Here is a 140,400-nt window from a genome sequence, read left to right as displayed (position 1 = left end):
AGTCGGCAGGACTGTTACCACAGTGTGTGTGCTGGCGGCAGGAGTTTGCTGAGCTTGGCTATTGGCTGCACTGATGCCACAACACACTCTGCTAACACAGATACACATTAGTATCTAACACACAATAGTATTCACCTGAAAATCAACATCCTACCTTCAGTGTACCTACAGTCTGCAGTACATACTGGGAATTTACAATTATTGTAAATATTGGGGACTAGGACTGGGAGGAAAATAAAATTAATTTGATTTATCAAATTACTGTTTTAATGTGATTTTCAAAATGGGATATTCGAGATTGTACATCTTGCAGAGGTAATCTGAGTAGATAGATATTTGCTTCTGTCAGAAACCTGTAAATAATTATTTTATGTGGCAGTGATTTACATATAATATAAAATATAATATTCAGTGGGCTGCTTACTATTCATCAATCAGTCAGTAAATAAATAAAACTTAAAAAAAATTGTAAAGGAAACAATAGTTTAAATGTCAATCGCTTTAATCACTTTGTGCTTGTTGTTTACAAATGATAAAAAAATATTATGTAAGAACCAAAAATCATATTTTTTTTTACAATATTACCCAAAAGAGAGAGAGAGAGACCAGATCGCCCGAGATTTGCATCATAGAGGCATTTCTAAATGTTTAATGTGGCCAGATATTATATATTATTATATTTGAATGAATAAATGTGTGTATTTGTATTTCTGGAGTGCCGAGCAAGTTGCTGTTTGCCTTATTCTAAAGACAGATTACATTTCTTTATTTAATGTATTTATTTACTCATTGAGAAAAAATCTTACCTATGTGTTCCAAACCTTTTTATTCCATTTCAATTTTCACAATTGCTGTTCAGAAATCCACTTCTGAAGATAAATAAGGTTAATGTACAGTGGCTTGCAAAAGTATCCATACTTCTTGAACATTTCAAATTTTGTCACCTTACAACCACAAACTTAAATGTCTTTTATTTAGATTAAGGTGACAGACCAACACAATTTAGCACATCATTGTGCAAAAAGCAGAAAATTAGAAAATTAGGTTAAAAGTAGTTAGTTTGTTAGAGGTGTTATGTGCTCTTTGAAGAGCTCGGTCTTCCGGAGTTTCTTAAAGGTAGTGGGGAATGCTCCTGCTCTGGTAGTGAAAGGTAGCTTGTTCCACCATTGGGGAACTATTTATTATACAAAATAATAGGTTAATTTCAGAAACACTGAAAACCTGAAGAAAAAAAGAAACATCTGAAAAGTTCTGTGCTAAAATGTAAAAGAGTAATGTGGGTAACGTTACATAGGGAACACTCCTATTTAAACTGAATGTTTTAGATTTTAATCTAGCTCAAAACCAGCAGAGTGTATATTTTTTATTGATGACATGCTGGTTTTGAACTGAGATTTTTAGCAGGGTTATTTACTGGTGCATTTATTGAATTTAACATATTGAAAAACAAAAAACACACATACTATACACTAATATCATTTTTACAGCATTACTACTGTATAATAAATTTGCTAAGATAAAAACATACTCTACATTTTAGAGAGAGTTTCTTTTGCTTTTTCAGAGATCTTGCACCATTTTATAATTAAAATTTAATAGACCTTGAGGAATATGATTTAAACCAAAAATGTATTGGAAAACAAAACTTAACATTTCCCATTTTTATCTGCAGTAAAACTTACAATTTTACATGTTAGCTAGCGCTCTGCTAACTTTAGTTCTTTCTGCGGTAATGTAGGTAACTCGCCACTAAAGGTAGTATGTTAGCTAGCTCACTGCTAATTTTAGCTAACCCTCCGTACCCCTTTGTTCTCTCCCTGGTAACTTAGCAAGTTAGTATGTTATCTAGCTCTCTGTTAACATTAGTTCTCTACCCTGTAAGTTAGCTAGCTCCCTGCTAACGTTAGCTTGCTCTCTGCTAAAGTTAGTCTGTTAGCTAGCTGTCCGTTAACCTTTGTTTTCCCTCGGTAACGTAGCTAGCTCGCTGCTAATGTTTGCTAGCTTAACCTTAGTTCTCTGGATTAGATGTTTATGATGGGCCACTGTGTTTGCTCACCGGCATTAAACACACCTTCTGAAAGTTAATGCCTATAGCAAATTTACAGTAAATTTTAGACAATTTAAGACCTTAATTACTTAGATTTTATTTAAGACATTTTAAGACTTTTTAAGGACCCATGGGAATCCTGTTTTCTTTCTTCAGCTAACAGACCGTTTCCCTCAGAGCGAACATTTTACAGGTAAGTTAAATGTTACGTTTTCTGTGTTACTATTTCCAAAAATAAATGAATATTATTTGTTATATTACATAGAACATACAGATATTACATAGAATATACAGAATTTCAGATATATTCAGATATTGACAGTTTGTTTCTAAATGTAGGTTCAAGATACTTAGCTACATAGCTAGCTAGTTTATGAAAATATTTGCCTAGTATGGTTGGCATTAGCTGAAAATCTAACTAGCTGCTTACCCTTTTCTTTTATGTTTATGGGAGTAACAGTTATTTGTGCAGAGTTGGGTTATTTAAACAATGTTAATACTTCTTTTAATTAAGTGTTATTTCTTAACCAATGTTTGTTGTTTATAATACATTTATTCAAAGCAAAAAATGTGTTTGTTTTATATATTGAATATCTATAGTTTTATAAGTATGACTACGTTCTGGAAATGTTTACTTATTACAGCATGGAATCCAATCAGAACCAGTTCAGTTTGCCCAATAATGTCCTTCTCTAGTACACCAGTGTAAAATCCATACAGGCCCAACATTCTGTCCACTTTAATTCCACACTTACACCCATATGTGCCTATAGTGGACCCATATGCAACACATTTGGGCTCCAAACGAAGGGCCCATATAAACCATACAAATGCTACCCATTAGGGTCCCACACTGTATACATCTTAAACCCATCATGGGCTGCTGCTCAAGGGGCCCGCATGGAGACTGAGGACAAAATGTGTTGGGTCCAAAATAAGTAACCTTGTTGGGGCCCGTCATAAACCCACATGGGGCCCATATAAATTTGCTGGATGGGTTGCTAACTTTAAGCAAGCCTTTTTTTTTTAGCTAAGCTAGCTAATATCCTTCAAGCATTAAACAGACAGTCTGTGTCTGTAAGGATATAACTTAGTAACTGATGCCAAGTGTGAAATGTTGTGTTAAAGGTTTATTTCCTTAAGTTGATTTATTTTATGGATTATGTATTAATGAACTTCAGCTTGTTGGTTATTGCTATCCTGCTGCTATTATGTGGTACTGCTCCGTTGCTACATAGCTAAAGCTACACTGAAACGCTGGAGCATTGTTACCAAAATAAACTTGTATTTGTACATGAACTTATAATATATTTAGGTATCTGGCAACATGTAATTGCATTACTGAATACAGGGTTGTGTGTGAGGGCTTAGTTAGGTTAGCTATACTGTTAGCTCCATTTGGTGAAGCTCATATTTTTATAAAGTTGTTTTTTCTTTCATAGTTTTCATTTTGTATATTTGTAGTTTTATACATTTTGTATTTATTAGAATTTTCTTTTATTTAACCTTGTTATATTAATCAAATAATATATAATACTATCCATTTGTCTATTGGGAACAGTAGGTGTGTGTCATATCGTATCTACGTAATAAAACCGCCCTGAATAGCCTAAAATATCTTGACATTTTTAGGGCCAAGTGCGCCCTTAAGATTTATGCTGTTTTAAATGCTGTTTTGAATGAACACTGTTCTCATTTCCCATAAATTATTTACCTGAGACATATTCTATCTGTCTTGTATTATTGATTTTGCTTTAATCCTGTTTATATGGAGTGTATTATTATAGTATCATGACAAATTGGATCATTATATTCAGTTACAATCTGGTAAGAATCTTAGTTAGGGGTGTGCCATTTCATATAATATTTGATAATATCCCCAAATAGTTAGTGTATTCTTAAAAAAAAAAGTATATATATATATATATATATATATATATATATATATATATATATATATATATTAATATTGTTTATATTATTATTAATAATAATAATAATAATAATAATGGAAAAATATAAAGAAATAAAAGATTAATTCAGTTAATTCCTGTTTAAAGATGTGATGTTAACCCAAATCTTGTATAGAGTTAGTGGCGCAGTGCTCTGTCCCGCCAACTGCAGAGAAAGCACACAGCTACTGCTACTGCACCAGAGAGAGAGAGAGAGAGAGAGAGAGAGAGAGAGAGAGAGAGAGAGAGAGAGAGAGAGAGAGAGAAATTGTGGATGCTTTCTCTCCTCCCCCCGCTTGTCCTTCGTGCGTAGTTTTTGTTGGTGGTTATTTTCTGTGCTCAGTGAGAACAGGCGCTTTTCTCTATGGGGGGATTCTGAGATTCACAGAGAGCCGCGGTACTTTTCCTCCTGGACTTTCTCCTCCTCCTCCTCTTCTCCTGATATCGCGGAGTGCTTATCTGACTGAAGCTCAGCCTGAACATCTCTGAGCTCTGTGAGGAGAAGCGGAGAGACAGATCTGCAGCTCCAGAGCCGCTCTTCCGTCTGTTTGGGTAATGCAGCACTTTTTAACACCCATCAGAGCTTCCTGAGGACCGACCACCGCTTATTTTTTCATATTTAACCACACATTTAACCACTCCCTGCGCTTCTACTTCTTCTTACTTCTTTTATAGGATTCATTAATCCCTCACTGGAATATTACTCTCTCTCTCTCTCTCTCTCTCTCTCTCTCTCTCTCTCTCTCTCTCTGTAGGCTGTCCCGTCCCTCCATCCTTCTAATCACCTGCCCGTCGAGATGTAAGTATGCGGAATTATTTAATATCTCAACCAAACACAAAACTGACACTTTTATGGATGGTCCAATTACGAAATTAAGTTAAAAATTAATGAATTAAAAGAGTTTTCTGTCAGATCATTAGTTTATTCTGTAATATTTAGCCTATGTTTTACTAGCTTTAAAGTGTAAATAAATCTTTAGTCTTGTTCTATTTCCTTATGTTTTCAGTCTGAACAGATGTTCTGAAAGCAGTATCGTGCTTTTTAGCCCTTTTTTGCCATTTCTTAGCCCAAACCGCGCGCTGTCGACGTTTCATTTCATTAGTCAGAGCAAATCCGCAGTTTATGCGCTGAATTAGATTATTGTTCTCAGCTGAAAGCCCCAGAGAACAATGTTCCTCAGCGTTAATCAACTGCTGTATTAAGCAGGTGCTGATTTCCTAAAAGAATATGTGCTTTTTGTGTTTCATTTGAAAGCTTATATCCCAATAAATTGGGACGTCGTGACAAAACCTAATGTTTTGGTGCCCATCACGTTGTCTCAACGTTGAAACGTTGCACTTTGTTCTAATTAAATATATATGTTGTGTTTTTCTGTCAGATATGTGTAGATAATGTTTGGAAAGTTGTAGTCTTATGACCAAAGGTAATGTTACCTAATGATAAGGTTTCACTAACATTGTAAAAACGTTGTAGAGAAAACAGAACAGCACAACCTTTACACAACGTTCTAGCAACATACGAAAGAAGGCAATGTTGTGACTTTGTTCTCATGAAATTTATAGTGTGATCTTTTGTAAGATAATGGATAGTAAAACATGTTGAAAGTTTGCCAAAAGGTGATGAGGTTTCACTAACATTGTGACAACCTTGTAGAGAAAACAGAACAGCCCAACCGTTTTACATCATTGTGAAGACAATGCTGTGACAGTGCTGAAATGTGCTTTGTTCTCCTGAGATTTATGATGTGATCTATAGTAGGGTAATGGATAATGAAACAGGTTCAGAATTTTGGAAAGTTGTTAAAATGCTAATCTTATGAAGAAAAGGCAGTTTAATAGTAAGATTAAAAAGAAAACAGAAATAGTGCAGCATTTTCACAATGTTTTAGCAATTGTGTAAGAAATCAGACAAAGTATTTGGACAATGTTGTGTTTTTGTTGGGATAGGGGTTCCTACTCTGATGATGTTGTAAATAAGTCTATTGACTGTAGACCTGCAGTGCAATAAACAGACAGCCTACTCAGAACAGTCACACACTTTCTGTAGGCTAAATTGTAGTTTTGCCCTTAGTAATTGTTTCTGGAGACCTACTAATAGTAAATTAAGGATTAAAGTTACCTGGCTCAAATAAAAGAATCAAGAGTCATGAAGAGTGAATATCCACATTTTATTACACTTTTTCTGTTGGAGACATTATGTTTTTTTCCTGCTTTATACAGTCGTATTGTGTGAACATTACAGTGTGTCCACATTTATATGCAAGCAATATACACATTTAAATAACTTAACTCTAGTTACCTCCTTTTCCAAGTGTTTTTCAGTACAGTTGTTTGTTGTAATCTTTACCCCTGATTCTTCTGCGCAGGTCAGCTCCTGCTTCGGATGCTGCTAGCCCAGGTGCCCCCGGGGCTCCAGAGGGTGAGGGGGGACCACCCGGTGCCGCCCCAAACCTCACCAGCAATCGTCGCCTCCAACAAACACAAGCCCAAGTAGATGAGGTAAGAATGACATTCAAATAAAGAATAAACAAGACTGATTGTTAATAATTTGCCCAGTCACCAACAGTTACCAATTTGATTCAGTATTAATTTAATTGAGATTGGTAAGTAGATCCATACATTTAAACAGTCATTGTCTTGAAAGCTGCTAGTGTTAGTCAGCAGACTGTGACTCATAAAAAGTAATCAATAGGATGACATCATCAACACAAAGGAAATACATTTATCAGCATCCAGATTGAAGTATTTATGGCAGCATAGAAACCGGCAGCACTGGCATAATCAACAATGTAGTGCATTAAGGTTATTGTTGAGACTAACACTGAATATAAATGAATACAAATGATATATAGTACTAATTCTACCTCGAATGAACCCGTCTAGGTGGTGGATATCATGCGTGTGAATGTGGACAAGGTTCTGGAGAGGGATCAGAAGCTGTCGGAGCTGGACGACCGAGCTGATGCGTTGCAGGCTGGAGCCTCGCAGTTCGAGAGCAGTGCAGCCAAGCTGAAGAACAAGTACTGGTGGAAGAACTGCAAGGTGGGTCCTGTAAAATATAGTGCATTGTCTTTGAAGGTGTCAAGCTGTGGTGACAAAACTAGGTGTCAAACAAGGTGTCAAGACTACCTAACAAGAATGGTGCCTGTAGAACTGGTAATGCCAGCTTAAAGCATGAGATAAATGAATGTGCCCAAGTTGTTTTTTTAGAGGGATATCTTCAAAAACAGTTTCAGTGGATATTTCTGTAATTATTTTTTTGGAAAATGAGACTTGACCATGAAAAATCTTTTTTTTTATGTTTAAAAAAACTCAATATAGTGTAAATGTTCCAGTAAGCAACCTTAGATGGGTACAGTATTATCTAAACGTTTGGTAAAGGTTTTTTAAATCTGTATAAGATATTTATATTCGTACATCTCCTTTTCAAACATGGTTCCATAAGGAAAACAGGGGAGGTAATGAAAGTGTTATACAGTCCTGTGATGATAACAATATTATCGAATTATCATGCAAATTATATGGACACTCCAATATATTTTCCCAGTATTTTTTTTCATAATAAATAGAGCCCATTAACAAGACTTACAAATACTTCAGCTTTTCTTCAAAACATGGGTTTTATTTTATTTCAGCTTATTCCTTTTTAATTATTCCTAATTAGTAAATAATTAAATAAACAATTATACTTTAAAATTGACTGATTTAATTATTTTGCTATTACATGTCATTATATCATATCATTATATGCCATTAAATGATCTTAAATTGACAATAATATTGTGTGTCACAATCTGGGACAAAATATTGTCAATACAAAAATAGTTATCATGACAGGCCTGGTAATAGGAATTGGATTCAAATTTTATCAACATTTGCATCAACAACAACTGTTTCATAAACAGTTGACCAATAGAAGGATAGCCATAGGAATAGGCAACGTAGGAGATAGCAAAGGAACTGGCTAAAACTGGTTTGAGAATTTGATTACCTGGATCTCAAGAGGGTACTTCTTTCACTTAAAAAAAAGCCAAGAACCTTCTTGAACTGGCCTGCAATTACTTCTCCTTTTGCGGCTGTGTCATCGAGTTCTTTCATTAGCAGTAGAAAAGGCTTTGCTGCTGGGGCTGTGCGGGGCTTTGCTGACTCAGTGTTGATGCTGTAGCGTTTCTCATTTTAAAATAACCTGAATGCAGTTCGGACTATAAATCACTAGGCCAGCAGAAGTGTCACAGATATAGCATTGCTGTCATATAAAAAAGCTTGTAATTGCAACTCTTTTCTGTCGTTTTTTGCTGCTATTTGTATGAATGTTTTATGACAGAGATTGATAGAAATAGTCCATAATCACTTGGAAATGTTACATTTAAGGATTAAATATGTCATTGGAGTGTACTTGGAATGCATTTCTGTGGAGTAGTAGTTTTTAACTGATTAGCTACATTGCTTTAATGAAAACCGTTTTAGTTGATTTATTATTACATACGTATATCATTGAATTTAGCAGACACTCATATCCAGAGTCACTAATAAAGTACTTACTGTATTTGTCCACTCAAAAACATAATCTATAACCAATGTGAACAGACTAGTGACTAAAGGTAACTATAAGTTTAGATACTACCAAATATAGTACAACAGTCAGTATGGATTTCTGTATACAAAAGCTATATAAAGCTTAACAGCTAGATACAATCACTGTAAGACATAACTTAAGTGCAACTAAGTCTCAAGCTTTAATAGGTCCAAGATTGATGCTAAATTTAGTGATCTTCAAAGTGATCTTAAATGAGATCTTGAGTCAGTGTTTGAAAATGGCGAATGACTCAGCCCTAAAATGACGTTGAACTGAACAAGTTCCTGGATGGCCTCCAAATGAAGAAATGGCTGATGTCTCTGGATGCTGTAGAGGAGAACCTTGCACGACCCAGTAAGGTTTGCAACCTGAGGCAAAAATGATGTCCAAAACTATGCCTAGGCTTTATTTTACTACTGCTGGTGGAATGACCAGTATTTCCAGTGATAAATAACTAATGTACTTATATGAGTACATGACTTAGTTTTCAAAAAGTGAAAAAGAAAAAATGAGTTGAGTTACATTAGCATAGCAGTTTTAGAAAAATAAATGATAGCACCATAAAAAAGAGTGTAGAGTGAAAACAGAGGAGGACCAAAGCCTTGTTATGAGCCCCTCATAACGGTGGTGTTGTGTCAAATTCAGCACCCCTGCCATGAGAAGGACCCTCTCTAGGGAGCATGCACACACCATCTTCTTGATAAAAGCTAATGTTAATTGTAATGCGCTTTAATTTACTTAGAAAAAGTAGTGTCAAGATTATCTCAGTCATAGTGCATTTATAGTGACATAGCGCACACTCCTGAGAGTAGGTGATTTTTCTGGTGGTGGTGCCGATTTTGGCACAACACTGTCATGATTGTTTAAAGAAACATTGCATCACTGACATCACCTTGTTCCGTGTTTGGGCATGGATAGCGCTCACACTGCATGTGTACCGTGCTCAAGTCCAAGTGAACTGTGCTCTGGCCCACCTATTTAAGCGGTGGGTTCGGAGTGATCACACTAGTCAAACGTGCCATACATCATCAGTGAAAAGAGGCAAGAAACAAGTCAGAAAAATAGGAGTAAAAGGAAGCTGTCTGGTGAAAAGAGTGGATCTTGTTGATCTTCTTTTCACAGAAGGTGAGAGAATCTTCCAGCCAAAGTCCAGGGGTGGTTGGGGAGCAGGAGAGCTGGGGAAAGGGGAAATGATGAATAGCTTCCATGGATCATATTTTGACGCGTACAGTGTCACTTTTTAGAAGGATGATTTGGTAGATGTTGCTTATATTGAAAAATTAGAGAGAGATCGGTTTGAGTAAAGGTCTTGGTCTGTGATCTTCTCCTTTTTTCAGTAGCCAGTAGTTTTCAGTAGTAGTAGTAGTTTTCTATTTGCAGTGTTCAGACTGCAGACAAATCTTTGGTGCCACTTTTGGAGCTCTGCACTTCCATCACTCTGGATTTGATTAGGTTTTTGTTTGTTGTGCTGCGAGTGACGCAAAAGACAAATTGAAATCAAATTTGCGTATCCAGAACATCCAGACTGAGACACATCTGTCTAAATCCAATTGTAATTTGTTAGAAATTCGGTTTTCAGGAACCAGGTGTCCGATTCAGGAGTCAGGAGACGGCTTCAGAGTTGACTTGAGTTTATTGACACACACAGAGAGTATGAGTACAGCTCAGTCGATCAGAACCAATCTAACTAGGGATATTTTGAGGGGACATTATATACATTGGATCCTGATTGGAAAACTGCAGGGTGGTCACTTTAATGGGGGGTTTCAAATTAGCATATAAACGATGAGGGTCCCTGCAGAGACAAGTGGTCAATTAACAGTCTGGGTCCCTGCAGATGAATGGTCAGAGATAGTGGAGGATTGACACCTCAAGTTTTATAGCAGACATGATGGAGCCACAATTGTGGGAATAGGAGAGGGTGAAAGAGTTGAAGTATAATTTGTTTTGGGCAGAATTCTATTAAATTTGTATTTTGAACCACCTCCAAATATAAAAATCTGATTTCATGTGGTTTCTGGCTGTCCAAACTATTACAAATCAATCTGGATACAATCTAAATATTCCAAAAATAGCCTTAGTTTTGATTGCTCTGCAGAACATCTGTCTTGGGGCAGGAAAATTCTAGTAGTAGGGCATGAAGTGTAGGTTGCAGCAAGTGGTGAATGTAGAGAAGGAGGTCTGTGTAAGAAAAGCAGGGAGAAAGAGTGTGGATGAATAAATGTGATGAGAGATGTGATCAAACAATTATAGCACTGAAAGCAACTGCAGTTTATTTAAAGTTTTAAAAAGGTTGAAGTGGGCAATGAGAATAAGTGAGGTCTCCTGCAGACTGGCAGTTCGACAGATTTCCAGTTACCATGGTCTGAAATTGTGTTGAGCAAGTAGGAGAGATAAAGTTACTGGTACTGGGGTTTCTGCGTCTGCGACTTTGAGGGCTGTAAGCTAGCTGTGTAAACAGGCATTGAAAAGCACATGATGAGAGCAAAGAATGCAAGAGTCCAGTAGGTGTCTGAAATAGATTGGGCAATTATCTAGCTTTGAGCTAACCCAAAACTACATTTAAACTCACATGTATTTCACATGTAAATGTCATAAACTATTCAGAATATCAGGTCCAGATATGATCCAGAGCTTATCCATTTACACGTGTAGATTACAGCCAGAGATTTTCTTTCAGGCACGTTTTCACAACAAGAAATGTTCTGCATGTGTGGCACAGGATTTGCCATGATCCTACGTAAATTCTTCAAAAAAGTACATTTTCTGTATTTATCCTTGAGTTTCCTCAGACATTACCCATACTTTGTATTAGGGGCAGTCAGGATAAAGTCTGGGTAATTTCTGGGTTACTGTGTGTGTGTGTGTGATATTGGCTCATGGTTTATTAAGAAATTCCTTTTTTTGTTAAAAGGAAAAAATAATACAAATTACACGAATTACCTTTAAACAGGGTTTCTCAGTCCAGTCAGATGGAACTGTAAATTAGCATATTCTATTTTGTCTTCAAGATAAAAAAATTGAAGCATCTATGGGTCCCTGAGGGCTGGTTATGAACCAATAATCTAAATCTAGATTTAAACCTGATGCAAGGTTTACCAAGGTTTCTTTCTCCAAGTAGGAGGGACATCCTGTGTACTAATTTCTAATGTTAACCATTTTTTGAAAGTATGAATTATGTAGCTAGTAAAGATACAAGTGTTGATAGAACTAAATATCAAATACACATACACAAAGAATCTGTACACTTTTTTGATAATGATTCAGTGATAATGATTCAAGTGCAGCCGTGAAGGTAGCTGCAAAGCTTGCAGTGTTGTATCACTGGTATTTTTGGTACCTACCTGCCAAGCCTGCGCTATTACAGTTACTATATAGTATGTACCTTATAGAATTATTGTATAGTACACAATTGGGACACAGCCCTTTTATTTTCTGTAATATAAAAAATATTTTCTGCTTCTGTGTTAGATAAATGGGTAGACTGGCAGATATGGTGGTAATAAAGTGATAAAATCTAATATTATTACCCAATATGTCTGTAAGTAAAGAAATATTCAGTATAAATATAATATATTATACATATAAGGATACAGTTCTAGACTCATGCACAGGTATGGTTTAACTATATACTGTAGCTAATGAGCATAGTTCCCTAAGTAAAGGAACATTATTTCAATGCTCAAATGCAAACCTCTGCTTCTTATACTGAATGATTCCTGCTCTCTTAGACATGGCGGCCATCTTGTGTGAGTCAGTAATGATGGTGTATTTGGCCCAGCTCCATTCTGTCGGCCTCACTTTACATATTACATTTTTATCCCTTCATCCAGCTCTGTCAATCCATCCCTCAGTATAAATTTATAACTCCCCCACCCCTCTCTCTTCTCTCTTTCCTTCCTCCTCTCTTGTTCCCACCCCCACTGCCTTTTAGCCCAGATGGCTGAACAATCTCTCATCCAATCATGTACCAGGACGGTGGTGGTGGGGGCACTTCTAGCCTCAATCTGGATTACAGCACGACTGGATTAAAACCCAGCTGTGCCTCATGATGTAACCGCCACTAATAATAATCCCTCCCCTCTTTTGCTCTCTCTCTCTCTCTCTCCTCTTGTCTCTTGTTCGTGCACACTGTACCTCTCCTTTTTCCTCTTGTTCCCTTTTTTATCCCCTTTCCTCCCACTCTTTTCACCGTGTCAGTGTTTAAAATTAAAAGTACTTTACACTCAGTGATTAGACCCAGCAGGTCCTTAAAAATCTCAATTGAATCCTTCTTATTTAATTCTTTTATCTTGCCATGCACAGAAAAATGTATAACTAAATCTTATTTGAAAAAAGAAATTCATGTCACTAGGACTGTCTTGATAATTACATCGATTTATCATAAAATACATGGATACATATATAACAGTGAACAATATTTTAGCCAGTCATGCAAAGACCAATGCTTTAATAACTCCATACACACAGTGTGGACTGCAGCAGGGGAAGAACAAACTATATATTTCCCAAAGTATTTTTCATTAAACATTTGTCTTAAAAAAGGATAGAATTTATTTGTTATGCTGTTCCGGTATTATTATGTCAGTGGCATTAATACAAAGTCTTAAATTGAAAATAATACCGTTTATCATGGTAATTTCTGGAACGATATATTGTTACCAAAAAATTGCTATCATGAGTTTGGTGCACTGCCACCGTTGCACGCTTGAGCAAAGCCCCAAATGTGTGTGTGTGTGTGTGTTCACTTCTATAATGTGTTAAAGGTGAAGGCCAAATTTTATCTGTGTCCAGCACAGGTATGGTTTATATGGTAGAGTAGTCTTCTCTTGTCTAGTACTATCAATAAAATAGTCATATTATCTTAGACAGAATAGGAGCTTTTAAACATGAGTCTAGAGGGGATAGATGGGTATAAAGCAGTACGCTGTGGAACAGAACAGAGTTCTCTGTAATGATGGTGCTCCATTCAATACTTTTTGGAAAAAGACTTCTCTGGAAGATAGAAGCATTTGCAAAAAGCAGGATCAGTTTAAAAACCCTTGAGGAAGGAAGCAATGATTTTTGCAGGTGCTCCAATACTTTTGTCCATATAGTGTATCTTGTATCTTTGTTTTTTTCCTTTAAGTCAGGCAAATAGTACCTTAATAAAAGGTACTTTATTCTGCAAAAGGAAAACTGTTTTAATAATAGTTCTAATAGGCCAACTGTAAAATGCAACTCTGCCCCCTTTTGGCCAATCTTTTGTGAATGTATAACACAATGCAAGCTAGACAAAAGAACAGACAGCCTTATTCACTAATCATATCTATTGCACATCCTTTTTATACAATTATGTTATGTTGTTTTTATTTTTATATATATAATTTAGAATATAATTATTCTGAATACATAGTGTTTCATGTTCTAATTAAAGAATTAGAGATGCTGGATATAAGATTTATTGTTTTGATTTGTTGAACAAAGAAGCAAAGTTCTGAAGTGCTGGTTGCTTTAATGAAATTACTAACTATAATTAATACTTATTGATACTTATTATTTTCAAATTATTTTCAGTTTTTAATATTGTTTTATGAATATTGAATAAAAAGTAAACAAGCCTGCATAACATACATTTAGCATACAGTACTGAGAAAGTAGATGTTATGCAGTGTATAATGTAAATAAATATGTATATCATATATATATAAATAATATATACTGTATTTCATATCCAAACTTAATAACCTTGTTTAAAAATAAAAAAGGTCTTATTAAGTTTTATTTATGAACCCAAAAACTAATTCTGTAAAACTGGAACATAGAAAAGGAAAACATATCTTTACCATTTACATATATTTTGGACCAATTTTGTTGGTCTGTTCTAATCATTTTTTGGAATGGTGTAATAGAGAACCAAAACAAAACAATCAATATTAATACACACTCTCTTATACGTTTTTAGATATTTACTAAAGAAGGTCCACATAATAGACTCTGTATTTATATTTGTAGATTTTAGATTAGCATAGAAGCTTCTTTAAAATCAATGGGCAGCATCAGGCTGAGAAGATACCCTGCTGTGATTTACTTGTATTATGCTGATGCTGTAATGAATGAAGTTTCAGTCAATGACTCAGTCCTTCCCCTGCTCCCAAGGGTCTACTGAAGTGATGCCGTAAATCGTGATGGGGTTCTTGGAACCATAGTGCGAAGCTTAAAGTTGATTAGTAAAGGAGAAAGAATAAGTGGCCACTAAAGCACTTCAAAATACAGTAATTGAGCTCTTTATTGGTAACATTTGCTCACCTACACAATTATAAAATTTTGCAGTCAAACGATTGTGTGGCAGCAATTCATAAAACACAGACATGATTCAGCAGCTTTATATAATATTCCCACTAAACATCAGAATTGGGATGTAATATCAGAGGTTTTGATTATGATGTTTGGTTTCATACCATATGACTGGTTTGAGCATTTGTAGAACTGATCTCTGAGATGTAACACAGCACAGCAACAGTCTCTGAAGTTAACTCAGAATTGTGTAGTTTAGAAAATACCTCCAGTGAGTGACAGTCCTGCAGAAGCCGTCTCAGAAACCACGACACACTGAAGCTTGAAGCTACAAGTCAGTCAGTCAAGAACAGAAAGCTGAGGCTGCAGTTAAGCTCACCAAAACTGGACAGTTCAGGACAGTTCTGGTCTGATGAATCTCAGTATCTGCTGAGGCTTATAGATGCTAGGGTCTAAATTTGGCACAAACAGCCTGATTTAATGGACCCAACCTGCTTGTGTCAACAGTCCAGACTAGAGGAGGTGCTGTAATAGTCTGAGGCATGTGTTTCTTTTTGGCACACATTGGGATAGTTAATACCAATCCATCATCACTTGATTACCAAAGCTATTCAAGTATCGATGTTGATAACGGACACAATTTTGTCAACTTCAGTCAAGTCACTAGAATGTACAGTTCTAGAAAAAATTTAAAGACCCTCTTCAGTTTCTGAATCAGTTTCTCTGATTTTGCTATTTATATGTTTATGTTTGAGTAAAATGAACAGTGTTGTTTTGTTCTATAAACTACGGACAACATTTCTCCCAAATTCCAAATATAATTATTGCTATTTAGAGCATTTATTTTCAGCAAATGAGAAATGGCTGAAATAACAAAAATGGAAGAATGCAGAGCATTTAAACCTCAAAATAATACAAAGAAAGAGTTCAGTGAATTAACCCTGTTTTTTGACCACATTTTTCATGCATCTTGGTGTTTTCTCCTCCACCAGTCTTACACGCTGCTTTTGGATAACTTTATGCTACTCCTGGAGCAAAAAATCATGCAGTTCAGTTTGGTTTGATGGCTTTTTATTATCATCTACCTCTTGATTATATTTCAGAGGTTTTCAATTTGGTAAAATCAAAGAAACTCATAATTAAAAAAAAAATTGGTCTCTTAATTTTGTCCAGAGCTGTATATACAAATGTCGATATGTATACATGCCCATGTATATAGAACTTTACACCATCTAACACATGGGTTTGTGCTTGGAATGTCGCACTTAAGAAGTCAGCAGATACTTTAGTGTAACCTTTGTTCATCTGACCCTCACCTCAGCATAGTACGAGGTCTGACTCGCCATGACACTCCAGAGTTACTGGGGTTCCTAAATGCTCAAAATAAATTGTGTATATGGAGCCATTTTTGTGTATGTATGTGAAAGTAAACAGATTGTATATTATGTCACTTTTTTTTCTTTCTTTAGATGATGATCATGATGGGGGTTATTGGAGTCATCCTGATGGGCATTGTTTTCAGTAAGTAAACTTCTTTACATTACAGTGAACGGATCTTGTCCTATTGTCCTATCATCTAGCCAGATGACAAATATATGGATATACAGTGGCATGCACGAAATTGGGCTACTTGGTAGTGGCTAACCCTTTGCATGATGCTTTTGATCCTTTTTTATTTTAAAATTGTTCAAAACAAAAATAATACAGTTATCTTGCTCAGAAAATGCTGATGAGAATGTGTTTTAAAATCTTTATCTTTAGGCCTTTTGTATATAAAGGGCTTTTTATAGTTTTGAGATAAGCCATTATTTTTATGTTATATTAGCTCGCTTTATCCACTTCATAACCACTTTTGTTTGTATTTGTGTTTGGGGTAATTTTCCTTTGGCCAAGTTTTAACCATCGGTTTACCAACTTAGAAAATCCTCACCCGTAGAGCATGTTGCTACCACCACCATGCTTAACAGGCCCTATGTAAAATAAAGTATTTGCCCCTAAACCTAATAATTGCAATCAAGCTTTTAGTGGAGTTTTATAACGTAAATTTGGGAGTTTAATCCACGCCTTTACTCCTCCCACTCTCCAACCTATATAAACCATCACTTCCTCTCTACCTGCGTGTCGAACAACCTTGCACCCACCTCCTCCCCTTCTTCCACCTTAATTAATTTCTCCCTTTCTCTTCTCGTATCTCTTTGTGTTGCGGGGGGCTTCAGCTTCACGCTTTTCCAGTGGAGTTCCATCTGAGTTCGCCCCTGTCGGGGAGGCGACAACAGGCCTATGCCTTGTCCTCCTAATGCATATTCCGTCTTTCCTGTACTTAAGATGAGACTTAGGTGAGATACTAAAATAAACTAATCTGACTCCATTTTATAAATACCAACTAGGTGAAAATAAATAGTTAAGAATTATCAGTAGCACACTTACTAAGAATTAGAATCTGTCTAAGCAAAACCAGGTCTGGGTAATTAGTTTAGTGATAGGAGATATGGGCATAAAAAGTACACAACACTCAAAATACTACATAGCATGTGAAACTAGTGCAGCGGTCCAGAACATATCCTAGCCAGTCTATACTAGCGGTTACAGAACATAACACTCAATCTTATCTGTTTCCCTCAGTAGTTAAGTGTGTGACATTACGCTCAGTGAAAGCTCACTATATAACTATGGAAGTCTAGAAACTTAAAGAAACTCAAAACACAGACCAATTAGGCCCTAAAGCAGGGGTGTCAAACTCATTTTGGCCGAGGGCCACATTGGCATTTTGGTTGTCCTCTGAGGGCCAGATGTAACTTATAAATATAAGAAAATGTAACCAGATGTAATATAAAATGAATGTAATTACTCCTTAATGTTAAATAACTCTCAATATATTATTTATTCAATCAAATATTACAGTTGCATGGGAAAAAATGTTTGCTTGTTGCTCTATTAACAAAAATTTGTCCTGTTATGAAGTCCAAAAACTCCATCAATCAAGAACCAAACTAGTCAAGTGAATAGAAATGACATAAAATACAAGTTATATTAACTTTGATCAAAACGCTTGATACTGAAATAAGGCTTAATAAATATAAAATCAAAAATTGTGAGCTGTTAAGAACATGTGACAGATTTAGCATTTCCTCAGATTTAGCAGTTCCTCATCCAACCACTAGTGGGAGCTGCAGCAGCAGCAGAAGCACAAGCCCGCAGTCTTTACTGAGTCAGAGCTACAGCCCAGCCACGGGCTACAGGGCTCAGCTGAGCCAGTCTGGAGCGTTTTTAAAATTTTAAAGTTCTTCTGTGTATGAAATAAAATAACCCCACTAACCGGATAATACAGCTCTCTACAGTTCATCTTTCAGCCCAAGCAGCTAACAGCAGCAGTTTAGAGCAGCCGTCACGGAGTCACTGCTCGGATTACATTATAAACAGGTCAGTTAGCGCGCTGCTAACCTCAGGATGTTTATAACTACGGAGTTAAGTGGACACACCACGGCAGCAAGGTTAGACTGTTGAAGGCTACTGAAGACTATTAAAGCAGGCAACGCAGCGTAAGCAAGAAAAACAAAAACCACACACACACACACACCAAAATACAAGTTAAGATAAAATATGAAAACGAACATAATAAAGCATAAATAATTCAATTGAATTGCGGGCCAGATGTATGCTTATTTTGTTAACCCGTGAGGGGCCGTATGAAACCGCGTCGCGGGCCGGATGTGGCCCGTGGGCCGGTACTTTGAGACCCCTGCCCTACTAAAAAAGATTCAACAAACAATTGCTACAGATTAACAGTTAACGGTTTATTGTGACCTAAATTGACATATGAAATAATATTCTTAAACAATCCACAAGACCAAGTCAGACAAGATAGCAGTTAAGAATATTGCATAGTATAGTTGAAACAGAATATTGTGATATATTTTAAGTAGTGGTTACATACAGAGTAGATATGTCTCCTGGTTACAGACAAATGTTGGCTACATGCAGAGCATGGAAGGTCTCTTAGTTACAGACAAACTCAGAGACTATCTATGTCTTTGTGCTTTCCTTAAATATCCAACCAGAACAATACACTTCATATTCACATGGAAATTACAATTTGGCACTATTTAACGACTATCACCACCATTGTTCATCGTGGCCTTTGACCATCACGGGGCAATCCTAAACCCATCAGGAGCAGGAAGGGGAGTGTCTCTTCAGAGTAAAGACATTTCTCCCAAAGTTCAGAAATGTTTAATTTAGGTTATTATTAACATTTCTGCACTGAGACCATTGTACTTCTTACACCGCACTGGACCATTAAAATGATACTAAACATGAACACTTTCACATTTCATATGAACAAGATACATTCCGGATCCACCATTTAAAAAGATTCTTCACCTCAGTAGACATCTTCAAGCAAGAGGTGTCAACTGCCCTTTGGCCAGTCGTCAGACTTAATTTCATTAACAATTTGAATAATGGTATTTTCAACACAATGTATAAGGTGAGAAGCGGAGATCTCCAAAGACAATTAGGGTACCCCATGGAATAGCCTTACACCCCCTTCTCTTTTCCTTCTCTTTCAGTGAAGGGCGTGGCTAAATACTAGCAAACTGATAACTGGCAATGCGTCTTTCACATCTCTGTGGAGGAATTTCGCTCCACTCTTCTTTGTAGAACTGACTTAATTCAGCTACATTAGAGGGTTTTTGAGCATGAATGTCCTGTTTAAGGTCATGGCACAACATCTCAGTCAAAATTTAGATATAGACTTTAGCTGATGTGCTTCTTATCATTGTCCTGCTGCAGAACCCAAGTACACTTGAGCTTAAAGTCACAAACTGATGGCCAGACATTCTCCTTCAGGAATTTCTGCTAGAGAACAGAATTTCTGGTCCCATCAATTACGGCAATTTGTCCAGGTCCTGCAGCAGCAAAGCAGCCACAGACATTGACACTACCGCCACCATGTTTAATGTTCAGTATGATGTTCTTTTTCTAAAAATATGTGTTAGCTTAATCCAGATGTAACAGAACACACAGCTTCCAAAAAGTTTCTACAGAATATTTTCCCAAAGTCCTGGGGATTATCAAGATGTTTATTGGCAAATGTGAGATGGGCTTTCTGTTCTTTTTGATGAGACCATTTTTACCCAGTCTCTTTCTTATTATTAAAACATTAACAGTGACCTCAAGTGAGGCAAGTGAGACCTGTAGGTCTTTAAATGTTGTTCTGTTTTTTGTAACCTTCTGGTTGAGTTGGCCATGCCCTTTTGGAGTAATTGTGGTAGGCCTGTCACTCCTGGGAAGGTTCACCACTGTTCCATGTTATCACTGTGGTTCGCTGTAGTCCCAAAGCAATAGAGATGACAGTGTAACCCCTTTCAGACTGACAGATATCAATTTTTTTTTTCTTATTTGTTGTTGAATTTCTTTAAATCGGGGCATAAAGTGCAGAGCCATAGAGAGAGAGAGTCGCGACAACGGAAGTTCAAAATCCTTGATGGTCACGTGATTCATGGAGATTTCAGATAGTTCCAGGAAGTTCTTGGTGGGCAATTTGAGCCCACAAACACAGAGACAGAATTGCGATTTTGGGGCACTAATAATAATATATAAATAATCCTCAATTAATTATCTATGTATAATGAAATAATATATATATATATATATATATATATATATATATATATATATATATATATATATATATATATATATATATACATACATACATACATACATACATACATATATATATATATATATTATTTCATTATACATAGATAATTCATTGAGGATTATTGTGACCATATATTGACTTATTTAAGGCTTATGTTATTCTGTGTGAATCCAATATTGTAATCCATAAGAGAGTTTTTATAGGCTAAATTTGTATGTTAATTAATATTAATTTCATGACACTGTGCAAATGCAGTCGCTACAAGTAAAATTTTAGGTTCAAAAGAAGATGGAGATGTTTTGGCTTGCATATATTTAGAGTTTACTGCAAAAATAATTTAATCAAAGGATACAAAGATCTGCAAATATTCTTAAGTCACCACCTGAATATTTCATGCAGAATTATTTGGATTAAGAAAGAGGAACCACATTATTTGCAACAGCTTTATTATTTTTACAACAAACATGAGATGATATATAACTTTAAAGACTGATATCAGAATATAGAGAGGCTACATACAGAAAAACAAAGTACAGAACACATGTAAATCAACTAAAGGAAAATAGTACATTGCACATGTAAATAAACCAAAGAATCAGCACAGATTACATAAAATGGGGTTTACTTGTGTAGTTCGGAAGAATGAACCCTGGGGAATACAAAAGCAGGAAGAGAATAAGAAAATTGAGACATGATTGCATTTAATACATGAATACAATTAAACATTTTGGAAACATTATCTACATTTTATTATTATTATTATTTAATATAAAATGAAGACAAGAAAGATGATTGTATTAAAGTTGTTATATTTTGTATTCATTATTTACTTATTTTATATTTATATAAAACAAACAATAACACACACTTATATTTATTGGGTTTGTTTTTGGCACACTATTACTAGTGCATCTCAGAAAACCTGAATATAATGAATTTTTTTCTATCATAGTTTAATAAAAAAAAAATCTGTCAAATTTTATAATCACTACATATAAAGAGACAAATCCCAAAACTGTTTTTGTTTTACTTTTCTAAAAGCTCATGAAAAAAACAGAAATAATAAATCCCTAAAATATTTAATTTAAAACTTAAAATATAAATTGTTAGATGTGTCACTGTAAGCATAATTAATACAAAAGATGACTGTTAATTAAACAATATTAAACATTTCTTTTGAGATGCACTACTATTAAACATAACTAATTATGCTATCTTAAATTACACATGCATTGGAAAGTGTTTTTCCCTACTGTTGACAAGCCTATATCCTTAATCAAACATATATAATAAAATAAATATTGGTCATATCACCTTAAATCATATCTCTGTTAAGTTAGTAGTTACTAAGACAAACAGTAAGATAGCTAGTTAGCGTTAGCTACCTGAGCAATAGGTAGCTATCATTTAGCTAAATTCTGCAGTACTACTTAGTACTTAGTTTCCACAGTAGTCTGTATTTAATAAGCATTTATCTCTTGTTAGTGTTTAAAGTTCTTTCTGAAATGAATAGAGTTAAGCTTTATTTACCTAGCTAGTTAGGTTAGCATGGTCTACCTGGATATATAAGATATTTATTTAGTTAGCTTAGCATGATCTATTTGGACATACAAGATATTTACAATATTTAGTTAGCTTAGCATGGTCTACCTGGATATATAAGATATTAAGATATTTAATTAATTAAGCATGGTATATCTGGATATATAGGATATTGATATATTAGATATTAAGATATGTACTTGGTTAGGTTAGCATGGTCTATCTGAATATATAATATATTGATATATTAGATATTTACTTAGTTAGGTCAGCATTGTCTATCTGGATATATAAGATATTAAGATATTTAGGAATTTACAACTAATAGGCTCTCAGTCATTAATGTTAAATGTCAGTAACTGTATTCGCGTTGTCCTGGCATAGATTTACTCCCCTAAATCTGCTTTTTAAGAGGGGGTTAATTCACTAAAATGCTTCAGTGCACATGTTAGTTTGATTCTGATGTCCTGATAAAACACAATCAGATTATTTAAGCGTACTAACCTGTAAAAGTGGACCACACATGGTGTATCCTGCTCCAGCTTCACTGTGCTGATAGTATTTGCTGCTAACTTCCGGGAACTATTGACAGGCTCCACGGTCCGCCATTGCTGTAAAAAAACTGGTCCATTGGAGTGAACGGAGTTGACGCAACTCTCTCTCTCTATGGCTCTGATAAAGTGTTGCTATTTGATGTTTTTTTTTATGTTTTATCCCGTTTCATGTTGTCAAACAGGTTCTATTTAATTGATTACTTGATTAAATCTATAGGTATACAGGTGCATGTTTATTTCTTTTATTGTTGATGATTATGGTTTACAGCTAATGGAAACCCAGAAGTTAGTATCTCAGGAAATTAGAATATTAGTTTCTGGACGGGACAGGGGGATACACAAGGATCATGTTTTTTGATTTTACAAGTGCCTTTAACACTATCAGGCCGCAGTTTCTGAGGGAACAGCTGGAGATGATAGGTGTGGATGCTATGTTAGTCACATGGATTTACAGCTATCTCACAGAGCGTCCGCAGTATGTCAGTTTGGGTGGTTGCAGGTCTGAGACGGTGGTAACCAACATTGGGGCTCCTCAGGGTACAGTATTGTCACCATTTCTCTTCACTCTTTACACTGCTGATTTTAAACATATGTCTGAACTTTGCCACATTCAGAAATATTCAGACGACACAGCTGTGGTGGCATGTATAAGAGCTGGGGATGAAAGAGAGTACAGAGATCTTGTTGCTGCCTTTACAGCCTGGAGTAGAAGAAAAGGTCTTCTCCTCAATGCACTGAAGACCAAGGAGATGATCGTGGATTTCCGGAGACTGAAACATTCCCATCAGCCTGTTATCATCGATGGACAGATCATTGAGAATGTTCAGTCATATAAGTATCTCGGAGTCCACCCGGACAACAAACTGGACTGGTCAGTGCAGACGAGTGCAGCATATAAAAAAGGACAGAGCAGGCTTTACTTCCTCAGGAAGCTTAAATCATTTGATGTGTGTAAAGAGTTTCTGCACACATTCTATCATTCGGTTGTGTCGAGTGCTGTCTTCTTTGGTGTTGCCTGCTGGGGAAGCAGCATTACTGTTAGGGACAGGAACAGACTGGATAAGCTTATAAGGAAGTGTGTGTCAGTAATGGGCGGGAAAGTGGACTCTGTGGGTCAGTTAGTGGAGAAGAGGATGAGGTGTTTAATGGAGGGTATCCTCAGTAATAGCAGTCACCCTCTGCATGGGATCCTGGCAGCTCAGAGGAGCAGGCGCAGTGATAGACTCCTCTCTCTCTGCTGTAGGACTGAGAGGTTCCGCAGGTCATTTGTTCCTGCTGGAATTAGACTACTTAACACCTGATGTGTGTACTTAATAAGCACCATTTAGCACTTTTTTTTTTTTTTTTGTACCTGGGTGTGGACTCTGTCGTGTATGTTTTTTGTGTGTTTTTGTTTTTTGTTGTTGTTATTTGTGTGCTGTTGGACAAATGAATTTCCCCATTGGGGATTAATAATCTATCTATCTATCTATCTATCTATCTATCTATCTATCTATTATATAAGAATAATTGGTACTTTTGGCAGTGTGGGCAGTTTGCCATGTCCTGCTGGAAAATGAAATTCGCATCTCCATAAAAAATGTTAGCAGAGAGAAGCATAAAGTGCTGTAAGATTTTAACACAGTGAATCAACACCAGCAGATGACATGCCTCTTCGAACCATCAGTGATCATCAGTAAATTTAGCATATTATTTGGAAATCAAGGGACCAGAGTAGAGGGCAGGAAGAGTGGAGAGGAACACAGTCCAAACTGCTTGAGGTCTAGTGTGAAGTTTCCACAATCAGTGATGCTTTGGAGAGACATGTCTGTCATCTGCTGGTGTTGATCCACTGTGTTTTATCAAGTCCAAAGTCAGCGCAGTGTTTTCCCACAAAATCTTACAGCACTTCATAATATATCACTTAAAGATATTACATTTTTTTGATGAACCTTTTCATTGAAATAGCGTACATAATTAAACAATGTGTGGGTTTCATAGAAGTGTGTAAAACGTACATGCAAATTAGTTTGTAAGCTGAAATCGATTAATATGAATGAATTGAAATATGATAATTAGTGTTGTAATTGTACTCAGTTAATTAAAGATTTTTTTTTATTATGTTTCTCACCTCGTCTCTCCTCATCTTTTCTCCACAGTGTATTTCTACTACTGACTTGGCCTCTCTGTAAACAAGGACGTGAGCTAATCTGCCAGGATGCAGATGCTTTGTGTGATTTCCACCATGCCTTGTCCTCACCTCCGCCCTTCTCCCAACTGATGCCTTTCATCCGAACCGCAGCACGTGTGTAGCCGTCAGCGCAGTGCCTCGTCCACTCGTCCTCTTCTCAACGCAGCCATATTCCTTCATACCTCTCTCTGAGAATGCTTCTCTTTCCCTGTGTCTGTCCTGTTGTGGGCTTCTCCCCTGCTGTTGTAGCTTTGATACTGAAATGTCTGTGTTTTTCATACTGCTTCAGGGGGCTAAAGTAAGCGATTCACGTGTGTATCGGTTGTCCTTATTTGACAACATAAAAAAAAATTACATTTATTATTCTAGATGATTCTATTCTATACATATAGAAAACAAAAATAAAACTCAACCAAACAACCTAATCCAAATTAGAATTCAGGATTCAGGTGATAGGTAGATAAATGGATTGGTAGAATGTTATGTGGATGTGTATGTGTGATCTAAAAATTGTAATACATTTTAAGTAATGAAAAATATGGACAATGGATAATATTAGTGACAGTTTTTAATTCTGTTCAAATGTTATAAACCAACAGACCAGTAAAACATTATTAAACTGAACTTAATTCCCTTTTTTCTTAGTTTTTCTTCCACACACTCTTATCTGTGTGGCCCAGTCCCACGTTCTGTTTCTAGCAGGATGCCTTTCACCATCGCTTCTTGAATTTCATGAATTTACACTGATGATGTGATACAATTCTTAAAGCATTGTTGAGTCTTAAAATGTCTGTCTCTAGCTCTCTATGGCTGGTTTATCTGTGTTGTGTGCTGGTATGGAGAGGTATGTTTGCAACTTGTTGGAAATGCAACATGAAAATGGGTTCATTGCTGAAGGATGATCATGAGCTATGCAAATCAAAAACTTTGAGATCAATGTAAAATGTTGAATGTACAAACATGATTCAGACTTTATACATTTATAAAAAAGATAAAAGATAATGACATAATTTCACATGAAAGGAGTAATTTGATTAGATGATTTTACATTTTTATTATTTTACAAACTGCTGTGCATTTGATACATCTTTAAAATATATCATGTATATCCTCTATACTGTATAAGATTATGGTAAAGTCCTCATAAATGCCAGATAGGGTCACATAATTACAGCAGAACGGTTGGGAAATGGTTGGGGAAAAAAAAATCTCATCTCAACCTGAAGTCTATGAAGTTTATGAAGTTGTAAAAAGCCATGTTAGCCACACTGACAAGCCATAACAGATTTGGACTCCCCAAGGATCCACTCTGTATTATCAGTAAATACTAGCTGGGTATAGTATTAACACATTCAATAAACCAAGGGAAAAAATCTAATCCTATCTATCAAATGATGTAAATTAAAAAGAAAATGATGTAAAACTAACTAGGAAGGCAACATATTGCTGTTTTACACGCAGTTTGTGTCATACTGTACGGTTTGATAAATAGCTTTAGTGAAAGGAAAAGTAAAACATATATGTTGAGTTGGGTAGTGCTTTCTGTAGTCAAAAGAATGTTTTTGCCCCTCCAGTATTTAAAGAAATTGTGATCAGAAAATACCCAAAACAAGCAGAACTGCACTACACCGCATCCAACTTTATTCAACACCCATCACTGCATTTATTCAGGAGGCTAATTCTATGCAGGCCAGTGAATGTAATTTTACTCAATACCAAAACATTTAGTGGCGAAGAGTCAGGGATTTTCTGTGGTGTGTTTGGAATTTAACAGCATGTCATTTGCCCATCTTGTGCTGATTCTAATAAAGTGATGAAAATGTCTTTGCCTGCTGTCTTTTTTCTGTAGCTACGCTGCGTGTCAAAAAAAAAGTCAGCACCTGGATAAGTAAAGTAAATGATGTGGGGTTGATGCTGCAGTTGGTCAGGTGTAGGTTCAGCAACAGTATGTCCCATATACAGGCTACAGGTGTAGGTGATACAAAACCTAGACAAACATAAAAAAACTAAAGTTTTTTTTTATATTTCCTATTACAGTTACAAATAAAACTTTACTCTATATAGTTCTTTTTTCTATTTACAGGTATGAGGACAATAATTTAAAGACTTTATATAACTCAGATGCAAAATTAAGACTGCTTTTGCAATATGAAAACATTAAGTTTACAGAATTTGTATTAAGTGTGTGATATCTCTATTTTCTGACAAAACAACTTTTCAAACACTCCACCAGCTAAAATCACATAACTGCACCTAAAAAATAGCACCTTCTCAGAGTTGGTGGTTCCAGTTGAAGCAGTGACAACACTATATTGCATTAATTTGATATTTTGTAGAAATATAATAACCACCACTGCTTTATTAGTATTATTCCCCTATCAAATGTGGTCCAACTGTATAATGATGCCCTGAGGCAACACATGAAAAACATGCTGTGTTAAGTAAGTGAATTAACAAAGAAATATATGGAATTAAATTTTTATTTTGCATATTTACCCACAACCATTTATATTGATACTTATTTAAAAGTACCCATTTTTTAAATTAGTTAATTTACTAATTGGTGATACTGAATACTGAATGTAGCTTTAACTAAAAAAAATGATTACTCTATTTCAAATCAAATTCTACCCCTCATTTTTATTAGATAGACATTTTATTAAAAAAAAGAACATTATAAAAAATTAAATGGAGGTTGTATTAATAATTCAAAATATATATTTCCCATCATGCTAATGATAGGATCTTTAGGAGCAGCTTGTAAACAATGGAGCACAAACCGAAGCAGATTTTGGTCACAGCTGTAATAACATTAAATACAACTTACATTTTTTAATGTCAAGGTACGGAAAATACTTATTATTCTGACCACCGAACACAAACCAATCGAGATGAGAGATGTGCACTGCAACTTTAGCAAGATTAGAAGGTTTTATTATTTGGAAATTTACTTGCGAAAATGAAATCGCTTGAAAAGTCATTTAGTGAAATAATAGTCTGTGACCAAAAACGGCCTTTATATGGGTGCATCATATTTTAGTCTTTTGTAGACGTCTTTTCAAAAACATTTGTGTATAGTCAGTATTACTGACAGAAAATGTAACAATTTAAATAAAGCATAAAGACAACAGTATTGAGCATGATTTTGATGTTTTTTTATTAAGATAAAGTAACATCTCAAGAGATAACATGATCTCACATTAAACAGCATCTAATGGTTACTAGTACAGATTAATAGCTAAATCAAACATCTACTAAGTCAATGCCAGAGTAAAAGAGGAGACTATGCACTAACAGCTTACTCATGTAGACTACGCAAAAAAAGAAAGAAAAAAGCATCAGTTCACTACTTTTATAAAAAAGAAAAAAAAGCATTTGCTTTCATACACATCGCTTCACCTAGAGACGTACACAATTACTGCTTTAAAATGTTTCAAAGAACAAGGCATCATAAACACTGAAACTAAATCAACAACAGCATATCCCACAAATGCAAGCTGAGGACTTAAAGAGAGCACACTGGTGCAGAAGCTTTCCCACATTCACAGTCTTTAGGACAGGTTTTAGTTGTAGCCAATAACAAATGTCACATTATCATTCAGCTTAACTCTTTCAGGTGGATAATGGTGCTTAAAAAAGTTTGAATGTGTACCTAGCTGCAGCAATTCCAAATAAACAGATCAACACATTTATTATTACTGGATTTTACTGTTTTGAATTAATTTAGGATTTAGTTTCTATTGGATCACATTCATAAAACAATGTTAACATTTATTTTTAAAAGAAGTTTAACCTTCTTTATAAAATAAAAAAAAAATCCTCAAAATTAATGACTCCAGCACTGCAGCACCTGTAATGCATGGACCCACTGTTTGTACATCTGGTTTAAACTGGAATTGTTTTTTTGTTTTTTTTTGTTCTTGGGTGACTGCATGTGGAACAAAATATGTACTTTTTTCTGAAAAATAAGTTTACCAGAAACACATTTTTGTTTCCAACATACAATCATTTGATTATAAAATTAAGTGTATAAATGTTTTTTTTTTTTTTTTTAAATGGGACCCAAAAGCTTCCTTCTGATGCATCAGGGCCGAGCTCAATCATGCAGACTTTCACATTTCCTCACAACAACAAAATGATCTCTAAAACCACAGACACTTTATTATTATTTTTTTTTTACCAATGGTATGATAATTACAGTGATGATTCTTAAATCTGAAATTAATGTAATGAGAAAAACAGTTAGGATAAATTAAAGAAAACAACTCAGTCTAGCAGACACATGATAAGACAAGTGCAAATGTATAAAATCAGGAGGGGATTAAAGGAGGGGCCATAACACGTCATCAAACCGTCAATCAATTCAGCAGAACCAACTATCAGTGTTAGTATGCTGAATTCACAAGTTTTATTTGGAATTGGAAAGCCATTTCCTTATTACAAGGCATGACTGTATTCCAATGTACAATTCACATCTATTTCCCCTCATAATCACAATGCTGCACTATTCCTTCAGGAGTCAGGGTGTCTACACACTACAGGCTGATGGGGAGTCTGATCGTTTGAATCAACCACTCCATTCTTGCGCTGTCTAGTGTGTAGGCACCCCTTAGGGCGGCACCGTTCTTTACAAAGCTATAAATTTAATCATTAAACATCATTTAGCACCTTAAAAATATGATAAAAACACAAGTTACAGTCAAACTTTTTAAAATGTCACGGCATATACTGACTCAAGAGAACACATACTGTAAGCCATAAAAGAAAAACGTGACAATTACACTCATCTGGTCATCTTTCATGACGTGCAGATAAATTTAGACTAAGGTGTGCAAATCACCAAAAAAAAAAAAAAAACCCAAACAAACAAAAAGATAAAATTGGTTAAAAAATATTAAAATTTAATTAGAATAGTGGTCACCGTCACTGCTCTTGGACCTGTACCTTCCAGCAGGGTTGCACCACCACAAACAAGGTAGCATTTAGACCTTAAGGAAAGCAGATTTCCAGAATAAACAGGGTTTGGAGACCACTTGTCTACATTTTTGGTAGCAGGTGGAAAAATAAAAACTAAAATATATTTAAACTTCTGTCACATATTTTACTGTTTATTTTTCTGTGTTAAAAGCCACTGCTTTGAGTTGCGAGCCAATAAACCGAAGAAAACATGGTGGTTACAGTTGTCTGGTAGGTAAATAAATGTTCTGCATTGGTTACATAAATGAAAACACAAGCTTATAATGCAATGAGGACTAACTAGCATGTACTACAAACCGCAACAAAAAAGTTTTAGCAAGAAATATTAAAACACCATGTTAACAGGAGAGCTACAAATTTAGGTGCAGAGATGTAGCAAAACTGCTCTATATTTACATTTCGCTTTGTGGTGATGTAACCTCAAAATAACTGCTGGTCTTCTCTGGTCAGACAGACAAAACTGTCTACTGTCTACATATCCTACTCCCATTACTCTCCAACCACTTTTCCTGTCAAAAGGTTGAGCAGCCAGGCTAGTGGGAATCTTACGGCTTTCCCTGCACGGATGGAATCAGTACACATTAAAGCGTGCCGTGCAATAATGTACTTCACAATGCTTTGATCACATTGGTTGATGCATGATTAACATTTTAGCACAGCCACTAAAAAACTAAAAAATTAAGCCATTTTAGAGTCTGCATTCGTTTCTTACTTGGTGGAATTGTATTGTAAAATTAATGTTGAATTTAATCAGACTTAATCATGACACGCTAGTCATGCAAACAGTTTCTTCTTTTTTTTTCTAAAGGCAGAATAAAATTATGTGCCTTTACTTCACTGGTAGTCCATTTAGTTTTGGAATAGACTTGAACATGTATATAAAAAAAGAAAATAAAAAAAAAAACATTTTAATTTTGGATTAACATTAAGATGTTGGAGCAGAATGTCAAGGTACTAAACAGTCTTAAAACACATGCAAAAGGCACAAGACTCAAGCAACAAATATAAAATAAAAAAAATAAATCTGAAATGTGTATTTGACAACATAATCGCCAGGATGAATCAATTTGTTCTAATTTTGTTAAAAACTAATTCAAAAATATTCTGTGCTCTGTTGCACTCGATTCTTTACTTTTCTTTTCTTTTTTTTTACTTCTTTTTGGGGGTTTTACCTGCTCCCCTGGCACTTTTTTTGCTGTTACTTTCACTCCCTGTTAAAAGAACCTCCTGAACCTCTTCCACCTGATCCTTCAACTCACTATCACCAACTATCATCACAACCTCATTCTCACTGGCATTTGGATCTTCAGACTGCACCACTGTCTCTGCCTCCTCGCCCTCAGATGAGGTGAATGCGCTACGGGGTCGTTTAGGTGTGGAAGCATCATTCACCTCAGCATCCTCTTCTTCAGCATTACTTTCTAAAGAGGCTTGAGCCAGGCCTGTTTTGCTGGGACGGCCCCTTTTACGTGTTTGGCCGCTGGGAGTACTGACTGCATTGCTGCTGCTGGGAGTCGTTGCATTTCCTGAAACTGACGGTCTTCCCCTTTTTTGAGGGGTGCTGTTTATGTCCTGTTTGGTGATTTTTAGCTTGTTTCCAGAGCCTGGTGGTCTCCCCCTCTTGCGAGGAACTCCATCACTGACCCGTGCTGCAAGCTTAATTTTCAGCCCAGATCCTGGCGGCCGCCCTCTCTTTCCAGGTGTACCGCCGGCCACCGGAGTGGTGATTTTTAACTTGTTTCCAGAGCCTGGGGGTCTGCCCCTTTTCCGAGGTGATCCGTTTGATGCTGGAGTGGCTGTTATCTTTCTTCCAGAACCAGGAGGTCGTCCCCTTCTTCTACCAGTTCCCCCGATTGGGCTTTTTGCTGGACTTGAACCGACTGGCGAACCCAGGTTCAAACCTTGTGGCCTTCCCCTCTTTTGCGGTGTGCCCGGGGCTGTACTCTTTAGCGGGGACGCTCTTGACAAGGCTTCATATTTGCGAGGTCGGCCTCTTCCCTTTTTCTGCGCTGGGTTACCTACAAGGGGATGGATACCTGGCCTCCCAAGAGGCTTTGAAAGCTTCCGTTTCTTTTGACGGCTCAACCTCAAAATTCTCTCCGCTTCCTCTTCTGGCGTTAGAGGGATTTTTCTCGGCCGTCCTAGAACTCTTACCTTCTTAGGGCGGCCACGCTTCTTCACTTTCGTTTTCAGCACTGTTTCTGGACAAAAAAAATCGATTCTCTTCGGTGCTCTGGCATTGTGTGGTACCTCCGTCACGGAGACGACCACTTTCTTAACTGACCCTTTTGGCCTGCCTCTGCCTCGTTTGGCAGAATTGGAACTTCCGTTGGCCAGAGAATTATCAGATCCACCCTTCAGCTCTGCCTCCATCACGATTTTGTTTCAGGCTTACCTTTAGTAAGCTTAACTGGAACTTTTACCCAGGCTTGCGTTTAGCAATCACAAGATTCTAGAAAAAAAGAAAAGAAAAAGTGGATTAAGATTTTTCAATCTGGACATATTAAAACATGTAATAATATTTATACCATTAACAGGGTAGACAGTAACAGTCATTTCCTAAAAACATTAGGTGTTAAGTTGCAAGGCACGGCTTAAAAAAAAAAAATCTATGCATTGTTAACACAAAATGATTTATTAAAAACTGAATGGGAGATTTGCTTACAATTAAAGATTTCAATATACTGTTGGTTTATGCTCAACATGCTCAAAACAATGCCTTCCACACTTTTCCCACCAGAGTGTTGTGGGTCACGTTTTTTATTAAGTGTTTGCAGATTTTATGAAATTTTAGGTGTGCATGTTTTATATTACTAACGTAGTTAGAAAAAAACTAATTCTGAAATTACAAATTTTACAAAAAAAGGCCTTAACTACTATTAAGCTAGGTTAAGCTGAAAGTATAAAACAACGGTGGTAAAATATTTAAATTTAAGAAGGCGTACATAAAACGAAATGTAAAAAAAATAATCAATTAAAATTATGTTCCAAAATTAATTACAGCTTTATCTAAAACTACTCGATTTTATTAAGTTATTTTTTATACTGTTTAAGAAAGAGAGAGTGGAAGAAGAGAAAGAGAGAGAGAGAGAGAGAGAGAGAGAGAGAGAGAGAGAGAGAGAGAGAGAGAGAGAGAGGTTAACTGTATGGAGCACTAGCTACAGTTTGGTGTAGAAAATCGCCCGGGAAATATTTTTAGTTACTCGGTTTCAGTAAACGGCTGTTTTATGAGCGTTTTATGGTCGGTTTTGAGGCTCGGTTGAGCGAGGCTATGTGTGATGAGGGTCTGCAGGCCCGGCTGGGGGGCGGGCAGCGTGTTTATCTCGCTGGAGCGGTCTCTGTTTTCTCTTCAGGTAATAAAGGAGCGGGCCAGCGGCACAACTTCTCCCCGCAGAAAAAACCGACCCGCCCGCCGAAACCCGCCGCCCGAACCCCGCACAGCCTACACCACAACACCGCGCTACTTTACCTGCTGGAGGAGGAGAGAGAGAGGAGCTTTTCCTGCGCCGGAGAGAACAGAGGATCGGAGAACGGAGCGGAGTGCTAGAGCTGCAGCTGCTGCTGCTGCTGCTGGAGCGGATTCTGCTGTTGGAGCGGAATCTGCTGCTGTTGTGATGATTTGAAAGGCTCTGCTCTTCCGTCTCTTTCTCTTAGCGCGCTGCTGAACAGCGCTGTCGCCCCCTGCTGCTCCGGAGGCTCAGCGGCAGCACCAGCCGCTCCACAGACACGCGGAATGGTTTAATAAAACCAGTAAAGAAGAAGTAAAGAAAATAAATATATATAAGAAGGCGTGTCTAATCAATCCTGGATTATCAATTCACAAATTCACAAAAACTTGATAATAATACACAAGAGGGAGTGCTAAAACGTGTAATATTATTTATACCACAGTTCCATTATCGCTGTTTATTAAAAGACTTTGAGTTAAAGATAAATAAAAAAAAAGTTATAAAAAAAAAGGTAAAATAGTTCCATTGCTGCTCAGTTTTTAGCTGCGCTGTTTGGCATTGTTGCTAGGTTACCTATATGTGGTGGAGTTATACATGGAGAGCTTCGGTTACAGTTCATTACCGGCTGATAACAGCACTTATAGAACGCCTCTCAGCCTCTGGTACTGTACAGCAGGGGTCAGCAATTAAGTTTGGCCGTTGGCCAGATATTTTCCATTAAGTGGCGGCCCACAAAAAAAATATGTTTTGGAAAATTAAGTGTACAGACTAGTAGCTCTCCAGCCCAGAGGGATGTTAAACCCATTTGTGGAACAAATGTCAAAGTCGGTAAACCCAAGAAAAAAGGAAAAAACACACCGCTCCTCACACGGGATCGAAAGCTTATAAGAAGATAGGGAGCCCAGGAACGGGCAGAAAAATGAGAACGGGTGGAAACTAAAGTCATGCCGAGGGCGACAGAGAGACAGGAGAGGAATGTAAATAAAAGTGATCCACAGAAGGATTATATATATTTATATATATATATATATATATATATATATATATATATATATATATATATATATATATATTTTTTTTTTTTTTTTCATTACCGTTCATTATAGTTCAAACAACTTTACGGGCCAGATGTTTCATGCTTGCGGGCTACATCTATTCACATCGCCTATTGCCGACACCTGTTGTAACTTACTAGTGGTGTCAATCACTTTAATTTAATTTAATTATTTACAACAATATTCTGTGATTAACTGTGATTACTGGCACATGTTCTTCTCAGGACATTTTTATAGTGGATTTTTAAATATAAATAAAAGAATTACTGTAAGAAATGTAAAATACAATTATATATTTATTAGTGGTGTAATTTAAAATGTTAGTTAATACTTGTATGTTTGAGGGGACATAAAGCTTTAATTAAAAGTTAAATTAAAAAGAAGTATATTTTATAGCTGAATCGGACCCAGACCAGATCTCACCACAAGCTGTCCATTTAACTGTCCATTTGCCATATTTTGTACCACATGTTTTGAGCACATATCTAGTCGCTGCTGTGCCTGTCTTGTTCCCCCTTTCTCTCTCTCTCTCTCTCTCTCTCTCTCTCTGTATCTCTCTCGATCTATCTCTCTTCCTCTCTTTTTCTCACCTGTTCTCTCTCTCTCCCTCTCTTTTTCTTACCTGTTCTCTCTCTCTCTCACTCTCTCTCTCTTTGTCTCTCGATCCATCTCTCTTCCTCTCTATTTCTCACCTGTTCTTTCACGCTCTCTCTCTCACTCACTCTCTCTTTCTCTCTTGATCCATCTCTCTTCCTCTCTTTTTCTCACCTGTTCTTTCTCACTCTCTCTCTCTCTCTCTGTGCTGCTCCCAATGCAGTTTCTATCCCCGTCCACTACTCAGGAACTGAACCAATCATCTTCCACCAACTAAAAAGATATTTCAACAAAAACTTTATTTAAATAACAGGAAAATAAAACTGGGCTACATAATATTTTCTGTTAAACTAATAATTATGAAATGTGAAGGGGACACGCCTCTTCAGATTTAGTGGCGGCAACAACCATGGGCTATTTGTATACATAAGTCACTTAATTTCAAGTCACAAGTAAACAAAGCTCACCCTTGTTGAAATAAATTCGAAATAAATTCTAATAATGTGCCCTCTAGATCAAGAACATTTTATGTGTCATAATCAGCATCCATCAATGAGTGCCATTCTTCCCTTTCAGTCGAAAAGGTGCAGTGCTGGGATGCAGTGCTAAATAGGTGATAGAGGTGATAAAACATGATGCCTGGTTTGGTGCTCCTCTGTGAAGTGCTACTCCACTGGATTAAATAGGTGCTTTACAGCTACCTATATGTATATATTGGCATAGACTGTAGATAAGCTGTGAACTCATCTCGTAGTTTTGTTTTATTTATTGGCCAACCATAATGTGAAAAGCCTCAAATTGTACAAAGATGAATAATACCTTCATGTATGTAGAAAGCAAGTTAAAGAAACGAAAAGTTTAGTATAGTTAGAAGTCTGTGGGATTTCTTCTCACGTTTAGCTTAACCGTTTGTACAATTAATTTTCGAATGAGTAAATTTTACATAGTGGATGCTTGACAGAGTTTAACCTGACATCACAAAGGCAAGCTTTCCTCGTCTTCAGCGGCTGCATCGCTTAAAAAAAAAATAAAAAAATGCTAAAGTATGAGAACTCATGATCTTGGCATAAACTTTCTACTCTTTATGTTACTCACATGCAACCAGAACACCACACAACATTTTAGGGAACTCTAAATATTCACTGGATGAATTGAACAGGATAAAAAAATATATTATTGCTATTTAGGTTTTTCTATAATTTTCTATATTAAAATTATTGTTCAGACAACATTAAGGTGGATCTGATCTGCACATGGCAGCATCATTAAAGCAGAAGGAGTACACATAATTAAGAAATTCTAAAACTCGTCCTAAAGTTTCAAAATTAAAACTCAAAAGGCAAACCCTAAAAAATGTGGATAGAAGTATTTTCACTGTATGTTCATGAGCATCAGCATGTAAAAATAGTATATTAGCTAAAAGAGTGTTTTTTGAACTCGCTGCCCTTGTACCCCTGTCCTCTCAGTTCTTTTCCATGGTTACGAGACAGGGTTGCTGATGCACCCATTTAATGTGTTCCTCAGTGCTGACGAGAGAGATCGCTGCTAATGCTCCTCGCTCTAATCTATTGCTCACCAGACAGGCCGATCGATGATTCACATTTCGACCTGTTCTCTCTCTCCCACAGACCCACATTCAACTGCTTTTTTTCCACTCGTTCACACATGAACCTACAGTCAGCTCTCCTGAACCAACCACTCAAACATCACCTCACACATCTGAATGAGTACGAGTTCACAATTTTAGTAAAAACAGCAGGAATATTAGACTGAAGTATAATAAAAAAAAAATACAGGAGAAAACAGGATGTGACATATTTACATAACATTTTAAAAAGGCAGATTAAAGACAACATACAGTTATTTGTAACATTACTTTATATTCTTTTAAAAATGCAATCTCAACAAGAATCTCCACCGATTCCATGACTTATAAACTTCTAAAATCACACCTGAAACATAATAAAATTAATAATTACATGAAGAAAACTGTTGACCAGTGCTCATCTCTAGAAATATGAACAGATTTTACAGTAGTGATGGGTGATGTGGTTTTATGGATCTGCACATTTTACACTGTTACACTGAGGTTAAACAGAATACTTGGATACATGGGAAGCTGGATGTCCAACAAAACAAGTTTAAAACAAAGTGTATACTGTTCCCTGATTGGTGCATTTGCTTTGCACTTTTTTACTTTTAACATGTTACATTTTGCATTTTATGCACCTGTAAGGCTATTCCAGGGGGTAATTGTCTTTGCACACCTCCGCTCCTCACCTTGGGCATTGTGTTGTAAGTACCATTAATCAATTGTTATTCAAATTAAGTCTGACGACTGATAGGTCTGACTGACCAATCTTGCTTGAAGATGTCTACTGAGGTGAAGAATCTTTCAAATGCTGGATCTGAAATGTATCTTGTTCATATGAAATGTGAAAGTGTTCATGTTTAGTATCATTTCAATGGTCCCAGTGCGAGAAGTACAATGGTCTCAGTGCAGAAATGTTAAAGATAACCTTAATAGAACATTTCTGAACTTCGGGAGAAATGTCTCCATTCTGAAGAGACACTCCCCTTCCTGCTCCTGATGGGTTCCGGATTGCCCCATAAGGGTCAAAGGCCACGATGAACAATGGTGGTGATAGTCGGTAAATAGTGCCAAATTGTAATTTCCATGTGAATATGAAGTGTATTGTTCTGGTTGGAAATTTAAGGAAAGCACAAAGACATAGATAGTCTCTGAGTTTGTCTGTAACTAAGAGTCCTCCCATGCTCTGCATGTAACCACCACTTCAAATATACCATACAACATTGTATTTCAAATTTACTATGCACTATTCTTAAATGTTATCTTTAGATCTGTCTTTAGATTACTTTAGGAATATTGCTATATTGTTACATATGGCAATTAAGGTCACAATAAACCATTAACTGTTAATCTGTAGTAATTACTTTGTTGAATCTTTTTCCTAGTAGGCCTAGGAGCCAAAGAGGTCTGTAGTCTGAGATTCTTTGAGTTTCTAGATTTTAATAGTTATATAGTGAGTTTCACTGGGTGCTATACCAAGCTCTTAACTGCTGAGGGGAACAAGAAGTTTGAGTGTTATGTTCTGTAACTATTAATTTAGATAGAAGTTGAACCGCTGAACATCTCAGCCTAGGTACCGGGCTGTTTTCACATTTTATGTAGCATTGTTGGCTATGCCATATTTTAACCTCTGAGGGAAACATAAGATTGAGTGTTGTGTTCTGTAACTGCTAATTTAGACTAAGTTCTGGACCACTGAACATCTCAACCTAGGTACCAGGCTGTTCTCACATGTTATGTAGTATTGTTGTCTAGCTTTTATGCCCATATCTCCTATCACTGAACTATTTAACCAGACCTGGTTTTATTAGACTGATTCTACTTCTCAATGAAGTTTGTTACTGGTAATAGTTAACTGGTAATTTACTTAGTTGGTATTTATAAAATGGAGTCAGATTAGTTTATTTTAGTATCTCACCTTAGTCTCATCTTAAGTACCGGGAAAACAGAATACGCATTAGGAGGACAAGGCATAGGCCTGTTGTCTCCTCCCCTACACACCCAAAAAAACGAAAGGCAGCATAGATTCTACATAATGTAGTGAAGTAAAAGTAAGACTGACTTAAATGTAGTGGATTTATAGTAAAAAGGCAGAAAAAGAAAATATAGGGAAAAAATAGAAAATAATAAAAATAGATTGGCTATAGATTGTGCTTAAGTACAGTAATTCATTATATTTACATTATTACTGTCCAACACTGTCAGCCAGAAAGGTTAAACTGGACCAATGTTGTATCAATATCAACAGCATCAATAACAATCCAAATTTATTGACCTAAATTCCAGGGAAAACATGTGGCTTGAGGTACAGATCGCATGACATTCTAGTGGGATAGTCTCAGATTTACTGCTTTGTCTGGTCAATAAGTATTAGAGAAGACTTAGTTCTGTTAGCTTTATATATATATAAAGGACCAAGTGGGAGCATATAGCTGACCGTAAGATGACCTGGACAGAACTGTGGAAGGTGGAACCACACCATTTCAAGTTCTTAGTACAGTCAGTCTATGATGTCCTCCCGAGCCCTGCTAACCTGTTCACCTGGGGCCTGGTGGACTCACCGGTGTGCCAACTTTGCCAGAAAAGGGGATCTTTAGAACACATCCTCAGCTGCTGCTCAAAAGCTTTGGGAGACGGTCGTTACCGGTGGCGACACGACCAGGTTCTGCAGTCAGTAGCAGACACCATTTGCACAGGCATCAAGAACAGCAAGTCCCAATGCCCCTCCAAAAGAACCATCAACTTCGTTCAGGCAGGTGAGAAGCCTCAGCCCCCGAAGAAGACCCAGGGGGGCCTGCTTGCAACAGCCAGGGACTGGCAACTACTGGTCGACCTTGGAAGACAGTTGAGGTTCCCAGACATCATTGCAACAACAACACTCCGGCCAGATATGGTCTTGATATCTGGGGCTACCAAGCAGGTGCTATTACTAGAACTAACTGTCCCCTGGGAAGAACGAATGGAGGAGGCAAATGCTAGAAAGAAGGCCAAGTATGCAGACCTGGTGGCTGAGTGTCAAACCAATGGGTGGAAAGCCCGCTGCGAGCCGATAGAAGTGGGCTGCAGGGGCTTCGCAGGCCAGTCTGTACATCGGGTCCTCGGACTCCTAGGGATCTTTGGACTGCATAGGAAAAGAGCCATAAAGAACATCATGGAGGCTGCGGAGAAAGCTTCTCGTTGGCTCTGGTTGAAGAGGGGGGATGCGTGGCGTAGTGCGCTACCTGGACACAAGTCGGGGCCTGATCAACCCCGGCTGGGTCACCCGGGTGAGGGTGTCTGATGTGAGACCCGAAACACCCCATGACCCCGAGCACATCACTGAAGATGTGTCCAGGTTGCACCATGAGGTGTATAGTAGTACTTACCTAGAAGTTATTGCCTTAATATACCAACTTTACCTCTTCACAACAAAAATGATGTTTTATATGTTTTTTTCATAGTTTGAAAGCTTTTAGTATTAATGTACAGTGCAGAAAACATTTAAATAATGAAAATAATGAAAAAATACAGAATGTAAGGTGTGTCCAAACTTTTGACTGGTACTGTGTATATTTAATGTTATTTACCTACTTTACCTACTACACTGCAGCACCCCATCCACATTTTACTGCCTATGTGTTGCTGCCCTGTCTGGCCTGTAGGGGCAGTGTGGAGTGTGGGTAGGGCAGGGTGCTGCACTGGTTTTTATCTGTGACTGAAGACACCTGTGAAAGAGGGGATATAAGACTCTCAAGTTCTTCTTTCTCTCTCTCTCTCTCTCTCTCTCTCTCTCTCTCTCTCTCTCTCTCTCTCTCTTCCCTACTGTGGGACTTTTGGTTATCCAATTTCTCCCTCATTTAATCCATTCACTCACTAATGCCCATCAGAAGGGTGATGACTGGTGAATGCCTTCTCCAACACATGTAAAGTCAGACCCGCAAAACTCTACACACAAGTTTCTACCTAACACACAAAGATCAAACAGGAAGTTACTTGATTTCATCTTTTAAACACAACCTATCAAAATGCCACACTAAATCACCAGGGCTTCACTCCCACCCCTCACATGTGTAAGCACTCATTACTTTATTGAACACCAACAAATCATTGGCTAAGTATAGACCTATAAATAGGTCAAATGTCAAGATGTCTGTTTTGAACCATGAATGACAGCCGGGAGAGTTGGTAGAGGCAGGGGATGTCCACGAGGAGTTCAGGTTCGAGGAGGAGGAGTTGGAAGGGGAGGAAGAGGACGGGTTGGACAGGGAAGAGGACAAGGGCAAAGAAGGGAAGCAAGGAGAGCTGTCTCAGATGAGATTAGGGCTACATGGGTTGACCATGGTCCAGCCAAACTTGAGTCGATTCACGGTGACAGCCATAATCCGAACATTGATTTGGTAAAAATAAATATTTTGGGTTTGAAAATTGTTTATGTGTGTTGTGAGTATTTCACCTTCTCTCTGCACTTTTGTATGGAAATAAACATAGAATCCCATGAATGAAAGAAGAGCTTTAGGTTTTGATCAATAGTGTGTACACGATGAATCCAAAATGTCATATTATGACAAAGGTGTTGGCAATGTGAGGTCAGTGCTTGCTTTTGAGATTGACATTTTGAATGTTGTGTGTCATTTTGCTGGAGATTTGAGGCATTTTGCATTTTGTGTGAGCAATTGTGGGTTTTGTGTGTAGAGTTTTGAAAAATAGACACAGAGCTTGGAAAATGTGTGTAAACAGTTGTAAAAAACTGTAAGATCTGACCATAACTAAAGAAAATTGTGCTGATTATTACACTTAAAGAATTGTGACATATTGTAAGGCTAGAATTCATATAATTAAAACCATTGTCTTTTCCAAAGTAATGTTTTAAGCAACAGTATTTCCTTCTGTAGAAATATCTCCACTACCAGATCAAGAGCGTCCCTCGCAATCTTTAAGAAGCTCCTGAAGACAGAGCTCTTCAAAGAGTACCTACTCTCTTAACACCTCTAACACACTAACAACTTCTAACCTCATTTCCTTCTTCCCCTCCTCTTTTCCTCCTCTATCCCTCTATTTCCATTATACCTCTTTTAGGCCCTACACTCTAAAAAACAGAGGTATGATATGAGTACTTTTTTGTACTCAAAGGTACACTCTTCATAATTGTACCCTCAATGGTACAATATTGGTCTTTACAGGGTCAGATTTGTTCCCTCTGAAGTACAAAGTGATTTCTAACAGCTATAAGTACAAATTTGTACCATTTAACCAGCCAAAGGGTACATTCAGTATTCTGCATCACTGCACTAATAAACTATATATACTTTAATTGCAATTTTTTTATTTGAAAGCCAGACAATTTTAGATCATCAAGTTTTTGAGCCATATTTAGTTTGTGATAATGTTTACAATCTTTATAATCTTTACTGGCACAAAAACCATGGGTACAAAAAAAGAACTTTCACTGAAAGGTACTTTTTTGTACCTCAATATAAGGTACAGCCCCAGTGACAAGCTATATACCCTTTTAAGTACAAATCTGTACTTACTTTTCTTAGAGTGTATCTAAAAATGTTTTTTTTTGTTTTACCTTGAACTTCTATTACTAAATGTACATCATTATTGTAAGTCGCTTTGAACAAACGCGTCTGCCAAATGTAATGTAATGTAATGTAATGTAATGTAATCTCTCAAGCCATAGAAAGAAGAGCTACCTGACTTAAAAACAGATACAAGTGGAAGAAAAAAAAGAGGCAAGGCAAGGAACAATTGTACGACATATCAACTTTTATTTAGTGATTTTATACATAAATATATATATTTTTGAAAATTGATATTCAAAGGTAAATGAAAACGATGAGGATATATACAATATTTTATGTGAACATTTGTACGGTGGATTGGTCCAGCATAATCGCCTAAGCCCCCCTGAGAGTAAGGCTTGGTTGGGAGATTGCATTATAAAGATTTATCAGAAAACACCAGGGACGAACAGTAGTGTGGCTAATTAGTGTCGGCAGGTTGGCTGTAAGAGTCATTGTAAAGTGGACCAGTTTTGTGACCACAAAGACATATCCAGTGGTCACTTTTGAAGGACATTGGCTTCAACATCGAGGTAAACCACAACACTATTAGGTGTGGAACTTTTGATGAAACAATCCACAGTAACACTAAAGCCTTCTTTTGCTATATTCTCTGTATTGTGAGCAGTAAGCTTTGAAGAACGAGGTGCTAAATGGTAATCAATCAAATTAAAATTCCTGCAAATGTGATTTTTAAACAAATAATTGGCAAACTCAAGAGGCTACGGACAATGGACTGGACAATTAAATGTTTTTAATTAGTTGTTTAATTAGTTTTTTCAATTAGTTGTTTAATTCTAAATATTTGAACAATGCATGCTTGATAATTGATGATGTGTAGACTTTGTGTACAAGAGAATTCATTGCTAATGGAAAAACATGTCAAATTTGTGACGATCCTGTAATGTGCTTCTTAAATTAGGTTTAATAAAGTTTATTTTACAAAGGAATATCGTCTACCCATCCCAGAGAAAGCATGGCCATATGTGCTCTCTCTGACTCTGGCTGCTGATGGAGAGATAGCATGAAATAGGATTCAAACCTGTGATCCCTGGATCCTTGGTCTCCTCAGACACTCAGAGCCACTCTGTGTCTTCACTCCTATGGGATAAATTTATTTTTCTTTGTGAACGAGCCGGATGTTATACTGTTTACCATATTCTCCACACACGTAAACCAAGATTCTCCTGTATATGGTAAAGCAGGTAAACACTTAAATGTGGACTAACATTTTCCAGGGTTTGGAAACAACTGCTCACAAGCAGTTTATTTTCACTGAGACAAATCTAAGAAGGATTAAATCAGTAATTGAGCTAAAGACTCTAAATGTGCATAGAACAATGGCTTTGTAGTTACTCATCCTCGCTCTTGGAGAAATATATAGGGGTCAGGAAACTGAGCCAGCTTCTGATTAGACACAGAGGTCTGTGCACAAAGCTGACAAACAGAAACTGTCCCCGGGAGAAGCAACATCAGCGAGCTGTAGCTTGAAGCATTGTGATCTATGCACAGTTAACTATTTATCACAATTATGAGCGCATTCAAAAGACAGTATAATTATAAATCACTGGTTACAGACTCAATTGTGTTTAAATCAATTTTGTATGCTGTATGTTTCACTCAGAATGTTATAGATCTTACTTATTGATGCAATCATACATTATATTCTAGTATACTGTACTGAGACATGGAATATAGTCTGCCTCTCCTAACACAAACCTCAGATCATTATCTTATTATTTTTGAATGTCCTCACTCTTTAATGTCCTCCCCAAGAAGATAGCAATGGATGAATTTTATTTTGTATCATTTATTTAGAGCAATATTAAAAACAAGTAATTGCCTTAAATCCTCTGAGACCATAATAAAATGAAAATTAAATGCTTTTACAAATTGGCTCAAATTGCTTGCCTGTTATCAGTTCTTCGCATTAAAAAAAAAAAACATTGCAGGAGGAAAAGCAGTTTCTTATGCCAGGTTCACATTACACAATTTTAGCCCAGTTTTTTGTTGATCGTTGACAAAAACTTAGATTGCACAGTCATGTAGTGTAAACTGAAATACGCTCGCCAAGTCATCGCTGACTGATCACCGACCATTCACAGACCCCTGGCAAATATTTGGCATGCTAGATATCTGACCCATTCTGTAACTGGGAGTCAGGAGCAGCGGCTACATACTGGCAATGGAATTACGGAGAACAAGAGAACCAATGTATTTTACTTAAAAAGCAAAGAAAGTGTGACTGTATATTTCAGTTTATCTACAAAAAAAACAGAAAGGTTTTACACTGTAAAGCGCTAGCATTAGTGCTACTCTGAGCTGATTGGTTGGCGAGCTGACCCTGGAGATATAGGTAGAGCATGTTTCCAAGGCTTATTTGAACTGAAATTCAGAACTATAAAAAAATATGTCTGCAGTACTGAAACATTTAATATAGTTAATCTGTGTTGAGGACATAAGTGCATAAGTATAATTTTCTTATTAAAATTCTTATTAATGCAACGTAATTAGACTTTGGGGGCACGTTTCCACGGACATTCACGTAAACACAACAGCGAATGGAAATGGAGGAGCTACTGAACGCGATGTCAAGAGGCAGAGAAAGACTAAAAAGTCACTTGTCCTCCTGATTTTTTCAATTGCAGTCCAGACGCAAGAGTTTTATCACTGAGTAGAAGTGTGAAATATTTTTTACAGACGCCCCCCTGAGAAACTAATCCCGTCCAGATAGGGCTAAAGTCTTAACAACTGCACAACCAGTCCGTTTACACATTAGCACTGTTCATTCATCATGTTCATGTATTGTGTGTAAAACATAAATGGTAAACAATGTACATAGATGTGCAATGCTTGTAATTATAGATATTAAAATACATTTAATCAGCACTGTAATGGAGAATCTCTTGATCTTACGAACATTAGTCCAAAATCATTTCTGTCATTTCTGTCCTAAACAGAATGCGGTGGGTGAAGAAGGCTTGGGGATGCTTAATATATGCTCTGTGTTCCCAAGGACCTCACCTGTGACCTTACAAGACATCACAGGTTAAGGGTCTCAGGGACAGAGAGTCATACAGACAGTCAGCCAGAGATATCTTAGATTTTGATCTTCAGTGGATTTTAAAAGGAGAACATAATGCACAACACTCATTGCTTTTGCCTTGCTAAATAATTAAAATATACTCATGTATTGTTTATTTATTTACAAATATTTACACATAGAATTGCATTTACCATAGAATAATATTATGAACAGGGTTACGCCTGAAACATGAACGGAGGAAATTGTGTGAAAAAACACAGAACAAAACATTACACTGAATTTAATGCAAGCATTACTTTGTTGTAATATATTAAAATTGCATTAGTATCATACTAATATGGTTGTATTATAGTTGTAATTAGCAGTTATTGGTTTGACTCTCCTTATAATATAGCTGAACAATTTTAACACTTAAAATAATTTTATAAAATGATCATCAATATACTATCCTTACCGAAGCTACTTACCTCTGTAAGCACCTGAGTGGCATGTGACTCCCTCAATGTTTTTTTTTTTCTGTTTCCAAAATGTCCAATAGAGAAAGGCCTGTTCTGACAACAAACACAATAATTAATGTCTTTAACATCTCAGCAACTTTTGCTATAAAAGTTTAAAGCCATTTATTACAGTGCTGCTAAAAACACAGTGAACTCTTTACAAGCTGTATGTCAACATAAATTTCACCAAAAATATATATTTTTTGGTTTAAATAACTGACTATGTTTCGTGAAAAACAAACACTGCATTCCAGCACAGGATCCGATTTCCACCGGTAAAGCAAAGGGGTGGCAGTATCAAACTTAACAGTATCTGCTTTGCTTTTTCTGCTCCAGAACGGTTTGTTATTATTGATGGAACTCTGAATGCTCAGACAGTATCTGCCAATAATACAGGAGTATGTCAGGGAAATTATCTGTGAACCACAATAGTGTAATTAAATGATAACCTAACTGTAGGTGGGCCATGCAGCAAAACAATGACTCTAGACATGCCATAGACACATACTACAAATACATTTTTAAAGCAAAAGAAATTCAGCATTTTAGAATGGCCAGATCAAAGTTAAAATATAAATGTGACTTGTTTTCTTTCTTCTTATTATTGTTTTACATTGTACATTTAATATCAAAGACATTAAAGCTATACATGTGGAATTATTTTGCAAATAAAAAGTGTTAAATAACTCATAATATGAGACGTTTGCATGTCATGAATATTAGGTATATTAAGTAAGAGTTGAAATCCTAGCAAACTAAAACACCCTGAAACAGGAGAACTAGAGAACTTTCCTTACAGGGGTATTCATTCATACTAAAGACCACTGCAAAATTAATGACAAAAACATGAAATTAAACCTTTAAATTTAAGGGCTTTTTCACTCCTAAAAAAATCCAGACCAGAGACCCCACCAAAGTACATTTCTTTGTTAACATTTTCGTATATTTGGTCTGGTTAGTTTTGGTTTCACACTGCAGTTTAGTGAATAATACGCTTTACTACATCCTGTTGTCATCCTCTCTATATTTCATATTACTTAAATTGGTTAGTAGAATGTTAACGAGTTGCTTTATAACCAGGTGTTGTGGCGAATTTTAGCTCTCTGACAAATATTGACTCCTCTTCACTCTTCACGTGTTCCTCGCAGCAGAATAAGTGTAAAAGATTATCCTCAGATTTATTTTATTTCTTTTTATAAACAAGGATTAATCTACTGGTACAGCACATAAATTAATTCCCAACACCAAATTCTTTTTCCTCTGGTTTGTTTAAAAACTGCCTCAACTTCCTGTAATTGGTCCAAAAATCTGAATCATCTAGAAAAGTGTTTGCACATTACAGGAGAACAGGACCATGGTCACCTTTTTTGGTCAGACCAAACTCTGGTACTTCGGTCTGGACTGTGGTTTACGCCCCCTTTTACACCTGTTATTTTGTCTCGGACCAAACTAAACAGTCCGAAAGTCTGGATCAAACAAGGCAGGTGTGAAAGCACCCTAAGAGATTTAAGGTGCTAAACACTGACAGGTTGAATCCTGGATTATGCTGCTTGCCATCAGCAGCCAAAGTCAGAGAGAGCACAATGGCACCTTATTCCCACACTGCCTACACAGTAATGCTGCGTCAGCAGCAGCGGGAAAAGAGGCAGTGGCTTGCTTCACATGTGTGGAAAAAAAGGCACGTGCTGGTCTTCGCCCTCCTTGCGCTGGGGGAACTGTGGGTGATAGGGGCCGTTCATATGAATGGGTATTAGCCAAATTGAGAAAAAACAAAAATACATTTTTTTGTACACATTGTGCATCACATTTTTTTGTACCCATTTATTGTCTCTAGAAGAGCAGAAAAATCATGACTTGTCTGGGCTTGAGCACATTTTAGAGTCATCCTTATCCTGAATCTAAAACCTAAATCTAAAATTGTTTGTGTTCTCGAGCCCTTTCTAGACCAGAGCACAGCACTACAGAACTAATTAACATGCTAAGATAAGGCACCTTTTTAAGTCCCGCATGTAAAATAGAGATACACCACTGCATTTTATTCATCTGAACTGCATCGTAAGATGTTTGAAAAGATTAAAGTGGATAAACCCTCATTTTGCTAAAGCAAAGTGTCTGGTTAAGGCATTTAAACTTGTAAGCGCAGTTTAGCGTGCTACGAGAAATGCCTGAGAAATGCGGCCATTGTGCTGCTGACTGCAGATGTTCTCCACACAGCTGAACTTGTCAGCCCCTAGTGGTAGACAGCGAGCGCTGCGAATGAACTGAGTGAACCCAACGAGAGGAAAAAGATGCACAAGCTGGCTGCCCTCCTTTTCTACATAGACACACACACACACACACACACACACACACATACATACAAACTATCCGCCAGTCTTTCTGCTCCAGTTTCAGAAGCTTTCGCAGCTCTGAAAGTGTGCTCCGAAATGTGAAAACAAATGAAAGTACGTGTACAAAAATGAAAAAAGAAAAAAAGAAATATATATATTTATTTATATATTTAACAAAGGCACACAAAGAGAAAACGAGTGAGATAATCAGAACCGACAGTAAAACTTCTTCTTCTTCTTCAATCACAGACGACGTATCAAAACTCTATATGGACAAAAGTATTAGGACCCCAGATTAGTCTTTTAGTGCTTCTTCTGTAATCAAGGGTATTAAAAAAGCTTTTTTTGATTGACTGTCTCTACTGCCCAGAAAAGGCTTTCTTCTAGGTTTAGGAGCATTGGTGTGAAGATTCGATTTGATTGCATTCAGGGAAAAGTGCATTAGTGAGGTCAGGATGTTGGATGATCATCACCCCACCTCATTTATCCCCAACTCTTCCCAAAAGTACTGGATGGCTCTCCATCATTGATCTCTATTAGACATAGGCATCTGGCATAGTACCAATACGTTAATCTTCATCTACTACAGAGTCCTATTCTATTGAAAATTCATTTCAACTAGACTAGACTGGACAAGTTGTGTGTGTGTGTGCATTTGCACATCCGTGTCAGCAATGGATGCAGCTTAAATTATCTGCAGTGGTGTCCACAAACCACAAAGGTTTAGACTTTTATACTATAAAATATATCAAATTAATCTATTAAACATTAAAGAAACATGCATATATGCACAATACTACTACTACTACTACTTTTAATAATAGAAATAATAATAATAATAATAATAATAATAAAAATAATAATAGTAGTAGGAGAATTAATTAGAAAAAAGAAACAGTACAATAAATATATAAATACAAGTATAAAGAGCTTTCTTTAGGCTATACATACCTGTAACACATAACTGCTGACAAAAGCGCATTCAGTTCACAAACACACACACACACACATCCCACACACACCCGACACACACACACACACCATGCCCATTAATTCCAGTAAACTGTCAATGAATCCATCAGCCTGACCATATGAGGTATTATCTCCTGCCCCCAGAAAAGCCCCTCTTTTAACTCTTTCACTACTGTATGTTACAAACAAATGAAAAAAATTGAAGAAAATGAAGAAAAAACAAAAACTTGTTCCTCTGATCATCTCTCTTTCTTCTATTCCCCCATACTCTGCCTTTTTATCTCCCTTTCTCTCTCTTTCTCTGCTTACCTGCGTCTCAGGCGTGCTGGTGGCAGTATAGCAGTAGAGCAGGCGGCTCATGAGTCCGGTATACGCTGCATTGATCTCATTCTCCAGCACTCTACCTACAACCCTCCCCCCTTTCTGTCCCCATCCCACAGTCTTTCTTCATCTCCCTCCTTCGCTCTTCCCCCTCCTGTGTTCTTCCTTACACTCCTCACTCCTCTGCTCACTGTGCACAGCCCACAGCAGCTGTTTCTTGCTCCGCCTCCATATATCACAGATGAATGTCATTTAAACACCAATGTACTCACCCACTTTCTATTTTTCTCATCCTATCAAACACACACACACACGAAGAAGAAGAAAAGCATGTGCGTGTGTGTGTATCTGTGTAAGGAAAGAGAGAAAAAGAGATGGGAAAAGAGAGATTGAGAGAGAGATCCAAGCACAATAAATGAGAAACTGATCTAAAGAGATCCACGCAGACAACAAAACTCACTAAGGAATACATAAAGGCAAATATCCACCCAATTTTGTAGACAACCTAACTTCTTTTACTATTCACTAATCATTTTAAAGGAGACATATTTATTTTGTACTTTATTTATTTTTACTTTTGGCCTTTTACCTTTTTATTTAGTTTATTTCTTCCTTTTTTATACTTTTTTTAACTATTATTATGTATTTTAGTTTCATCATTTACTTTTTTATTATTGTGGTGTTATTTTAGTCCTTTATTTCTTTAATTGTGTTCATATTTTATTATTCTAATTGCTTATCTCTTTGTTTTATTGCTGCAAATCCTTTTATTCTGAATTATTTTATTTCTTCTTATTTACATCTTATTGTCACGTCTGGTGCTGTTAGCTCCTCTGTCCCTTCCACACCCAGCTCTAACGGAGGTTCTCAGGTCAACAACTACATTACCCAGAATGCACCACCCGCTGACATCACGCACTCACCTGATCACGTGACACCTCACCTGCTTCCTCCAGGAAGTCCTGAATACTGATTACTGGCACTATAAAGGTGCACGCCAGACAAACACCCACTCCGCGTATTGTAGGTTCTCCTCATTACAAAGCGTTACTTTATCTCTTGTCTCAGTGTAGCTTGTGTATGACCTTGCCTTTGTTTTCTCGACGCCGATTATTGCCTTTGCCTCTGATATTGGATTGCTTGTGTATTACCTGGACTGTGTTTTCACTACTGCCTCTTGGATTACCTCTGAAATTGGATCTCTCGTGTATGAACTCTGGACTGTCTCTCGTTTATGGTATGGTTTTGTCTACATTGCTCTGGTTTCTGGTGATTAACTGTTTTCTGTATCAACCACGTATTACATCTGTTTATTTTTATAATAAACATATATTTTTATCAGTATCTGCACGTGTCTGCAGTTCTGTGCTCATCATGACACTTATATTGTTTGATTGTTTTTATCATTTTAAACTTATTTTTCAATCCCTTTATTTTTGTATATGTTCAGCTGCATTGAAAATGAGGGTTACCCTCAATGTTTTTAGCAAGTGGAAATAAAGGTTGATTGATTAATACCTCTTTTTACACAAGTTAGAATTGATCTATAGGCGACACAAAACTCTAAACATTCATGAAGTTCTTCATGAAGCACAAAATCACTCTCATATAAAGAGATCTTGAACAGTTTTAGTCCCTTTCAGAACGTGCCATTTAAGGGATCTGTCACTTTTATGCAAATAAGCTGTTGCTGACCACATCTTGTTTCTTCTGAGCGTTTTTACCACACATTAATAGTTTGTGCTTAATGAAAAAAACAAGCTGAACAAGCAAATTCATGCTGAGATAGAAACACAATACTCATCTGCTGAATTCTGCCACAGACAGTAAGTACAGATCCCTCCATCAGACGAAGTCTGTTGGCTAAACCTGCTGCATACTGTCTAAAGATCCCAACCAGTGGACCAAAATGGTGTTTTCTCAACTAATCTAGTGAGTTTTACATAATATGAATTATGTTTATATATGTTTATAACCATCTGCTGAAGGATCTTTTCTTGCAGAACTAAAGCAGTTCTTTTCTGCCATTGCTCTGCTATCTTGGCAGCTTTTTGACACTGTTATTTTTAAGAGTGTAGACACCAGTCTCCATGTGGCAGTTCTGCCTCCCACCACTGTGCACAGCTATAAATATAAAAAAGAAAACGATAACTTGGCAAGTCAAAGTGTCATAAATGGAGGTGACATACCTAATATCTCGCATAATTAGAGTGTGGTAAGAATATTGTTTATTTTTGCTCATTATATGTGAAGACACATTTATTCCTTCATGCTCCAGATACGATTATTCCAGTTGATTAGCTCACTTTATGTAAGTACAAATATTAATAAAGTCTATTCTGATAACAATATAAAAATGATAATTGTTCCTACATTAACAATGAATACTGAAGTCATCCAGACTATGAAGGAACACATAATGAATCATGTAGTAACTTGAAATGTTAAACAAACTAAAATACTCTGTGAAGCATTTAGGTGCTCTTATCTGGGGTGCTGTTAACTTGTGGTTTTCTGAGACTGTGATTCTGATTATTTTATCCTGTGCAGCAGAGGAAATCTTGCTCTTCCTTTCATGAGGCAGTCCTGATGAGAGCCAGTTTCATCATAATGTTTTTGATAGTCTTTGTGACTGCACTTGAGGATACTTTCAAAGTTCTTGAAATGTTTCGCACTGACCTATATTTCTCTTTATTTATTTTATCTCTTTATTTTATTTAAAGTAATTTTTTTCTTTACCTACTTAAGTAGTTCTCTAGAACATTAATCAAATAGAGCTATTCACTGTATACCAACTCTACCCCTTCACAACTTTACAACTGATGCTTTCAAACACAGTAGTGACCCTATCTTACGCCCTGTGCAAGACACAAAGTGATGCTCATTGCTATCTTACACCCCAAAAACGTCAATTTTCACACCTTGTGTCTGTGCCAGTAAAATAGCGACAGAGTTTAGGAATATATCTACACTGATGGACATGGTGGTCTGGGAGTGAAGTGTGTTTAGGCAAATTTCTGGCGTATTGCTATCTAGGCAACAGAAAACACTGACTGATTAAAACCATGACAACAGTCACCCGTCAGACGTACATTCTGATCCATCTTAGCTAACCTCCTCATTACTCACACATACACACATTTATGCGCTGCAATGCACTAACCCAACTTTACATAAAAAATAAACAGAATTCGAAATGAAATAACATTGCTGTTCCTATAAATGACTTGCCAGTGAGCAACTGATGAAGTAACACATACCCTTACATATAATTACATATCACGACTTTTCATACTACCTGTGTAAGGAGGCAAAAGCCGGACAACAAAAAAGGAAGAACAGGACAATATGACTGCCTTTAAACTTCTGTTTTGGCTAAAGCTAGTATAATAGCTTGGACTGCAAAAAAAAGAAAAGAAAAGAAAAAAGAAAAGTATGATGAAATTAAATAAGCAGGGGCTCCAAATTTGCCCAAGAGATCACCAGTTTGAATCCTGTTCATGTAGCTTGCCATCAGCTGTGGAGCCCTAAGGGAGCAAAATCTGTGAGCTGATGTATTGTAACCGAGTCTGACTTCACATGTATCGAAGGAGGCATGTGCTAGTCTTTACACTCCTGGTGTTGGGCCATCACTAGTGATGGGGAGAGTCCTAATGAGTGGGTTGAGTGGGGAGAAAATACAAAAAAAAAATTAGAAATAAAATTATAAAAAAAATCATAAATTATTAGTTCTGCTTAAAACAATTGAGAGTAAAATAGAAAGAGGAAAGCCAGAACAGTGGAGCAGATTTAGTCAAACGTATCGAGCATGGGGTTGAGGTAGGCAGAATTAAACATGGTAATGTAAACAAAATAGTCTAATCTGTATGTTGCTTTAAATACTTACAATAGTATATGTTATAACAATGAGGTCTATGACAATCTAGACATACACTTCAATCCAACACGTCATTATATAGCAGTAAATGCAATACATTCTGAAATAACTCTATTTATAAATACAAGCAGCGCTGGTTAGTGCTTCTTTCAGTTTGATGCATTAATAGCATATAAAACACAAAATAGTTTATTTGAAATATGTGAAAATATTTGAAAACATTTAACAGCTTTATTATCATCCCATCCATTATGTATAAAGCGATATGTCTACGATGTAATTAACAGTAATGGACAGAAATGTGTTCTGGTTTGATGTATCTGAATGAGCGTCTTCAGGCGGCAGACTGTTTCTGACAAGCTAATGCTTGTGTAGAGGCTTTTCTAGCACAGCCATACAATTATCACATCACATCATATTGATGCAAATAAAAGGTAGTAAATTAGTGAGAAAGTCTGGCTTTTCAACTGCCGTGTCAATGTGTCTCATTTTTACTTCAGCAGCTCAAAAAGACATATTTACACCAAGTGTTTTACATCTATCACTCATAACAAACCCTTAAAAATGATCTTGCTTAATATCTAGAATTTAACACCCTAAGATGCACCAGGAGTTACTCACAAGATGTATTGAGACATTAACAAGCCATTAAGAAGATCATCAGAAGTTTTCCCTATATATTAGCTTATGTCAGGCTGTTCATATCCAGCTTTTTATCCAATAATTCTAAAACAACAATTGCTGTTTAGATAGTTTTATTGAGGTTAAATCGCTTTTCTAGTAGACTAAAACAGTGACATTCTGTTCTGATGTATTTGATAGTTTTGATTGCATTTTAAACTTTTAGCTTCAGTTGTTTGAAATAGATCCAATTCTGAACAGATAAATTTGGGCTTTTTGTAGACACTTATGTGAAATATCTATTTCAAACTTTTCCACTATCTTACACATGCACCAAAAATTAAGCTAAGATACTTTTGCACATCACACCAAATATATCATCATGTCACAGTGTGGGTCAACCTTAATGCAAAGGCTTAAATTCAATAAAAGTACTGCAAGTATATCAAGTATATATATACAACTCTCTGGCCTCCCCCCCTGACTTTATACTGTAAAAAATCCAACTTGCATGAGTTTGAAGGACTATTTTTTATCAGGTTGATTGAAGACAAAAACTATAAAAAAAGGTCTGAGCAAAAATACATTTTACGTTGAGTCAGCAAGAAAATATTTAAAGAAATGTGGTACCAAAATAGTTTCAGTTTTAGGAGAATAAAATCAGTTTTTATTGTACCGTATGAATTTAATCTTAGGCATCTGTCATGTGCTCACCTTCATCAGAGACAATCATGGACAGTTTTAAATGTCTCAGTTGCCTGAAGTCTAAGATTACTCACACCTATTTGTCAACATTGCAAAGTATTGCCAACCTGTCCGTTGTTCCATGTGTTTTGCCTGTTAGTTAGTTCTACTATTTCATTAAATTTTAATATTTCACTGTGCAGAAACATCAAGAAAAACAGCTAAATATTCTTTCACTGAATTTTAGCAATCCAGAACATGCACAACAGGCTTCTGCAATAACTGTAAAAAGACAAAAGCAGTATACGTACATTTTTTTGTAAACTGTTGAAAATGGTAAAGTAGAGGAGTCAGTATGAAAATATTTAAGAAATGTTTTACCCACTGCATTTCCCACAATCCACCTTTTTCTTAGCCTTCTGTCATGTGCTCAACTTTTTTCACTGTCTCAGTCACGTGAAGTCTAAGATTACTCAAACCTGTTCGTCAACATTGCGAAGTATTTCCAACCTGTCCATTTCACACCAACTGTTATTAACTTTTTTTCTGTTTGTTACTATTCTCTGCTTGTTTAGTGTTCTCTCATTTTAGTTTTAGTTACTCAGTGTGATGTTTGTTTCTATGTATACACTGCAGCTTGTTGTGATTCAAAAAAATAATCTCTTTTATATCTGTGTCTGACCAGTGCTTTATATCTGACAGTATGTTCCATTAAATTTTCATGTTCCACTGTAGAATGTTTCCACACTGCAGATACATGAAGAATAAGGGCTAAATGTTTTCTCACAGATTTTTTATCCATCCATAACATGCATGTAGGGATCTGCTGTAACTGTAAAAAGACACAAGCAGAATATTTTTTGTGAACTGATGAAAATGGTAATGTAGAGGAGTCTGGAGGTCATGCAGTATGAAATAGAGAATATTTTTTTTCTGCTACCGTAAAAATTATTGCCTCTCCATGTCTGAGTGTGACTAAAATGAAATAAATAACAATGCAGGCAGACTGCTGATATATACCCGCTTTCCCTCTCTTCCTGGAGCAGGGCAACGCACTGCAGATCATGGCAGACTGTGAATGGCTAGACAGTCTGAGGCAGAGGGGGGAGCGGGGGTCATTTGCCGTTTATTATGTATTGGAGGATAGGATAAGCCAGCTGCTCCCACAAGCAGCTACTTGTTCTCTGTAATGGAAAGGTAAATATGCATAAAATAAGGACGCAAGATCACTTTTCTGAGTAGGTGATTAGACTGTCTGGTTTATATCAGTTCAGCTGGCTGGATCAGTAAGCCGTGCCTGCGTGATCAGACAGAGTCAGCACACTGAAAAGATTATGCGTTAAATGTATAGAATTAAATTATCTACAACGCACATTAATAATAAAGGTTGCATCAGCACAACTGCAGACTTTTAGATTACACATGTTAGCAATATACTACAATTAAAAAAATAATAATAAAAAACATTTTTCCTGCCTCCAGAATTGATGTGATATTGTAGCATCAACAGGGGTGGAGTAACGAGACTAAACCATTTAGCAGCTTTACTTAAACCAAGAAAGTGCGTTTAAAAAATCGATTCTTCGATTTAAATCGATCTTCATTCGAATTGTCCGATATTGATTCATATAAATCCAAATCGATCTTTAGATTTAGCCTATTTTCTCGTATATGCATACAGTTTTAACTTGAGCTAACTGGGGTGAGCTAGAGCAGAGGAGTCGCACTGCGGGGAGTTTCTGTAAAAATGTAAGTAATATTCCTCTGTGTTTCCACTCAATGCTGCCTGTGTTTTTTTCAAACTAGTACATTTAACACTGTTTTAAGTTGTATTCCAGTGTTGTTTTCACCTGTACTTTATTTAAAGTAAGACCTGACTGGCTAAATTTACCGTTAGCTTAGCATGTTAGCCAAATCACAGTGGAAGCTAATCTCCCTTTAGCCGGGTTTCCTAGCCTTACACGTGGCCGACGCGCAGCAGCGTCAGGCATACAGTCGTACAGTGTAACAGGTTTAACTGTTAGATGGAATAACTGTAGATTAACCTGTAACTGAGTGAGTTAATGTGTAAATAGTGGAATTTTGATGGTGTTCTCTATGAAGCGCTGTTACTAATTCAGATTATTTTGTCCTCAGGGATGAACGTAATTACTGGCCGAGGAAGAGGCTCTTATAACGGGGGGAGCTGAACTCCAGTCAGACCGGCTGTTTTTTCCTTTGAATTTAATAAAGTTATCTCTCTTTACATTATTTATTTAGCTTGTTATGTTTTTATTGCCACTTTGCTTATTATAGCATCACATCTGAACTAGTGAGTCTGGGTAAATTTCACACTTTTATTTGCAAGTAAATAAGAATTTTATGAAGCATGTTATGTTTTTTTATGTAACTAAAATGTCAGTATATACATTCATACAGAGTTGTTGAAAACGATGGCTTCCGAAGCCTCATTAATGTTCTAGAACCACGTTATGTTTTACTCACATGAAAACATTTGAGTAAAGTGATCATTCCAAACCCGTACAAAGATGTACAATTAACTAAGCTACATTAAATTATATTTAAAAAAGAATGTAACTGTTGTGTTAAGTCTATATAATATAAACACTAAGATTTTAATTTTGGATTTTTTTAATGTTCCTTGTATAATTACAACATTTCATATTTAAACTACAATTTTTTATTGTAACTGAAATTTACATAAATTAATTAATTTTAAATCGAATCGGGACCTTGTGAATCAGAATTGTATTGAACTGGGAAATCAGTGACGATACCCACCCCTAGAAATAACCACAACCAGCTGTGGTTTTCTCCCTTGTGGTTTGGCTCATTCATAGAGACCCTTATTCACCCTCTAACCCAACACCACCCAGGTGAATAACATTCCACCAGTGAAATTACCACAACTAAACTAAATAAAGACAAATACACACATGAACACGTTACCATAAATAATATAATAACATCCAAATAACCCTCAACTACAAAAAAGGCTAAGAATGCTGAAAGCTCATATGCCCCATTAAACCCACTATTTATTACTTTTTTTTGCCAATTTAGACAGTTTGAGTTGCTTTTCAGGCATACTTTAAATGTTGAGAATTTTGTGTGCTTCTAATGAGCAGATTTAGCTTAAAGTTGGGTGTTTGTACATTGTTTAACTATTTATTAAGCAATATTAAGTTCATATAAAATAGCACTATTGATTTTAAGATGAGAAAAGGCGTGGTCGTTTTAAACAACACCAAAGAAAATCAGACAGTTTCTATAGAGAGGAAATCTAATTTATTTCCATCATATCTATCATATCAAATCTATTACAGATTATTTTTTTGTTGTTGTAGAGTATTATAAATTGGAGGGGGGTGGGGAGGGGGAGAGTATGTGAGCATCTGAGTGTGTTAAGGTAGTTTTTCGATATAATTACATATATTGTAAACCCTGATCGTATGGAAGTGTGGTGGTTTTGATAAAGGAGGGCATTGTTTGTGTTCGATTTTACTGTAAACTTTGTTCTTATTATGTGATGCACATTATTCATTATTGTGCATGGCTCAAATGTTATTTAGCTTTCTACTGGGTTTCCCTTTTCACATCATTTAAAGGTCGAACAATGTTTTTCACTTTGTTTAAATATCTATGTGAATGAATGAATAGAGAGTGAAGAAAGTTTGCTCGTTTACATAATTTCAGTGGCCATTCAATGTCTATGTCTAGTAATTCTTTAACTTCAATTCTCTAAATAAATAAAAATGTTTCTATGCTTCCTGGACCATTTTGGTACCCAAGCACTGTGATGATCCCATGATTCCCACAGTTCTCTCTGTGTTGGAGGCTTGTCGAGGTGGTGTCACCGCAGGGAAAGCTAGAAGGTTGTACAGTTAACTCCTGGCTGATTATGATGCAAAACCATACAACCAACTACCTCAGCCCGCAGCGCACAGACATCAGCCACTCCTGGAACACTCCAGTCATAGTCGGTTTCACAAAGGCGTCTGAACACTGTGTTTAACCAGTTTCACTATTAAGACGATGAGGATTTCTTTTTCATTCAATAGAAGAAAATGACTGACTAGCTTTTCAATCATTTTAGTTCAGTGTTGTTCAGCCCCCTCACTCATCACTTCTTTACATTTTCAGATACAGTACCAGTCAAAAGTTTAGACACATCTTCTTACTCAACGTTTTTATTTGTATTTTTTTCCCCTACATTTGTAAATGAATACAGAAGTCATCCAGACTGTGAAGAAATCATGTAGTTACTTATTATTTTTAAACAAACTAAAATACTCTGTGAAGCATTTAGGTACATCTTATCTGGGGTGCTGTTAACTTGTGTTTTCTGAAGCTGGTAACTCTGATAAATGTATCCTGTGCAACAGAGGTAACTCTTGCTCAACCTTTCCTGGGGTGGTCCTGATGAGGGCCAGTTTATTCATGATGTTTTTGATGGTCTTTGCAAAATTTTCAAATTGACTGACCTTTAATTTGTGAAAGTATTTTTTTTTCTTTACTTAGTTGCCACAGTTAAGCAATAATACACTCAAAGTTCTTGCTATATCGTGTAATATTGGCACTGCTGTGCTGCGATCGTAGGCACCTTAGTGCTTTAGATCAGCACTAGTTCCAATATTACACATTATAGCACGAACCACAGTTCCATTATCGCTTTTTATTGAAAGATTTTGAGTTTAAGAGGAAGAGAAAAAAGGATCTGTTTGGTTATAAACTAGTTTATTTTCTGCTCCGTGACTACCTGCGCTATTTCGCTTGTAAGAGCTGAATCATCGCTATAGGTTACCTGGATGTGGCAGAGTAATACATGGAGAGCTTATACAGTGCATTACTGGCTGATAACGGCACTCATAGAACACCTCTCAGCCAATCACATTGCAGGGTCGGAACTAACTTTGGTATAATATGGTTTAGAACATTACCTAAACAGGGTTATTCACTGTATACCAACTCTACCTCTTCACAACTTTACAACTGATGCTCTCAAACACATTAGGAGGCAAGAAATTCAAGTAATTTCGAGTAACACATGGGAAAAGAACAGGACGAGAATGTGACAACTACATTATTTAAACACACAAGTGAACAGTAGGAATTCTCCAAAATGACCTGAAATAAACTCTTTTCACACTGACTTCCTTTAAAAGGTAAGAAGGTTTAATCACTTTATTGTTAAGTTGCTGTGACGTTTCATTGGACAGTGAGGATATGCATATCACACAGCTTTCTTTAGCTTTCATCGGACATGGCAAATGTCATGGGACACCATACTAGTTTTTATCAAGAGCCCTATGCCCCAATCTTTCTTTTTGTTGGCCAAAGCCAAAGAACATAAATGCCAAATAAGACTGATATGAATTATCTACGAAAGACTTCTGGTCCAAACCAAGATTATAGTGACCAATTAAATGAAGATTAAATTTGCATGAAGAAGGAAACAATGAACTGTAAAAATGATGGTGGCACCAGTACAGAATGGTAATGCTTTGCTACTAATAGAACCGGGTCACCAATGTATAGCCATAATGTAACTGCTGAGTATAGTAGCAGAATGAATTCTTAAGTTTAGACAGTTATACTTTAATATCAAAATTGGGAAATTGGGGTGCAAATCTGAGAGGATGGTGCTTCACTATGCAGACAGATGTTTAGGTGACCTAAACGTTGTGAAGGCAACCCAAGATCATCTAAAGGCAAATAAACAGAGACAATGTCATCCGAGTTCAAGCTAACTGAGAAGTATTTCACTTACTGCAAACAAAACTGAAGACAAAAAGTTCCACAACTAGTAGCAAATGTCTGGAAAGCATCTTAAGATAGGGAACTTTGGATTTCCCAATGTTTAGGCGTTCCATTAGGATCTAACTTAAGAATAATCCTTATGTTTCTAATTGTTAGTTTTTCCAATTTACTTCTGAGCCTGTGAAAATGAAATTATAAAGATCTTAATCATAATCTTAAATTCTTCATGCAAACCTACTGAATTACACACGTCACATGTCAGTCACATGTCATATGCTATGTGATAAAAATTGACTAAGGTTCTTGTACAGAGGAATAATTATGGAAATTGTGTCACTCTCTTTTTATTCTGTCCTTTCAGAGTGCTGTCTCCCTCTTGTGGACAAAATTTATGGAAAATCCATTTCGTTTTATGCATGCATATATTAGAACATGCAGGCATCTGAGATAAATGTGTGGACTGTGGAATGGATCTGAAGGTGTGTATCTGTGTGAGCTTGTATTTTTTATAGGTATAAATAGGTTTATTTGGTTGGAAACCAGGAAAATCTGATAAAATTAAATTTTTTTCCCTTAAAAAACCCTCATATTTGTTGGGTACATTTGGGTTTAGGCAAAGAAAAAGCTGAGCCCTAAGTATTATTGTCTATTATTAGTAATGACCGATAAGTAGAGTTGTAGTGTATGCAAAGTATAATTATAACAACCATGTAATAGCATATATATGAGTAGTACTGTATATGACTATACATCCTGTCATGGTGTAAAAACAAACATATGTGTGCGTATGTGTGAGTGTGTGTTTGTGTGTATCTGTTTTCGAAACATAAGGCGCGTACTGTCTGTTGAGGCATCTGCCCCACTTCAGTACCGCTGAGACTGGTGTGCAGATGCTTTCTTTATCCAAACGCAGCCACGCTCTTATCTTCCTCAACGCAGTCAGCGTCTTCAAATCTGTTAAATGCTTCGACCAAATAAATGTAATAATGGAAGCCTATCACGTCTGAATGAAGAGCCTTAACTGGAGGAAGAAAGAAACAAGTGCCTCGGTTTTATCTCCCTACAGCAATTACGCTCTCAAATTCAATGAATATAAAGTAAGCATAGCTATTTCAGCTCCAGGCGGAAAGTATACTGTACTGTCGGATAAAGATATACTGTGTTTAAGTAAGAGAGAGGGGTCTTTATAGACTGAAATAACTATGAGATGAAAACTGCAGCACAGAAGAACAAAGAAAGCTCATGAACTCCCTGTCATACATCAGTGTTTAATGAGGGTCTCGGATATTTTCAAAGGCTACTCTCAAATATAACTGTTTGATTTGCTCCCTGAAGCATTCAGACCACATTTCTACTTTAAGACTTCAAAGTCTGCACTTATTGTATTCATTGCCTCTATACTATGCAGTATATTTGATATACGAATCAAATCAGTTTTATAGTCCTCTTCACTACTGATGTTGTTGCAACATCAAAACATAAATATATAAATATCAATAAAGCAATCAAGCTTTACCAATAACTGGAAATCAGTCTTTTACAGCTCCGTGGAGGAATTTCGCTACACTCTTCTTTACAGAATTGTTTTAATTCAGACATATTGGAGGATTTTCGAGCATAAACAGTATGTCTCAATCTTAATCAGAATTTGACTAGGACATTCCAAAACCTTCATTTAGTTAGTTTTTTTAAGCCATTCAGAGGTGAACTTGTTTGTGTGCTTTGGATCATTGTCCTGCTGCAGAACCTATGTATGGCTGAGCTTGAGGTCACAAACAGATGGCCAGATATTCTTCTTCAGGGTTTTCTGGTAAACAGCAGAATTCCTGGTTTCATTTACTGTATTACAGCAAGTTGTCAAGGCCCTAAAGCAGCAAAGCAGTGTTATCTACAAATAAATCATTTTAATTTACATTTAATGTATATCAAGTCTACATGCTTTATTAAATTGTATAGCTTGCTGTTGTTAGTTGAAAGACACAGACAAAGCTGCCTGTACCACATCAGATTAAATGAAGGTCACTCCTACAGCGAATATATGTTGGCAGTATTATAAAATCACATTCCTGATCAATAGTACATAGCCTTCAATGTTACATAAACTTTTTATTCCATTCTTATGGTGTCTTTAAATTGTAAAAGCAAGACGTTTTTTGTTGAGTGATGTTATTTAATAGAGTTTGAGTGAATTTTATGTCTGATCCCAGCTTTCAAGATCAATTTTCAATACCTTCTTTATCGACATCATAGTAACTGCTGAGACCTGACATTGACCCTGACTAGATTGTGTAAAGAGTTTATTACAGACTTTATTACATGGCTCTCAATAGTAAGTCTTGCTGCTCTGTTAAGTGTAAAACACTGAAAAAAGTGAAAAGTTTCATCTGTTTTAGTCACCATTTAATAAAAGTGTTTTTGTTAATCTGTCTAAACCATTGACTCAAAGCCATCTAGCAAGTTTAGGAAAGTCTCAGTCACCAAAGCTACAGAAGAGTGTGAAATAGAGGGAATAACTGTCCACCTGAAGAAGATATATGAGTTAACATAGGTGGGTAAGGAAGAAGATCAGACAGGTATAAAGAAGTAATTTAATTGGTAGGAGGATTTCATCTGAATGCACTTTTTTATAGGAAACCAATGAAGGATTTGGAGAATTCGAATAATATAAAGATGTGATCGGATGTAAGGAAGAAAGAATTCCAAATAATTTAAAGTCTGTAGTAAAATGATACAATTATTCTTAAAGGTTAAGAACCCTTTAGAGTTTTCCACAGCATTTTGTTGGCCTATGGTGAGGATTTTGACTTATTTAAACCATTCTTTGTTAGTAAGAATTGTATACTTATATTTAGGGTTGTTGTCTTGCTGCATGACCCACATTGAATTGAGATTCAGCTCACAAACAGGTGTCCTGAAAATTTCCTTAAAAAAAAACAGGCCCAAACCATGATACTACCACCACCACGTTTCACAGATGGGATAGGGATTTTATACTATTGGATTGTTATGCTATTTATGCTATACAAACACAACACTTCTCATTCAAACCAACAACATCTGTTTTACTCTCATACTTTAATAAATATAATTCCAATATAATAGCAAACTGCAGACAGACTGCAACATTCCTAAAAAAAAGTGGACTTGCAGGCTTGCCATGCACACGATGGTTGGTCAGTGTTCTCCTGATGTAGGACTAAGAAACTTTAACATTAACAAATGTAAGAAAGGCCTTTAGTTGCTTAGAAGATACATGGGTTACTTTGTGACCTTGTGGAGTATTACGTGAATCATTTTTGTTGGCAGATTATTGTCGGTTATGTAAAGTTTTCCTGCCTCTGTTGGTGCCATGTTATGCTTTCACAAACATGTGTTATAAAGATCACACTTTACTTTTGGGTAAAAAAAAAACGTTCATGCAGGAATCTAAAAATACAATGAAAGTTTTACAAACCTTTCATTAGTTGAAGTAAGTTTATCCGATATCAGATACCTTACCCTTTTCATTGTTAATTTAATATGTTTGCTCAGTTTTTGTGACAAGCAGCCTTTCAGTTATACTGCAAGTCTAACTGACGTGTTGGGCTATTGTACACTTTTATTATTATACAGACCTGGAAAAAAAGAGACCACTTAAAAATGACAAGTTTCTTTGGTTTTATCAAATTGAAAACCTCTGAAATATGATCAAGAGGAAGATGGATGATCACAAGCCATTAAATCAAGCTGAACTGCTTGAAATTTTGCACCAGGAGTAAAGGCAAAAAGTTATCCAAAAGCAGTGTGTAAGACTGGTGGAGGAGAACATGCCAAGATGCACAAAATCTGTGATTAAAAATCAGGGTTATTCCACCAAATATAGATTTCTGATTTCTTAAAACTTTATGAATATGAACGTGTTTTCTTTGCCTTATTTAAGATCTGAAAGCTCTGCATCTTTTTTGTTATTTCAGCTATTTTTTATTTTCTTCAAAAACAAAAATACTCTAAATGACAATCCTTTTATTTGGAATTTGGGATAAATGTTGTCAGTAGTTTATAGAATAAAACACCAATGTTCATTTTACGTAAACATATAAATGTAAATAGCAAAATCAGAGAAAATGATTCAGAAACTGAAGTGGTCTCTTAATTTTTTCCAGAGCTGTATGTTTTTTTATATGTATTTTTTATTTGATTATTGTAATTTGTTTCATGTTTTAACTTCCTCACAAACACATTTCTTCTTCAGACTGTGCTCCGCCCTTTTCTCTTTGTGTCTGTCTATCTTTCTTTCTTTTCTTTTCTTGCTCTCTGCCTCTATGTCTCTCTCTCTCTCTCTCATTCTCAGTCCAATCACGCACGAATGCGGCATGGTTGTGCCCGTGCCAGCTTTCTGCCAACTTGATTGTGTGTGTGTGTGTGTGTGTGAGTGAGCAGGTCTGTTGGTGCCAGTCTGGTTAGCCTGTCTGGGCTCTAATATACGAGGTCATTCTCTTCTCACTGTCCGAACTCTCTGCTGATGGAAAGCAGTGAAAGGAGGACACAGCATCGGAAGAATGAGAGCTATTCAGCCTCCTGTGGTGTGTCTCATCCTGACACTTGCTTGACTTCCCTCCTGTCAACATTAAACAGATGACCGTGCTGGGAGAAGGCCGTCCTTGGAATAAATGTTAAAACAATAAATGTTTAATACCGTTCAACTTAACGGAACATAGTTGAGCACAACCCAATAACTGTAAAAAATTGTAAAAAGTATAATATTTGCATTAATATTTACTGCTATATAGTGTTTCTGTGTGTAATGTTATTTAGCAGGACCATGTCACTAAAGCTAAGCAAAACAGGGCAGCCTTAAAACAGCAATGAAAGATTTGTCACTGTCATAATGTCAGATTTACATGTTTTGAGATCAAATTTAGCTTTACTGTACAGTCTCTCAGTTTCCCATTTGGATAAATGTTTTTTTTTCAGGGTTCCAATACATTTATATAGTTGTACAATAATGGTAAAGAAAACAATAATGTGGACATGTCCTTTCACAATGGAAAAGGAGAACAGAGCAGAGGTAATGTAGATGTATAGAACCAGTGAAAAGTTTGGACACACCTTACAGTTTTTCCCAAATGTTTAAACGCATTTCTAAAAACTTGGCTCAGTTTCTCAAAACTCTAAACACAAACTGAAAATTATTAACTCCTTTGTTGAAACTCTACAAATCTCTAGCAGCCTCAGTTATGTTGTGAAGAGGTAGAGTTGGCATACAGTGAATAGCCCTATTTAAGTAATGTTCTAATCCATATTATGGCAAGAACTACTCCAAAAAATCAATCCAAATGTTATGATGAAACTGGCTCTCATCAGGACGGCCGCAGGAAAGGAAGGGCAAGGGTTACCTCTGTTACACAGGATAATCAGAATCAAAGTCTCAGAAATCGCAAATTAACAGCTTACCCCCAGATTAGAGCACCTAAATACTTCACTGGTACTGTATATGTTTAAAAAATTAAGGGATAAGGAGTAGGATAAGGAAACCTATGATATAAAATGATATACAAATGATTTGATATGATATGAAAATGTATGAAAGAGTAATGTGTTTTTACATAATTTAGAAACTAAATTCCCAAACAATTTATTAATAGAGTCTTTGTTGAGACAAAATGCATTAAGTTTAGTGAAAATAACTATAATAACTTTATATGTCCAGTACAGGCAGAAACCATATCCCTCACATTTTGCTGGTATGCTTAATTTCACAATGTAGCATGCAAATTTGCAATCTCAGCAGCTGTCCCATAATTATTTCGAGATGCTGAGCTTTTTTTTTTTATCCTGATTCAACAACACACTCAACAACTTGATCCAAACACTGCAGTGGAAAGAGGCCCTAGTATTTTAAGAACCATTCCTGTCTAACATGTCATTATTCTGTAATGATATATTACTTTGACTAATGAAGCTTTGTACCATTTGGTATAGATACAACACTATTACCCAATATGGGTGGGACAAAATATGAATATCATGATATATCATATGTTTTTTTGTCAGCGATACATGATTGCTCCTTATATTCATATTTTATTGAAAAGTAAGTGTCCTAAACTCCTTAAGATTTACTTAAGGTCCTACTTCATTACTCCACGTGGTGGTGCTAATTAAATTTATAGGGTGAATAATTTTGGTTGAGGAATTCTGTGAAACAGACACCAATAAATTAATAATAATTCCTGGTATTTCTTTATTTAGGAGTATTTTATCCTCTTCAGTAACACAGATGCCGTGAAGTATCGTATGGTATCATATCGTATTGTGCCTTATTGCAATATATTAAGTATTGCAGGAGCACAATATCATGATATCATTATTATTGAGTGCAAAGATAATATTGCAATAATATTATAAGATGCCCTGGCTTCCCACCACTACTACCCACCATGTGGGCAACATTTTAAAACAAAGAAAAACATAACTAAAATAACTTTAAAAAATGAACTGAAATTTTTTAATGCCCTGTGATGCGGTTAGAAGTTGTGTTCTCTCATCAGGATCTTGCTTACAGTTTAAGTAACTAATATATAGGTAGGAAAAAATAAATTGAAGGTTTTCTAAGGCTTTAAAAAGTAATATGAAATAGTAACTAGACGTTTAACTAGGTTTGTTTCCTGGACACAGATTAATATATTATTCATTAAATAATATATGTACCAGTAGTCTAGGACAGTGGTTCCCAACCTATGGGTCGCGACCCAACCTATGGGTCGCCAAAGATCCACGATGGGTCGCGAAGCCCTCTTGATTTTAAGGGGTTTAATTTTAATACTATATATAGTCTAGGGTAAGCAAAATTCGCCGCGCTGTGCTGCGCTCTCTCTGTCTCTCTCTCTCTCTCTCTCTCTCTCTCTCTCTCTCCGGCAGCGCGAGGCTGAATATAATAATATAATAATATAAGAATATAAAACTCAGTTTAGTTAAATAAATGAAAATGAGTGAGGGCCTGTAAAGTTAATCAATTATTGTCCAATATTTGGACAGGTTGAGGTTTTTGTGAGCTGTTTTACTGATTTGAAACTGAAACTGAAACTGATATTATTCTTTTTTGTTTGTTTGTTTGTTTTTATTTTATATAAATTATTTTTTATTCATTTTAAATAGTTGTATTATTTTATTGATCTAATTATTTTTTTCTTCATAAGATAAAAAATCCTTATGTTTTATGTATCAATTTTTCCTTTTTTACGTGTTTATTTTATTCATCTATAGTAAATGTCAGTTTTTATTTGTCATTTCTAACCCCCCCCCCCCCCCCGTATTATGTTGGGTCACCAAAGCTTACAATGGTAAAAATATGGGTCCCTGAAGAAAAAGGTTGGGAACCACTGGTCTAGGATAAGGCTTTGTCCCAGTCCAGAAAATCAACCCTTAAATTTAATGTGCTTCTACAATGGAGGTGAAATAGTTTGTTTGTTTGTTTGTATCTGGGTCACTATCAGATAAGAGTTGTACAGTATAATTTGGGCTACAGGTGAGAGATGAGGAGTTTTATCTCTGACTTTTCTATCATTAACTCTTTTTCTCGTTCTCTCCCAAAAACTCGTTCCCTCTCTTTTCCCTCGTCTCCTCCCGGCCGTCTGCTTCTGCCCGTACCTTATTCAGAGACCAGCAAATACCCGGTTGCTATGGGAACTAACTGCCTGGCAACCTCTCTGGCTTGGCGGCATGCCCATCGGTTGCCAGGGCAGTGCTGTCAGAGACAACCGAGCGTTGTGCCAGCTGTGGATGTGTCTGGGTGTGTATGTGTGTGTGTTAAGTGTGTGTGAGTGTGTGTGAAGGAGGGCTTTGTTGTACATTACATTAAAAATTACCTCCTATAGACTGACCTCAATACACAAGTAGAACAGGTCAGTTCCCCCGTCTCTCTCATAAACATCACCATGAGGGACTCTGAGCCTATATCTACTGTTTACTGACCCCCCGCTGAGGGCCATTAATCACCACGCTGTATACAGCTACATATAGGCACAACACTTTCATTTGCTTTCATTTTGAGTTTGAATTTTGAGTCTGAAAATTAAAGATGTGTGGGTAGACTATTTCTTACTGGACTGGTTAAATCATTGTCCCAAAAGTAAATGATGGTACATGATCTCCATCTATTGATCTGTTCTGCCAAGGAAGTTGTGTTGTGTGGTATTCAGTCTGTCACCTCAGTAAGCAAGCTAGGTAGCTAGCAGGTCACTAAAATTAGCTATGTTTGTTGACCACAAATTTCATTGTTGATTTGTAACAGTAGCACTTAACACAAAGTGCTTTGTGGCTGTGGCTCATTCACACAGTTTACCATCAACTTAGGGTGCTTTCACACCTGCCTCATTTGGTCCGGACTTTCGGACTTTTCAGTTTGGTCCGAACCAAAGTAGCAGGTGTGAAAGGGGCCGCGAACCACGGTCCGGACCAAAGGACCAGACTTTGGTCCAACCAAGAGAGGCGGTCTCGGTCCGGATCTTCTGAACCATGATCCGGTTCGCCTGCAGTGTGAAACCTCTTTTCTGGATGGTTCGAACTTTCGGACCAAATTACAGGAAGCTGAGCAGGCGTTCCTCAGCAACGGCAGCAGAAGAAGAAAAATAACCAACTACTACTGACTGCAGCCTGCGCGAAGACGGAGTTGGATGTCCAGCGCGTCCAGTCCCACCGCTTTGTCCGCGCCACGCCTCGTCAGTCTCGCAAGCTTGTAGTGTACACAGTATTTAAGCCAGACGACGCGGCACATTATATTTAAAGTCCGCTAACTGCCCTGTACATTGTTTACTTCCGTTCAGAGGCGGAGCTGAGACACGACGCTAACAAAGTGGGCGGAGCTGGACGCACTGGACGTCCAACTCCGCCTTCCTGCAGGCTGCAGTCCGTACCCTCTCAAAATAACCGGAATGTTAGTAGTGCAGTTTTTGTCAAGTTTTTGCACTTTTGTACCAATGTTACTTAAATTGATACTTGATATAAAATTTATGAAATATGTAAGCTCCACAGATTTGGCTTTTCATAATGAGCACCTAACATGTTTTGAATAAAGAGCATGTTTGTGGATATTTGGGATAAGCCCTGGATGTTTTAAATGTCTGGCTCTGCCCCTGATGTGTTAGGAATAATTCCATTGTGTAATTGCATTAATTAAATTCATATGGATGTTCCAAGGATTTTATTTACTTATCTGTAGAGTAAACAAGCCGAGGTCCTTCTTTAATTTCAGTGGGACAGAATTCCACAGATGACAAAAGACAGCAGAGGTGGAAGACAGCATTCCTGAAAAACAGACAGGTAGACTGTTAATAATTGTGTAATAAACCCATTAGCTCATTTCTTTTTAAATATGAACTATTTAATTAGCGACAACCAACCAACAATTATTTTAAATTGGAATAACCCAATAATTGTAGTTTAATGATTATTAGGTATTAGATTTTTGAACACTTGCATACAAATACACTTCCTGACAAAAATAAAAATGCAAAAAGAAAATTGAAAGGAAGCTTGAGTGCCCTACTGGCACCCAGCCAAGTAATTATTATTTGGACAGCCTAGATGGCAGGCAATTAATCAAAAATGACCTCCTGCTTCTCTCAGTATAAGTCTGCAAACTGGACAAAATGTTTTCTAGAAATTCATCATAGAGGCAAGTCTAGCACATTCAACAATCTCTCACCAAGAGGTACACTACCCAAGAGTGGCCTTTTTATAACACTTTTACACCCTCCTATGGCAAGACTCAGTGTCTAACCAGACAACATGTGTAATCGTTTATTTATTGTTAATTTTACTCATTTTAAGAAATAACAAAATATTTAATAGCACTGCCACTATGATCAGGAGATCTATGCTAGTTCGAATCCTGTTCATGTAGCTTGCCATTGGCTACCGGAGCCCTGGAAAAAAATATTCTATTCTATTAAATCCACAGAGCTATCATTCATGTTCATACAAACTTGATTAACTGGATTAATGTAGCAGCTGCACTTTAGGCCATGTGATACAATGAATATGTATTTTATGTGGCGGTGCACCTGAGAAACACTGTAATATTATAGTATGGCTGATGATGGTCTGATGAGCGTCAGTTTGTTTTCTCTCTCCTTCCTGAGTGAGTGAGGTCTACCACTGACTCTGTCTAATGAACAAAAGTGTTTGTGTGTGTGTGTGTGTGTGTCATCATGCCTGGGTGTTAAGGCCAACGTTATGACAGTCTGATTGAGCTCAGCACGATCCAAGATAGAGGTCAAAGGACAGGACACAGTACTGTCTACTGTCATGGAAACTATAATCCAAACAGAGAGATCTTTGTGTATTTATTATGATCTACTGTAGAAACACAAGACAAATTTAAAGCTTTATCATATTTAATGAAGCGAAGCTGACCAATCAAAATCTCTTCTGGAACATCAATAATATTAATAATAAATGCTAATTACTCAAGTGCCTTTTAGACTCTGATTAATGTTAATATCCAAGATGAAAAAAAAAATAATATAAGAAGATATATTGTATTCAGGTTTAGTGAACCATACCGTTCCTGTGGGTTTACTTACATTGGCAAAAACAGTGTCAAAAAATTAAGTGAAAGTATTTGTACTCATGTTTTTTATGCCATGAAAGATTATAAACATCATCAACCGAACACGTGTCAAGAACTTGATGATCCGAAATTGTCTGGCTTCCAAATAAAAAATTTAAAATTTAAAAATATATATTGTTTATTAGTACAGTGAAACAGAATACTGAATGTACCTTTTAGCTGGTTAAAAGACATGGTGACCATGTGTAACAAAGAGTATTTGAGATGTACACTGTCTCTCTCAGTCATAGGGCATCAGTTCAGTTTTTTTTTCTGCAGCTACATGTCAGAGAGTTTTAAAACAGGAGAAAAAAAAACTGTCTATATCACGTATAATATTACCAACAATATCATGGCTAATATACTGACAAAATTGACAAAAGTGTAATAAAAGGAAAAAATAACAAAAAAAATTTAGCAACATTAGTTAAGGGCTAGGATGGCTTGCTGAATAAATACTGTAAATATACAGTGGCATAAAAAAGTATTTGCCCCCTACAAATTTGTATAGTTTTTGCTTTTTTGTCATACATATCACATAAACTTTAATATCAGACAAAGATGAGTAAATATAAAAGGCATGTTTAAAATTATAATTTCATTTATTAAAGGAATAAATCTATCTAAACCAATCTAGACCTGTGTGAAAAAGTGTTTGTCCCTAAATCTTATAACTTGGTTGTGACATCATTTGCGGCAACAAGGTTAAGGCTTACTAATAACTGGCAACAAGTCTTTCACATCTCTGTGGAGGAATTTTGGTCCACACTTCTTTACAGAATTGGTTTAACTAAGATCAGGCCACAGCATCTCAATCAGACTTCGACTAGGCCACTTCAAGATCATCATACTACCACCACCATGTTTTAAGTTGCTCTTGTTCTGAAATTATGTGATAGATTTACGCCAGATATAACAGGACACGCACCTTCCAAAAAGTTCCACTTTTGTCTTGTTAGTCAAAAGAATAATAAAAGGACCCAAAGTCCTGGGGATAATCAAGATGTTTTTGACAAATGTAAAATGAGTTATTTTTGGTCAGCTGTGTTTTTTGCCTTGGAAGTCTTCCATGGAGACCATTTTCAACCAGTTTCTATCTTATTATTGAGTTATTACCATGAGGCAAGTGAGACCTGCAGTTTTTTTTTAAAATGCTGTTCTGGGTTCTGTTTGTTTTGTGACCTCCTGGATGAGCTGTCTATGCCTTCTAATTCACTGGAGTTTGGGGTAGATTGGTTTAGATTTTTTCTTTCCTTTAATTAATGAAATTATCCTTAAAAAGGTGCTTTTTAAAATATTTCCTCAGGTTATATTTATCTGATATTCAAAAATAAAAGATTTATATTAGTTTATACACACTGGCAAATCAAATTACACACTTATACATGGACATTAATATTTCTTTTCACACAAATAGAAGTGAGGTCACACAATTATGTTTTCTTAAAAAAATATATATAAAAAAACTTATGCCAACTACTTGGGTGAACAAATCTGAGGTCTAACTTAGGAGAGCTCCTGGATGTGTTTAAATATTCTTATTTCTAGCATAACAAAAAACTCCACTACAGGGAAGAATTTATAGGTCTGTCATGGCAGCTTCTATGGAAAACATTAATTTAGCAGGAAATAATATCATGATACTATAAATTACCTTCCATAAAAGAGTATATTATGTTATCTTGCTGTTTTTTCTGCGGGTATGTTGGTTTCTTGCCTATTTGTTTCAAGATATTTCATCAGGATATTTTAGGATACTGCCTTTTCTGACATTATTAATTCTGATTACTTTAGCAATTCACAACTGTATTGCTGTCTGATTTATGTCTATTTTTGTCTATTATTCTTTTTCTTCCAAGCAATTGCTGTTTTAGCCCATTTATTTTCATATAAACTTAAAGTTGTCATATAAACTTTGTTAACAGCTGAATGCATTGTTACTTCTGGTCACCCCATACACACCATTTCATAAGTATATACTATCTAAGATCAGCCCCCCGGACATACTCACAGCTGTTTTGACCCGCACTCATTAATTTGTCATTTTATTGTCATCCCTTATTATTCCTATTAACATCTTTTCATTTCCCTCCCTGCCCAATGCTATTCTTCCATGCATTTGACTGCATGTAATCCTTTGGATGTAAGTATCAAAGCATTTCTTCCTTTATTACTCCTACTTAACTTCCTTCCTATTAAAAAGAGCATTTCTCTCTCATATCCACCTGTATCTTCTCAAACAAGACAAGGCATCTACTTAAATAAAACTGAGAGAAATACAAAAGCGAGGGAATAGACGAAAAGTGTGTGTGTGTGTGTGTTTTCTAAAGAGTGCAATCTAAAGAGGCTCTTCAGAGGCTTCAGGAGAATGAACTGCAGGTCTAATTGTGTTACCTCACAGGCCTGCATAGGACTCCTCAATTCATTCCTCTAGGAGTGCGATCAATATATCATTTGAACCGCCCGTCTACATTACAAAGCCTGATACAGGGAGCCTCATAGGAGTGTGTGTGTGTGTGTGTGTGTGTGTATGTGTGTAAGTGTCTCAATGCATGTGCATGTGTTTTGTATGTTTTTATTTTATTTTAAAAATGGTTAATTTCTATGTTCAACCCAATATGCTGTGTCATGGTTATAGTTATTTTAAATGCTTTTGTTGGGTCTTTGGTTTGATTTGTAACCTGTATCACTTTCATTTTCAGTCTAAAAGAATGTATAAATGAAGAACTGCTTATTAACAACTATAACTTTAAAACTCATCAGTAAAGATTACCTGTATTAACATACATGTTTCTTCTCAGCTTTCTGTAGAAATTCTGATGTGTTTGTAGATCCTACTCCTTCATAATTTCTATTACATTATGGTCTACTATCTATCTTAAATAAGATGTGAATTCAACAGCAAAGCACCAAAAGGTTTATCAAAGTATTCATGAGCATATTAAACTATTATAGTTGTTACGATAGTGATGTGTGAGGAATCAAAGATCACAGCATTGGAAAAGCCCTGGTGCATGGTTAGAGACAAAGAGACAAGCAAAGCTGGTGGTGCAGAAAAGGTGGAAAATGATTGACACTGCATTAAGTGTGCTAAGATAATGGGTTTGGTGAAGCAGTCTGTTAGTAATGAAGAGGATACCCTGGGCAGCTAATTGTTATAATCTGTCTGTGTTGCTGACACACATCCTTGCCTTACCTGTTTAACATAATCCGTTTAACATAATTTTATTATTTAAACTTCAACTTTAATCAATGTCAAACACAATAATTATGTAATTGACTCATCGTGCAACCTTTTTTTCTGACCTCAATATTGTCCATTAATTTTTTGTTTGCAAGGAGAGCCCATTAACATGACTTAGCCAGTATGTCATGTTTATTTAAAAATGTATAAATAATATTAAAATATATTTATATTCAGATTAACAAGTTAAATGTTCATTGCTTTGTAATAAGGTGTTATTATTCCACTATATTATCTTTATATCAGGGCCATAGTCAAAAAGTTAAAATAAGAAAAAGAAAAAAAGTGTTTTGTGACAGGCCTAGTCACATATTTAATATTTTTTATCTGCTTTCTGTGTTTTTTTGCAATGTAAACCTTTTGCTATGCAAATAATAAATTATTAGCAGATATAATACAGTAAAGACATACAATATGTTTAAACATAATGTATGTTTGCTCAGTGCAGCAGAGAGGCACAGTGTATAGAAGTAGATCCATAAGAAACAAAAACATTTCAAACCTGAACGTCAGTAAATTTTGCATTTAATTTGAAAATCAAGGGACCGGAGTCAGAAGATTAAGGAGGCACACATTTTCCACAAATCTGCATTTCTATAAAAGTTGTCAGCAAATGGGAAGCCATTTTATACATATATAATGGCACACAGAATGCAATGACTATACAATTTTAATTTTTGTTTTCATCTGAAAATGTATTTTTCTTATGAAATTTGTACATTGTTATTTTGAAAGACGAAAAGCAACGCTAAAGGAATTGCACTAATAAATAGATCAAGTTACTTAAAAGGGAGATACATTTAATTCAAATATACAAAATGTACATTTAAAGCAGCACTAAGTAGGATTTCCTTGATTTTTGATCTTTTAAAGAAGTAAAATTAAAGCTTGAAACTCACTGCAGCGCTGCATTGAGGTCTAATAGGAGGAATAGCGGTGCTCTCGTGTCTGTGCCGGAGCTCCTCCTCAGAGGCGGCCGCGACCAACGCTCGCGAGAACTGCGACCTGCTTTCCGACCTTTAGTTCTAACAGTTCTACAAGGACTACTGATTCATTCTTTACAAACTAACATACAGACACTCTGGCAGAAGCTGGAAAGAGACCGAATATGTCTCTGAAAGCCAGAAAATGATAAAGAGAAACAAATCCGGCTGAAACATTTATTACACTCTACAACTGTAGGTGGAGCCTGCAAGCACAAAATCTCAATCCAACCTAGTGGAGCTTTAAAGATACTTTTCTCAGCTTTTAAGCTTCAGATTAAGAGGTGACTGAGCTGCCGGCGAGAAACTCAGTGAGAGAAGGTGAAATATGGAGCTACGTGAAAGCAAAAACCTACACCTTAGGTCATGTACTGCATACAGTACTGTACAAAAGTCTATGAAAAAAATCATGAAAAATGTTTGAAGCCATTTATATCAGTAGTTGCAATGTTCAGTAACGTGTCAAAGGTCATATTTGCCAGGGTATCATCATCCACTTATCATTTAAAAGCTCAACATTATTACCAGGCTCTACAAACACTTACAGTATCAGTAACCAGTGTGTTAACAGCTCAGCACAGCAACACAGACTCATTATCTGAGCAGAGAAATATGGATTATTTATGCTGAAATATACACTGAAATATAGTCCCTTGACCTACTTTTGTTGCTCTGTAGGAGATGAAACTTCAGTAAATAGGGTCACTACTGTATACTGCTACACTGCATGATGCATGTTGCAAATCGGTGGAGATAAAAGAGGCCCTGGAGTGATGCTCTTAGTCCAGGCCATCATCTACAGATGTCTGGAGATAAAGCCTACAAAACAGATTTATAACCATCCGGCTCCACTTCACCTGTACCAGAAAGAATATTAATTTTATCAGTATTCATGATGTTATAACTAATCCATACTGATGAGATTTTTTAAATTACATTTCCTTATTCTTAACAATTACTAACTTTCCTTTGAGATCAAGTGTCTGTCTGTCTGTCTGTATGTCTAGTTAGCTAGTTAGCTACTTTATACTGACAAAGGTATTTGCACACCTGCATTGTGTTTGGTAATGTAAGGGTAATGAAGTTCTCTTTGCTCCATGGTTCTTGAGCTAATCTGAAGGAAACATGAAGTTTGGAGGTCTGTAATGAGTCAATTTGCAGAAAGCCGATGTCCTCATCTGCTGAACCTGTGAGTTGTGATCATTCCCAATCTATCTAGCATGTCAGAAAAGGAGTTTTATGCCTAAAACAAACTTAAGGCAAGGACAGGATCACAGACGCAGTTATGCAGAGAGGTTTTCTCACATAATTGTAGTGCTGGGTGGTATACGGGTTCATACTGTATACTAAAGGGGAAATTAAAACCGGTATGCATTTTTTACATACCACCTTACCGCTAGAGGCACTGCAGAGCGCTGTGTAGAACAGCACCACCAAAGAAGCAGATACAGCATGCCAGCCAATGCTAGCCAGTAAGCATAACAAGCTAACGCACTGAAGTGATGGCAACCTAGCTCAGCCCTTTGGAGTCAAACACTTCGTCCTGCCTGGAGAAACATGAGAACAGCACTTTATCTGAGGAGCTCCTGCTGCTGCTCCTTGCAATATACGTGTTTTTATCCGTATTAACAGCAAACAGCAGTTATTCACTCAGAAAAGAGAGAAAGGAATTACACATTCAATTCAAATTTTGGAGAACAGTTCATCTCTTTCCTTAGATGAGCCCAAAATCGATCCTGAGTACAGAATCATTCATTCAGCGATAAAGGGAGTGATAAAACTCTCAAAAACTCTGGATACTAAGTAATTATAGCTTGTGTCCTACTTGCGCAATAGAACATTTGAGAAATATACCTTGTTTTTAATATTTACATTTTGAGTATTTTATATTTGTTTATAGAGTTTAAGGAACTATTTGAAATATTTAGTGTTGTAAAGGAAGCCGTGTTGTTGGTGTATCTCTTTTTAAGGTCTGTTGTTTACATTCGTTGGCTGTTTTTCTGCAAAGGAAGTCTAATTGGGACAAAGTAAACTAATCAAAACCTTATTTTAAAGCCTTTGTGTTTTATATTATATGTACTCCTAACAGTAAAGTAAGTCACAAACCCATAATAAAGCCCAGTCATGCAAATAAAATAAAAATATAATAATTAAAAAATATAGTGATATACTGTGAAACCTTCAAAATCGTGAAAAAATTCTGTGATATATATTTTTGCTCATACTGCCCAGCACTACATAATTGCATTAAAAATGTGTTATGACACATTTCATAATGGAAAGCAAGTGGGAGGCTGCTAGAGTGGTCGCCAAGTTGTCCTAAACCACCAAACTTTTTCCTGTCAACTGTCACAGTGCTATGGTTTGTCCTCAGTCACCCCCTGAGGTTTGAGTGTTTTAACCACCACAGTTATGTAATGTAATGTTCAGCAGGAATGTATGTTTGAAGATCATTGACCTGCCATTTGCATTTGGGAATTTGGGTATCCCATGTTGAGTACATTTTATCACAACAACAAAGTGAGGCAACAATAAAGAGGATAAAAACCATTGACACTAATTACAGAATCTCACTATGTTCTCTGCCAAATCCCCCTTTTATTAAAATACTTTTTTATCTACATACATCTATATGTCTGTGGAACTTTTAATATAGTCTAGTCTGCACAACTCATCTGCTCAAAATAGAAGATTTCCATAAATACCATCCTAAAAGTCTTATCACTGCTGTTTCAGGCAAAGCTGACATGTCTGTCTGTCTGCTTTATTTTGGCTTTACTCTCTTGTTCTATCGACAATAAAAGGGAAGCGCCAGCAAGCTGAGATATTCTCATCCTCACTGTTGCACTAATTAAACTGTAATGCTATACAGTGATTACATAACCTGCCAATCTACAGGCGTTGAGCTTAAATCCCTCAGTCTGCCAGATCTGTGAGAATCTAAGCAGTCAGGGGCCACTTTTCTACTGCATTCTACTGCATTGCCAAAGGCCTTATTGTAACGTACCGTGTACGGTACAGTTTATTTTTCTTTTTGCTGTGTTGCTAAATCATGACCAGGAAGTGCCTGCAATCTCATAATAAATATGATTATGTTGCTGTTGTTGGATGTGTTTGTTATCACATTCCTGATCAGATTTTACAGACTTAGCAAGTAAGCTAAATGCTAAATGGAGAACTCTGGGCTTTCACGCTTGTCCAGCATCGCTACCGGCTTCATATGACATCCCTACTACAGCATTAGCACACTGGCAACAGGTGTTGTGCAGCATTGCTATTGCAGCATCAGCATGCTGGCTATCATCCTCATCACACATCACTACCAGCCTTTCCCAATGTTGCTACCTCAGCTTTAGAATATTGTGGACCAGTCTCATCCCACATTGCTACCATGGTATTAACAACATGCTGGCTATCAGCCTTATCTCACATTGCTACCAGTCTCATCCATCATAGCTACCCTGGCATTAGAATGCTGGATTAAAGTCTCATCCCACACTGCTACCAGCCTCATCCTATATCGCTACCATGGCTTTAGGACACTGACTACCAGCCTACTGTTGCAAGGCCCAGCTAGCCAATCAGCAGGCTTGAGTATGTTTTTGGCCTAAAAGAAAAGAGAGGCAAGGATTAAAACCATTAAGAGGATTAAAACTTTTGACTTAAAAATGACTAAAAAATGTCCACTAGCAATAAAAGTCAGCCTAAAATCTTGTCCAGCATCGCTACTGCAGCATTAGCACTGGCTACGAACCTCATCCCACATTGATACTGGTCTTATCCAATGCTGCTATCCCTGCGTTAGAATTCTGGCTACGAACCTCATCTCACATTGCTACCATGGTATTAGCACACTGGTAACCAGCCTCATCCAACAATGATACCAGCCTCATCCCACATCCCTGACAACCATGGCATTATGGCATTGGCAGTCTCATCCAATATAGCTACAGTGGAGTTAGCATACTGGCTACCAGACAAATATGGCAATAACAAGATCCAGATAGCCAATCAGCAGATCCCAAGTCTTGAGTATGTTTTATGTCTTGAGTAAAGAGAGGCAATGAAAAAGAGGATTAAAACTTTTTTATATTAATTGTAAATTCTTGAAAATGTCCACTGGCAGTAAAAATGGCAGCCTAAAAACTTGTCCAGCATTGCTAATGCAGCATTAGTACCCTGGCTACCAACCTCATCCCACATTGATAGTGGTCTTACCCAATGTTGCTACCACTGCGTTAGCATCCTGGCTACGGACCTCATCTCACATTGCTACCATGGTATTAGCACACTGGTTACCAGGCTCAATCTATATCACTACTGTGGCATTAGCATTATGGCTTACAGTCTCATCCTACACTGCTACCCGCCTCATCTAATATCACTACCAAGGCATTAGCACACCGGCTACCAGCACACTTTAGCAAGGCCCTGGTAGCCAATCAGCAGATCCCAAGTCTTGAGTATGTTTTTAGCTTAAAATCAAAGAGAGGTACAGAGATTCAAACTTATGACATTAGTTGAAGATTCTTGCATAAAATCTCATCCAGCATCACTACTGCGACATTAGTACCCTGGCTACCGGCCTCATCCCATATTGCTACCATGATATTAGAATGCCGGTTACCAGCCTCATCCAACAATAATACCAGCCTAATTAAACATCCCTGGCAACCATGGTACTTAGCATTTTGGCTACTAGCCTCATCCTACACTTCTACCAGCTTCTACCTCATTTAATAAAACTTCTATGGCATTAGCACACCAGCTACCAGCCTACTGTGGCAAGGCCAAGCTGGCCAATCAACAGATCCAAAGTCTTGAGTACGTTTTAGCTTAAAATCAAAAAGAGATACAGAGATAGATTCAAATGTATGACATTAATTGAAGATTCTTGCATAAAATCTCATCCAGCATCACTACTGAAGCATTACTGCCTGATCCCATATTGCTACCACGGTATTAGCACACCCGCTATTTTCCTAGGTAGCGAATCAGCAGATTCCAAGTTTTAAGTATGTTTTTAGCTTAAGAGTAAAGAGAGGTACAGAGATTCACACTTTTGACATTAGTTGAAGATTCTTGCATAAAATCTCATCCAGCATCTCTACTGCAGCATTAGTACCCTGGCTATGGACCTCATGCCATATTGCTACCGTGGTAATACCACATTGTCTACCATCCTCAGCCAACAATGGTGCCAGCCTTATCTAACATTCCTACCACGGCATTAGCATGCTGGCTAATGGTCTCACATCCCACATCACTATCAGTCTCGTCCAATATTCCTACTCTAGCATTTGCACAGTGGTTACCGGACTACTGTAAGCTCTCCATGCCAAACCATGTCAGTGTGAAAAAGCCATCAGAACAGTTACCTTCCATTCGGCCTTGCAGTGGAAATGCGAGTGTGTGTTACGGCTGACAGACACATGAATAACCCTCCGCTGCCCTTCAAGAACACATTATAAATCACAAATGACCAACAGTACCAAGTACATTATGCATCCGGCAGCAGTGGAAATGAATAAAAGGCATACATGCACTCAGAAATGCACGCGTGTGTACGGCCTCACATGTGAAAGCACACATTTGCATGTAGATGAATGCACAGGCACACAATCATATGCATATGCACTCTCCAGTGTACTTCCACATACACACGCTCGCTCACTCACTCACTCATTCCCTCCCTCCCTCACAAACGTACAGTCTCTCCCCCTGTCTCGCTCTCCTCTAACACCCAACCCCCAGCACCTCGGGCTCTGAAATTCATGTGCGAGATAAAGAAAGGAAGAGAGAGAAAAAGAGAGAGAGAAAGAGAGAGATAGAGAACACATGGCAAGACAGCACAGGAGGCTGGTGAGGAGAGGAGAGAGGAAAAAGGGGGGAGGGGAGGAAAGAGGCAGGGAGATGGTGACACGTGAGGACAATGGAGAAGAAAAAAAAAAAACACAGGCAAGAAGAGAAACAGAGAGAGAGGGAGAGAGAGAGAGGGAGTTGGAATGAGATGCAGGCCTTGACCTACTCGCCCTTAACGGGGGACTTGAACCTCATCAACCCAGACACATTCCAGCATACATACACATGTGAACTTACACACACACACGCACATGTATGCATGCGAACGAGCATGCACGTGCAGACACACACTCGCAACCCAGACACATTCCGACAAGCCATTAACCCTTACGCCACTCCAGTAAAACAAGCTTAACCTACACTGTACCACAGAAGACCAGGGTAACAGTGGGCACAGCACAGAACTGCTGCAGGGAAGACGTGTGCTTACATTAATAAAGTGCAGCAAAATCTTAATCAGAATCTCTTCTTCATTAATAACATTATAGCAACTGTCTGCCTCTTTTCTGCATCTTCACATGTAAACTTGAACCGTAGGATCCTGCAGGACTACTACAGGATGTTTGGATAGTTTGACGTACCTTTATTTATATTATTTATAGGAGACAGTCACACGTTAGCCAGATGTTATGCGCAAGAGATTCCTCAAAGAGACTACTCAAATATGCCTTCATTTTAAATGTAATACAGAATTTAGATATTTGTATAAATTTGACCATCATTTCATCTATAGTTTACTGCACAGCTGCAATGTTCTTTTAAGATTATAAAAACAGTTTTTGTTATGAATTAATAATCTGGTTTTTGTTCAGAAAATGCAATAATTGCATTTAAACACAACGTTGTTTGTATTGGAAACAACTAGGGAAAAGTATAGACAATTCTTAATTTACCTTTTTATTTAAATATTAGTTTTTTAATTTAATTATTAGTTTTGTATTTCATTATTAGTTCTTACCAACTGGCACCGGCACTTTTATTCTGAAATTTCAACTCTTAAAGAGAGAGGAGCAGTTCAGTCATGCTAAATAGCTTTTTCTATCACTAACATTATTTGCATAAAAACAGGAAATGAAAAACTGTAATTGCCTAGATGACATCTAAATTAGGACATTTAAATAAGCTATCTCTAACCTTTGCTCATTTGCTCCAAAACAACAAAAAACATCTAAACAGAAAATGTTATGTCTGGATGAAATTTAAATCAGGACATTGCAGACAATGCATATATTTAGTAAGTAAACATATAATCTGTTGTGTTTGGGCACTTGTGGGGAGAAATGGAGCCCTATTGTAGCAATCTTTAGGCAAGGCATCAAACGCACACCACGCAGCTCAATTTAGGGCGTGTCAGTGTGTGTTTGGTATTGTGAGAATGCGCAGCTCGAAACAGAAAAAGGCATATTCTAATTCTTTTCATTAATCGTCAGTGTTTTCTGGGCATAAAGTGAAATAAACAGTATAATCAGTGTGTCACTTGCTATTTCTTTTTAGCACATACACAAACCATGAAAATAGACTGTTGGCGGGGTGTAAGATAGCAATGAACATCGTGACGCACCTTGCTCAGCGTGTGAGATAGGGCCCATTGACTGAGCTGACTGAACTGCATGAGGAATGAGGGAGTGGTGCTCCTCTGAGGTAACATACAGGATGTGTTCAGACAAGGAAAGAAGGTTCAATTTTCTGAGCTGGATTACTCACTGAAGTTGATGGCACTACACTGGATAGGGTAGGTCTTGCTGTTTGTTGTAATGTGCATGTCTATAGGTTACTCTGATCCTAAATTACTGTATGAAACCTAGAATACCGGTGTGTTGCCACAGAACCTGCAGCCCGCAAAGACTACAAGAATCTATAGAATATCTCAATCGCAATATTCAAATGTATCAATATTTTCTTACAGCCATCGTATATATAGATATATATAATATATATAAAGACAAATAATCCTTGGAAGATTTCATTTATTTAAGTAAATTTAGAATATTTCTACAAGTCCATATGTTTTTGTGTTCCATATGTTTTTGTTGCCTAATATGAAACATCAAATATGCAATCAACTGAACAAATTATTTCCAGGTTGCACCCACTATCTATTTCACATTTCACATGTGCACATGCACTGTGTAACTGTGTATTATCCCATACACACTTAAAATCCACCCACAATCCCAGTACAACAGCATGCCTGCACACAAATGCCACCATAGCTCTTCACTCAGTCACATTATACATAATTGCTGTCGTCTCTGTTGCAGGAAATGATATAGGTTCCTTTCCAACCAGTCAACACTCACCACAATGTCTCATGTTGCCATAATTGCATATGAGAGTCACAAACTATAAACACATAGAACACATTTACAGTGTGAAAAACCACACTGTAAACCACTGCCTGCATGAAGAGATGTGTTTACTTACACTGGTCTAAAAGAGCAGGTCTAATAAAAAAAAGCATTGCTAAAAACATAGTAAAAAGTACACGGACATTTCTGTAGTTTAATACACATGAAAGACAATTAATAATCAGATTTACACTAGGAGTGTGCCATATTGTTTTGTACACAATAATATCGCCAACATTTTTTGAATCATAGTTAATGATATCATACCCAGAAATATCGTGCCATATCACCCACCCCTAATTATCACATCAGGGTACTACTTTTTTCTGTTTTTACATTACATTACATTACATTACATTTGGCAGACACTTTTGTCCAAAGTGACTTACAATAGTGCAGTACAAAAGTAATAGAAATTAAAGGTAAAATATCTTTAGACAGGGCTTAAAGGAGGTTGAAGGGAAATAATGGGATAGAGGAGTGAAGGAGGGGAAGAAGGAAATGAGGTTAGAAGTAGTTAGTGTGTTAGAGGTGTTAGGAGAGTAAGTGCTCTTTGAAGAGCTCTGTCTTCAGGAGTTTATTAAAGATAGCAAGAGATTCTTCTGATCTGGTAGTGGAAGGTAGTTTGTTCCACCATTGGGGAACTCTGTATGAGAACAGTCTGGCAAAAGAAAAAGAAAAAGAAAAATTCACATGTTCTCATTTCCTATTATATATATATTAAAGACTATATATCTGTACAGTATTATTTATCATGTATCATTTATTTTACTTCTGTTAAAAATCGGATAAAATCCCTGTTTTTTTTAAATATGTCAGTTAGGTGTGTGCCATATCATATCATATGCAATAGTAAAATTTAATTTTCATTTTGTTGCAGTTGTGTATTCCAATTTTTTTTTTTGTCATATCGCCAAGAGTATCGTTATCATGAAAATACCATGAAATATCGTGATATTATTTTAGGGCCATATCGTCCACCCCTAATTTACACCCATTTATTGGTTCAATGTCTGGACCTTTAATTGGTTCTCTCGTTAACTGGAAATGAATGTTTTTGTACACAGTAACCCACAAAAACCCACAGTGGGTGGTAATGATTGTGAACTGCAGCTTCTGGCTAATATTGCCTGTGCAGAAATCACACCAACATTCTATGCAGGAGGCCCCACACACATATTCATTCAATAGATCAGTACAGCGTCCCTTAGCTTCCTTCAGACATGGCAAAAGTCATGGGACACTAGATCCAGTGTAGCATAGAATGGTTAATAAAATATAACTTTAACTAGTAGCAGTAGCAGGACTACAATAAAGCAATTTAATAAGATAACTTAAAAAAGGTACCAGAATTGATTTCTTAATTTACTTGTTTATGCACATGATATCTAATCTAATGATATCTTAATCTATTTAGCTATGATTGAGGAGTGAATAATAAACTGTAGCAGGAGAAAAGTCTGAGAGTGTGAGCTGGCAGTTGCTGCTCTGCAGTACAGGAATGGACCCCCGCTAAGAATCTAAGAATGGAATGTAAGAGTCATGGAAAAAGAGGAGGACACAGGGAGGAATTTGGGGTATGAGAACTCCTGACAGAAATGATAAGTATGGAATATACAGTTTACTGACTGAGCACTCAGGAACATATAACACTAATACTGGGTTGCATTTCCCATTACTCTCATAAGAGCCCTTCAGTTACTCATTCGATTGTGTTGGATGCTGGAAACAGTCCTTCAAGAGTCCATGCTGGTCCTTACTGACATGTTTGCCTCATGCAATTTTTGCAGTTTCACCTGCCGTTGGACCACATCTTAGAGCTGTTCTGACTTGGACAGTCACCTAAAGAACACAAATCTCATTGTCATGCCTGGAATCAGTTTGCTTTGGTGCAAACAATGATTATATTGGGATGCCAGCAAAACCTTCCATAAGGGAGAATGGTCCACCTCCGTTTGCCCCCAGTATTCCAAAATACAGTGCTTTTAGCTGATGCTCCCAACAGGCTTACAATGCTATGATAGGGGCACAGCGTAGCCCATGTAAAAAAAAAATATATATATATATATATATATTTTTACACCATATTTTAATAGGTTCAAAGCAGCTCTGCACATTATTTGTTGAATACTGAGGAATTCTCACAGTACCTTGATAGGGGAATAGATTGCAAAATAAATTCAATGGAAATGCATAAATTACATCTGTTGCTAAAAACAATATCCCCATAATGTTCATGCAAACTAGTTTTGAAATCAGTTCCTCTATTCTATATATTTCTTTTTGCTTTTCATTTAACTTATTGTGACTTGATTTCAAGATGGCAGCACCTCTTGTACACACATCTACTACTGTGTGTACAAACATACAGTCTTTTTATAAATAGACTACCTGTGAACTTTTAAAATTCTCAGAATTCTACCAATAAAATGTGGAGCTACTTGGAGCCCTGTTATTGGTGTAAAAATAGTGATTTCCTTGGCAACATTATGCCCCTATCGCTAGCATTGAAAGCTTGTTGGGATCATTGGCTAAAAGTGATGCATTTTGGAATACTGGGGAACAAATTAAGATAAGCTATTCAACAAAAGTTTGTACTCATCATCATTGTTTCACATCAAATTTGAGATATCGTAGACAGGCTATGATTTTCCAGCTTTTAACTGCCCAGATTTGGTGAACTTTGCTACACACTGCAGCCTCAGCTTTCTGTTCTTAGCTGATTCAACCCAATGGGTATTCTGCTGTTCTAGCCCACCTGCTTCAGTGATTTACATTTTAAAATGTATATCACTGTGCTCATCACAATTGTACAGAGCATAGACTGTGTATAGCTGGATAGAGCATCGTCTTTCAAAAGTGAAGCCACAGACAACTTTCAATCACGTTTTTTCCCAATATACTGTAATTCTACCTCCATTATTTAAATGCAACAGCTAGTGTAACCTCTGCTTATATTGTCACATTTTTATATCCGCACAGAATTAAATTTTTAAAACGTTATTCAGCTCTATTCAAAAAGGTGTGGTTATTGTAAAAGTGCTGGGTTACACCTAGCCGGGGTGGGACCAATGACTGTATGGGTGGGACCAACTGTGTGAGCTCTGTGGAGGCAGCCCTCATGGGTGGGTTTATTTAAATGAGTAGGCTGTCTCTCCACAGTCTTCCTCCCTCCTCTGGTTTCTACTGCACAGACTCGGGTTTCAGGATCGCCAACATGGCAGAAGATTTTGGCTTCATTTTCATTGAATGAATAGGAACGGCAACACAGCGTCCATCTTTTTTACAGTCTCTGGTACAGAATGATTATCTGACTTACAAAAAACGTTGGTTCCTCTTAAACCAGTCCAGGCCGTACTTCAATCCTTTGTTCTATTATCAACAAAACATGTACAACATTCTGAGTACTGAGTCTGAAGATTAGCACTTCTAGAGTTCTGACACCAACTATGACATCATGCTCAAAATCACTGAGATCACTGAGATTTCTGTGGGTAACATGAACAATACCTAAACCTGCTGGCTACCCATTACATGAACTACCTCAGGGCTAAGTTGTCAATCACATCAAAAGAACAAAACTTGAATCAGCAAGAAGTGGATGCAGTAAAGATAGAATCAGCAACGAGAAGAGAAAAACTGGAAATTGAAAGGCATGAGAGAACAAGATGGAAGAAAGAGAAGAGGGTTCTGGAGAAGGGATGAAAGGTTAGGATAAAGACAGGAGGTAATAGAATGAAGAAAGTAGAGGATATTACCATGTAGGGATAGGTGAAATTGGAATTAGGTTTGGAAATAATAAAGAAGAGGTAAAGATAAAGGAAGGATTTAGGTTAAAAAGAAAAGGGATTGTGTTGAAAGGAAGTGGTTCGAGATGCAGCGTAGGAGTGTAAGGCAGAAAACAAGATGGATAAGGAGAGAGAAGACCACGAAGACATCATTGGTCGTGCTGATCATGACCAAATTAGGTGCAGGAGCCATTTCAGAGGAAGGTCAGAGAGTTACTAAAGCAAAGAAAAACAAAATCAGGAGAGAATTCAAGAGACTCTGAGGTTCATATAGAGATTAATAAAAACATATACGAAATAGAAATGAGAGAAATAAAGAAGAAACGCAGAAGCAGAAGAGGATTTGTTAAAAAAAAAGCTAGTCTTATGTATTATGGGTGTCTAAAGTTGGGTTTTTTAATGGAAAAGTTGATGTCTTTGGAGGTACCATCGTTGAATAAGTGATGTGCTCCTGGATATGTTGGAAATGTAGGACTATACAGGTCCTCAAACTAGAGGGAGCTTATTAAAGCAGAAAAGGTGACAGTATGCAAATGTGCCAAAGTGCTGAGAGTGGCATGAGACTCGGAAGACATGTCCTAGATATGTCCAGATGAGACCAGTCAAGGTTAAAGGAACAATCAGCAATAATGCGAGCAAGTGTGTCAAATGACTACAGGAGTTCAATTTCCAAACATTGTATAGACCAAGTTTTGTGCCCCACCTGCCCGACGCAAAGTTTAAGTAGGTCGCCAGATTGACACACAGTGGCAAGCGATGACAATACTTACTCTGTAGCTGATCAGTAAATGTACGTTTCATTGTCCAAAATGCCTGTCTCTACTACGCTAGTGGTTGTGGTTAATATCTAATAATCTGTGCTAATTAGGTTATAAATTACTACAGGAAATGTAATCCTTAATGGTCCTTTAAATCTCCCACATCATATTCTACATCAGGGGTGTCAAACCTGTCAACATTGGGCCAGTGTAGCTACAAGATTTCATTTTCAAACAATCAGCTAACCGCACAATTTCACTTGTTTATTCAATTGGTCTTAAAAGTCTTCCTAAAAATAAGATCATTATTCCATGTTGAATTAGGCAAGCAAAACTGACACAGGAAGAGAATAATCTAAGCAAAAACTAATCACAAAGAACAACAGTAGTCATTAGTCTGCATGTTAGATATAGGATCTATGTATAAGGTATTGCCTTTATACTCAAATTCAGCTATTTAATACTCTATCTAAGGGTCTGCAGTAAGGCTGTAACTTCTAAACATCACTAAGACTATATAACGAATAGATTTATAATTTTGTTTAGATGATGATAATTGCAGATCATATTTTAAATGTCACAACCTGGGGTTCCATCTGAAACACTGGCCCACCTAATGCATACTTAAATCTCGTTGCCACCCCAACAACATCCATCTCACATCTGGGAGCACAAATGCACCAGACAGTGCTAAGATAACAGAACGGAGGCATTTTTTTTACAAGCTTTTGTCATGGTTTGGCATTCCACATTGCAGAAATCAGCCTTTGAAAAGCTTTGTCATGAGCAGACCATCTGTAGGCCATTTGTCATTGGTTACCTTTGCCAAATGACAAGAAAATCGATTTGTACAAACTACATAACAAGTACAAGTTGCAGGGAAAGATTTAGTGTAATTGTAACAACAGTTGGTTGTTGTATATGCTGTACATGTTAAGCAATAAACATTAGCATTGTTTTAATATGAGGGTTGGCAATACTTAGCAAAGTTACTCTGGTACAGACAGGGTTTTAATACAAACAAGTTAATCAGTCACAGGTGCAATGAATCACTATTCAGGGGAAACTGAGCTGGAAAACTGTTCATGAGTTCTTAGGAAACAGAGAATCATGGCAATCGTAGGCTGTGTGAACTGAAGCAGGAGAGAGACAAGGATTTGATACATTCTCTAAATTACAGTTTTGTGGAAATTTTGCTTGTTTCTGTGTTTCTTAGCATATTATAATAAAGTAGCCAAATTATCACAACTCTTTGCCACACTAATTTGCATTTAAGTTTAAACAGAAAGTTTGTTTGTTGATGTTTGTTGATTGGAATAAGAGAAAAAGGACAGACAGATCTATGAACCTCTAAAAAGTATGGAAGCAATTATGGTCTTTATGAAGGTATTAATAATCATTATGCAGTTTCTTGTACTGCTCTTTTAAAAATGTGTTGGATAATAACTCTGGAGACAGAATTTAACAAAGAAGGAGGCCGTCAACATCAACGTTCCAATCAATTTAAATAAACTACTGTGGAAATTTTCAATTTGCAACACGACAGTACTTGACACTATAATGCTTTCCCATAGTACAGTGCCAAGCAGATTTATTGGCACTGAAAAAGTTGCCAATTATGCAATAATACAATAAACCATGCTGTGTATTGTATCCCGGGTAACACTAATTGCAGGAACACTTTCTCATCACATTAAATGCATTAAGTGGGATTTAAGTGGGCTAAAACAGGCACTGTCGTAATTTATACATTTGTAATTGTTTGATTTCACTATGAAGTATCTGCTGGAATAATCAAGCAATAAAAGCCTGGTTAGGCTCAAAGCATCTGATACAGATCTAACAATTCTAAAATCTTTCCATCCCTAAATAAGACTAATTAACCTTCCTGCTAAACCATAAACAGACATAAGTCTACATTCAGGTTATATGACATATAAACTACAGAGCACACCAGTCCCTTAATCATTGATGGATCTCATAGTAAGCAGTAGACAGTTGTGTACCACTGACATAAACAAACATAGGCAGAATTGATTCAGTCTCTGACCTTGAAAATCTGGAACAAGGCCATTCTCCCTAATTTACACACTCTCCAACTGCAGACCATGAGAAGTGCTTCTCTATGACTTGACACATTATTGATCGTGACACATTAGTCTGCTGTTTCTAGCAGTAACTAGATACTAATATTTTAATTGTTGTAACCCAAAACGACATTAATTTTTTTTTTTTTTATAGTTCCACTACTTAGATGGAAAGACAGAACCTGTGGATGTACATTAATAAAATGAAGGAAAATCAGACTCATGATTCATGTCCAGGGTTTGCCATTAAGCATCAGAGCTAAATTAGACAAAATTAGAGCTTTTTGGACAAAATGTGAACTATATTTTGTGGGGTGCAACACATTTGGTTACTAATTGTTTTTTATTTGCTTAAATATTATTCATATCCAGCAAAAGTATAGACCTGTGAATTCAGGGCTTTCACTGAGAGCCAGTTAAAGATAATTTTTTTTTAAGGTTTTAGTAAAATATGCTAACAGGTACCATATTATAAGGCGCCCCTTATAATTACAGATTATAAGGTGCACTGTCAATAAATATCTTTTTTCTGGTCTATTTACATACAATGCACACCAGATTCTAAGGCACATTATGCCTTATAATACTTAAAAAGGCTATTAATACTCAACCCTGAACGGCAAAAGAGCTAGCGCTTAGCACGGTTAGCAGCTAATGCTAATACTGCTCCAGTCTCGTGTTGGACAACTAAACTGAAACTCCTGTATAACTCTGTACTTCAGCAGAGTGGCTTTACTGCTCCTTACAAGACGCACTGGATTATAAGGCAAACTGACGATTTTTGTGCCTTATAGTGCAAAAAATACGGTAGTGAATGTTGATGCTGCTTTGAACAGGAAGTACATAAAACATAGTTAAAAGACAGTTTAATATTAGCCCCTAGAAAACAAGTCAATTTAGCTAATAGCTAGCTCTCTAGTACTAGCCACAGTCCACAGTTAAACTTCTCCCCTGTTTTGCTAAAACTTAAAAGTCAGTCAACACAGCTTCACAGAGCTATTGTCCTGAAATTCTGTATTTTGTCCTATATAATGAAACCCACCATATAATGTAATTGCCCATTTTGGATTATTTGGATTCTAATATGATTAGTTATTACTAAGTATTCTTATATTTTATGCTACTAAAAGTGTTAGGATCTCAAAAGCTTTTACCACCAGTCTATATAGTCCAAATATATTGTGCCTATTATTTGTACTAAAATGGTCATTACCCAGCCTCGGCTCTATCAACTACTAATAATTCAGTATCAAGTATCAGAAAATACTTGTAACTAGAGGTGCAACTATTCTTTATTCAGCAAATTAAAAAAAAAAAAAAAAAAATATATATATATATATATATATATATATATATATATATATATATATATATATATATATATATTATTATATATATATAATACAGTATATAACCTCTCTTGTCTCTGAATGCCAACAAATCCTCACAGTAATATTCCAGAATCAAGTGGAAAGCCTTTGCTGGACAGTTACTCCAACAAAAGTAGAATGACCTTCTTTAAATAGCCTTTAACATTTTAATACCTCTGATTTCAGGCGAAAAAATGAATGAGCAGGCTTCCCAATACTTTAAAATTATTGTCCATGTAGTGCATATACGTAAAACGGAAAAAAGAGCAAACCTAAAGCGAAGATTTAAACTTTTGCCCTTTATAATTAGGCTGTAGCCCAAATGCAAAGCCTGTGTAGTTGCCAGGGTTACATAAGATTACATAAACAGGCGGTGTGAGTAATATTTCATAACATCAGGGACCCTGACACACTGGCATCATCTTTCCTCTATGTCTCTTTCTCTCTCTCTCTTTCTCTCTCTTTCTCTCTCTCTCTCTCTCTCTCTCTCTCTCTCTCTCTCTCTCTTTCTCCTCTCCCCCTCTCTCTCATGTCAGAATCAAAGGCGGTTTGTTCCAGAACGTCCCTGAGATAGCTCTGGATGGCTCAATATCAAACGGGGCATGTTGCCACTGAGCGGAAGTGCTGCTTCTTCCCCTCCTCCCTGCTGTCTGGCACTCGCCGACCCAGACAGTCGCCTCGCGCAAACTTTGATATCAAAAAGAGACGTCAAATTCATCCTGCACCTCGCTCTCTCTCTCTCTCTCTCTCGCTCCCCTTTCTTCTTTCAACGTGACCTCCTCAGGCACAAAAAGGGTCAGGGTGGGGTCATGCTACAGATGCACGGCATCAAGCTACCGGCAATGGCAAGCAGCCAGTCACAAGCCGGAGATCCATAAGACAGTGGTGAAATGCTTTACTACCCTTTTGTTGGGGAAGATGCTATTAAAACTAGTGCTAAGATTGCACAGTTTACCATGTACCACCTGCAAAATTTACAGATTAACCACAACATTACTTTAACAATGACTTTTACCATCACTACTAATCATTATCATCATATAAAATTCCACATGAACATCCAGCAACCAAAGCCACCACACACAGTACATGACAGTGATCATGCATTATTAACGCTGACTTGTGGTTGTGGGCTTGGGAGCCAGAGGTAAATGTGTCTGAGAGTTTACGATTATATAACTCAGACACACACACACACACACACACACACACACACAGACAGCCTTTTTTACTGCAAGTGTTACAGTTAACAAGCAGCAATCTATTGTTTAGCATCATCCATTAAGTCATGCTGACTTTGAACCTGTTACCAACAAAGACGTCAAATCAGGTAACTTAAGAATATCCCTGTTTCCTTACCAATCTCCCACATCATATGCACTCAGATATGGCCAAAAAGTATTGGTCTATAAAAAAAATGCTTACATTGTTATGTCTATTTATGTCTGAAGTATTTTCGTTTTTCACTAACATGTCGGTATAGCAGTCTCTCATTTTTTCTTTTCTTTTGTTATTGTTTTGTGTATGTAATGTTTTTTTGTATAATTAAAAATTTTATAAAACTATTATTGAAAAAAAAAGAATATCACTGTTAAAATGAAAACAAAGCTAAAAAAGTAAAAATCTTAAACTCTAAAAAATAAATGTGCTATAATGAAGTGATGGATCAGAATTAGATCTGTAAAAAGAAAAGCATTTTTTTAAAGAAATGTATGTATGAAGAACCTTGCATAGGCATAAAGAAGGTAATAAAAAGGGTTTTCACTGATGTGAAATAAGATTCTTCACATTTTTTGCTGTATAAATATGTTTAAATGGTTATTTAAGCTACTTCTTATATGATGTAGTTTAAAAGCTCTTTAAATCACCTTTCATTTTTAGTGTATCTGAAATTAAAGGAGAAGGTTTGCATAATATACCTGCTAATGTAACAGCTAGACACAGTATACGTAACTCCCTTCATGTCCTGTTCAATGCACTTCTTATTAATATCACAGTCTCTCAATTATATGTTTGTAATGAACAGAAGAGGGCTGTACAAAATATAATTTTAGCATCATCATCACCACAGCATGTGCATGTAACATTAGTCTAATTAAAGCAACATTATGTAACTGTTGTACCTGATAATAAAATAATAGCTGACTGTAGACTAGTATCTTCATTATTGCTCCTCCAGGCCAGAACTGTGCTACTGCACTATGGGACTTTGGTGGAGCCACAAGAGACCTCTCCCCAGAACAATGTAACACTGTATAACTATTTGTGTGTCGTATTGATCTATAAACTGGTAATATCACTCTACAGCCTCTGTCCATGGTTATTTCACTTGCAGTGACAGTCCTGTTTATCATAGGTTGCCCAGAAATGCATGTGTACACTGGTCACTCACAGGGAACGTAATATGCAGTTGGCCGCTTCACTGTTAATTAAAGTGAATTTAACCTTAAAATTCACAATGTTCTAAATTTTCATCACACCTATCAGAGATATTAATGAGCGTGAATTAATGTTATCATATTTGATATTTGTCTTTTGGTAAAACATCAGTTAAATCACAATATACAGCTCTGGAAAAAAATAAGAGACCACTTTAAAATCAAACCAAATTGAACAGCTCTGGAATATAATCAAAAAGAAGATAGAAGATCACAAGCCATCAAACCAAGCTGAACTGCTTGAATTTTTGCACCAGGAGTGGCATAAAGTTATCCAAAAGCAGTGTGTAAGACTGGTGGAGGAGAACATGCAAACATGCATGAAAACTGCATTGCATTATTTAAGGTCTGAAAGGTCTGCATCTTTTTTTTTTTTGGTTATTTCTTATTTTCTACAAATAAATGCTCTAAATGACAATATTTTTATTTGGAATTTGGAAGAAATGTTGACTGTAGTTTAAAGAATAAAACAACAATGTTCATTTTACTAAAACATATACCTATAAACAGCAAAATCAGAGAAACTGATTCAGAAACTGAAGTGGTCTTTTATTTTTTTCCAGAGCTGTATATTGCAGAAAAACACTGCAATTCTATTTTTTTTTTACAATACTACACACACAGAGAATGCTATTGTTATCACGCACTAGACTAAAATTCTCAAACTAAAATATACATGCTAAAAGTATTTAAATAACATTCAAGGAACTAAATGTATGTATTAATGTATATATATCCTAGGGCTGGGCGATATGGTAAAAAATATTATATCACAATTATTAAAGACAATTTTCACCATACACAATATGTATTGCATACATGCATTCACAATCAAACTGCAGCACTAGTGAAAGATCCTTAAAAACACTATTTAGATACTCTCCTACTCTGAGTAGAGTGAGTTTTATTTAAAATATACTGCAGTTCATCCAGATCAGCTGGATTAAGTACCCTCACTGTCCAATAAAAGCCAATTATCTCCATTTTTGTCAATTATTAGTTAAACTAATAATTTAAACACTGTTTCAAAACTTCTTGATTTATGAACCAATAGAAATTCTCCAAATAAACTCTTTTACATTGACTTCCATTGAAAGTTAAGAATGATTTAGCGTGACAGTAGAGTCAAAAAAAGTATATTGTCCATACAGAATGAACAAATATCATGATGCAATAAAATATTGTCATATTGCCCATCTCTAATATACAGGATTATTTGGTTAACACTAAGACCAGTTCACAGAAACACACTAACTACCATGTCCAGACTGGTAATCATGTGCAGCATTAAACATAGAAACATTTTCTGAAGCACAGATGCATAGCATAACACAGACTATATGAAACGTCCTCGTAGCACAACAACTATGTCTAAGGAAATACAAAAATTATTGGTACAAAAAAAGAAACAGGAAAAAAATACCTACATTGGGAGGAACGGATGATTTCTGAGAAAGACAGAATAACGGAAAATACTGGTTCTGATTTGCTTAACTCTCGATATATTCGTATTTCTTATACAGCAACATACTGATGCAATAAGAATAACCTTTCTGAAGCAAACGACACACAAATTTAGCTAATTCGACAAATACTGCTACACTTCTTTATAGTTGAAGTAGACAGAATCGGGTTTACCTGCTCGTGTCTATCGTCTTTGTTCGGATCTGTCTCAGGCCCGACATGTGCAGGTATCGTCTGGAACTGTCCGAACAGAACAAACGGGCGAACGGATAAACGGTAGATACTGATCGTGCCAATAAATGGTTCTGATTAGGTTTATCTGGAACGGCTGGCAGACGGTAAGAAGAAACAGGGCAACCCCCAGTGCTTCACTCCCCATACGTGCAGAAACACGCATGGATGCACCCAGGCACACGCATGCACTACTCACGTGTGTGTGGGTCCCTCGCAGTCTTTCATCAACTCTCACATTCTAGCAGAGGTGACCGCTATTGCATATTGGAACTATATGGAAGTATACGATCCTAATTGTGCACCACATATGCATTGGGCACATATGTTATTATGCAGACTGAAGGAATGATGAAACAATATATAAATGCCCATACATATACACATACACACACATATACAGACATATACATACAGAGACATAGACAGTCTACCAGTCTTATTTGCCCACCTCTAGGCCCTGTGTTCTGCACATGCACGTCTTTCTGGACCCACAGAAAAGCGTAACACATGGTTTTCCTACAACAGAAAGGAAACATGAAATCTTTATGAATGAGTAAAATTAAAAACAGCAATTAAAAGACTCATGATGAACTGATGGACTAAGATGGCACACCTTAAAGTAGAAAAAGACAAGATAACAATAATTAGAGGATTATCAATAAAAGAAAACAAGAAGTTAAAACAAACAGAAAGTGAAAAATACATAACGAACGCATGCAAGGAAGGAAAGGACATTAGGTACAATAGTGAATGAGACTAAATAAAATAAAGAAAGACAAGACTATAAAGTACCATGCCATGTTGGTGCAGAGTTGTCCTCTCTTCACACTCCTTTTTTTTTACTTTCTTTGTCTTCTGTTCTGCAAAAGCTGCCGCTGTTCCTTTTATGCTGTATCTATCCTTTGGTCATCTTCAGCTGCAGCTGAGTCCAGATCCCTCACTTCTCTTCTCGCTTATCACCCTCTCTTATATTGCACTCCTCTAAGTTGGAACCCCATTTCTCACTCTCTCACGCCTCCTCCGTTTCTCACCCATCCTTTAAGGTTGCTTGCTGACTTCTTCCTCTTCTTCTTCTTTTTCTTCATCTGTCCATTCAGCATTCAGCCGTCTCCCCATCTTTGTTGGATTTCTTCGCATCAGAAGACTGAAGACACTCACTTGGGCTGTCAAGATTTGGAATTGGTTAGCACAGTTTTGCGAGTCTGGTGGGACGGAAAGATCTTAAGAAGCCTTAAGAAATTGTGAAGTCAGTGTGGGAAAAACTTGATCTTGAGCTCTTCAGTGGGCAAGTCGAGGAGGTCAAAGAAAGGGAAAGAACTGAAAGAACAGGTCTGTTTGAGTTGTGGGGCCTGATTTGTTCAGGGAGGCACGAGGGGGAACCATTGAGAGGCAGCCCATGTTTCTCGGTCCGGCAGGAAGAAACGCAAGGCAGCGAAAGGCGAAAGAGAGAGAGAGAGAGACAGAGGAGAAGAGAAGCAGCAGAAAGCTCAGTAGACTGCTCTGAGTGTGGTCACCAGAGAGTGAAGGATAATAGGAGAGAGAGGGAGAGTGCTAGGTAGAGAGAGACAGTCGTGCGTAAGAGAGGGAGACAGTACAGGGTGCATGCATGCATGTGTGTGATTGAATGCATGCGAGTGCATGAAGAGGTGGGAGGGGAGAAAGAGAGAGGGAGAAAAAGAGAGAGAGCAATTGATAGAGAAAGAAACAAGAGGCTGGGGTTCACAGGAGGGAGGGAACGAGGAGGAGTGTGGCAGAGGAGAGAGTTAAGGGGAGGGGGCTGGCTCGAATACATTTTCTTGTTCACGTCTCTGCTCTGGACTTCGATTTTCTTTCACCCCTCCTTCTCACCCCCAAACCTTCATTCCTGGGTGAATACCTCTCTGCCTTTCGACTGAAAGATATAGAAGAGAAATAGACAGTAAGAGAAGAAGAAGAGAGAGCGAGGAAAATAGAAACTGAACAGATTTCCTGTCCAACCTTTGCTTTTCTTCTTTTACTTTCTTACTGTCTTTCTTTCTTTGCTGGAGATCACTCCCTGCACGTGCACTTGAACTCTGAATCCTGCCGGGCGGCCCCTCCCCCTCTCACTCTCTCTCTCTCTTCTCTCTCCCTCCTTTTCCCCTGTATCTCTCTCTGTCTCAGATGGGTGAATACTGCTTGCAGGCTGTAAGTGAGAGGAGTGAAAGGGAGGGGAGAAGAGAGAGGACAGGGGGAACAAAAAGGGGAGAAAGATGGTGAGGGGGGAAGGGAGAAGGGTTTGAAGGAGTCGACTGTATGCTGCACACTGAATGTGTGTGTGTGTGAAAGAGTGTATGAGGGTGAGAGAAGCTTGTCGTTTTTTTAAAATAGAACAAAGGAAGCACTTTATGTTAAATAATAGTAAGTATGTACAGCAACAGTAGGAAACAGTACAGGAAAAGTAGTAAAAACAAATAATTACAGGTAATTACTCTCTGGAACAAACTTTGCAAGTTCCTACTAACTTACATGAAAATGTTCACAACTCAAAAAAGAGGAAAAGAGATATCTCTTAGATAATGCAAATTTCTGCTAGTCCCTCAAGGTATTTTACCAGAATTCAGATATAAGCTAATGCCAGTACACTTTAACCTTACATTAAGCACATTCAAACATTCAAGGTTGCTTTCCCAGAGAGGGTAAGCCTGGGTGCAGACAAAATGTTTCTTTCAATAGGAAATCTTCATTCAAGATGCTGTGTAGTCTAAGACTAGGCTTAATACCTGTAGAGTAAACTGCCCTTTTACGGTTAAGAAACACATTACACAGTCAATGACAAAAAATATATATCTATAGCACAACCCAGATTGCTGCAAAACTCACACACATTTAAAGAGCCCTGTTTTAGTAATGTATAAGTAAGTCGTCAACCTTGTGCCACGCAGCTTGATATTGTTGATGTAAAAGTTGGGTTTGCGCACTACGCCATGTCCCTGTGTGTTTTTAACCAGTGGGGTATGGATGTCTGACTGTTGACGGTTTTAATCAGTCAGTGGCGCACCTGTGTTTTCCGCTGCCAAGAAAGCAACTGGCCAAAAAATCTACCTGAACACACCTCAATTCCAGACCACCAAGCCCATCAGTGTAGTTATATTTGTAAACTCAGCCAGAATCTTAACACCGCAGGTACAATGTGTAAACAAATAGACTGTTCACGGGGTGTAAGCTACCAAAGCACGTTGCACAGGGTCTAAGATAGCGCCCAAAGACTTTTTGCACTGTTGAGAAAATCTGTAAGGGGTTTAGGGGAACAGGATGGTCATTTTGCCCAATTGCCTTCCATCTAGGCTATTGGTCAGTCATTCACCAATGCCTACTTTTGCAGTTGTGTCTTCAACAAAAAACAGCATCTGACAATGGTCAGGTTTGAATATGGAGGCATTATTTTGAGCAGTTCAATCCTGCCTTTAATGTGGAGAGACACAATGCCGCAACTGCTTGTGTGATTATTTAAAACCTCATCAGGTACTACAGTTAGTCACCCCTAGTAGTGATACAAGGGACACCAACACCTCAGCAATAAGGGCATCCTGCAACAGCACGTGTTGCCCCTCATTGAAGGGGTTCAAACTGGCATTTGTCAGCATGTATCAAACCTAAATTCAAGAAAAGACACTGTTGTTTAAAAAATATATATACAATGCCCTGCTTTAGCACAGTCAAAAAACTGGATAAGTGGAATAAAAGCTTGTTTTATAAAACCTAATACAAAACAAATAATGAGGCATCGGCCTCAGAAAGGTTGTAGGGAACCAAAACCAAAAAGGTGTTTTCAGATGCTGGGTTCTTTTTAAAAATCCAGGAACAGTTGGTTTGTTCGGAGTGTTGGTGAGGTCACCTTTTCTCTTCATAAACTAGTAATGGGCACAGCAGCTCTTTTAGATGAACTGAATCATTAGAATCCGTTCACTAAAAAGATTAGTTCAAAAGATCCGTTCACCGAATCGTTCAGTGCTTGGCAGGAGGAGCCTGTGACTCTGGGTGCCATCGTGAATGTGAATCACAGTGTCAGTAGATTAAGCGAACTGGAGCCCTGAGTAACAGTACGTTTAGTGAACTCAGCACTGAGCAAGCACCGTTCCCTAACAATGAAAGTCTCCGGCACCAGATATGCGGGTGATTCAGTTACAGACCACACAGCCGTTCCCCTGCCGGCCTGCACGGTCGCTGCTGAGCTCAACAACTGAACTGAGAAAGAAACAAATCGGCTGAATGAATGAATGAATAAAGTTCAACTTATATATCGCCTTTCTAAAAAACCAAGGACGCTTTACAATTAACACGTTTTACACACAAGCACATTACACACGTACTCTCAACCGGAAACGACAGTCCACCTGGAGGACTGCATCGGGCACTACAGCATTACACAGGACAGAGTGCCAATCCATATCTGGGCACAGTCATACACACATTTACACATACAAAAACCTTACATAAAAGGTAACATTACATAAAAATATACCAGGAACGTTCTAAAAACATGTGATGATTTTTTTATAATGAATTGCATGCATCACAAAATTATTACAACATTCCTCACATAACATTCCCAGCTGGATGAAAACTAACAATATGTAAATGTTATAAATAACATTCCTAAAACTAAAAGCTAAAACTTTGACACAAGTATCATTGCAGAGACTTACAACAACGTTTAAAAATGTTAAATAAAAACATCCTAAGAACTCCTGGAAAACTTGAACACAATGAACATTCTAAGAACGTTAAAACGTTCATAAAATGTTCTATTAATCAAAAATTGTTAGCTGGGTGTCTACAGAAAATTGAGGACCAACGCAGCGAAGACTGATATGGTGGTGTTGTGCTGTGAGTAAATCAGACACAGCAGTGCTGCTGGAGTTTTTAAACAGCCATGGCACGTATTCCTAGCTGGTCCTTGGTGCTGTGGGGTCCTGACTATTTAAGAACAAAGTAAAAGAAGGCTAACAAGTGATTACCAATATAGATGGACTACAGCCTTAGATGGAACCAGCCTTAAAAAAAATGGATGTGGTCTTAATTGTGTTCAGCAAATATAACTGTTGTGTGGTATTTAATAGTTATTTAGTATCAATCTTTACTTCTTTTTAGTATTGTTTACCTTGTAAATGTAATATTGCAGACATTAAAGCTATAGAGAATACATGCGGAATTATTTAGTAAACAAAAAGTGTTAAACAAACAAGAATACGTTTTATACCTTAGATTCTTCTAAGTATCACATTTATCTTTGAGGACAGATCTGCACACTCTTGGTATTGTAATCTCAGTGTCTTTATGAGGAATAGATTTCTCAGCATCTTGAAGGAGTTCCTGGAGGTGCTAAACAATAGTTACTGCTTTTCCTTCATGCTGTGAAGCTCCAGCTCATCCCAAATCTCTCAGCTGAGTTTAGGTCAGGTGATTGTGGAGAACTACACTTTTTTATGTACTATGTAAAAACAAAAAATTTAAATCTGTCTTACAATTGTTCTCGTCTTTAATATTAATCTACAATGTAGAAAATAAATTAAATAAAGAAATAAAGAAAAACACTGAATGAGAAGGTGTGTCAAAACTTTGGCTGGCACCATATATTATTATAGAGTGGTAAGAATTTATCAGGTTATTTAAAGGTGTTTAATCTAAATTCTCCAAGATGGTTCATCACCATGACTCTAAACAAAAGCACCCTCGTGTGTTATATACAGAAACACATCAGTAAATGGAACATCATTGATGCTTTTCAGTAAAATCATCAGTTTTATCATGACTGAGTTTGGGTCTGTGTAAGCTTGGCGGTAGTGTTTTACAGAATCACCTCTATTCCTTGTTCCACTATTTTGGTGACACGGGAAGTGATTGCACGAATTCTGTGTGTAAAAGCTGACTCACAGCGCCCTCTGCTGACCTGAAGTATCACATTAATATATAACTGTGCAGACAGACCATGCAGAACAAGTGTATTTTTCTAGCAGCCAACATGCACCATGTTAATCATCAGGTAATGTAGCCCCCTCTGCTGTGCTCCTTTACAGAACTCTAACCAGGAGAGAAGTTCAGGAAATAACATAAATAAAGGACCTGCTACAGTGTTTAGTGTAGCGTAGTAACGTGCGCTCTGCACATCGCACTGGGGTTCAATTCCCCGCCCAAACAAGACAAAGAATATACTACTGCAGCGAAACAAAAATTAAAGTTTTGTTTAGAATACATATAAGAGTTTCATAAATAAATAAAAAATCTATCAATAAATATCTATTTGGTAAACAGTAACTAACTAAAAGTCCATGATTTTGTATAAAATAATAATGCAGGAAAGTAAAAATATATATAAAAAAAATAAAGTAATGCAACAACAGTAATCCACCACAAAACTAAGTGCAGCACATTAAGTGTGTATAAACTGCTAACAAGTAATTGATAAATACAAAATAGACTGCTTTCAAGAATATTGTGATATTGCATTTTTTTATTGTGTTGGAATTTTAGCTGATATTATTGCTTATGATGCAATATGGCTCAGCACTAGCATAAAGTATTGACTTTAGTGTGTAGTAGCCTATGTCTGTATGTGAAAATGTCTAATAATGAACAAGAAAGTAAACAGAGATAAGACTTTAAGATAATTTTAAGACATTTAATGATATCATGCTGTGTTTCACTTACCTCTGATGATGAATGTTGGCACTGGGAATGATGTCCCTTCTGAGTTTACTGCACTGGAGGATCTTCACATATAAGCTAATGTTGTTAGCATCTTCCCAGGTTAGCATTGCTTGTGACACTAGTTACTGTGTGTATGACTGATTAAATGAGACACAAACAGAAAGAAGTGATAATAAACTGTGTTACACTACTGCTGTTGATGTACAGTGCAGCCATTTTGGATTCTGATATTCCAGTTCAAATGGAATTCAGTATTAATATAAAACTTTCACAGAAAACTCATGTTCAACATGTTAAATTTTCATGTGCATAAACTTAACATAAACACCTTATAATATCCAGGCTGAAGGATGTAGTCTTTAACTAATGGAATATAAAGCTGAATTGTCAGACTTTTTAAACAGAATATCATTATAAATCTAACATAAATCTAACACAATGAATTGTCATAAAGACAAACAAAATGTATTAATTAATAATGATTTGTTAATGTAAAAAATACATCATATTTAAAACACAACTAACAAATAACTCAGTACCTAGGGGACATTTAAAATTGTATTTTATTTTAACTCATCGATTGGAAAAGTTTACACAGTTTAAACTGTTTACACAGTTTTTTCAAAGAAAGTAAATTACCAAAACAGCATTAACCATTTAATTAATACAATGTATTTTTATCCAACTTTGAAAATGGAGTATTAAATCAAAAGTTTAAAAAGTCAGAATGTTTAAGATTATTTGTGAGATGAGAGAACTTGTGCTGGACACAAATGCTTTTTGTGTAAAGCTAGAAATACAAGTTAATTTCCTATTATGATCTATTGTTTTTTCTCTGTCTACACTCATTGTTATGTTTGCTACTTCATTTGGTGAAGCCAAGTTAAATTTGTTACATACACCAAAACTGGAGGTTTAGCTGCTGATTATTTTAAGTTACATGGTTAAAAAAAAAAAAACATTAATAATTTATGCATTTTTCTGTAATAATCATTGTGTCATGGGAGTTGTTGCTAATATCAATACCATTCTGGAATATTTTTTTTGCACCTGGTGTGGCATAAAGCTATCCAAAAGCAGTGTGTAAGACTGGTGGAGGAGAACATGCCAAGATGCATGAAAACTGTGATTAAAAACCAGGGTTATTCCACCAAATATTGTTTTGATTTCTGATGATTTCTTAAAACTTTATGAATCTAAACTTGTTTTCTTTGCATTATTTAAGGTCTGAAAGCTCTGCATCTTTTTTGTTATTTCAGCCTTTTCTCATTTTCTAAATAATTCAAATGACAATATTTTAATTTGGAATTTGGGAGAAATGTTGCCGTAGTTTATAGAATAAAAAAACAATGTTAATTTTACTTAAGATTAATAGCAAAATCAGAGAAACTGATTCAGAAAGTCGTTTCTTTTTTTTTCAGAGCTATTTCTTTAAGAAAACCTTTATGGGATTTTCAAGTTAACAATATTACTCTGCTCCTTTGAAAACAATAGCATTATTTTTTAATGAACAAGTTTTCAATCTGAGGCGTGGGACCAATTTGATCATTTGATATTTAAAGCTTCAATTATGTTATTTGTTCTATTAACACAGCAGTGAACTTTTACTAACAACCTTAAAAAGGCAACAAAACCTAAAGGAACAACACTAAACTCTGATGTGAAATAAACAGCAAACAGGATCAGCAGTTACGGATTTTGCAACCACAAGAGGCAGTAAAGTAAAGCAGTGAGCAGGATGTTCCAGAAAAAGCGTTTACATCCTGCTTTACTGTGAGATGCTGTGATGGAATTAACTGAATGTTAAACTGGATGTTAAACTCTGAATGCTCATATTTAACATATCAAACCATCACACTGCACATGGCCATACACATCAATGTTACACCAGTAATGATTTCACTGTTGACGCAGATTCATGGCTTCAAATTCATTACTGGTTTTGTGTATTCATTTTGCTATCAGGCACAGAATAACAGTATTTTAATGACCAAATTTGATGCATGATTTTCAATTACCTCTTGTGCAAACAGGTATAGTTTCATAAAAATAACAATTCAAAATGTACAGTACACTGATGAATCTCTTGAAAGTGTTCTCATGTGAAGATATTGTCACTGTCATGCAAAACTTTTCATCAAAAAAAAATACAACTTCTTCTTTCACTTCTCTAAAATGACTTAGCAGTAGTTATTGTAAAATAGAATTCATTCCAAGTCATTATGAAGCATTTCTACTGATCTATTCATCAGATTTACAGAACAACAGCCAAGGGCAGAATATATAAAAGTCTAAAAAAGTCTAAATATTTTTCATACTGTAAGGTGCACTTAAAATCCTATAATTTATAAAAAAATTGACACTGTGTCTTATAATCCGGTGCTTCTAAAAAGAAGTTTTAGTAATGCACAGAGGCTGGAGCAGTATTAGCATTAGCTGCTAACCTCGGCTAGCCGCACTGTTTTAAAAAAATGTAAATCTTAGAATACTGTAAATAAACGGAAGCGCTTTACTCACCCAAACAAACAGTTTTGGGACAGAAATCTGTATAGATTAACATCCAGTGTTTGTTTGACTAAAATAAAATGTTGTTTTTTTTTTTTTTTTAGAATTAGTGTTTTGTTTACTTGGGCACCTTATAATCCGGTGCACTTTATGTAGGACCAGAAACCAGAAAATAGACCTTTGTTGATAGTGTACCTTATAATATGTTGCACTTTATAGTCCATAAAATATGTTAATGGAAATGCCCAACAGTACTGTTTTTTTGTTTTGTTTTGGGGGGGTCAGAAATTAACAATTTTTTTTTTTTTTAATTAGTTAAATGTCCTATAGCAAGTTGCATCTATATGTTTTGGTTGCTATTAACAAGAAACTGATCATCAAAACCAATTTCATCTCTGCTCACAGTTTACAGGGTCACAGTTCTTCTGCCAGGCATTGGCACAAAGAGCCTAGTCATTGTTTAAATTGGTAATTTTGCAGTTTGTATTGGTTTGGAAATGATTTCAAGCAACTTATCTGACTTGTGTAAACCTACACTCATCCTATTTAGGCCTGCCTTGAGGTCAAATGTTTGCACAGAGTAGCTGCCAGATGTCTCAATCAGTCATGATCACTAACAGGGAATTAAAAAGCTTCAGCCTTGGCAAGTATAAAAACATTTTATAGCTGTCAGCACTACTCAATTAATAAACTAAGTGAGAGCATATATTATATATATATTTCTGAAACTGTATGCATAATTTTGTCTCTGTGTGAGATTTCAAAAAGTAAACTTGTGTACCAAATGTATGTTTTGTTTTGTTTTTTCATTAAAGACATATGTTGAGTGCTTATTCTGCTCCGGAGAAAGATCAGTTAAATAAATCATTAAAGGATCAGTATTGAACTTCTGACCTCAACTTTAATTCCACAGTTCCAGAGTTACTCTATCTGGTTGGATAAGGTGCCCAGGCATCTGTTAGCTGATGTAACAGAATTGGCAGTAACGGTTCTCCCCTAAATTTGTTCAGCTGTTCAATGATGTAATGTTAGCAGTAATTATAAAAAATATATGTTGGCTGACTTCATGCGATTATTCACACACCCAGCAATGGTGCCACTGTGTAAAGTGAGAGTTTCAGGTAGTAGTTGGAAATTGGAAATTATTAAATTCAGGAAAAAAAAAAAAAACAGACAGGCACAATAGACTTTCTGTAGACATTTCCTTGTTTGTTTATGTTCTATGTATAAATGAATGGAACATAATGAAGAGAGAGATTATAACTTGCTGATATTTGATTCATAACAGAACATGGAACACAAATAAGATGTTTAAAGAGAGATTTTTCCAATTCATGAAAAAACATTAACTCATTTTGACCCAAACAACAAACATTTGCCATGAAAAATGACTAAAAGTCTTTAATGTGTCATGGCAAGTAGATATAAAAACACTAAGGCTGACACGTTGCTGCCATCTTGGCCTTCTTCAGGGCATAAAACATGAAAACATAAAAAAATTGGTCACATTAAAGACTTTGTCATTTTTCATAACAGAAGCTTTTTCTTTGTCAAGAACCATTTGCTTTGTCTTGGTGTCAGGATCACATCTCAAAAGGTTGGGAAAATAAAGTAAAAAAACAAGAGTAGTAAATTGTAACTAGCTTACAGAACTGGGTATAAAAAGAACATTTAAAGAGGTACACACTAAGAAAAATAAGTACAGAAGAAAGCTTGTCGATTGGGCTGTACCTTATATTGAGGTACAAAAAAGTACCTTTCAGTGAAAGTCCTTTTTTGTACCCATGGTTTTATGCCAGTAAAGATTATAAAGATTATAAACATTATCATCAACTGAATATGTGTCAAGAACATGATGATCCAAAATTGTCTGGCTTTCAAATATAAAATGTGCAATTAAAATATATATTGTTTATTAGTACAGTGATTAGAGAATACTGAATGTCTGGTTAAATGGTACAAATCTGTACTTCCTGCTGTTAGGAATGACTTTGTACTTCAGAGGGAATAAATCTGACCCTGTAAAAAAACAGTATTGTACCTTTGAGGGTACAATTATGAAGAGTGTACCTTTGAGTACAAAAAAGTACTTATATGGTACCTCGTGTTTTTTAGAGTGTAGAGGTTCACCTATCTGAAAAAAAACTTGTGTTCCTAAGCCCATGTAGTGATTTCCAGTACAGAATCAGTACAGTCTGTTTTTAACACAGTACAACCTGAGGGCCCAAAGCTTTTGATATTATGTATTATGTTACATCTAGTAATGTAAGAATAATTGAGAAGTAGTCTCTAGTTTCTATTCATATTTATTTACATTTTAAACAGCATTTCACCTTTTTTTTGCTATTGGAGTTATTATATTACACCACACCTTCGGGTTAATGATGTTTTTTTTCATGGTAAAATTGTCTAGACAATTGTCGTCAATTATATGCATATTTAAACTGTACAGTGATTTCAAAGTGATATTTTAGGGGTGGGGTTTGAATGATATTAAAATCAGATCAGAGACAAGAGAGAGAAGGGAGAGAATAAAAGGGATGATGCAGAAGATTCTGCAGAAACAGGGAGAGAAGGGAGGAGAAAGAACAGATGGACAGGCGGATTAAGTGGAATCCGGGTGGGTTTGTGATAGAAACTCATTCACGAGAACGTAAATAAGACAGAAGGAAAAGTAAGAAGTAACGTCTGTCTGAAAGGTAAGTTCTTTACTTATTTTTGATTAATGATAATTTTGTAAGAAGAATTATGAAATAATAAATTGGTTACCAAACAGTGATGCCAGCTGATGCAGTGAAACATCTGTATGGAACAGCAGTAATGTTCTCAGGTCTAACTCACCAGTATTTTACCATGTTTAGCTCCTTAACATAAATATTTTGTGTAATCAAATTTCTCACACCATACAAATTATGGTATAAATATCACTTTAATAAATAAATAAATTATTTGGCTTCAGTTTTGGTTCGAATTTTATATTTTTACACTTAAAACCTCTATTGTCTCTACTGAGACAAATTGTACAAAAATGTATCTGTATAATATAAACATAATAAGAAACATAATGTAAACATGTAAATGTTCATCAATCTAACTAAGCCCAGCTGAAAAGTTTTTTTTTACGTTCCAAAAATATTCGATACTCATTTTCTTGTATATTTACACCTTGAAACAAATAAATTAACCCATAACATGGCAGGAGGCTTGAGTACTAATTATGCAAGTTTGTGATTGAGTATTTGTATTTTATTGAATAAAAGTCATTGACATGCTTGTCAATACATGCTATTTTGTTTTCTATATCTATACACAATTTGGCATTGTGCCAAAACATCATGTTCAAAATGTTAATTAGTATATGCATAATTATTTTGAATATAATTTTTTTCAACCATGTTTTGCTTGTTTTACCTACATACATACAGGATTTTAATATCATTGGTCATGTACATGTGTTAATATGGGTAAATGTCTAAATTAATTTCCATAATATACAGTAGCAGTCAAAAGTTTGGACACACCTTCTCATTCAATGTTTCTATATTTATTTCCTTGTATACTTTTAATTGTAATTTATTTTCTATACTGTAGATTAATATTAAATACATGAAAATAATTAGGGGACACATATGGAATTATGTAGTGAACACTATGTAGACAAGCAGTGTTTGTACTCCATGATCCCCTGACCTGACTACCTGCTGTGATTTGAGGTGATCTGGGATGAGCTGTAGCTGTAACTATTGTTTAGCAACTTCAGAAACTCCTTAAAGAGGCTGAGAAAACTATTTCAGGTGGCTTTCCCTCATGAAGACACTGATATTAAAACACCAAGAGTGTGCAACTCTGTCCTCAAATAAAAATGTGGTACTTAGAAGAATCTTAAGTATGAAACATATTCTATTTTTTTTGTTGAACTATTTTTATTTACAGAGTAATTCTGCATGTGTTCCTGTAAAGCTTTAATATAGTCTTCAATAATACACATTAACAATGTAAAAAATCATAAAAAGAAAGAAAACACATTGAATGAGAAGCAGTGTGTCCAAACCATTGACTGATACTGTATTTTAATTTGGTTCATGTCTTAGTGATAGTTCTTGTTTATTGTATTTTATCATTGTATAAGCACTATGTTTAGTGTTTTTTTTTTGTGTGTTCATAGATAAAATTATTGCTTTTCTTGTTTTATATTGACCATCATTGTATTTATTAACAAATTTTCTCAATAAATTGTCAGCAGCTGGTATCTGTGCCATTCTTATTTTTGACCTTATTTTCTTATTTCCTCTGTTGGTTCAGGTATCTTGGCCGGCTGCTGAGACCAAAGGATCAAGAGACAGAACAGATGCACCTTTCTTGCATCAAAAGATTAACCTAGATCATAAAGGATTATACAGAAACTGGCTGGACTGCTTGAGACATGGAATAACAAAGGAAATCCTTATCAGTCCCGGAAACTAATCATTGCAAGAAAATAAAGAGGAGGATAAAAATTACAGAACATTGGATAACGATAAAATCTTAGTGATGTAAGGATGATTGAGAAGTAACCTAATTTCAGCGAAAGTGAAAAGGAATTTGTGACCTAATGACCTCTTCAATGCCCTTCAAAAGTACTGATTTACTGTCCTTGTGACACTCGTGATTAGAAGACTCTCAGTCTGTGGATCTTTATGGCATTGTTCCTGAGATTCAGCACCGCACCAGCACATATGGACAGCGTGGTTTATGAGCACAGCCTAACCAAAGATCAACTGAGGCCTGTTGCCATCTCAGCACATCTGTCTCCTTCTGTCTTCTTATTCTCTCTCACTCTCTAAATCTGCGGTTCTTCCTCCGCAGCTTTACTGACCTTTGCTACTGAGCTTGTTTACTTCTTCGATTCCTCTGCTTATTCCTCTGCTGTTTATACCACTCCTCCTCCTGATATTAAACCTCCTTCAATCTGGTCCTGGGAGTGCTCTAATCTGCCTTTCTTGCTCAGCCCACACAAACGAACTCTCTCCATCTCACTCACTTAAACCTCCAGCTCTCTGCTCTGCTCTCCTCCCTGTGTTGATCCCCATTAAGAACCTCCTGTGGAATGTTTCTTCCTCGGACCGACCACATTGCATCCTTGTCCATTCAGTCCTGCTTTTGAATGTACACCATGAATAACATATATAGCGAACAGTAGCAAACATTAGGCATTTGCTCTCTTTTTATCTCTCTTTATCTTGTCTTCCCATCACTCTTCTTCTCCATCATGCTGGAGCGTATGTCCAGGCGTAGTCGTTCCCTCCTGTCTCTCTCTCTAACCTCTCTGGCTCTCACTCTCTCTGTACTGGCCTTCTGCACCTCATACTGGTGTGAGGGGACCCACAAGGTGGTGAAGCCCCTCTGCTTGTCTCCTGTAAAGATGAAGAACTGTGGCCAGAACAATAGCCAGCCTTATACCACCGGTAAGCAGTAATCTGGTTACATCAAGTTAATTAACTTAATAATAAACATTATTAAAGGGTTCTTGGCTGGAATATATGGAATATACAGTACCAGTCAAATGTTAAGACTGTAAAAAAGATGGACGTCGTGTCGCCGTTCCCATTCATTCAATAAAAATGAAGCCAAAGTCTTCCTCCATGTTGGCGATTCTGAAACCCGAGTCTGCGCAGTAGAGACCGGAGGACGGAGAAAGACTGTGGAGAGCAGCCTCCACAGAGCTCACACAGTCTATGGTCCCACCCATACAGTCATTGGTCCCACCCCGGCTAGGTGTAACCCAGCCCTTTTACAATAATCACACCTTTTTGAATAGAGCTGAATAACGTTTTAAAAAACAAATTCTGTTTTTTAATGTAACAGCTGTTACATTTAAATAATGGAGGTAGAATTACAGTATATTGGGAAAAAAATGTGATTGAAGGTTTACACAGCTTTCTGCAACCGAACAGCAGGGGGCGCCCGACCTGTGGTGGCTTCACTTTTAAGAGACGATGCTCTGTCCAGCTATACACAGTCTATTTACACACCTTCTCATTCAACATTTTTCTTTTTTTTCCTTAAATTGCAAATTAGTACCAAAGTCATACAAGAAATCATGTTTTAAACTTAAAAGTGTTAAACATACCAAAATACTAATTTTTACACATTTAGGTGGCTCTTATCTGGGGTGCTGTTAACTCTAATAAACTTATCCTTTGCAACAGAGGTAACTCTTGGTCTTCCTCTCCTAGGATGGTCCTGATGAGAGCCAGTTTCATCATCACTGTTATAATGGTCATTGCGACTGTACTTGTGAATACTTTCATTTTTTAAGTATTTATTTCTTTGCTTAGGTGAGTAGTTCTTTCCATAATATGAATAAGAACATTACTCAAATAGAACGATTCACTATATACCTCTTCCCAACTTTACAACTGATGCTCTCAAACTCATTAAGAGAGCAAGACATTCTCTCATCTTAACAAAAGATGACTACATTTACTCTATAATATAAAATATATTATGGCTTGTTTTACACTTTTTGTTTACTAAATAAAATACATATGTTTTTCTTCGTAGTTTGGATGACTATTATTAATGTACAATACAGCATTCTTTTAATAATAAAAAAAAACCCTTCTAAATTCAAAGGTGTGTCCTTTTTACTGGTACTGTATATAGGGCTATAGAGAAGCAATGCAGTGTGATGTACCTGCTAAGGTGTTTTGAATTTGATCTATAGTTGAAGGCTGGTGTGTTCACTATATATATTTTTTTTGTGTGTGAAAATAATGGAAATAAGATAACCCGTTCTACACATAATCTGCTAGACATTATATACACTAGAATTAGAGAAAAAGCTGATTTACATCACAGGTACTCTGTTCAGTTTACCTTACTTTTAAAACTCACGGACTGAACATATTGTACTGCGCAGCAGCAAGCAATAAAGCACAAAAGCGAGACCCCCATAATGGGATCATTTGTTTGTATTAAATATCAGGTATATATGGTATAAATAAGCTGTATTCCAAGTAAAAAGGTTATTTAAATATATTATATTACTTAATTTTGTGTAAATGACAAAAATCACTTCCTGTACAATTTTTTTTTTTTTTTTAGTTTTTATCCTCCTAAATAGTTAGGAGAAATCCCCACCAAGCAAAAGTCCGGGTTTCGGGAGGTTAAAATAAAGTGTACCATGCACACAGGTTAGATTCTAATAAGATTCAAATCTGGTTTCTAAGCTGATGTCTAAAAGAATTGTTTATTGTCATGTCTTCTGATTGGATAGCTCACTTGCATCATAGGTAGTGTGTCTGACTCACAGCTCCACAGGCCCTGGATTGTGAGTGCGATCCACACTCTGTTCACTCTGGTCTTTTAGGAGCTTGGTGCATTCTCCCAGTGTACAGGCTTCCTTAATTACTCCAGTTTACTTCCACCAAAGAAAATGCTCATAACCGTGCTAAATTGTGTGTGCGTGATTGTTTTGCATGGTACCTTGTGGTGGGCTGGCACCCTGTAATGGAATTATCACTTCCTTGCGCCCAGTGATTTCTAATCTCTGGGCTCAGAAAAAGATTGATAGAAAAATTATAGTACAAAAATGTTTAATATAAAGCAACTGTTTGGTTTTGTTTTATATTAGTAATGGTTTGGGGTTTGTTGTGTACATGGAAGGGAATTTATGATTTATGTTGTTTATGTTGAGGTATGATAATTTACTCATCTACATTCACATGTTCCTCCACTCTCCACTCTTACACAGAGGCCCCAACACCAGACCCCAAAAAAATGGAGGCCAATGTGACATTGTCTCCACAGCAGAAGGAAGAACAAGCCCTGATCAGAGCAAAGAAACTGGCCAACGCAGTCCACTATATCTGGGAGACCGGAGAGGATAAATACATGCTGAGATACTTTCACACTGGATTCTGGCTGTCCTGCGAGAAACATCATGAGGGTGAGGAAGGTAGGAGCGTTGTATTTAAAATGACAAGAGGATATGAAGTCATCCAGACTATGAAGGAACACATAAGGAATCATGTCGTAACTTTAAAGTGTTAAATAATCCAAAATACTTTAGGTGGATCTTATCTGGGGTGCTGTTAACTTGTGGTTTCTGAGGTTGGTAATTCTGATAAACTTATCCTGAGAAACAGAGGTAACTCTTGGTTTTCTTTTCCTGAGGCAGTCCTGATGAGAGTTTCATCATAACATTTTTGATGGTCTTTGTAAATGCACTTGAGGATTCTTTTAATGTTCAATTGTTTCAAGTTTAAATGTTTCAGATTACTTGATCTTCATTTTTTAAGGTATTTTTTTTCTTCTTTAATTAGTTGAGAAATTTTTGCCATAATATTGATTTGAACATTACTTAAATAGAGCTATTCACTGTATACCAAATCTAACTCTTCACAACTTTACAACTGATGCTCCCAAACACATGAATTGGTTAAGAAGTAATTAACTCTTGACATGTTCAGCACAGCTGTTACCTGAAATCATTCTAGAAGATTCTGCCTCATAAATCTGACTGAGAAAATACCAAGATGTGCAAAGCTGATATCTAATCAAGAAAACATATTCTGTTTTGTTTAACACCTTTTGTTTACTAATTAATCCCATATGTTTCCATATTTTTATAGTTTGGATGACTTTAGTATTAATCTACCATGCAGAAAACTCTAAAATAATGAAAAAAAAATATCATTAAAGGATTAAAGGACTTGTATTTTATTCTATATTACTTTAAGTTTGCTTATAAATATTCTGTATAGATATTGTGTAAGTTACTTGCAAAAATGTAAATATTATATTTAGGTCAAGCTTATTGATTGGCCCGGCACAGTACAGTCACATGACAATGCTGGCTACAGGATTGGATAGCTAGTCAATATTGTCAGTATTAATACTGATTATAAGTTAAACATTTTAATTTTATTGTATAAGTTTTACATAACATGAATTAATGGTTAAAAACAATATGTCAGAGCAACACAAAAATAATTTCACATCAATCAAAATGGCTACACTGATAGTTGTTCTTTATTTGTTCGGATTTTGCCACATTTTGTTGGGTTGTTTGGGAAACTCTTTTCTGATGTTTTGTATAATGCAAGCCTTTTCATTCACCAGTTTATTTACAGGCTAGTGTGTCACCTGTAAATCAGCTCCTGTTGCATTATTGCTACAAACATGTTTAAACACTTTTTCTGTGTTTAAACTATTTCTAACTTTCAATTAATACAGAACAAACATAAAAAAAATCTATGTTAGTGCATCATATCATTATATTAAGCTTTATCTAAGAAGTACCTTATTGTGCAGTTTTCCTTATTATCATTTAAGAATTCAGTATGGACAATGTACCAATCAGGAATTGGCACTATGGCTAATTTTAGGCATGTATACTGCAGTCAGTGCAGCGTTATTTAGTTTCCATGGGACATGATAACTAGTATATATATTGTTAAAATTAATCTGATATAATTGAGAAATTTACTTAATTCTAAACTATAGCAACATTTTCCCCTCATCCTTTTAAAACAAAGCTGGAATCAGTATTTTGTAAAGGTTTTACTTTTTCATGCTACACCACCGTTATATGTCTGGGAAATTCACCCACATTCCATTCATTTACAACATTCAGTCACGGCCGAAAATGTTGGCACCCCTGAAATTTCTTCTAAAAATGTATAGGACAAGCACAAAAAATACCCATAAGAATTCCACTGCTGATACAGATGAATTTAAAAAGACCAGTTTGCAAAATCCTTCTGGAACAACATCTTGTGGACAGATGAGACTAAGCTAAAGCTTTTTTTTCTCTGTTTTGTGTTGTTCTAATACACACAAAGAAAATAAATGTGTATAACAAAACATGTGTAATCCCAATTTTTTTCTTGGAGAAATATTATTATTTGGAAACATTTTAGGGGCGCCAACACTTTGTAGTATGTAAATTTTGAATCTTTAAAAAAAACATTAATTACACTTTCCCGAACACCAAAACCTTCTTATCATTTGATGTGTAATGTGTATAAAAATTACATTTAATCCAGAATTATTTTTTCATCTCTTCTAGGAGAGAAATGTCGGAGTTTCATTGAACTGACTCCTGGAGAAACTCAAGGTAATCGTATGGATGGATGGATTTTAAGTCAAATATAAAAAAGAAATATGATTCCATAGAAAAATATTGTTCATGAAACAACTTCACTTTTTACTGCTTTTTTTTACTTGTCAAGAAGGAAGGATATTGGCCATATTTATGCCCAGTTTATGTCTGTTTTATGTCTGTAGGGGTGCTTTGGCTCTCTGTGGTCTCAGAGTTCATGTATATCTCGCTGCTGGCCATGGGGTTCCTTATGATGCTGGTGGAGATGCTGTTACTGTGTTTAAATAAGGAGATGTACGCCCTCAAGATCAACGCCTTTGCTGCCATTTGTACTGTTCTGTCGGGTGAGATTTCCAATAGTAAATATGCTTGAAATAAAAAAAAAAATGACATCATGATGTTCTTTATACGTGATTCTTGAACATGTGGTTCTAGAGAAAAATCCTGAATAAGTACAGAACTTTTGTATTACACTTACATGCCAAAAGTCATGGGATAATGGGATAAGTGTATGTAAATTAAAGATGAAGTATTACTTTAGGGGACAGCTTGGGAACAACCACACCTCCTACATTAGTTGTGGGTTGTTATCTTGTGAGTGAGGTAGAAAACTGTTCAGCATGCTCACTGCAAGACAACATGAATTATCAGAGTCTGAGTGACAGCTGATAGTGGATGTCAGATGGATGGGACATTCTCTTTCTGAAGATGTGCAGGTATTGAACATCCCCCTATTGACAGTGTCACATGCGTAACGGGAATATGTCATAAAAGGCATTACCACCCCCAGTCGACAGTGCAGTGTGTGAATAGAATTGTCCACCCATTCTACATCCCAGGTGACTTTCTATGTGGTAGAAATCACATACACTTTGCTAAGTCCATGACAAAATCGGCATGTCAGTGAATTTACATTTTCTGATATCTGAGGTTCATTAACTGATTTAATTGATTTTGATTTCTTGTTGTAATTAACAACATTCTCTCTAAAACAGGGATGATGGGAATGGTGGCACATATGATGTACACTACAGTATTCCAGCTGACCGTCAGCATTGGCCCTAAAGACTGGAGACCACAGACCTGGGACTATGGCTGGTCATTTGCGTAAGCTATGAATTTACTCTCTCTCTCTTTTTTCAATGATGTGTTGTTGTTACATCCAGCCAAAATTATATCATATGTTTTTCATGTACTTCATAAACTGTTGCGTACTGAAATTTAGGATGACACCTGATGGGATTTACAGTGGTGAAGATAAGAGTTTGATACACTGCTGATTTTTTTGTTTGCTCACCTACAAAGAATGGAAAAGAAAGGAAAATATTAACCAAAATATTAACCTCTCCATTCTTTGTAGGTGGGGAAACTTTAAAATCAGCAGTATATCAAACATTTGTTTTCCCTGCTTTAGTTATATTGGCCTTACTGTGATCCTCTTAGTTAAAGTGACACTAAATCTCACCTCCTCCATTTCCTTCCAGTCTGGCCTGGATTTCTTTCAGCTGCTGCATGGCAGCTGCAGTCTTCACTCTCAATTCCTACACCAAGACGCTGATCGAGATGAAGCACCGGGCGCGCATTCGCCTGGAAGAGGCACGTGCTGCCAGCCACGCCCCCCCTTACGATGAAGTCGTCACAGCCCATCCTACTGGCAGCGTTTACTCTGTCAACCAGCTTCTCCAGCAGTGCCAGAAGGGCACACTGATTGACACCGGATGGCCCCCCAGAGAGGAGGGTTCTGCTAGGGTGACGGTGGAGGGAATGAACCCCCACGGACTGGTGCTGGTGGGCGGCTGTGGGACACAGGGGTGTGAGGACTGTGAGAGAGAGATGGACGAAATGGAGGTGGCACTGGAGAGAGAGGATCATGAGGGGGATGATGAAATATGCTGAGAGACATGCAATAAGTTTCAAACTTGAAAGGTAAAGAATAAATGAAATGGTCTTTAAATGAGGAGGGGTGGAATAGGATATGAAATAATTCTGTTAAATTGATTGCAGCTAATTAAGGGGTTTACATGAAATACCAGAACATGGTTTACTTACCCTGACAATTAATAAGTCCACAGTGAACAGAAAAGTAAACAATAAAGCAAAACAAGACAAAACTGTCCAAAAAAGGCAAGTAAAACTTGTAAAAATGCCTAAGTTTACCCACCTATTAACCCAGACTCCCCCCTTCCCAGGCAACATCTTTCTCTAATACATATAAGTCAGCGAGTGCAACATCACTAGGCAGCCAATGTGCTTGGAGGAAAGCATTGGATCCTGAGCTCTGAAACATCAGCCAACAGAAGCCTGTGTCAATGACAGTGGAGAGAGAGTGCTATCTACCCACCCAGAGAGAACATGACTAATTGTGCTCTCTCAGAATCTAGGTAGCTATTGATGGCGAATGTAACATTAAATGTCTATAAGCTATTAGTTTCAGAACTAAAAGAAACAAGCAGCAAAACAGGTATTTAATGTAATCTTCAGCTATTGGAGTTCTCTGGTGGAAAGAAATGTTTTATTTTTGCTGGTAAAAAGTATGTTGCATTGAGTTCAAGTCCAATGGAACACAGTGTAGAAGGTGTGTAAAATATGAAACAAAACCCAATGTGTAAATGTGATTCAACAGGATTAAAGCAATCTGAGAACTATTTGGATCATTGACTGTATTTTTGTAAACAGCAAAAATATAAAAATGGTAAATAAAATATGGTCCTTTATTGGTCATTAAACAGTATTATATATGCATGTGGCTTTTTCATATGAGCTTTATGCAGCTATAATGTTCATATAGTGAGTTGGGACAGAGATAATGTATATAGCCAGAAAAAATGAGTGCTTGTGAATCATAAAAGTATTTTTCCTAAATAAAACAAATCTTACAAATAGACACAGATTCTGCTGATTCTGTTTCTTTCCCATTCAATTAGCTATTATTTGAAGGTGGATTGAAAAGGATAATGTTTGTGTCTTTGCAACACATGAGGGTTAAATGCACCTATAATGTAGTCTGGTTTGGTGGTTGTGCTGTCAGTGTTTGACAGCCAGGTAAGTTCTTTTCAGGTACGTTTTTTTCTGTACAGACACGCTTAATTAAACTTACTGCTTAATTACCAGGTTTATTAGCTGTGTAGCAGGGCAATCACAAAATCACTGTGTTAGACCTTCCTACTATGTACTTATTTTAAGTGGAGAGGGGCACAATTTTTATGTTAAAAAGGTTTATAATTACAGTTTGATAAGAAATCTTTCAAATTAATTCATTGGTGTAAACATAATAATTAAAAGTTTCTAAATCACTGCTGGTTATACTGAAAGAGAGATATATTGTTTTTCATACATTTTATAATTATTTAATATTCTTATTTATATATTATGCAGTGTACATTTGGACTTTTATGTGCTTGTGTTAAATATATTCCACACTGTGTAAGCAATCAGCTTTTTTTTTTCATTTCTGAATTGTAGCTGTGTTGACTCATTTAAATCAAGATTTTTTTTTTTCTTTTTTTTTTTTTCGGACTAAGGCCATCCGTGAAGGATAATACATTACGAGGAAGTGCATAATCCCACCAGACCTGCTCGTTTACACTGTCTGTCTGTTTCCTCAATTTATAGACACATAAAATGTGCCCTTGATTGGATAAACAAAAAATGGAGAGATTACAACAGAGGAGAGATGTAGAAGAAGGTCATGACAGATGTTTTGACGAATGATTTACAGAAGATTATGTCAATAATCTCCCAGTGAAAGTTACAGAATAAGAGAAAACTAAGAGAGAAAGAGAGGTTGAAAAAAAACAATGTAGAAACACACTGTTTGTCTGCTTTTGTGGAACACTAGATTTAAATCGAAACAATGAGTCCTGGATTAATGTGCATAAGGTCAGCTTTAATATCAGGAGACTTCTGTGATTCATGGAACACTTGTACTCCTTTTTGTAAAATTCCCTAAAATGAATAGCAGATGAACAAAAGTCACTTAAATTTAACATGGGCTGAAATTTTACCCTGTGGTTGCAAACCAATATAACTTTATATACAATTTAACCAAGATAACATGCCGTTATGGTAGCCCAACTGGAAATTCATATATGAACCTCATATTGCCGCTGTCCACTGGAAACCAAGTATCTCCATTTTTGACGACTGTCAGTTTACTGTGTGACTTAATCACACAAACTGTCCCTTACACTAGGTCATAATTTCTTGATAAATTAACAGAAATAAACTCTTATTACATCCTTTAATCTCTTTTTACTTCCTTTAAATGTTAAGAAAATTTTATCTCTCACCTGTAAAATTGATGTTTTAAAGATTAAATTTTTTTTATTAAATCAGAACAATTTGAGCTGTGTTCCAAAGTGAAGTGTATATACATTCACATACAGCCAAGAAATGCATTCAACGTTCTGAGTGATTTAAAGGACCAACTGATGTATCCTTCGCGGCCTCGGTTGCCTACAATTTGCTCTACATGTACAAAGCAAAGGAAAAACAGAAAACAGCATGATGAAAACTGGGCAAAAATGGTAGCAGCATTCATTATAAAACATTTAAAACTCTACAGTGATTTTGCTGTTCCACATGTGCAGGCTGCTGAGAAGGACTCTTAAAAGTAAAGTCCTACTGAGAACTCAGTCTACCTCAAATGTAGTCTAGACACAGCTCTGGATGTCAGTGATGAGGGTTGGTCCGTCCAAATATAGCACTGTGCATTTGTGTTAAAATAAGCACATTTTAACACCTTTAACTTCAGACCAGACTCCACACCAAGGTTTGTGTCTTTGTTATATTGTGTATATTTGGTCAGGTTAGTTTTGGTTTCACACTACAGTTTTGTAAGCGGACTAAAAAACTGTGGTTTCACACTGCAGACAAACAAGTGTGAATGTTCACATCATAGGCCACTTGCACTCCCTATAATTGTCTATGAACTGTGTCGATTTGACACAGAAGCATAAATTGAGTCTAAAGGCCAGGATTACAATAAGAAATCTTCTTGGACTGAACAAGATTTGTCAGTAAGTAGGCTTTGTGTGCCCTTATTTAATGGGAAACATATATATCAGTCCATTGCCATGGACTTTTCCAAATTTTGCTCAGCCAATTACCCGAGCCACTCACTAGGACTCCCCCTATCACTAGTAATGCCACAACACACCAGGAGAGTGAAGACTAACACATGCCTCCTCCGACACGTGAAGCCAGCCTCTGCTTCTTTTCGAGCTGCTGCTGATGCAGCATTGCCGAGTAGCATCACAGCACACTCGGAAGAAAGCGTAGAAACCGGTTCTGATACATCAGCTCACAGATGCCCTGTGCCCCTTAGTGATGTCGGGAGACAGCGCCATCTACCCACCTGGAGGGAGCAGGGCCAATCTTGGTACGTCTGAGCTCCAGCAGCTGATGGCAAAGCGAGGGGTTTGAACATATGACCTCTGCTTTAGACCGCTGGACTAAACTCTCTGCGCCTATACATTTAATATCTTAAATATATATCTTTAAGTTACCATAGATACATTGTGTAGCATTCATATGAATGACACTCCAGGCTCAGTACACTGCTTACTGCACTGTGTTACTTTGATGAAGTGGGCTGAACAGCACTTGAGTCATATTTGTCTAAAATTCTTTAATATTACTCTACGTAAACTGTAGGGGGAGCCTAAGAGTGAGAAACACCAATTTTGTTGCACATTGTCGGTACAAAAACAACACATTTACATTAATGTGAATTGCATGTAAATGTTACATGAAAGGAGGTATGTTTAGCCACCTTCTTTTTAGCAAAATATCATTCACATATACAATTCACAAAACAACAAACAGAACATAACATTATTATTTTTTATTCATACTTTAATTATATTCTATGCCAGGGATGCTCAGTTCTGGTCCTGATATTTTGTTCCAACCTTACATTTTACCCTTGCAGGGAAGATCATTAGTGGTTTTTGAATTGCCACTTGTGTTGGATGTGAACTCCTTATAGTGTTGGTACTCTCAGTAGAGTAGAACTGGGCATCCCTGGCCTACACAGTACAAACAGAGGTTGGGTAATGGTCAAGGCAAAATGCAGAAATAGAGGTAGAATTCATTTAAGACGTCGTTTCTACATAATGGATGTTCAGAAAATATAGAGCAAAAATGATGATTACATGAATATTAGTTCAACAAAATGTATTTAGGTAGTATTTACAAGAAAGGTATATAATATAACTAAACTATTACTTGGTGTCATTATAGCAAACAATAATAAAGCTGACAAGGGGTTGCGTTGTTAAAATCAGTCAACCATAAGCCTGATTTGTGACATGAAGTATTATTTACAGTACCTTCTCATTCATTGTTTTTATTTTTTTCCCTATATTGTAAATTAATACTTAACTTATCTAGACTAGTAATCATGTAGTAACTTAAAAGTGCTAAACAAACCAACATACTCTGTGAAGCATTTAGGTGCTCTTATCTCCCTACAGAGGAAACTCTTGGTCTTTCTTTCCTGGGGCGGTCCTGATGAGAGCCAGTTTCATCATAAAGTTTCTGATGGTCTTTGCGACTGCACTTGACTTGTTGCAGCCAAATACTTCAAAGCATCAGTCACCAGTACATTCACACTGTACAGTATTTAAACAGCAGGAGAAAGATAGAACTGCTTGGCTCATAAGTGTTTCTATTGTGCTTCTCCTGCTGATTACACAGCGCTTAGTACAAAAACTTAAAAATATAGAATGTTGTCCTAAAACGTTACTTTAAAGGTTCACACTGAATCAGACGCAGTGCATCTTCATTCTCCATCACTCCTTTTACAAATTCTCCTTCTGCAACCCGCTCTGTGTGGGAAAGAAAGGATTTACTGTCATTTACCATACATTTGAGCATTGTTTAATCATGACAAAGTACAATAAAGTAGAATTTTACAGCTAAATAGTTTTTTCCCAGTGTGCCAAAAAGTAGTACCACTGAAACAATCAATATTGGTTTCTGAGAGAGATTTTGGAGTATGAACATCCTTTTAAAAGCTACATACAATTTACAACTTTTGTAAATGTTTAAAACACAAACATAAATGTATTTTTTTTGCATTTTAAGTGATAGGCCAACACAAAGTAGCACATAATTGTGAAGTGTAATGAAAATGATACATGGTTTTCAAAATTTGAATCAAATAAAATTCTGAAAAGTTTGACATGCAAAAGTATTCAGTCCAATATATCAATCCTTACTCAGCCACCTTTCGCTGCAATTACAGCTGCAAGTCTTTTGGGGTATTTCTCTACCAGCTTTGCGCATCTAGAGACTGAGATTTTTGCTCATTCTTCTTTATAAAACAGTTCAAGCTCAGCCAGTTGGATGGTGAGCATCTGTGCACTGCAGTTTTTATGTTTTGCCAAAGAAGCTCAGTGGAATTTAGGTCAGCGCATTCTAAAACATGAATATTCTTTATGTTTAGGGTCACTTTCTTGCTGAAAGGTGAATCTCCTTCCCAGTCTCAAGTCTTCAACATGTTTTCTTCCAGGATTGGCCTGTATTTAGCTCCATCCATCTTTCCATAAACTCTGACCAGATTCCATATCCCTGCTGAAGAAAAGCATCCCCAAAGCACAGCTTATAGTGATTGATAAGGGGAGATTCTGTCTACAGGAAAACTATAACAACACCTGGTCCCCATTTTTTTAATGTATCCAGAGCTGATCACTCCACTTATATGTTAGTTTATGTAACTACTTTCTCTTTTCCTTCAACATAGGAACATGTTGCCAGGTATGCAGCGGTTATTGATTATCAGCTACCAATCTTACCATTTTCTCCTTTGCCGAAGAAGCCCCAGAGCTTGTCTGCTCTTTTTTCTGATGTGTTCTCATCACTGGGCAGCATCTCTTGCTTCTCCTTTGGAATCATTTTAAAAATGGCCTGTGAAGAATTAAAGTGAAGACTGGGTTACATGGATTTGTTACTGGAATACAATAGATAACTACATATCTACATTTACATTGCAACATACAGTACACACAGTGTCTATGGTGTAGCTTGTGCAAATGTCCTGCACTGTTGTGAGTGTTTACACTTGTCCAATGGTGTGTTTGGATCACACAGGGTGTCTTTGCATTACCGCCTTTGAGGTGTAACGGCAAAGTAACACCACAAACTTAGGTTGGTAGATAAATCACAGCAATACCACAGGGTACTTGGCGACAGCCTAGATTTGATGCAGAATTATAAATTGGCCTTCAATCCAAAGTGTAACATAGGTAATAGGAATATATCATAGAAGGCATTACTATAATGATTGTGACTGGTGGTGTCTGGCTAGAATTGTCCATGTGGCAAAAATCACATTTATATTAAATACAGAAAGACACCAAGATCCAGAAGGGACAGCAACATTTTTCAATAAAACCGAGTGATTTATGCAAACAATAATCACAATAACAAGATGTGCAATGCTAGGTATGCTATGTGACTACCACAGTAACATTAACCAATTAATTAATACAGAGCTTATCACTTTGTTCCCCACAAACCCATCATAAAATATTTTGGTTGTAAATAGGCTTGTAAAACTGCATGTGGGCATTGTTTGTCCCCAACTCAAAAAATAAGGTAAGTCTTAAAATCTTTTAAATTGTAAAATGATTTAACTCTGTATTTTTGCATTGAATTTGCAGTGTTTTTAAGATTGCTTACAAAAAAATGTCATGTTAGATTTGTGGTAGTGAGAACAGGAACCAGTGTGCTTCCCCATAGGCCTGCTCTACACTGCTCACTGCTGACGTTTAAAGGCGCATCCCTAAATCCCTTTTATTCTTGTGTAATCCACGTTCAACTCCATTTCAACTCATTCTCTTCACTACATGTGCTATATTTATCACCCCTCCCTCTCAACACCAGCTCAGCTTAAGAGCGGGATCATTGCAACTTGTTTACTTAATAAATCAGGGCATCTTATTGAAGCAAAGATTACCTAATGACGAGCTGGCAGAGGTCTCCCGCTAGTGTCAGCTAGAAGCTACTAGAGCCATATTTAAACACCTTAAACCTTAAGAACAGTATTTGATTTACATTTTAGGTGTTTTTTTTAAATGATTACACAACTTGCATAGTTTTGCAGAGTTTTATTGAAACTCAAAATGGTAAAGTACTGAAGGTGATAATAATAACTGGAAAATAAATGCAGTCAACACAAAATAAAAGCACTGCTTTAGTGCTTGTCTAGTCCCTGGAGATAGCTATTAAGTATTGCCAATATATTTTGAGGAGGGCTAGAAGAGTGTAACATTGCATTATTATACAGCATTAAACTGTGTAATAGTGGAACTGCTGTATTTACTTCTTTTGGGATACATCCAGCATCCTGAGCTCACTAATGCTCTTTGGCTGAGTTCACATTACCAGGCTGGAGTGGCTCAGATCTGTTTTTTTCATGGCTGTGTGAACGTGCCAAATCAGATTTTTTCTATTTAGATTTGAATCACTTTACGTATCTGATCTATGAACACGCAACATGAATGTGAATGGTCAAATCTAAATTCATGCACTATGTGCTTCTATCTCGTACCCACACATCTCTTGGTGCAGCTGTGCAGCTATAGCTGTAAAAACAGCAAAAGCAAACCACCTGGCTTTTTTTCACCTCCTCAACCTGAGTATGTACTTCAAACCAGCTGTTTGTTCTCCACTCCAGCAAAAGATGCTCCACATATGAGCTGCTAACGCATCCATTTCCCTTTATAAAGCTACGAGTCATCTCTCACACATGATCTTTTTTGTTGTTGGTGAAGAAGGTGACGTTTATACACGTATTAATGTACGTATGTGAGGCGTTTCAGGTCCCTGAAACGCCTCACATCCGTACATTAATACGCGTTCACATTACACACAGATATAGATCACCTCATTTGTGAATGTGAACTGTCAAGCAAATCTGAGCAAAAAAAACCAAAAAAAAAACATATTTGGTCAATGTGGCTTGTAATGTAAACATAGTCTTTTTGCTAAATGCAGTCAAATCCTCCCAGCAATGTTCCAAAATCTAGTAGAAGGTTTTTCATGAACAGGACAGACAGTTATTCCAACAAAAGTAGAATCCACTCACTTTAATACCCTTGATTTCTGACACTTTTATCTACAGAATATAAATATAATATATATAATATAAAAGTCTATCCAGATAGTATCACATCAGTGAGTAAATCCCCACAATCACTGAAGTCTTGTTGGATGGCCTGTTTCTAAGAAAAGGTCTCGGGCCCTGTGATGTCACCATATCCTTCTGTGGACATGATCTTCAATCCTGATTGCACATTGAGTTGAGGAGCTTATCTCACTCTCACATACCCACCACCCAGTCCCCCCTCCCCCTCTGCTTTAATGACGGTTGTCCCTATAGGGCCCAGGCTTAAGCGTGGTGACCCCCTGCAACACTGATCAGCTTTGATATGAAATGCTCTTGATAGGTGTTTACAGTACATGACAGAGATCAAATGAACTAAGCCTGGGGCACAGATTCAGACTTCCAATCCAAATGGATCCTGAGGATATGAGATTATGTCAAATGTCTGAGAGTGAAAACCATAGATTTGTGCTTAAAGGAGGCAGTGAGGGTGTTCCAGATTCCAAACCCCACAGATTGATTTTTTACGTTCATTTCATTCTCAATTCAATTATTATTCTCCCACATGGTCTAGTGGTAGCATCAGATTGGACAAGCCAGTCAGGGTTGTCTGTTTCACATATTATGATGAATTTTCGACGTGCTTTTGGAACAAAATCTTTGTTCCGTCCTGCTGGAGATCGCATACCGTTAGCTCAGCTTGCTTCCCATATAGCATGAAGAATTGTCCTGATTGTCCTGGCTGATGTATGGCAGTATCAGTTGAAACTTTCATTGGCCATGCAAAATTGGACCAAACATGGTTTAAAGACAGTTGGCAAAGGTAGCGTGGGAAGACTATTATATTAAACTCGTCAGCCGGGGTGTTGGAAGCAGTTACCAAGTGCTCAGCACCTCTGGGAACTCCTTTAAGACAGTTAAGTACAACCATTCCAGGTTATACCTGATCAAACCGACTTAGAGAATAATGCCAAGAGTGGACAAGGTTGGCATTAAAGCAAAAGGTGCTTCTCTGAAGAATTGAAAGTATAAATATATTTCAGCATGTTTAACACTTTCTTGTTTACTTCATAATTGCATACACAATATTATTCTACAATGCAAAAAATAATAAAACTAAAGAGAAAATCATTAAATGGGAAGGGGGGTGTCCAAACTTTAGACTGTACTGTATGTTGTACTCTATGTGCTGAGGGCAGATTCCCATATTATACTGAAGCAACTGAAGTGTTCAGCTTGAATGTCAGACTAGTAAGTGAACGAGAATCTGGTCTAGATTCAAAAGCCTTTTTTTTTTTCAGAACGTCTGCACACACAAAGGCAGCTGTGGTCAAAAACTCCTTCTGTTTCTGCATCATTATTCAAAAGTTTTTGTGAATTTCCATCATGTGCCCATGCAAGATTTTCAGCCTTTGCATACCAATTGACAAACTGTATTTATACAGCAGATTTTAGTCTTTTAAAATATCCTTTAGTGTCTTGTAGTATGTAGATGCCTGTAGCCTCCACCCACTGCTACGGGTAGGAAAACACTGGCTGTAGAATGAGTCTAGATCTGTCAACTGTAAGTTCTGTAAGCCCTCAGCTACCGGAACCCTGAGAGAGCACAATTGGTCTTGCTCTCTCTGGGTGGGAAGATGGCGCTCTCTCCCCTCATCACTCCAAAGGGTGATGTCCATCAGCACAAGGCGTCTGTGAGCTGATGTATCAGAACTGAGTCGCTGCGGTTTCCTCCAAGTGCGCTGTGATGCTACTCGGCAGTTCGAAAAGGAGCGGTGGCTCTGACTTCACATGTATTGGAGGAGGCATGTGCTAGTCTTGGGGCATTACTAATGATAGGGGGAGTCCTAAAAGGAGTGGGTTGGGTAATTGGCCTTGTAAAATGGGGAGAAAATGTGAAAAACATTTAAATAAAATCATAAAGCAAAAACTGTACTTTCTGTTATTGTAAAATTGAACCATCTAGGAACAAAATAGCTTAGCCACAAAACAGTTGATCACACAGTATCAGCAAAAGAACTGTGTAGCTTCATGAAACCTTAGGTTACCATGCGCAATACCAAATATCAGCTAAAACTGTGTGCCAATGAGTGAGTGTGCTCACTTTACAAAAACTATTGGCTTTTAACTGTTTTTAGTGTGCTTTAACTTTTATTTATTTATTTTTTTCATATGATGTCCCCAAACAGCGGAACTCCTGACACAGCAGTTGTGCGACTTTATTTCAGCAAAGTAAATTGTCTTTTATCTAAGCAAAACATTGCTCTTGGAGCACAGAAAACTGTACAAATGTCACTCACGCCTGTGTACAATTACCTTTTCATTTCTGGACACAGAAATGTACATGCATGTTACGGCTCTAGAGTAAATAGACTCTAAACACCATAACTTTAAAACCTTATAGCAGCACAACTGTTCCGTGTCAGAAGTTTAAAGGGGAAGAAAAAACTAGAGTAGAAAAGTTTAACTTGAATTGTATTGTCAACCTGACTGAGAAACAGTACTTAAAAAGGCCATTGTTTTACACTGTACACTATACTAACACTAACAAAAGTCATGCTTGGTGTGGCACAGTGGATAACACCACAATCGGCTAGTGAGCTACCACATCGTTTGGGATTGGGGCTGGGGTTCAATTCCTGGTCTGGGTGACTATGCTGGGCTATACCGAGTCACTCTGGATAAGAGTGTTAGCTACATGAATGAAAATGAATTAAATAAAAGTAATGGGATTGCAGGATGTTAATTAATCATAAAGTGTTCCCTCAGGGGATGATTTGAGAATGCCCACGCCTGTATAAGTTGAGAGGTATTATCTTGTAACATAGAACACTGAGTGGGCTAGATGGGCTTGAGCTTTGGGCTTTGGCCTGTGGAGCATTGGAATTGTGTTCTCTGAGGTGAAAGAGCTCCATCATATGCCTTATGGATGACTTTTAATGACTTTAATTAATTAACTATTCATCTTGAATCATCAATCTTGAATCTTAGTAGCAAGACAAGCGCCTAGCCACATTAATGCTCTAGTGGATGAGTGCAAACAGATGCTCATAGCAACATTTCCTAATGTATAGGAATTCTAGAACTGTTGAGGGTGCATCAACTCACATTAATGTAAGTGAGAAAGTGAAAGTGAGAGAGAGAGAGAGAGAGAGAGAGAGAGAGAGACAGATCTGAACCACAAAAAAACTTTATTAAACCATGCAATGCGTTGTACTCCTACCTGGCAGATTTCAAACACTTCATTCTTGGTGATGTAACCGTTCTTGTCCACATCAAACAGTGAGAATGCCCACTCCAACTTCAAGGCCATCTTTCCTGATGAGGTCATGTGCAGGGCAACGATATACTCCTTAAAATCCAGTGTGCCGTCGTCATTGGTGTCGAAGGAGCGGAATACGTGCTGGGCGTATGTCTTGGCATCACTGTCAGGAAAGAAACGGCCGTAGATCTCCTCAAACTGAGCCGGCGTGATGCGGCCTGAGGGACACTGCTTCTGGAAGTTCTCATACCACTGTGTGATCTCTGCCTCAGAGAACCTGGTGCTCACCTTTAGGTCATCCAGCACTTCTCTGGACACCACTCCACTTTTTGAGTTTCCCATGGTCGGCTGAAGGATGGCTGTAGCGGAGATTAAAATTAATTGATTTATTACAAAGCTAATTTATAGTTAGAACAACTAACTGTGAACTTGATTAGACTGGTTGAAAACCTAATTTTAATGTAATATGTATTGGGTTTACCTCTCAACAGGGCTGCAATGATTAGTCGATATAATCGACAATATCGCTTCTAAAAATTAGACAAATTTGATGTAAAATCCATTAGTAACTGTAGCGTTCTACACAAAGTGCTGGGGACAGAAAAGCAGTGGGAGAGCAGGCTCTTTATTCACTCAATTCACATTCAGCTTGGTCACCAAAATTGACAGAAACTACCAGGGGTGTTCTCTGATAAGATAAAAAAAATATATATAATCTAAGAAAGTAAATCATTAAACAGAATTGTAAGAATAAAAAAATACAGCAGTCTCCTGTGTTTCACAATAAAATGGCACTCTATATGCTGTTATAGTTTGATGATATTTTTATTTACTTAGCTAATGCTGCAGGCTGATAATCAGCCACTGTTTAAACTGATTAAACTGATCAAATGAATGAGGCTAATTGTGGTGCTGTTAATCGGTTTGTGTGCATATTAATAATGGTGGGGTGCTAGACTAGCACTGTCTGTATGTGTATCAGCTAATAAATGCTGCAGAATAATAGAAGATAAGATGAGAGTGGTGATGTCACACTACTGATACGTCCTGTGTGTTTATGATTGTGTGTGGCCAGCCAATAAGCCTTGGAGATTGGGTCGTTTTTTTTCTAAAGAGATAGGTTCAGGTGAGAGAATAAGGTAAAAAAGGTTTTAGTAGCTTTCTGCTTTTAACTATTTAAATTAGACCAGATAATGAAGAATACAACAACAGCAGGAGGAATGTTTGATAAAAATCTGTAAAAATGTGCCTCTGAAAATATATTTAAAATGAAAGTAACACACCTGTCCCCTGTATATAATAGTTTGTGCACCTGATTTTAAATCTAAATTATTCTATTTACTCTGATATGAGACACTCCACGTCTTCTGGGCATTTATACACCAGGCTGAGCTGTTTCTATCAGTTTGAAGTGTTAGAGAAAACTATGAATAGGAGCCATACCCATAGGAAGCAGAGATGGAGAACATCTTTTACTGATCATTGTTTAATCAATTAATTGGAAAGAAATTCTAACAAAATAATCATTCATCACGGCTGTACTCTCAATAGGTTGACACTTTTGTCACTCACTTCTATAACACAAAAGTAACTGATATATCTGTATTTATTGAATAACTCCTAAGAATAAGTCTAATACATACATTTTAAGGGTAAGGTAAGGACATCTGTCATGTGATGCCAGTTACATATGATGTGCAATGATGTGCAGAATTTTGCATGAAGATCATTTACTTTGCCATTTAGACTAGACAAGATATAGTCTAAAAACAGAAGTAACCAATGTAACACATTGTCTTAATTCAGTTAGAAATTAAAGATTAGAACAACATAAAAATAAAAACGTATTCTTACCTTCACTAGTGAAGCAGTGATGGCAGTCCCAACACACTGAGGTGCCAGTGAATGAAAGAGCAGTGCTAGAGGAGGCCATACATCAGCGTAGGATTAGGTAAATTAACAAGGATTGGAAAAGGCTGAGCCATAGAGAACCCTACATGAACTTAAGTAAGAAGAAGTAATACATGATTTACACTTTTAACACTTTTAGAGTTCTATATAGCAGTAAAGGTAAAAAAAAAAAAAAAAAGTTAGACCTGTTTTAAAAGATTTTTTTATTTTTATTTTAATTACCATGGATCTATTTACATCACCATAGGATGCCATACAGAATCTGTAAGCTGACTGGACATTAACCTCTAATAGGTAATTCACCTAGTTTTCACCTCAAATAATTTTTTGTATATGTTCATCATAAAAAAAAAACTTAAATAATAAGCAAGTAGCCTGTTCTAACCACCACAGTGAGATACAAATGCAAAAGCAGTTGGTAAAACAAGACCATGCATTTGCAGGGCAGCGACTGAAAGTTGCATGAGGTATGTTCTGGGCCTAATGTTCCTCCACATCCTTAAAAATGTCTTCTCAATGTTTTCTTAGTAGATGCCCAATCACATATACTGTACAATCTATAGGCTCAAAAATATTTTCAGTACTTTGTACAATTGTTTTGAGAGTATAACATTATTTAAAGAACCATTTTCACTCATATACAGCTCTGGAAAAAACAAGAGACCACTTAATGATGAGTATTTTTCTTGATTTTAGCTAATTGAAAACCTCTGGAATATACTGAAGAGGAAGATGGATGCCATCAAACCAAGCTGACCTGCTTGAATTTTTGCACCAGGAGTGGCATAAAGTTATCCAAAAGCAGTGTGTAAGACTGGTGGAGGAGAACATGCCATGATGCATGAAAACTGTGATTATGAAAACAGGGTTATTCCACCAAATATTGATTTCTGAACTCTTAAAACTGTATGAATGTGAATTTGTTTTCTTTCCATTATTTGAGGTCTGAACACTCTGCATCTTTTTGTTAGTACAGCCATTTCTCATTTTCTGCAAATAAATGCTCTAAATGACAATATTTATTTATTTTTTTATTTTTGTCAGAAAGGTTGTCAGTGGTTTATAGAATAAAACAACAGTGTTCATTTTACTCAAACATATACCTGTAAATAGAAAACTCAGAGAGAAACTGATTCAGAAACTGAAGTGGTCTCTTCATTTTTTTTCAGAGCTGTATTTGGGTTTCATTCACATTTTTTAGATCCTGCAACCTAGAAAATCAGGTGCCCTTGAATTGTCCCCTGTCCCTGATGCAGTACTGAAGACTTAAGGATAGAAAGGTCTTTATCTTGTCCACATATGATCTCTATTCCCCCACTCCTTCTTGGAGTCTTGGTCTATTTTTAAGTGGGGATATTCCTCAGGGGACAAATATCTTCTTATCAGCTTACTGTCTCCACTGCCATATTGCCACAGACCATCTTAGACACCAATCCCTCAAACACTATCCTTCGCTTTGCATCAGGAGCAGAATGTAGAGACAACGAATAGTACATTACAGGACGAAACAATGACCTCTGTAATCACGTGGGACTTTTACTAGCCCATCTGAAGGCTATTACAGACATCCTACAGGGCCTTAATGCTAAAGCATCTTAACCCTTCATGGGCCCAGGCTAGAGTTCTGTTTGTGATTTTCAGCTCAGGTTTTCACCCCACTGTAAAAACCCAAAGCTCCTACAGGCCAATCTGTCAGATCCCACCCGGATCAGAGGATCATGAATTGGTCTCCTGACCAACAGGAGACAGAAGGTGTGGCTGGGAAAACATGTCAGACCCTATATGCCCCTTAGAATTTGAGGTTGCAATATAGGCTGTGTGGTCTAATCTCGTCTCTTCTGTCTCTGTAACCACCTGCTGCTTAATGCACCACATTTATGGTTAAGGCATTTAGCAGATACCCTTATCTAAAGTCACATATCCTTAGCTAGTTTTTAGAGGTAGTAAGATACATCAAGCTAGATGCTGCTAAATAAATGAGTATATGCTCACCTCGAAGATAAGTGCTAATTTTGGAACTCTTTAGTTGGGGTTTGAAGACATCAAATGACTCCAATGGAAGTGATGTCCCAATAATGGTGGGTCAAGCTAAGCCATACTGAAAGCTCAAAGAGCTCTTAGTGCAGATCTGGTTTCGACTATTGCCAACACGTATAAAGGGACTGGTCCATTCTTGGGTTTGTAGGCCAGTGATAGGGTTTTTTGGACAATATACTGTTGTGATGGACTTCAGAAGCACCCTCACCATCTGAACATCTCTTTAGGTTCCTGGACATGATGGTTTTACAGGAACTGGCAGAAGATGTTTTCCCTGAGGCAGATATTTTAACCTGCCACAGGCGCCAATGTTCCACATCCAGTTCTACACATTGATTAGTGAGTACATTCTAATATCATCTATAACCATCTAGTTTAGATTGTCCACCTTACAAGAAGAATGAGCCAAACTCTAGCATACAGTCAGGACAGCAGAGAGGATAATCAGGTTTAATCTACCAGCACTTTAAGACATATATAACAACAGGGTCACAAACTGCCCTGGCAAGATTATATCCAACCCCTTTTACCTTGGACAACAGAGCTGTGACACAGAAACTTAATGGCCTTGGTCAAGGGCCCAACAGTAGAGGGCCCGCCAACCTGGGTATATATATAAGTGTTTATTATTTATATAAACTCTTATATAGTATTATTTCTTATTATATCTTATTTCCTTCCTCATTTTCCACAGTTCCTTTATCTTCTCCTAGTAAATTTGCATTCACCAATATACATTCCTTTCTATGTGATTTTGATTACAAGAGTGAGATAGAGAAAGTCGTTTTGGTAAGCATGCTGAAGAGAGCGAGGGATCACAAACCAGGGAAACAAGCCAATGCCCTGTACTTAAGTGATCTAATGACTGATACCCATTTAATCGTGTTGTGCTTACGTTTAATTGTATCATGATTAAGGGCAGACACATGCCAGGTTAAATAGTGGCACAACCAAAAAGGCCCTAGGCCTCAGTTAACCCTATCCTACCCAACTTGCCACCAGCAGATAGACATTAGTGTAGTAAAATGCATTAGAATGTGCGACTGCAAACAAGAAACGTTTGGGACAGTAAAGAAAAAAAAAATCAGCATGCATTCTTAGTTTGGGATACTGTATTCCAGTGTTCTCAAAAATCTTCTATATCGGTTATTCCCACAGACTTTTTTGACATGTTTTTAACTTTATTTCTGCATGAAAAAAAAGAAAATATTAAAAACCATTATGATTTACATATTTTTTGTAGTAACTCAAAACATGATCAGGATGAATCATCTGATATTAGGACAACAGGAGAAGTTAAAGCACTTTGAATACTCACTGATCAGCTGTAGAGTAAGACTCTTCATAGGTTGCCAGTGTGCGTGTCAATCTGGCAACCCGCATGAGCTTGGCCACTGGGAACAAGCAGGTAGGGCAGAAAACTCTATCCAGTGTTTGGAAATTAGACTCCTGTAGCTGTTTAACACACTTAATCACTATTATTAAACTCATGTAGCAAAATGATCACCCATGGTAATTAAACATTATGATTAAGAAATGGCTCACAAAATATTAATTCCATTAAAATCAACTTATGATCTACATTTAATCAATATTCACCAAATAATCTGTGTTTGTTCTAATCACAAGGCAAATTTTCTTCATAATGGGTCCACTATTCCTGATGCATTTAAACAGTACTGAAGCGTAAATAATCACAGTCAGCCGTGGGCATAGTGCAAGCTAGGCTGTGAATGCTCTTAAGCTGTGCCAGAATCCCATTAGAAAGCCTACAATAGGCAACATCTTATTTAAAGGTTAAAGTGACAAGAACTGCTTCTCTAAATTAAGCTATGGGATTCTATTTTCTTTCTGTGGTGTAAAACTCTTTAGCCCCTAATCTCTGTTACCAAAACTATTAGCGTTTGCATTAGCCTTTTTAGCACCCAGTCAGAATAGCGTAGGAATTGGGTCATAGAGTTGCAGAAACAAATGCTCAGTACACAATGCAGTACTGTTCAGGCCATTTTTAACTCCAGAATATTAAAACATGTATAAGAACCAAGAAAAACTAGGCAATTATAGTTTTACTGGACTGCGATTGGCTGTAGAGAACCTTAAAATCCTTTAATTTTCCCAAAAATCATCAGTGTGCCTTATAATCCTGTGCATCTTATGTATGAATTTTACCAGTCAGGTTTTAAGGAACAGTAAAGTCACACTGAAGTACAGCATTTACAGGAGTTCAAGTGAGGTTCCTCTAGAACCAAGGCTGCAGCAGTATTAGCATTAGCCACTAACCACGCTACGCACTGGCTTTCCCCATTCAGAGTCTTATCAGTCTGTAGCCTACTGCTAACCCCGCTATCAATGCTGGAGCAGCATTAGCATTGGCCACTAACCTCTCTAAGTGCTAGCTTTTTCACCATTTAGAGGTGAGTATTATTGGCCTGGCTTATTGGAACACCTCTGTGTAGCGCTGTTGGGCGCCATTTACATCCCTCTAGCAGTTAGCTGCTTATGCTAATGCCTCTGCGTCTTTAGTGAAAATCTAAGGTTACTGTAAATAAATGTAAGCGCTTTACTCAACCGAATAAACAGTTTTCAGGAGAGAATATAGAAATAAAAAAACATCAGATAACAGCATAAGGGGTGCTGCATTATTAAGTGCAGCAAACATGAGGAGGCTGATAATGACTATAAAATGCTAAATATAAATCCATTGGAAGAAAAGTAGACAAATGCTTATATTAAGCAAAATCTGTCAATGGGGTAAACAACATTTTTAAAAATAAGACTTGAATTAAGTACATTTTAAATTTAGACACAAGAATCAGAATTATTCTTCATAACAAGCATAAAAACAATCACTACTAGTTTGCCTCAGTAGCTAGCTAAATTTCCCATTCCACCTTAAATAGTGTACCAAACGGCAGGAATTGGAGTATTTAAGGTGGAACAGGAAAATAAAATAACATAACAGCTAATCAAAGCTAATTTCAGCTCACCATCACAAAGGAATAAAGAAATGGACAATAATAATTCATTTGTGCACCCACCCTTCCTGAAGGGTGGGTGAACAAATGCCCTAAAGTTAAAGCAGATAGTTTACTGAACTTTAGCGCTCCTGATGATGTATCGGTTGCTTGAAGAGTTGTCCCAATTTTCAGGGGGAGGATTTCTCCCCTTCCACTTGTAACTCTGTTCAAAGGGGAAGGGGCACTCAAAAACAAGCGGTAGGGCCAATGGGTGAAATTAGATTGGGCCTCACTGCAACAGCGCAGCACACTATAGCCGTGTTGGTAACGATTAACTCATTAATTCGCATTTTCTCTATAGTAAACTGATGCAGAAAATCTTTGTTTTGTGCCACCATATCTTGGCTATCTACGTTTATGTACTGTTATAGTTACATCTTTGCATAGTTTCTCTTTAAGCATTTATTGTCTGATGCTCTTTTAATTTAGGTGGAGTAATACAGGGATACAGGATTGAAACCTCTTACACCAATTTGAATCATGCAGTCAAGAGAGATTTTGATGAGATGGCTTCACACAAGTCTGAGATCACCAGGGTGTTTTTTCTGCCTGAATATATGTTTGACCAGTATATCAAATATTTTCCTTCGCAATTTTATAAAGCTAGGATATGAAACATCTAGTGTAATACAGTTTTACCAACAGAATTTCATTAAATAAGTTAAGATGAGTGAGTCAAGATTTGTTTGTAACTGTCTTATTTTCACAATTTATTTTATTAGACTCAAATTCGCATCAATATCAGAAGACAGGTTTCTGAGAGTCAACAGCTTCTGCAATAAGGAAGCTAACATGACAATAACTTGTAGCTCAGCAGTACACTGGACCAAGTTTCGGTTTTAACTGTGCAGAGAAGACTTGGAGCTGCAGCTTTGGCAGGTGGAGTGGCAAAATACAAAAAGCAGGCTTGCCTCTGCCGTCCAAAACTGCCAATAGATTACTGACAAAATTCCAGGTGTTTTAAAACATTTGACCAATAGTGTACTACTGTTTGACATTGTCAGAGGCATAAAATAAGGTTTTTAAACCAATTAATCAGCACATGTAAATAGTTGAAAACAAGGACCATATACTGCACAATGTTAATCATGAATCATCAGTCTTATTTGTGAGATACAAAACATTTTGCATAAAAAGCAGAACTCGACATGTTAGTCTTCTCAACAAAGTTGATGCAAATTTCTCTTGAAAACTGAAACCACCACTCTAACTGAAATAAAACCTTTTGAATACAAAACAACATCAATACTGTTTTAAAATACAAATAACGTCCAAAGAAATATTACTCTCATTATTCCTTGGACGTGTACTGTAACAGTCAGTTAAGTGAGGAGAACTGGGTGACGAAGAGCAGTCTTAACACAGCTTCTAGACTTCATGGGCCACAAAACCTAAAAATTAGAATAAGGAAGAATTATTATTTCTACAGACAGAGAAAAAGCAATTATTTAAGAAAAAAAAAACATTAAAATAAACTGCTGCTGATAATTTATCCTATAGGAGTGTTTCTCAATCCTGGTCCTAGAAGCTCACTGCCTTGCACATTTATTTTTCTTCCTGCTCCTAATACAGCTGATCAAATAACTAAAATGTGCAAGAATAAACACTATTACATAGCAAACGAACAGTAGAATTGAGGCCAAAACCAACAATAAGAACAGAAAAAAGACAATTAAAGCAGTCAAACAATAATTTCTCTAGTTCTAACGAAAATGTAAAAAAAAAGAAATTGCAGGATGTTTCACACAAAAACTCTAAAAATGTTTTATCAAAAAAAAAAAAAAAAAAAAAAAGAGAGTTTTCAAAACTGAAAGTCTAGATCGCAGGCCAAACAAAGGTTTGCATTTTTGTTATATTGTATACATTTGGTCTTAGTTTTGTTTCTTCACACAGCAGTTCAGTGACGAGACTAAAGAGCTTCAATACATGATAAAAGTTCAATGAGATTGTAATAAATAGGACCTTCGCTTGCAAACAAATCCCTACTGAAAAAAATAATTGCATACAGTAGGCTCGGAAAGAATTCAGACCTCTTTAAATTTTTCACTCTTTGTTTCATTGCAGTCATGTGCTCAAATCAAAAATAATTTTATTTCTCAATAATGTACACACAGCACCCCATATTGACAGAAAAAAAAAACAGAATAAAAGATTTTTTTTGCAAATGCATTAAAAAAGAAAAACTGAAATATCACATGGTCATAAGTATACAGACCCTTTGCTGTGACACTCATATTTAACTCACATGCCGCCCATTTCTTCTGATCATCCTTGAGATGGTTCTACTCCTTCATTGGAGGCCAGCCGTGTTTAATTAAACTGATTGGACTTGATTAGGAAAGGCACATACCTGTCTATATAAGAGCTCACAGCGAAAATGAGAATCATTAGGTTGAAGGAACTGCCCAAGTAGCTCAGAGACAGAATTATGGCATGGCACAGATCTGACCAGGGTTACAAAAGAATTTCTGCAGCACTTAACGATCCTAATAGCACATTGACCTCCATAATCCTTAAATGGAAGAAGCTTGGGACGACCAGAACACTTCCTAGACCTGGCGGTCCAGCCAAACTGAGCAATCATGGGAGAAGAGCCTGGGTGAGAAAGGTAGAAGAAGAAGAACCCAGATATTATTGTGGTTGTGCTTAAGAGCTCCAGTAGGAAGGAAGATGGGAGAAAGTTGATTGGTTGAAGGAAAGACAAATGCGGCTAAGTACAGAGATATTTTGAAAGATTACCTCTTCCAGAGTGCTCTGGGCTGAAGGTTCACCTTCCAACAAGACAATGACCTTAAGCACACAGCTAAAACAACAAAGGAGTAGCTTTGGAAGAAATCTGTGATCATTCTTGTCTGGCCCAGCCAGAGCCCTGACCTAAACCCAACTGAGCATCTCTGAAGAGACCTGAAAATCGTTGTCCACTACCGTTCACCATCCAACCTTACGAAACTGCAGAGGATCTGCAGAAAAGAAGGCCAGAGGATCCCCCAAATCCAGGTGTGAAAAGTGTGTTGCATCGTTCCCAAGAAGACTCACGGTTGAACTAGTTCAAAAGGGTGCGTCTACTTCATACTGAACAAATGGTCTGAATACTTATGACCATGTGATATTTCAGTTTTTCTTTTTAAATAAATTTGCCAAAATATTTACATTTCTGTTTTTTCTGTCAAGATGGGGTGCTGAGTGTACATCAATAAGAAATAATATAAAGTTTTTTGATTTAAGCAAATGGCTGCAATTAAAGAGTGAAAAATTTAAAAGGGTCTGAATTTACAAAAGAAATGCTCACAGTTTTATAGGTTTTTGATGCAGAAATGTTTCCTTACCAAAGCACCCTGGAGAGGAATTAAATCTATCCACTTCAGGGACCTCTATGGCCCCTAATTGTATGGGTGCGTATTTTCCGGCTGAGGGTGCGAGCAATGCGGTCCACTGCGTTCCCAATGTGGCCCATCTCCTTGCTGGACGACAGACCCTCAATGTTGCCACTGTACCACATGACCCAGCCACCGAGGGACATCAACACCAGCAGCGCTCCTGAGTACACCAGCAGGTCACCAAAGTCTCTCCCCTTCACCTCCAGTGGAACAAAGACCCCCACAAGCAAGGCTGTGACCCCCAGGAGGTCAAAAATTACAGCGAAGGCCAGCGCCACTTTACAGTGGGACAGGCCCATGCAGGAGGTCATGCCAACCTTATAAATCCTGGTGGAAAGAAAACAGAAGACGGACAAATTATACTACACTTAAAGAGAAGACCCAGATCATTTTAGCTATTAGAGAGTGTGAGTGTTCAGTGTGATGCTTGCTTGACCATTTAGAATTCTCTTAGTAGTAAAATGCTTTCAGGAAACACAGCCTAGTCTGGTTAATATTATGTTAACTTTAATGTGTATGCACATTTAGGGAAAATGTTGTTCAGCAGAGCATAACCTCTGATGTGGTTTTCTCCAACTGAGTGCTGGCAGTTTTAAATGGAACATTTTACTGTGTAAAAAACAGAAGACCAGCAGACCATTTTTTTGCTGATTATTAAAACAATTTGCAAAACAAAGAGAATCATATCATTGTTATGCATACACCTTGTACAGGTGCATCTTAAAAATTAATATCATTAAAAAGTTAATTTAATTAAGTAATTCAGTTTTAAATGTGAAAATCATGAATTAGATATAACGTTATAGCACAAAGAGTTGTATTTATTTTATTGTTGATGATTATAGCTTACAGCTAATGAAAATCCAAAAGTCAGAATAACAGATAATTAGAATATTATATAAGACCAACTGGTTCTTATGGCAGTGTGGGCATTGTGTCAAGTCCTGCTGGAAAATGAAATCTGCATCAAGGTTAACAGAGCTATTAACTGAAAGCCATTCCAGGTGAATAACTCATAAAGCTGACTGAGAAAACCCAGCCAAGATACGTAAGATATGCTACTTTAAACAATTTAAAATATATAACATATTCTGGTTTATTTGACACTTTTTTCCTAGATAATTTCACATGTTTTTCTTCATAGTTTCGATAAATTTCGTATTAATCTACAAAAAAAATAAAATAAAATAAAAAAAATACATTGAATTTAAGGTGTCAAAATTCTTGACTGGTACTGAATATTGGTTTTCACCCTTGAGCCGGGGAGCTGGTTTAAACAAGTGGGCCTTACAGTAAAAGAGGTCAATATCCACTAACTGATACCTGTAAGCTTAAATTTTCCCAAATCATAACTCAGAAATCAGCTTTGCAAGATATTCCAAATATAGCCAGTCCAAAACTGTAGATATCTAAAATTTCACGGCACTGATCTAAGCCTTCACATAACCAACACCCACAACTAAACATATTACTGAAATCGAGTTTTACTTATTGTATTGCTGGTGTAATTTTGGCTAAACCGGTTTGCAGTAGCTTGTTGGTGTAAATGTGTCGGTTTTAAGTAGCGACAGCTGCATCAGTCTTGGTTTAATTAGTCGAGTAAGCAGGTGAGAATTCTTCTCCCACAGCTGCAACTTATCAACACTCACCCTTTCGAAGCTTTAATCAGAAATATGAGCTGTATGTCATTTCTTCATCCTCTCTCTCGGTGTGTTTTTTCTCTCCTACCTGCTCTATTTACCTGAGCTACTTCCGGATACACCTCTGCTGATACCTGACGCTCATCCGCTCCAGAGGCGTGCTGAGAAAATCTGCTGCTCTAAGACTCTCTCAGAGCTCAGTTTATTTTTAGGACTCTGGTTTAACCGTCCGCTGTTCGGTTTAGTACTCACACAGACAAGTGGAAAAGATTTTAGTTTTAAAAATAGCTATCTACCTGAAATTTCTTCAACCAGACGAGGCAAATGCTTAATTCTTAAAATTACAGCTCAGTAATCCACCCCGGGGTTTATGTCCACCCGCCTTAACCAGGAGCGGAGCTGGAGCAGCGCTAAACAGACGGTTGAAATAAAATCCCGGCGCAGAGTTTTCCTGCAACTTTATGGATTTGGATTCGCCACCGTTGATCTTTAACACTAGTTCTCGCTACTGGAAAAAA

At 36.7% G+C, this 140,400-nt stretch overlaps 4 protein-coding genes and 2 long non-coding RNA genes across 7 annotated transcripts; 2 read left to right on the top strand and 4 right to left on the bottom strand.

Annotated features, from left to right (window-relative positions):
• Window positions 1-4,267: 4,267 nt before the first annotated feature.
• Window positions 4,268-26,605, top strand: vamp1a (vesicle associated membrane protein 1a). Its single transcript, XM_007258255.4, has 6 exons — window positions 4,268-4,551; window positions 4,755-4,798; window positions 6,366-6,498; window positions 6,883-7,041; window positions 16,321-16,372; window positions 24,751-26,605. Coding segments are annotated over exons 2-6 (363 nt in total). The 5' UTR covers window positions 4,268-4,551; window positions 4,755-4,796; the 3' UTR covers window positions 24,768-26,605.
• A 1,310-nt stretch (window positions 26,606-27,915) lies between these two features.
• Window positions 27,916-33,393, bottom strand: si:ch211-288g17.3 (chromosomal protein D1). The gene is made up of 2 exons (XM_007258254.4): window positions 33,229-33,393; window positions 27,916-32,211 (listed from the first exon to the last, which is right to left on the bottom strand). Exon 2 carries the CDS (start codon window positions 32,130-32,132, stop codon window positions 30,909-30,911), a length of 1,224 nt encoding a protein of 407 aa, XP_007258316.2. The 5' UTR covers window positions 32,133-32,211; window positions 33,229-33,393; the 3' UTR covers window positions 27,916-30,908.
• Window positions 33,394-69,263: 35,870 nt separating this feature from the next.
• LOC103029543 (uncharacterized) lies at window positions 69,264-102,181 on the bottom strand. Its single transcript, XR_455547.4, has 5 exons — window positions 101,936-102,181; window positions 97,272-97,430; window positions 96,059-97,157; window positions 95,715-95,782; window positions 69,264-69,384 (listed from the first exon to the last, which is right to left on the bottom strand). It is a non-coding gene; the product is annotated as an uncharacterized LOC103029543 (long non-coding RNA).
• Window positions 102,182-107,010: 4,829 nt separating this feature from the next.
• Window positions 107,011-117,411, top strand: si:ch211-232m10.6 (uncharacterized protein LOC572203 homolog). Of its 2 annotated transcripts, none has more exons than XM_049476309.1 (7): window positions 107,011-107,139; window positions 108,743-109,884; window positions 112,176-112,370; window positions 114,495-114,542; window positions 114,713-114,871; window positions 115,523-115,634; window positions 116,012-117,411. In XM_049476309.1, exons 2-7 carry the CDS (start codon window positions 109,689-109,691, stop codon window positions 116,421-116,423), a joined length of 1,122 nt encoding a protein of 373 aa, XP_049332266.1. In that variant the 5' UTR covers window positions 107,011-107,139; window positions 108,743-109,688; the 3' UTR covers window positions 116,424-117,411. The 2 variants fall into 2 exon arrangements, with proteins under 2 accessions (XP_049332266.1, XP_049332265.1); XM_049476308.1 differs by having other exon boundaries at window positions 112,176-112,379.
• A 2,946-nt stretch (window positions 117,412-120,357) lies between these two features.
• Window positions 120,358-129,851, bottom strand: rcvrn3 (recoverin 3). Its single transcript, XM_007258251.4, has 4 exons — window positions 129,755-129,851; window positions 127,862-128,259; window positions 122,327-122,438; window positions 120,358-121,357 (listed from the first exon to the last, which is right to left on the bottom strand). Exons 1-4 carry the CDS (start codon window positions 129,831-129,833, stop codon window positions 121,272-121,274), a joined length of 675 nt encoding a protein of 224 aa, XP_007258313.3. The 5' UTR covers window positions 129,834-129,851; the 3' UTR covers window positions 120,358-121,271.
• Window positions 129,852-135,562: 5,711 nt separating this feature from the next.
• On the bottom strand, window positions 135,563-139,991 carry LOC103028499 (uncharacterized). Its single transcript, XR_455546.4, has 3 exons — window positions 139,892-139,991; window positions 138,192-138,569; window positions 135,563-136,256 (listed from the first exon to the last, which is right to left on the bottom strand). It is a non-coding gene; the product is annotated as an uncharacterized LOC103028499 (long non-coding RNA).
• Window positions 139,992-140,400: the final 409 nt, after the last annotated feature.

The sequence above is a fragment of the Astyanax mexicanus genome, chromosome 3 (genome assembly GCF_023375975.1).
Source record: "Astyanax mexicanus isolate ESR-SI-001 chromosome 3, AstMex3_surface, whole genome shotgun sequence".
Classification (NCBI taxonomy): Eukaryota; Metazoa; Chordata; class Actinopteri; order Characiformes; family Acestrorhamphidae; genus Astyanax; species Astyanax mexicanus.
Note: the sequence above shows the minus strand (reverse complement) of the source record. Positions and strands in the feature narration are given on the sequence as shown.

Bases quoted from the DNA above. Each gene is read 5' to 3' on its own strand.
- si:ch211-288g17.3 (XM_007258254.4), bottom strand. From the start codon at position 32,132: ATGGAGGCAGAGCTGAAGGGTGGATCTGATAATTCTCTGGCCAACGGA.
- rcvrn3 (XM_007258251.4), bottom strand. From the start codon at position 129,833: ATGGCCTCCTCTAGCACTGCTCTTTCATTCACTGGCACCTCAGTGTGT. The intron at 128,260-129,754 runs GTAAGAATACGT...TCTCCGCTACAG, and splicing joins TCACTGCTTCACTAGTGAAG to CCATCCTTCAGCCGACCATG. The intron at 122,439-127,861 runs GTAGGAGTACAA...AATTCTTCACAG, and splicing joins AAGTGTTTGAAATCTGCCAG to GCCATTTTTAAAATGATTCC.
- si:ch211-232m10.6 (XM_049476308.1), top strand. From the start codon at position 109,689: ATGCTGGAGCGTATGTCCAGGCGTAGTCGTTCCCTCCTGTCTCTCTCT. The intron at 109,885-112,175 runs GTAAGCAGTAAT...ACTCTTACACAG, and splicing joins TAGCCAGCCTTATACCACCG to AGGCCCCAACACCAGACCCC. The intron at 115,635-116,011 runs GTAAGCTATGAA...ATTTCCTTCCAG, and splicing joins GACTATGGCTGGTCATTTGC to TCTGGCCTGGATTTCTTTCA.
- vamp1a (XM_007258255.4), top strand. The intron at 6,499-6,882 runs GTAAGAATGACA...GAACCCGTCTAG, and splicing joins CACAAGCCCAAGTAGATGAG to GTGGTGGATATCATGCGTGT. The intron at 7,042-16,320 runs GTGGGTCCTGTA...TTCTTTCTTTAG, and splicing joins ACTGGTGGAAGAACTGCAAG to ATGATGATCATGATGGGGGT.